General features: G+C 37.4%; 4 protein-coding genes and 1 long non-coding RNA gene across 7 annotated transcripts; 2 read left to right on the top strand and 3 right to left on the bottom strand.

Annotated features, from left to right (window-relative positions):
• Positions 1 to 22,745: 22,745 nt before the first annotated feature.
• LOC115415086 (transforming growth factor beta-3 proprotein-like) lies at positions 22,746 to 40,543 on the top strand. The gene is made up of 7 exons (XM_030128529.1): positions 22,746 to 23,561; positions 30,475 to 30,638; positions 35,224 to 35,353; positions 35,443 to 35,550; positions 36,243 to 36,408; positions 36,665 to 36,818; positions 38,572 to 40,543. The coding sequence occupies exons 1-7, from the start codon at positions 23,216 to 23,218 to the stop codon at positions 38,728 to 38,730; spliced, it is 1,227 nt and encodes a 408-aa protein (XP_029984389.1). The 5' UTR covers positions 22,746 to 23,215; the 3' UTR covers positions 38,731 to 40,543.
• Positions 40,544 to 92,986: 52,443 nt separating this feature from the next.
• Positions 92,987 to 118,520, bottom strand: flvcr2b (FLVCR choline and putative heme transporter 2b). Of its 3 annotated transcripts, none has more exons than XM_030128488.1 (11): positions 117,519 to 118,520; positions 114,494 to 114,635; positions 108,628 to 108,768; positions 105,950 to 106,017; positions 104,637 to 104,740; positions 103,920 to 104,030; positions 100,343 to 100,448; positions 98,134 to 98,245; positions 96,732 to 96,787; positions 94,182 to 94,335; positions 92,987 to 93,585 (listed from the first exon to the last, which is right to left on the bottom strand). In XM_030128488.1, exons 1-10 carry the CDS (start codon positions 118,095 to 118,097, stop codon positions 94,249 to 94,251), a joined length of 1,506 nt encoding a protein of 501 aa, XP_029984348.1. In that variant the 5' UTR covers positions 118,098 to 118,520; the 3' UTR covers positions 92,987 to 93,585; positions 94,182 to 94,248. The 3 variants fall into 3 exon arrangements, with proteins under 3 accessions (XP_029984348.1, XP_029984346.1, XP_029984347.1); XM_030128486.1 differs by lacking the exon at positions 117,519 to 118,520 and adding an exon at positions 115,368 to 116,123; XM_030128487.1 differs by lacking the exons at positions 94,182 to 94,335; positions 117,519 to 118,520 and adding an exon at positions 115,368 to 116,122.
• Positions 118,191 to 119,333, top strand: LOC115415062 (uncharacterized). The gene is made up of 2 exons (XR_003934760.1): positions 118,191 to 118,316; positions 118,465 to 119,333. It is a non-coding gene; the product is annotated as an uncharacterized LOC115415062 (long non-coding RNA).
• Positions 119,233 to 124,060, bottom strand: batf (basic leucine zipper transcription factor, ATF-like). Its single transcript, XM_030128489.1, has 3 exons — positions 123,822 to 124,060; positions 122,816 to 122,920; positions 119,233 to 119,976 (listed from the first exon to the last, which is right to left on the bottom strand). Exons 1-3 carry the CDS (start codon positions 123,882 to 123,884, stop codon positions 119,770 to 119,772), a joined length of 375 nt encoding a protein of 124 aa, XP_029984349.1. The 5' UTR covers positions 123,885 to 124,060; the 3' UTR covers positions 119,233 to 119,769.
• Positions 124,061 to 132,016: 7,956 nt separating this feature from the next.
• Positions 132,017 to 140,519, bottom strand: zc3h14 (zinc finger CCCH-type containing 14). Its single transcript, XM_030129038.1, has 17 exons — positions 140,393 to 140,519; positions 140,006 to 140,048; positions 139,800 to 139,914; positions 139,291 to 139,331; positions 139,032 to 139,203; positions 138,617 to 138,938; positions 138,357 to 138,520; positions 138,053 to 138,153; positions 137,232 to 137,390; positions 136,681 to 136,758; positions 136,394 to 136,550; positions 135,383 to 135,588; positions 134,678 to 134,816; positions 134,448 to 134,587; positions 133,533 to 133,615; positions 133,315 to 133,421; positions 132,017 to 132,711 (listed from the first exon to the last, which is right to left on the bottom strand). Exons 1-17 carry the CDS (start codon positions 140,426 to 140,428, stop codon positions 132,708 to 132,710), a joined length of 2,067 nt encoding a protein of 688 aa, XP_029984898.1. The 5' UTR covers positions 140,429 to 140,519; the 3' UTR covers positions 132,017 to 132,707.
• Between the last annotated feature and the right edge of the window lie 3,660 nt (positions 140,520 to 144,179).

Raw genomic sequence — 144,179 nt, 5'->3', positions numbered from 1 at the left:
ACACCCCTGCTCTAGATGATGTTTAATCCATTATTATTTCTGTTAAATGGCTAGAGCAAATGTATTCAATCTTTTATTGAAAATGTATCACAATTGTTGTAAACTTGCATTACCACTAGTAAGTATAGTTTTGCTGCAGTTTATTCATTGGTAGTTCTTTTGCACTTTCGTATAATTAAGTCATCTCACCCCCATGTGTAAAAGCCACAAGTCTGAGAAACTAGTGGAAAAAACATGGTCAGTGGTTGAATGTAAGAATAAATGATAAACAAAACTAGAAGCACTCGGAGAGCGCAGACCTCCGCCAAGGCTGATCAGTGGCCCCTCCCCGTGGGCCCCCCCACGCCAAGGAGGTTATGTTTTTGCCAGGGTTTGTTTGTTTGTTTGTCTGTCTGTCTGTTTGTCTGTCCGTTAGTGTGCAACATAACTCAAAAAGTTATGGACAGATTTTGATGAAATTTTCAGGGTTTGTTGGAAATGGGCCCCCCCACCCCCGATCACCACCAAAATTTAATCATTTCTTCCTTATCCCATTTCCAACAAACCTTGAAAATTTCATCAAAATCTGTCCATAACTTTTTGAGTTATGTTGCACACTAACGGACAGACAAACAGACAGACAGACAGACAAACCCTGGCAAAAACATAACCTCCTTGGCGGAGGTAATAAAAGAAAAAAGTTAATGGTTTGAAGTCAAAAGGTCATGACGTGGATTATATTACCATATTATCATCTGTTGTACATTGTGACAATGTTCTTGCTTGTTCACTGCAAGAATCCGGAATGGATCCAGTTCAAAAACCAGAACTAAAATGGTGCTGAAGATGCATGTTGATGTTGACTCTCGAGCCTGTGAACTCTGCTGAAGGACATGAACACCATTCTTCTACAAGATCCTTCCCTCATTTTCTGTTTTAATGATGCACTGGAGAGCGTCACCCAACACGTTTATCCACAATCTCCTCTACGTGTTCAGCTGAGTTGAGATCTGGGGCAGGTTTCGAAGACCCCCTCCTCACAGGAAACCCAAAAACCCACTAACATCTGGCTCTTGTCTTCAGTGTAAAATGCTACCATCTGAAAAGTCCATGGGTCCAATAACTCCACAGTAGCTCAAAGTATTAATCAACATCCATTTTAAAATGCAATGTTGATGTGCAGCGTGTTTGTATCAAGGCAAGAACATGACTTACATCTTTTTTTTTTTTTACTGATTTACTTTGGATGTTCAATTATGCCTTTGTTTTTTATATTGTACAAGATGCAACACTGGGCTTCTCTCATTTTAGGGAGAATCTAAATTTCTATTTTCCGGCATTTGTGTTAAAAATGACAAAATCATAATGAGAAAACAAAGAAAAACTCAAATATTGTGTGAAAGGAATTAATTGTCTAGATTTATCAATTGTTCCTCCATGGAAACCATGGATTTTTGAATAAATGACTGTTTTATGACCAACATGCCAAAACTGTATACAACTTATTATTTGTGATACTTTACTGGACAACATTATTGTAGCGTTTGGGTTTCATCTCATAGTATAACTAAAATTCACCAAACAACATGGAGACCTTTGTCACATCACATCCTTAAGATCTGTCATCAGATCTAAATATTCGCCAAATGACATTCAGAATTCTCCTCTCATACACACCAATTAAATATCTAACACATTACTTACATGAACATAAATTCTACAAAAATAAATCTAATTTCACTCTGACTTTTGTATATGACTAGGATAAAGCTAAAAAAATAAATACAAATCAAACTACGTCTTACACATACCCATGCTCAGGATAAAATGTATATTTCTTCAAGATTTAAGATTCAAGAATGTTTATTGTCATTATGTGCACTTAATGAAATTTTGCTTACAAGTAGTTCTCGGTTAGATTAAAAAAAATAGATAAAAACACTGAAGAATATGCACATCAATATGTACATATGTATGTCTTAGCTTATAAGTAGTTTTTCAGTGACCATTAAGAGTGTGCATTTTAGACTCTTTAGAGTATGTCACGTATAAAATCTGTTTATCCTGACCTCTTGTGAACTCTTATGAATCTATGTTTCCACTGTTTCTTCAGTGGTTAAATCTCTGTTATTTTTTATTTACTGGTCCCTCTTCGCTCTATTATCTCTACGGAACATCTCTTTGTTAAAATCCCAAATGGGTTAATTCCATTCAACATTTATCTGCTTTACATTTATCTATACTGTTCAGATTGAGAAGCACAGCGCGGCTTTTTCCCACAACACCCCTCAATACATCCCCATAGCATGTCCTCGGGCCCTCTGCCCCAAGGGCTCATGGGATATGAATACTCCCTGGGGCTGCTGTTTTCACAGCCTGTGAGAGAAGCCCTCAAGAGAGACGGAGAGAACAGGAGAGAAGCGGCAGCAGCGTTTCTCTGTTTGCTTGATGTCACTATAATGGAAATATGCATAAGTGAGAAAAGGCATAGTGGGCCTTTGGGGCCCAAGAAGTACAAATATTTTAATAACAAACACTTTCAGTGTTTGCCTCCTGTAACAGCACCTGGGTGTTATTTCACACTGAATGCAGACAGTCGGTGCTGAATTGTGTATGCATAAAGATATAGATGTTTTCTTCTTTTACTGGAAGTGGTTTTCATGCTGGGGAAAGTTTTGCTGGTGATATGTCCTTTGGAGAACTGTCATTAATCAAAAGTCAAAGTCACCTCAGATCTCACATTAGAATAGACCAGTTTAGCTACGGCTGAAATTGCAGCTGACCCCTCTTGCCCTGAGCACTTATTCAAAATCAGCAACACGGCCATAGGGGGCTAAAACAACTAAATTGAGTGAGGTTGCAAGAAGCTAGTAAGAGTACTGGGGGAAAATACTCAATAAAGCAATGCCAACTGGCAATCTCAAGGGTTTCTTTGAGCTTTCTAATGTCCTGATGGGTGACTTACAGCTTTGTATACGCTATAAATGTAAATGACAAAGAGGTTATACCATAGAGAATAAGGAAAAATGGACAAAGATGGTGCCAAAACAGTATCTGAAGTGCAGTGCAAAGGTCCGTATGGTCAAAAATAGAACTGAAAAATGTCTGAAACTTCCAGCAGGACAAGGTGAAGCTGCTTGTGGCAATGAAACGACCAAACCACAACCTTCCTAGATTATGGAAGCTACTCTAATTAGTCAAAAACTGTAAGATGTATTGTTTTTTTTTCTGCATGTTACAGCTTAAAATCACTCCATCATTACTTTTGAGATCAACTGTCTCAAAAAAATATAATGAATGAATAAAAGAAGCAGAAATAGCAGACACTATAATGTATATTGAACATAGGCTGATGCATATTTTAAGTGAATTCGTAGGTTTATTGAATATACAGCAGCATTATGTTCTGCTATCCTTTAATTTTCATTTATTCTACCATGCACTAGTAAAACAAACCCAGACAATTAGAAGACATAGGATTAGTGGAGATTTGTGTTTGTATTCAGACCAGGTTTGAAATCAGGAAAAAGAAAAGAAAATACAGAGGGTCAGATTTTGGTAATGAGCTGTCAGTCATTTTTCAGTGCCCAACAACTTTCATCTGCCCTGATTCCTCCCAACCTCCCCCATTTATCACTCCTTTCTCTCTTCACTGACGCAGTCCTCTGACGCCCCGTGTCGTTTATCACGTCCGGTGGAATAGAGTTTCTCCAGCTGTCAATTTAGGAAATGGAGTGACGAGCGAGACCCCTGGGAACCCGTACTAATCTCAGACTGCAATGTTACGGAAAATGATGTACATCTCCAGTAGCCAGTTACACGTGTACATCAGTTACCCAAAATGCATCCTGTCTGTAAACAAACAACTAATCAAAGCAGCAGGGTGAAACTTATACACAGTCATCTATGTCTTGTCTTTACCTGTGCACAATCCTGCCTGAAAAACACCCAAAACCGAGTGAAGTCTATCTTTTCGTTACTCAACCATTCTTCAATTTCGATGTTGGAGTTCAATAAACGACTACCTGCCCGGGGCTTTTAATGGTCAGTGCTGCTGTAAGCTGTCAGAGCCTGTGGTGAAAAATGCCGGTGTCACACAGTTATGCGTCCCATGAGGAACAGATATCATAGTCGGTTACCTGACAGGTGTGGCGGATGAGCGGAGAGTGAGACTTCTGCTCATCACTCTGCTGACCGGTTAAGACAGCAGGCCACGCCATGAGACGCAGACAACACAGACGCACTGCTAACAAGGGCTAGGTATCGTTCAGAAACACTCGATAACACTCCTGATACCGATACTAGTTTGTAAATTATCCTTTTTCCATACCATTTTTTTAAAATCATTTTTATTTTCCATTTTCAAATGTACAAGAAACATAGAACTTGAAGATAAAAACTATTGTATCCAGTTCCTATCCACCTGCCCACCCACCCCTTCCTTAAATTTATATATAGCCAGATATAATATACTTACATACAAAAAATTTTCCATGCCATTTTTTGCAGGAATTTCACATTAAAACTCAAATCTTTAATTTTATTTATCAGCTCCTCAGTCTTATACACTCAAATGACTTTTATAACATTAATAAATGAGGGATGAACTAGTTGTACAATTGTGTTATTTTGTTTTACTTTTATTTATGCAGGTTTTTGTGCCAATTAAACACATAACTTCACATTGTTTTAAAGTCTTTCGGACTTTGACCACAACTCTCAATGGACACACAATCAATCAAACAAATTTGCAAAATATCACACAACAAATTAACATCAGCTGCTGTCATTGATGGAATGAAATCAACACCCTGTTTGCATGGAGTACAACCTGGGGACCACCTGTGATTTGGAAATCATACCCAAAAATTGGTGGGTTTTTTCTCCAATTTACTGACATTATCTCCTGATATTTAGGCTGACCACTTACATATGTCATCCATCTCAGGTTTGCTCTTTCAGTGTATATATATCCATGCTACTGAATTTGCCCCAAAAACACTTTTAAAACTTATATATATCATCACCTCCACAGCTTTTGACCGGGAAAAAGACTGAATAAATGTGCAGAGGAAGGTAAAAGTGTTGTCAGTCACAGATATGTCAATTAATTTGGGACTAGTATGATCACAGGACGTCTGTGTTTGGCTGAAATATAGTAGGATTTAGTAGACGATTAGTTTAGTAGACGATAGTAGGCGATTTAGGGTGGAATTTTTACTTCACAAATTTCAGACAAAGTGAAGATCAAGGTTGACCTCCATAATGATTACAAATCACTAGAGTTCACAGGTAATACTAGTGCCATGTGAAAAAGGCTTTATTTGTCAATATCTGATGTTAATTATAAAGGTTGATATTATGTGATACTATTATATATGTGTGCATACATTAAAAAAATATTAATCGATTTACCAGAATGTGCTTGTTTCAACTTAAGTTAAGTGTTTCAGCACCCAAACCAGTTTTACAGCATACAAAATAAATCTGTTTAACACCACTTGAATTCATCTGTTGACATAAAAACAATGCGTTAAACTTGTTTTATTATTACTCTATTAACTCTTATTATTGGTACTTTTTTTTTTTACACTCAGTAGTATCTAATGTAAGAGCCATAAATATTACCGTTCAGTACCGAGAACTCATGTCTAATCTGAGCTTTTCTTGGTCAGAAGTTTCTTTTTCCTTCCTGCAAAATTACCTCAAGTTACATTTTCTCATTTCAATACACTCAACAAGCTCACTATCTCCAGTCATTCTCATCAGCCCCTTTTGCTCTAATTCTGCATGAACTTACTGTCTTATCCCAGCATCAGCTTGTGTGAAACAGTCCTCTAATGGCCATAGTACAGCAGTTATTCCATTGGCCGGCCACTTGTAATCACCCTTGTGGTTTAAAAGGTCGAGGGGTCAGGGGTTATGAGAGATAAGGACCCATGGGACTGTCATAAAACACTTGCGACACTTCAGCCCTCGTTTTTCATGCCAGAGCTCGATATCACTCATTCATCTTGGTTAGGAAAGTCTTTTCCTTTAATAGAAAACCTTATGTCATAATGCCACGTAGGGACCTCGGCTGCATTGCTCCTCGATTCTAGATTCCAGATTTTACACTGTTATGTTTAGAGCATGGTGTATTTTTGTCCATGCACGAAAAAGGAAAACAGTCCCAGGGTGGTTTTAGAAGAATGCATGTACTCATTCACACACAGTCGTTGTACTGGAATTAGCGTCTCGTGTCCGTGCTTTACGATTACAGAAGTTTTTGGTTTCAAAGTCAGTGCACCTCGATGGGGTGGTAACAGGGACTGTTCGCCCTCATCCACATCTGCATTGCATTTCTTGAATTTGCCAGCGCAGAAAGGCACAATCAAACGGCCAACAAAACAAATGAGATTCCCTTACATTAGGCAACCGTGTAATCACATTTCCCATGTTGTCTCTTTCCCTATATGCTACATCCTATCGGAAGCTGCATCAGGAGGGTCACAGTGCAGCCCGGTGCAGGCCTGCTTCTGTTAGCTCAACATGCAGGGACTTTTACTCCTGCTGAGACATCTCATTTAGTGCATCTGCAAACAACATTACAGGTGGAAACGCTTTAGGAGATGTCTTGCAAGCATTAATCCCATTTGTGTCCTAACCCATTTCAAATGTGCATTCCGCTGCACTCATGAAATGAGAGAGACGCTGCGGCGATCAAATGGATGCAACACAAACATTTCCAAGGACTTCAGCAGACACACAAAGGAAATGTCATCACTAAGAGGATCTGCATTCAACACAAAGGAAAGACACCATGGTTCTAAAATATTAGGCTGATTTAATAAACAATATAATGCATGTGGAAACGAGATGTGAAGTCAAATTTAAATGGTGCAAAAAATATATTAAAACTATAATATGAGAGTAAAAAAGGCCGAAGAAGTCTATACAGGCTTGACCAATATTATTTAGTAACAGACGGCAGCAAGTTTATCTCACTTTACAAAACAAACTGCTAATCTTAAAGCAATATGATCACATCTAATACATGATTCTCAAAAATATTTAGAATAGTCAGAAATTAACTCAGTTTAAAATATTTTTAATATTAATTTAATTCAAGACATAGACTAAAAATATAATTCAATGACGTACTTCTGTAATAATTCAGTATAACTCTTTTTTATCAGTTGTTTGTTTTCATGCCAGGGACAACAGATGAAAATTTTTCCTAAATTTCATGTAAAGTTTGTGTTTCTGTTGATTAAAGAGCATTGTCCCTGTCAGATAAAGAAATAAATCCAAATCCAAATATAATTAATTAATTAAAAATAATTAAATACACACATTATTTGACAGGCAGTGGCTGAATAATAATTTATTTTACTGGACAAACTTTGTCCTGATCAAGAAAAACTACACTCAAAGATAAAAAGAATGTAGTACAAAGAAAAAAAACTTATCCTATTGTTATTATGTAGATTATTTGCATTGTCATAAATGGATAAACTCTGTGAGCTTTTTATTCTGGGTATTAAATGTATAACTAATGGGTAATGGCTACACAATTAAAACTCAACAAAGCCATAAATGTAGAGATGTAAGCAGTGAATGCATCTTGCAAAGCAGATTATGAATAATAAATATTAAATGTTGCCTGTAGTTAAATACTACCCTCTAGTGGGCATCATGACATTCCTGAATGTCTAGTCATGGTTTGAGGAACCGAAGGCTGCTGTTTTATTACTGAAAGAGTGGATTTGTCATGCACTTTCCAGATGTTTTTTTTTTTCTTTTTTTCCTGAACTACAGGAAAATTCATGCTAACAACAGAAACAAGGAGAGGTTTTCAAGTCACAAAACAAATCCCTCATGTAAATAGAGATACAGAACGAACTCATGATGTTGATTGTTCAAGGGTTTTTGAGATCAGCGCATTAATGAAAAAAAAAAAATCCGGTGGCAAAAATTTTGTACTCACAGACATAAGAGAAAATCTCTGCTATGATCAACAAGATACAAAGTGAAAGCTTGTTTTTTTGTGTATTTTTTTTTTGGCTAGTGTTTTTTCAAGAGTGTTTTTGTATGCAACTGAGCTATTGTGACCAAGAAATTTCCCTTGTGGATCAATAAAGTCTGTCTGAGTCTAAGTCTAAGGTATTTTCTTAAAGAGGAGGGAGTTGTCTGTAAATTGTTGCATCACACCTGTTTTTTTCTTTCTTTACCGTTTGACTTCGATGCTTTTGGTCAGACCACTGCCAGTTCAGTGATGAACGCCACCCAAACCTCGTCTCTGGCTGTTCTTCGCTTTCTCCCACTTGGTCACGTCCAATTAGCCAACCCCCAAACACTCTTTCTCATTAGGTTACCCATAACCCACTCATCGGGCCTTGATTTGGCAAATAAATCACACTCTCTCTTTTGTTCAGACTCTTTCCTCTCCCCTCCTCGGCCTGCCGCTGTCTTTTTCAGCTCCGTCTCTCCCTCAGCCTCGTTAACCCTGTCCAGAGTTTCTACGGTGACAATCTCCGCCAGGCCTCTTCATTGGACATGGCAGCCAGCAATTTGCATGCCAGACTATTTCTCTTCATCATTGGGCCTCTTTCTCGCTCTCTCTCATTCTCCCACTCTCTCTCTCTCTTTCTCTATGCTAGAAGAATAGAGAATAACTCAGCAACTGACGGCAGACGGCATGCACGTCCTTGTCCTACAAGGTTACAAATCCATTTCATCTGTGCAAGAGGGGAGTGAATTAAAATAAATGATGGCCGGACATTTATTGCATTCTGGGGGTGAAGGAGGGATTGGGGAGGAGAGGCACAAGTTGCAGAGTGCGACTTGTGTCTCATACTGAGTCGGACTGGCAGACAGTTTGATATCGACTGGCACGCAGCGTTGGCACAAAGAATGAAGACAATACGAAGACAATAAAATTATCTACCACCAATCTGAGGCTGAATCTGTTTGTCTCTGGCTCGAGTGTGTTTAGTCTGGGCTGTTGCTATGGGAAAATAGGTGTGCTCGGACGTCGGTGTTTTCAGAAAAATCAGTGAAATAGATCAGTACCAATCTAACTATTGCAATCAAAACACACTTACTGTAAGTAATAGTATGTAGGTTATCAACAAAATGTACTCTGAAAAGCCAGAAACCAAAAGCATCTCCTAATCTAAAATGCTGAATAACTTCCTAATTACTATTCCTATCAATACATATAAATAGTTCAGATAAAATACAGTTTCTCATCTTTTCATGGTCATCAGATATGACCCATTTGGACATGAACATGGAAACACCATCATCTTCTACAAATACTGACTCACCAATTAAACCCATGTAGTTTGAGAAATGGTATTGGTTGTAAACATTTGTCTTTACATTAAGTTAATGATATATTTTGCTGGGAAAAAAAAAAAAATTTCTTCTGTTTTCTCTATTCTGATTCAGTAACCTTTGAATGTACTTTTATGAACATCTGCATGATCTGTAAATCAAATATAGGAAAAATACAGGATTTTCACTAAAAAATGCAAAATGCAGAGGATAATATTATAAGATAGGGTGATGAATCATGTTGGAAAGGTTAAATATAGAAAAAAAAAATCATTATGGAGTCTCCAAAAAATAGTTCTAGGTCTTAAGGGTTCAGTGAAATAGTCCCAGTCAATGCTTTTGCCTTCACATTATGCAAGTTTATTTATATGCTATATTTCATACACAATAGAGCTTCCATAAATAGAAATAAAGCTATGAATTAATGTGCATGTTGAATTCTACTGCTGTAAATGTTTAAATTAGGGCTCTTTGTGTACTACCATCTATAAATAAAAGTTCTGAGGTGGACATTTTTACAGCTTCAGGACCAAAAATCAATGTAAAAAAAAACACCATAGATCATGTTTCTTCTGCAGCTTTCTCCTTTTGGTCCAAATCAAAAGCTTGAACAGACAGAAACATGACCTGGTGCTGCTTCAAGTCACTGTGGAAAAGTAGAAAATCAGCCAAAACCTCTTGTTCCAGGTCTGAATTTCTACAGCATGTAAACAGAGCAATGAGGAGGTGTAGAAGTCTCATGTCTGCTCACACCACTTAAATTACAATAAAACTGAAAGGTATTATGGGAATTCTGCCTAATGACAGCAAACGCAGTGAAGCTTTAAGAATGCTGGAGTTAAATAATTAGATCAGATCATTATTAGAACCTCCTCTCCATCATTGGTTTTGTTGAATGAGACAGAATGATTATTAATTAAACTGATGAATTTTTTTTTTTTTAGTTGTCAGTGATCTTTTTTCATTCATCCAGAATAAAATAATTTAGTACTAGGGTCTAAAACTTCACATAATCCCAATATTTTCAATGTAACTATTTTTGACCAGTACAATGTAACGAAGTACTTTTACTTGAGTATTGTACCTTGTATATTTGTCTGTTTCATGGAGCTGTACTACATCTCAGAGGCAAATATTGTACTTTATACTCCTCTTAAGTTACTTCTCAAATCAGTTTTCATCCTTACTCTGTCAATGGAAATGTTTCGATTGTGAACGTTTGTGATAAACTCAAGGATAAAATATGCCTTTATCAGTTGAGAAAATATCCTCATTTAATGATAAAAAAAAACCCTTAAAAATCCTTGCTTTTTAGCTGGAAAGTGCATTGTCCCAAAGCTGAACAGGGCTGTTTTTTTTAGCTCATGAAATGACAGACTGGACAAGGAAGTCACTTGTTTGCCTCACAGCATAATAATAGTCATATTTTGGACCAAATTGTGATATCTGCACAACTATACTCTCCTAACACTGCTTCGTTTTTCATCATTGGCTATGACCTGAAAAACTATGAATTAGCAAATTATTAATTATGCTATGAGGCTACAGATACGATGATTTTGTTGATTGAAGTACATATCACTTTATAAAGTAGTTACATGAACTCAGTCTTAAACATCTGCAGCAGTAAAATACAACATACACATTAATGCAGCAGTAAAATGAACCAAAAAACATCCCATTTTGTGTCATGATAACTCACTTTACTGCTTGTACTTTTCATTCTGTGGTATCTTAATCCTATTATTTTATACTTTTAGTGTGAATATGAATATGGTTATTTATTTATATTTTCTACCTGTTTCATTTGCTCTGTTACATGGTTTGTGTAACCTTGCTGCTTTCTTTTCTTTGATTTCGTAAAAAGACTGGGATGTTGTTTAGAGATGTTACTCGAGAACCTGTGCGCATCACTCCAATCTGCCCCATGTTTCCCTCTGTACAGTCCAGAAATACACCCGAACACCCAAAGGATCCCTTGCTAAGTGACTTTTTTTCCTGTTGACCACAAAGCTATCAATATGTCTGCCTCTTGACACTGCCCTATCTCTCTCTGGACGCAGAGGCCAGACTCTGAATGCTGACTACTGCTCGCTGCACAACTCTCCTGGACCTGCTCCAGGACACTCCATTGTAATACAGTTATTTTTAGACAAGCCGACGCAAATAAATATTTATAGTTGTTTGCAGGTCAGGGGTCTCAATGAACCGCAGGGTGGATGGCAGTGAATAAACCGTATGTAACTACGTAAGCATGAATAAGGGTTCAATAACGCTTGGCAGGAATACTCTGATTGGATCTGAACTGTGATATTTGAGGCTTGGCTCTTTAGTTGCTTATGCTTTAAAACAGAAATAAGAATTATAGTCCGTGGAGCAAAATTAAGGTTGAGTTCATATCTATCAATACTAATACTGGTCAAGCTTCAAAAAAACTTCAGTGGAGAGCTTCCCGGTGCCTTGTGGGGTTATTCATCGCAGTGTGGTGTTAGATTTTTACTCACACTTTCCTTAAATGCAGCTTTCTCATTTTCCCTGACATCTGCATGCCAGTGATAATAGCTCTGGCGCTGATCACTTTTACATTAAACTTCAGTTTGAATGGATATGTGTGTAACTGGAAATTATTACACTTGTCACTTCAGTCCACTTCATGTCAAATTTATACTTTAGAGAGGATATTTCTATGCAAAGAGACTGTAATGACCTAGACAAAGCCTTGGCTTGGGCGATGAAGGAGTAGCACAAGAGGGGAAAATGTAAGGTTCAAGGAAATTAAAAAATGCTGAAGAAACCAAAATGGTGATTGAATGGTAACATTTTCCTGTGGTCTCCCCCCCGAACCAGGACTTGGACTGAATATGGGGGAATATTGTGTTTCTGTCATTGTTCTTCTAGCATAACGTTGAGTCTAAATATAGGTTATGTAAGAGAAAGGTTCGGCAACACACACAAAATACAGAGGGCTACGAAAAAGGAACACTGTGTGCTTCTACTTTGTAAAGAATTTGTTTTTAATAGCTTTAAGCTGTCATTACTTTGAATGATACACTAAAACATCTGTTTCAGCCATTTAAAACAGGTCAGTGTTTGTATTAAAAGAATACGGCTCAATGTGAATGCAGGAAAATACAGTACAAATTCAAGCAAATGCTAACAAGAGCAGATTAATGTAGATTGATCATCTGCAAAAAATGTATAAAAGTTGAGCCTGCTCTGTTTCTTTCTCAGTTATTCATCATACGAAGAGCTCGCAGTCAGAATGTGCAAGCGGTCAGACAATACGGAGAATACAAAAGAGTCGATTTTAATTTCTGAAAGTAATGGTGTACACCTCCGTTTCTGGGACCACATGTTCCCATAATGGATCAGATTCTATCCAGAACATTTTGTCCTGTGCCTTTCTCAATTTTCTGACTGTCTCAATAAGAAAAAAAAAACATAATAATAATATGGTGGACAACCCAAGCTGCTTTTCAAACTCAAATCAATATTTGTCATTGCTGTAAAACGCCTCACAACAATTAGCAGTCTCTAGTTTCAACAGGAGCGTTGTGACCTTCCCTCCGACCACCAGCCAGGCGTCTGTCAGTCAAGGTTGCACAAATAACCAAGCCTCTCACACACTTATCATCATCCCTCATCAGCATCTTGATTGTTGAGGAGGACAGATGAGTGGGAATGTCCACATACATCCAGCGGCCTCTGATGTGACAGCAAGGGTTTATGGGATAGCGACATGCCAGCCCCACCTGCCTCACCTTGACCCCTCCGCCCCGCTTACGCCGCTGCCACTTCTCTCGTCTCGGGCTCTCTGGTCTGACCTCGTCGTCCCAGGTCCTCTGGCCTCGCCTCTGACGGCTGAGTTATTACCATAATTACCCAGGAGGCATTGCAGGGAGAGGCCACATGGCAGAGGCCGCCCATGTTTAACAGAATATTTGGGTGTTTTATCGGCTTTAACTCAGCCCCTGGGGCAGGCGAGAACGGGCTGAGATGATAAGAAAACCACTCATGTGGGAAATGAAGGGGACCGTTTCACAGACGGAACCAAGAAGGAGATGAAATATATTGTTAATGCAGCGGTGACCAGTGCACATATGTCATATATTCTCCAAGACAAGGTGTAAATATGCTCATATATTCAGGTGGTGTCGAACAGAAGGACTTGAATGGAGATGACGTCCATCTAGAAATAGCACTTAAAAGCCATTAAAATGTTGAAAACACAGCATTGCTTTGTGTCAACACCAAATATTTAATGTCAGGAGGTGAAATGCAGATGGAAATAACAGAATCTAAGATCTAAACCCAGTCACCAGGGGAAAAAATTGCTATTATTGTGTGTTTCTGCAAGTAACATAAATATAATGCCAACATTAGTGACCAAAAAAAAGTTTCCTATAAGCATGTACATACATGTATGTAGTTTTTCTGTCTTTACAAGGATAATAGGTAGTAATAGGTGGATAGTGGATTTAGTTCACGTCCTTAATTCCAACAAGTTTTCATTTTAGGGCATTATTGTTTAGTTTAGTAATTGTAGTTTGGTGGTTATTACTAAAGTACATGTAATGGTGGTCATTTTTAATCTTTGCAAATATTTTCAGGCCAACTGGCTTTGGAATAACTTATTTGACACCAAAATACAGACTGTAAATAATTACTGATGGAGGAACCGTGATGTCGCTGGTTTCTGAACTATTGTTTTGAAGCCAGTAGTTTACGATTTGGTCATGTTACTTTTTGGAGACGTAAATGACCATATTTGGATACAAGTGGGAGAACAATGGGAGCCCAAGGGGTCAGAATGAGCTAATGCTAAACACTAGATTACTGACTCTATAAAATGGTACATTTCATGAAGCATTGAGAAGCAAAGTCACTGATCTACACCTAACACCAACTACAAAAGGCCAATTCAGCAGGTGAGTGACTTGTCAATCAACATCTGATATGACAAACAGCAAATCTCTGATACTTGTGCATTGGATTCATTTTGGCACCGAGTTCCTTCCTCTTGCCTTAAAATCATCATCATCATCATCTATTCAACTGTTCCATCTACATCAGTCAATGAATGAAAACCCTGTGTGAAACCATGTTTGAAAAAAAAACAATAAAATGTTAAATATCTCCATACTTCGGTCAGTATATTATAGAGACTGGTGAGCACATCCAACTACTCATTTATACATGTTCCACACTAACCATAAACACACTGGATTTATTAAAACACAAATCTAGAAATGCTGATTTGAACAATATTTTTGGTTCTGAGGTGTGAAACTAAAATCATGCCTACATTTATTCTGGTAATTTGGCTGGGGATGCTGAGTTGTTTTCAGTCAAACTCATGGAGACTTTTCATATGTAGAAATGTGTTCATTTCATTTGATACACAGATCACACAGTGCTTCTTTTTACAGATAATAGTTTAGTACCGTCACACTGAGGACAGATGCATGTCAACAAACCATGATCTTCAACTGAAGGTTAAATATTCCTTAAAGAAAAATCATTTCTTTCTTTACAAACAACACAATTTGTGGCCAAGTAAACCTAGTTTGTTGCACTCTGGTTGAAGTTTCAATCCACACAGTTTCAGTCGTGTGTTAGCCTTTTATAAACCATGTCTCTACTGCCATGTCTAACAAGCCAGGAGGTCATGCATATTCATACCGTTAGAGTGAAAAGTACAGCCCATCCTGCCATATACGAGGCACAAAGGTCATTGGCCTCAGGCCAAAGACGCACACAGAGACTGTGTACATGAGGAGCACATCTCTATTGGTATTTATATTTACACTTAAAAGCTCAGTCAAACTGACAAAGAGAAAAATAAAACACGCACATTCTCACACACCATCACCTGTTCAGAAAGGTCAACACATTAGCATCACAACACATACAACACTCAGACTTCCCTACGTTTATATAGCTACCCATCAAATATGTCCAAGATGGCACTTAGCCGTGTGTGCCCGTGTCTTATTATGCAGACCCATCTGTGTGGGTTCAAAGGTCATGGCCAGGCCTGGCAGGGCCTACAGGTGAGCAGATGAGAACAGTAGGGGCTCGGTTTAATTTAGCTAAGCACTACAGGATGCTGTGCGCTGCTGTACCTGGGAAGGACAAGTTGAACTTTTCACACTGCGCCTCAGACTCATCATTGCAATGGATGGAAAGTCGAGGAAAGATTAGTAATAGAGTGGAGGCAAAAATAGCTTTTGACATGGAATCTGTGTTTCTTCGTGGCTGAGATGGTTTTTATTTTGTGTGAGAGTTGTTCAAACAAAGACAGACATGCACATAAACACAGGCACAGATTACACACAGAGCTGTCAGTGTCTCTGCTTTTTGCTTTTCCCTTTGTCTGACACACATTCAAGCACACAATACACAGTGACGAGTATCTAAAAGAAAACGACTGTCTACAGTGTGTGTGTGTGTGTGTGCGTGTGTGCATGTGTGTGTGCATAAGGGTGTGAGGGTGTGAGGGAGAAAATCCCTAATCTGGCATGGCCCAGCTTCCTGTCTAGACTCTGCATGAGGAGGCCAGCACTAACCTGGCGAGTGCTGTGAGTGTATGTATGTGTGTGTGTGTGTGTGTGTGTGTGTGTGTGTGTGTGTGTGCTGTATGCAGCATATGCACATTACTATTGTGTAATGAGTGTTAATGTGTGTATCTACAAACTTACAGCATGAAGACCTATTTGGACACAGTTTTTTTTTGTCTGATCCAGAAAACACACATTAACCTCTGATCTTCCATATGTACTATATCTACTGTCCTGTATCTGTTGCTAATTGGATGATTTCCAATAAAGCTCCTGTTTTGTTTTCTCATATTTTGACACTTTCTCTATCATGTGTGCCAATACTGCAGCAATTCCAAAAACCAATCCCCTCATTATCCTCCTTGCAGCAGTTACGGGAATAGAGAAGAGGGGGTGTGGAGGGTTAAAGTTGGAAGGAAATGGAAAAAGTCCTGATGTGGTTTTCTATGAAATTCCAAATGAAAGGAGAGGATGAGCTAGAGAAGGACTGGAAACCTCCTCATTCTTATGCCTTACACTGGCTTTCAACAAACAGCTGATCAGATAAATAACAGTAAATAGGGTTTAATGTAGCAGAAGATGTATGTTTCAGCTGAAACTGTATAAACACAACAGTGAAAATAAAGAAAATGCGGTCAGTGAAAAATAATCCCTCTTGGTTTGGTAACATGATTAAACAGAGCTGAATCATAACTGAAACTGCTGACAGCTTCTTGCCATCAATCACACACAGAAAACCTGCCATTAGTAATCACAACAAACATCACTGAGCGCAGCAACTTTCTGCCGTCTTACTCACACTGAGTGCTAATCAAAAAATGCTAAATGTGTTTAGCCTTAGCTGACAGTATTTGTCTGGAGTGTGAATCAACATCATGGGCGTCGCTATTTCATATTCATGCAGGGGCCCAATGACACCTTGTCCTCTGCTTTCCAAAAGGCCTTAACTCAGCAGATCCCCACCCCTTTAGACCCAGATGTAAAGTGAACAGTCTTCACCTCTGTGACATAAGATCGGCACGATGCGCTGCCTTATGGGACCGCGCTGTCCCAGAGGCCTGCCAAACATCACGGCTGTGACCGCGAAAGCCAAAACACCAGGAAGAAGAAGAGGAAAGGTGATACTTTTGGGGTAAAACAAAATACAGCATAACTTAAGGTCCAGAGGATGGATGGATGGATGGATGGATGGATAAAGGTCCAGTGTGTATGGTGATATCATTTATCCCTTATTATATGATCCATAATCTACTGCAGGGGTGTCAAACATATGGCCTGTGGACCAAAATCAGCCCACCAAAAGGTCTAATCTGGCCCCATGGGATGAATTTGTGAAATGTAAAAATTACACTGAACAATATTAACAATCAGTGGTGACAATATCATTTTAGTTCAGGGGTCACATACAGACCAATTTCATCTCAAGTGGGCTGGACCACTAAAATACTATCATAATATCTTATATACAAAAACAACTCCAAACTGTTCTCTTTGTTTTAGAGTTAACAAGCAAAATTACATAAAAATTTCTGTGCATCTACAAACTATCCTTTCACATAAAATGAGAATAACATGAACAAATATGAACAACATGAAATGTCTCAAGAGAAGTGAGTGCAATTTTAAGAATATCCTGTCTTTTGCTAAATGTTTTGTGCCTTTGTAGATCCACTGTGATCTGTAAGTTGTAATACACATGTGTAAATGATAAACTGACACATAATATTGTTAAAATTGTATTTATTTTTCTTAACCAATTTCAAGTTGTCCATGTTATAAACATTTTTAAAAGATAATATGTAGATGTTAACATTTTCATAATGTAATTTTCCTCGTTGCACCCTAAACATAAAGAAAAATTTCAAGTTGAATGAAACTGAACACCTTTTTTTTTTTTTTTTTTTTCCTCGCATTTTCTGTTTTAGCAGCCATAATATGCTAAGGTTGAGACTCATCCCTACCTCTAATTTCTCCTTCTGCCTATTTTCTGGTTTGTGGGAGGCAGCAAACCAAATATTGTTGGCCAAACAAATCATTTAATACATCAACTTGAAAGTTTTTGTGTCTTTCTGACATTTTATAGACCATGAAAATGATCAACAGCTCAATCAACCGTAAAAATAATCATTACTTGCCGCCATAATATACACTTTATCCCTTTTTGGGGGGGTTTGTTTGTTCACATTGTCAGTTGAAACACTTCCAAATGTTTCAGTTTTGTTGTGTCACCTCTGTGTGTGATGTTGAGGAAACATTTTATCATTCTATTTAACCCATAAAGACCCAAACAGCCACTGGCAACCAAATCATCTACTGGTCTAAAATGTTTAATACCTGTTGATCCACTAATTCTATCAATACATGTAAATTGATTTAATTGACGGAAAATGCAGTTTGTCATCTTTTCATGGTCAAATATGATCCATTTGGACGTTCAGAGGCTCCATAACGAACGTGAAAACACTGTCATCTTCAAACATATTAATTCACCAGTAAAACCCATGGAGTTTGACAAATGACAGTGGATGGACACACTTGTTTTTATGTTCAGTTAATGATATATTTTGCTGAAAAAGTCACATTTTCTCCCATTTTCTCTGTTTTTGATGCAATAACCTTTGAATTTACTCTGAGCTTTCATAAACATCAACATGATCAGTGAATTAAATATAGGACAATACATGATTTACACTGAAAAATGCAAAATACAGAGGATAATATTGCAATAAATGGTGATAAATCACTTGAGAAAGGTTAAATAGAGAGAAAAATTCATTTGGGGGCTGACACAAAAGTAGCACTGGGTGTTTATGGGTTAATTTGTCCAAATTTCTGAATCATTCTGCTCTTTTGCAAGTATTTTTCATGTTCTGGCCACAACAAAAAAAAAACATACATGGTTTCTTCAACTTTTAATCAGGAGCAAAAATCTGTCTTTAATCAGGACAGAAATACTGACTAAAATCTGTCTGTTTCAACTGCCCAACTTCCAATAAATGAAGCTGATCCCTGTCTCCCATTTAGTCAAAACAAGAGATGAACAATGATCTTCCTAAATAATGTCATAACTTCGAACATTGCTATTATCAAAATGACTGTAGCAAGAGAAAGCCAAAACCCTCAGACACAACAATGACTGAGGGACAGACAAGTGTTGCTGACTCCATGTGACCTCACGTTAAGTCATCGTCTAGTCGCGGTGGTGTTCCTTTCCTATGTACATGTATTTAGAAAACCAATGAGTCAGACAGATGGTGGACCAATCAAATGAGTCATTTCAGTTGTATACACATCATTGTCTCCGCGGGTGTGGGTTTTAGGGGTCTCCTGTTAGCATTCCTACCCAACTGACTCCTCAAGTATGACTCACAGACTTGTAACCCCCAGACGAAGCAGACTTTACTGTGCTGGCTTGTCAGAGTGCTGTAGTAGGGAAATCTGGCAGGATGCTACTTAGTATTTGGGGTTTGTCTGACTCTGTCTAGCCAGGACTAAGCTGTCTGACTGCACATGTGTGTGTGCATCTGTGGTCAGATTATCTTAAAAACTAACTGTTTTATGACACAATAGTACACTGTAGGAAGGTTTTTTAAGCACTACGGCTGCAGTAACCACTCTGACAAGTACAGTCAGCAGGAATCTAACCTACATTACAGGAAAATGAGCACATTTTCCTTCATATCTCTTCCAGCATGTGTTTTTGTTTTCATCTTTCAGTCTGTAGCCGCATTCCTTTTCCGTGCGTTGCGTGAGATGGAGAGATTGCCGGAGAGTGACTCACTAAAACCTGACCTAGTAGTGAGGTAATCACTGGAGGACGCTCCGAGCAGAAGTGAACTTTTGATGGTGATGTCTGGAATCGTGTCTAGGAATCCCCAGACGACTTGGAATACTACAATATGAGTGACATAATTTTTGTTCACTAGACAGAGTCCCCAATGGAGACAATACCCAAAAAAACCATTACACAGTCTCTCCGCACCGACTTGATAAGACAAACGGAAATAGATGCTCAGTGCATAAATATAGCCAGCATTAGATAATATCTATTCACATCTGCATTTGAGGACATTTTAGAACAAAAAATGGTCTCTTAATTTGTTTGATTTTTTTTAAATAGTCTAGTTTAAAAAGTCTGAACATAGGCTATTATTTTATTAGATGTTCAAAACATTCTTTATGTTTCACTGATACACTTTTGCATGAGTATTATGCTTTGATAAATACCTTTCCTTGCTGTACTTTTAAAGCAGGCTTTGACTGGATGTAGAGCATTGCTATAACATTTTATAATAAAACCAGACTGTCTGGTTATGCTGAAGATGTTGATCGTCTCTGCTCATGTGTCTCTATCACAACATTGTTTGTTAAGCAGCATCACCTGCTGGCTTAATGGAGAACTGCCAACATTACAGCAGCTGCCAAAGGAGGAGACAAACAATGGGAGAGCCCAGAAACATCAGCACTTTTTACACTATTTAGATCAAAACAGAAAGTTATAAACTAATAGAATGTATCGACACAGAGATCATCCAAAATAGCTCAATTCAGAAAAATAAAAAAAGATCACAAAATGGCACTTGATGATAATGACAGAAATAAAAACCCTTTATTTTTAGCCTCTTGAGATAAGCTTCACCACAGTGCAATAGAGCATGCATGAAGGACTGTGGGAAAGTGGTTCAGGAATACCAGAGAGATGGATGCTTGTCCTAAAAAAAGCTTCACAATGGGTATGAAAACATTACGTTCCCCGCTCATTCTTGAATTATACAAAGAGCCCAAATACCCATTTTGGTCCATTTTGGGTTTGGATCACTCTCCCATCACTGAGCCAAAATTATGAATGAAGACATTTCAGCCAAGACTTGGAGCAACGCTACTGGAAACCAATTTCCAAACAATAAACAGAAAAGCAGCACTGGTTGCTTCGCCAGAGTTAAAGACAACAGCTCTGTGTGGCTCTATTATCAACAAAACAAGACAGTACCTCCACAATTGGTATTCATCTCAGCTGGTTTATAGTAATACACACTGATTAAAGTTAATTTTCTGAGACTGACACAGACTCACAATACACTTCAAAAATTCTACAACATGAGTTAAAAAGCAATGATTTTGGACTAAAAAGGAAAATATAAGCACTATATGATATATTTCATTTGTCTGTATCTCCAGTATGAATCACCATCTTCAGTAAACAAATAGCAGGTACCCACTCACGTCCAAATATTTACCAAGTTTGGACATTCAACAAAATCACTCTCGCTATGCAAACTGGTAGGCAAAAAGAAACATAGTGAAATACCAGATCCCATGTTTGGGTACGGGGCCTCCAGCGGTTGAGTGAGCTTTGACCTAAAATAGCTCTGAGAAATGTGAATATGTTCTATGAATAGAGATAAAACCATCTGAGGAGTGAGAAACACTCCAAAAGATAAAATGACTCAAAGACCTGCAAATAAACCTCTAGACATCAGTCAAGAAAAATGAATTTTTGTGTGGATGGTGGTTTGTACCATGGGCATGGGAAAATCTGCTTTGACACAGAAGAAACTTTGGCTCTTTCGAACATTAGAGCAATCTTTTTTTTCTTTTTTTTTTTTTTTGCCAGAATGCGAGGTCTGAAAGGATTTCTGTAATTTGAGAGCAGCCTCTGAAAACAGGATTTGTCTTGTATTGTGTGGGTCTTTGTACGTTGGCTTCAGCAGAAGAGCAGCAGACAAAGGACCCAACTGTGAATTATTTTATATTATCTTTTTGGAATTTTTATGGGGAAAAATTAACCCGTTTACTGCTGCATTTTGGATACTAACAGGCAAAGTGTGTGTATCTTTAAAAGTATATCTCTTTGCTCCAAAACAGGCTAAATTCACTAGTTACAGCAACAATAAACACTGTTGCCCATAAAAACAATAACACATTTTACCTCTTCTCATAAATCGCATGTGATTTATTCTTGATAAAGTGTAACTGGGACTCAACTTTCATCACTGCACTGAAAACAAAATGATTCCACCTTTATGGAACAATGTATATTAGAGATAGACTTTTTTTTTTTTTTGCCAAAATAACTGTAACATAGGTCCTCTACTTTAACTGATTCTTGCATTTTCCCTTTAACTGATCTGCCAAGAAAAAAAAGTCAAGGTTTATCATGCTTTATAGTAACTAAACACGTCACTTATTTGTAGTTTTGACTGGTCTTGGGGTTTATACTTAATAGGTTGAGATAATTTTATAAACCTCACAGGACTTATTTATTATTTATTGTATTTTTGACTTCTTTTTATTGTACAAATAAATAGATGAGTAATAAAACACATAAATAAATAAATCAAGCCGAAAATGTGGAATATTTAGAGGCTTTAACATGAACTTAATGGGAAAATAAGTATTCTACCCATACAGTGGGATGAAGTGGTCGACTGCGAGTACAGAACGCACCACTAGAGGGCGCACAACCCAAGTTGCAAATATACAGTACCTGCCTCTAGTGCAATGAAATACCATCAGAGACATATTATAAAGATATAAAAATACTTAATATTACTTTTACTATTAGACATTAATTAAAGAATACAATAAAGCCAAATATTTTCTACAAAAACAAAAAAAATACTATAATTATTAGGTTGCAAAAAATGGTAAAACCAGGCTATAAAACTCCAAATTGCTCACATTAGACACAATGATAAGTAAATAAAACCATTAAATGTGCTTTTCCCCCTGGGTCCTCTGTAGGAGAAGGTGCCTGGTGCAGGAGTGGTGGACTGAACCGGAGCCTGTTGTGATCCGGGCTCTCCCGGGTGCCTGCGGTCCCTCCTCCGTCAAACGTCAGAAAGTTGTGGTATAAAACTCACTAAGGCCATACCGACCGCTCAAAGTCGCATATACGTCGTTAAGCTGACAGGCTGCGGTCTGCCTCCTCACAGACAATAAAGAGCCGGTAGATTTTAATGAGACAGAAAAGGAGGAGAAATATGCCAAGCTGTGGAGCGACTTAAATCAACCGGACTGAGCCCAAGAATGCAAAAGACAAGTCCGTCTGTTTCTGCAGAGATATCTGTGCCGGATAAATGTCACATATGTGGGAGAGTTTATGTCGGGATGGACTTCAAATTGAGTAATGTCTAATGGGCGAACACATAGGCTACTTGGATTTTTGGTGATAACAAAAGGGACTGCCACCAGAAAACGAATTAAGTGAGGAGTTTTTCCATCATTTAGCTGTTAAAGAAGTTCACAGCAGGCCTTATCAGTCTGATTCTGAACCTTATTCTTGCTGACATTGGCAGTTTTCGAGTGTCAATCTGCATATTTAACCCCAGAACGGACCCAATGCACAGAAAAAGATGCATTTGGGTAAGGTTTTTCTGTTTGTCCTCCTCCTCAATTGCGCAACTTTGAGCTCATCCCTGTCAACTTGTGCCACCGTGGATATTGACCATGTGAAAAGGAAGAGGGTCGAGGCGATACGAGGTCAGATTTTAAGCAAACTTCGACTGACAAGCCCCCCGCATTCGCTCGGACCAAGCAAAATCCCATATCAAATCCAAGCATTGTATAACAGCACCAAGGAGCTGCTGGAGGAACTTGGGAGGGATCGGCAGCAAAGTTGCGGTCAGGACAACACAGAGACAGAGTACTATGCCAAAGAGATATACAAATTCAACATGGTCTATGGACCGCCGGAAAGCAGTAAGTATTACTCTTTTTCGTGCAGATAATTTCGTGGTATTTGTTTTGTTTTTTTAATTCCATCAATCAAGGCGGCGTTGCGCTGCGTAATTACGCACCAGACGAGCCAAATACGCATGAAACTTAAACCTGCCAGACTAGATTTCTACATCATTGTTACGGGTAAATGTCATTTCTAAGCTATAACACAGCATCATTTTATTTTGCTTAGGTTTCAACCAATAATATACAATACTACATTTAAAATATGTATTGAAAATCCTTTAAAAACTGTGAATCCTCAAAGTTGTGGAGCTGTTTGTGTTGGTAAAACCAACAGCTGAACTGTGTGTACACTAGGAGCACAGTGCTCACCAACCTGTTTTAACCTTGCATCAGTGTTCCAGGAAAAGTCACTCTCCTCCTACTCCTGACTCCACTCTTCCTCTTGTTGTTTTTTTTCCTCCATGGATCCTGTCCCTCTCCCCAGATGTTCCCATTTCCTTTCCAGTCAGAACCAAATAAGAGGGGACATCTGCCCGGGCAGAGCAGATGGGGGTGCCTTCAGGAGAAAGAGTAGGAAAAGTTAACTGAGTATACAGACAGGAAAAAGTTAAACGATGGAAGGAGGATTCCCTGTTTTCACTGCACTCAGTCTGTGGGGTCTCGTGAAGCCCTCACACAGACTCACTGCTACCACCCACCTCCTCATTGTGATGAAGCTTAAAGTGACCCCACTGCTCATCTTGGCCAGTGAATCACCTCCACGGGTGGTCTCTGAGCATGACATCACCTACTGCCATGCTCAGGTTTAACTTTGCTTAATTGAGTGTGAAACTGAGTCTGCATCCATCCCCTTAAACCTGAATGATTCCACTGTGCTGTCATTTTACTGCTACTAAGTAAAATTAGGCAAGGATTTACTGCTTAGTTTATGATAAGCTTTATTTTTTTTCTTCAAATCTAACAGTTCCAGTATAGGCTTGCACAGTTTCTATGAGGGATTCGTGTTAAACCACTCTCTGGCACAAGTATTTCCTCTATAGAATAAAAGCCATGAAGTGGAACTGGAAAACCTGTGCTGAAAGGGGCATGTGTCAGCACTTGAGGGAGATTCATGCAGCATGTGGTCAAACGAAGTCTGGCTTGGTGAAAATGTAGAATAGGATAAATGCTGTGCGTGCGGAAGGACCGCAGAGGGCCTCATGGTCTAAAGCAAAGCCAAGACCATTGCATCACAGACCCTTTCACATCAACAGGTGTTTCTCAAAAGACCTATTTTCCCTCAGCAATGTTCTGTTTTAAATCCAGCACAAGCGGTTTTGACAAAAAGACGCCAGGCAGTAGGTGAATCGAGTTGTGCGGTGGGTTATTTGCTGCCCTCAGAGCCACAGATGGACACACTGAAGACACACTAAGTTTTTGAGAACAGTTGCGGTACGTTTTATTGCAGCCTCATGGTGTTTGGTTCTGATTTTGATGTGATTTGCAGACAAACAAACCAAAAAGGCAGAAAGAAAATACCTAAAATATATAAAAAGGATGTGGACTGACCCCATTCCACACTGTATTGTGTAAGTTAATCCAAACTTCCATGTCATTACTAAAATCCAACAAGCTATTATGTAATTTATATCTGGAAATCACAAGTTCTTCAGGATGTCTTTTGCTCCTTAAGGTATCATAGATTTAAAACATTTCCTCGTCACTGACTCTTATTGTAAAATCTCATTATCAGAAGCTGGAACCAATAAGAAAATGTCATATTTACTGTGATAAACATGCAACTATTAATTTCATTTTATAGAAAGATTAACTGAATATTTTTTTAGTCCTCATAGAAATCACTTAATAGTCTGGCAATTCGTAAGGTTACTTACAAACTTTTTTTTTTTTCTGGTTTATTTTACACTTAAATATTGTCAAATGCAGCTTTTAGTCATGGTATGAAAGCAACAAGTGAAGTCCTTTCTGTATAAATGATGAAGTTTATGCATAACTTCACACTAATTTACAGTCAGTAATGAGTCAGCAGACTTAGGGATGGAGAGTTGAAACATAATATATATGTCGAGGCCCAAAACGGAATCTGGCCCGATTCAGAATTGGGCCGGCCCAGAATGGAATTCTATTCTAGGCCGGCCTAGAATGGAATCCTGCTGCTATAATGTTATTTTTATACCATGTTTAATGCAAATGATCTAAATTATTAAAAAAATCAATACATGGAATTCGCAAATATGTGAAAAAAAAATGAAACAAACAACATTTTAATTGTAAACTATAATACACTTTATTTACAAATAGAACCTAGTGGTACTCCCCACCAATATATGGTACAGTGAAATCGACTGAAATTGACAATAGTTACTCAAGGTATGTAAGACTGAAAATGTAAAATTATGACAAATTATGGAATTATGGCTCATTTGCATTAAACATGGTATAAAAATAACATTATAGCAGCAGGATTCCATTCTAGGCCAGCCTAGAATAGAATTCCATTCTGGGCCAGCCCGATTCTGAATCGGGCCAGATTCCGTTTTGGGCCTCGACATATATATAGCTTAGTATAACATTTATTCAGTTTTATAGTATTTTTAGTGTTTATTTAGGATATGTGTCAAGTTGTGAGTATATCTACTGTTTTCGTCAGAATCCTCCTGGACAAGGAGGATTCTGCAGTCATGTACATTTAAGTACATTTACCCAAACACAAGCCTGTACTTTTACTTTGGTGCTTATTTGAGGTACTTATACTTTACTTGACCATTTCATGTTTATGCGACTTTGCACTTCACCACATCTCATAGGCAAATATTTTTCCCCTTTTACTCCACTACATACAGGGGTTGGACAAAATAATGGAAACACCTTCACCTCAAGATGATAATGCCCCAATCCATACAGCTAGAATTGTTAAAGAATGGCATGAGGAACATTCTAATGAAGTTGAGCATCTCGTATGGCCGGCACAGTCCCCAGACCTCAACATTATTGAGCATTTATGGTCAGTTTTAGAGATTCAAGTAAGACGTCGATTTCCACCGCCATCATCTCTAAAAGAGTTGGAGGGTATTCTAACTGAAGAATGTTTTAAAATTCCTTTGGAAACAATTCACAAGTTGTATGAATCAATACCTCGGAGAATTAAGGCTGTAATTGCCGCAAAAGGCGGACCTACACCATATTAAATTATATTTTGTTGATTTTTAAGGTGTTTCCATTATTTTGTCCAATCCCTGTATGTCTGACAGCTTTAGTTACTTTTCAGATTACAAGTGGTCTCTGTGAACACTGTTAAATAGCAAATATTTGGGACAAAAGTTAATACTTAAATGTTCTTTTATGGGCTGAAAAAATTCTCCTCTAGTAAACTGGACTAAAAATACTGTTGGATTGGCTAGACTTCACATTATCACAAAACAGAAAACAGGCATGTTTCTTTGAGCTCATGAAAAATATACTTTTTAGAGGGATCTCATTGGACAGCGATGCTACAAAAGTGTGAAGATCTTAAAAAAACTACTGATTAGTGTAGATGGACCTACCAGCAGTTTATAAAGTAGTTAAAAAGCAGCAGGAAAATGAACCCAAAATGTACACACTGACAGGTTCCATTTTACTGCACAATGACAAATTATATTTTTAATATTAAAGTAAATTTTGTTGATAATATTTTTAAACCTGTGCTTGTAGTGGAGTACTTTCACAGTACAGTATTAGTACTAATATTTGTGTAATAGATTGGCTCCTGTTCAGAGTTGAAGAACCTCTATTAAGGTCAGGCAGAAACAGAAGTCTATGAAAACATGGCCACATTTAGGTGATGCCCATCGTGGCAAAACAGGACCAAAAAGCTGACTCTGTGGAAGAAATTTTTGTCGTGGAGCCAGTGACATCATTTCTCTTCCCTTCTGTAAATGTAGCACACCCTTCTCTTCGCTGGTTTCTGAAGGTAAACTGTTGACCTTTGGTGGATCTGAGGCAGCTCTATGAACCACCACAAATCCGTGACAGGTGCAAATGAAGCAGAAAGCTGCCTGGCAAATGAATGCATTGAGAGAGGCTGTCCAGCAAACATCAGAAAAAATGTCCTTTTATAGCATGGCATGCTTACAGAATCTGGCATATATCAATGCCTGAGGTTGAGTTGTGGAGAATTCATCATGGTCAGATGGGGTCTGGGTCCAAAAAGTTGTCAGTGGTACCGGGGATAGCTTGGTTTTGATACACAGATACCACAGAGATTAAGTCATACTGAGCTCAATAATAATGCTTTTACAATGACACATTTAAATTTCCACCAAATATAGAGAAAATGTGTAGAGAGATGCTGAAGAATTCTGATAAGGCTGCAAGGAAGATAAACTCCTCCGACAGAAATGAAACCATAGTCAGACTGTAGGAGAGTAAGTTTGTTATTCTTCTTCAACAGTATTAACATATGCCTTTATTTCAACACGTCTGAGGCAATGTGTTCAAAAATAAGGTAAAAAAAAAAAACCCAAAACAGATACTTGCATCTAGGGCAGGGGTGTCAAATTCATTTTAGTTCAGGGGCCAGACCAGTAAAATAGTAGCATAACTGCCAATATATAATGACAACTTCAAACTTTTCAACAACTTCAAATATATTTATAATTTTTTATTTTTGACTAAAACAAAGACAAAAATTTGAAGTTGCCATTTTTTTATATGCATAATATAATATTATTTTCTTCACATTAAACCAAGAAGAATATTTGGAATCATTATTTATAGGTCATTATGCTATTATTTTACTTGCAAATTCATCCCGCGGGCCAGATTGGAACCTTTGGCAGGCCAGTTTTGGCCCGCAGGCTACATGTTTGACAACTGTGATCTAGGGTGTTACTTTCTGACATTTGCAGGCAAGTATGTTCTACTACTTATTTGCACTGTTGTGGTTAATGAAAATGACACACTTATTCATGCACAAGAAGGCAGTCTTGTCTGCTTCATACAAAAAACAAGGTGCATAAAGTCATACAATAGCAATATATTCACAATGTCCGATAATTCAGAAAATATAGATAACAAAGCCATAAATTAAAAGAATCTGCCTGAATCTGTAATGGACGGGACATAGTAGAAGTGCACATGAGATAGAACCGTGTCTATTCCATGAACAAGTATTAATATATTTTAACTACATTTCACTATTAGTATCATTTGTCTATTTCAGTAGAGCTATATTGCTGATTTCCCAAATAAATTCTCAGAATACCCCAAGTTAGGGATATTTCAGTGCCAGTTTTTCTTGGATAGTAAATCTGATAGTTATCTGAGAAATAGAAGTAGAGAAATACAATAGAGAAATTGTAAAAGGAAGTTTCTCACCTCGTGTTGTCCAAATATTAATATTTATATTATGAACTGACCTCAGAATCTGTTTTATTCACCAATTATGTAAACACATACAAGGAATTTTATGCTGGCTCTCTAAATAAATACAAAATGTGAAAAAAACGTCAGAAAATGTAGAAGGAAATCATCATCATCATCATCATCATTTATGTTGTTGTATAATATGAAAGAGTGAACAAACCTTCAAATCAAGTATTTATATGCTTACATTCAGGAGAAGGAGAACATTGTTAGTTATTCATTTGTTTATACATAGATTTTTTTTTTTGTAAGAGGAACTTTTCTTTTGCATCTTCAGTCCCATGAAAGGCCTAGTATAAACTACTGTCACAGCCATTAAATTCACAGATTTGTCATTTACCAATACTGAGCAGGATACAAGGCTAACAGGGATAAACAGCCATATTGAGGACTAACAGTTAACATAAGCAAAAGAAACTATAATTCCCAAAATGCACTTCAGATTGTGTAATCATTAAATTAATAGCATTTCATTTTCATGTTCTTTGATTGCTTAATGCTACTCAAAAACAACCTCCCAAAAACACTGAAAAGCTGCATTATCACAAATGAACCAAGCATGTGTGTGTGTGTGTGTGTGTGTGTGTGTGTGTGTGTGTGTGTGTGTGTGTACACCTGCTGTTGTGAAGTGATTTCATTCTACAACATTTAGATGAAACCAGCATCACAGGGAAAAGGGGGTGTGAACAACCTTCTCAGGTTGGATCTGTGACATAACTAGATTAAAAATATGAAAATTAAACTGTCATCTGTCATTGAAAAGGAATAGAATAAAATAGAAATAGATGAAAATCAAGGTATAAAATGTCTGGGTGAGCAGAGGCCCCTGTCCCCCTCCTAACCTGATGCTGATGTTGATGATGATGAGAAATTTAAAAATGCTCTTTACATTTTGAACAGATGATGGAAAACTGATTCTGTGAGTCACAATAATGCATTATCTCAAAATTAAGACTTAGACTCTAATGATAATGACGTAGTATATGAAAGTAATGACTTAGTATCTCCAAATCTTGACTGGTATTTCAAAAATATTGACTTAGCTTCTTAAAAATATTCACTTAGCATCTCAAAAATGGGACAGAATTTAATGAGATACACAAATATTTGATTATTCTGAGATTATTCAAGATTTTTTGATGCTATCTCATTATTTTAAGCAATTTCTTATGGTTTCTTTCAAACTGTTTCAAGCTTCTTTCACAAGCTGTAAGTCAAATCTTTGAAACTAACTCAGAGGCCAAAACTTAATTAGGCAAGCTATTCAATATTTACACTATATGTATTATTGGCTGTCAATACACTGAACATCATACTAATTCTAAATGGAAAAACGTACCAAACGTTGTACATATCAGCTAAATCCTCACTGACTAAGATTACAAGGGCAGATTTGCACTGATAACATCCACATACATGAGATCTGTTTCCTCTGAGTTGATACAGAGCTGGTATCCCAGACCCTCATAAACGTTTTTAAGGCGGTTTGCTTTCTGCAGTAATGTTGTTCTCTGTGTTGCAGATGATCTGCCCCACTGCCTAAAAGGCATCACCTCTAAGGTTTTCCGTTTCAACGTCTCAGCCATGGAGAGGAACTCAACGAACCTCTTCAGAGCAGAGTTTCGTGCTTTGAGGGTCCCAAACTCAAATGCCAAGAGGAATGAACAGCGGATTGAGCTCTACCAGGTGCGTAAAGGTACCGTTTCCTTGTCCTTCTACCCAGATCAGTGATATGTATAAATATAAATGTTGAATAGTGTGCTGTAAGAGCAGCTGGCGGTGCAGATTTTTGTCTTTAACTTGCTTAAACTTACACAAACCATGTGCAATGTGATAAAATAATATGACAAACATTCATACATTACACTCAGATCAGACCTTTTTTCTCTTTTGGCATCAAGCATCCAGCAAGAAAAATAATCTATATAAAAAGTACCACATTATAAAAACACTGGTCAGGACTGATGTCATGGAAAACCAAAGAGGACCACATTACCAAACACTGAATAAAAGGCCAATTCAAAAGTGGCTTCTGTAATAAATGCTTGCATCCCGAGAAATCTGACAATATATTTACTAATAATTAGTTTATGGACTGGGACAAATACAGTATATATAAATAAACTTTAAACAGCTATCCAGCCTTGTATCATAGGGTTTATAGTGAAAGCTCATTGGCAGCACTTGTTCCTGGAGGAGCTTTTATGAGATGAAAACAGGGAATTAACAAGAAAATTACCTGATGACAGAACTACCATAAAGCTAAATAAAAATGGCTGCAACAGGATACAGAAAAATACATTACAGACATTAATAGACATGAGTTTTGTTGCTGAAATAACCAGGATTGGGCATTCTCTGCACAATTTGAAGCACCTATTTAAGTTGGAATTTAGTAGCTCTTTTGCGGCATTTTGCTGTGGATGTTTTGGAAACCTTATACAAAACTCAAACACTGAATATTGCACTTAGCTAATCTCATTGCAAAATAAACGCCAATATTTTTTGTACTGAAGCCCCAACTTCAGTAAAAGTTCTGTATTAAGGTTGTTTGGCTGTGTAAGACTTGTACACTGTAGTGCCTGATGTGAACACCTACTTACTGTATTAGTATTGGACCAAACCATTCATTCAGTGCCAGGGACAACACTAACTGTAGTTAAATTAAGACTAGTGTGGATTTAAAATCTAACTCTATACACTAGTGTAACAAGTACTTAACTCTATTTAGTGTTATGAAGACTTAATTATTATCTCTGGTAAGAGGTATTTTAACACTGTATCGGAGTTGGATTATCAACACTTTGGAAAGTATTAAATTAGCACAAAGCTTGGGACAAAAGAAACAATGGTAGTGTTAAAACTGACACTCTCAGAGATGATTTAACACTAGGGATGCACCGATCAAGATACCAGTATTGGTCCGATACTGAGCGTGTGTACTAATACTCGTACTCATAAAAGTGCTTCAATACAAACACATCGATAACACTTGATGGCAGCGTGACATTCACCTCATAGTGCAGCAAGTACACAACCAAGGAGAAATGTCTATCTGTTTCTTTGCTTTAACCTGTTTATTTTCTTTCCTATACCACAGTTTTGTATGTAAAAGTTCATTGTCTCTCCATTCCTCTCTGTATTTTAACTTTTCATAAAAGCCCATCTAGGGACCGGTGCTGCAAATTAGCTTTTGCTATAAGCACTATAATGCATGCATGGGATTGCTGTGTTACAGTTGGTCTATGTCTTTTGTATCTGTCCCTATCACATAAACCAAATAAATAATTAAATAAATGTCAGCAGTGCGGAGATTTTTCAAAATAAACGACGATGACAAAAGTAACGTGACCGCAAGTTACGTTAAAGCAGTGTTTTTCAACCTTGGGGTCAGGACCCCACGTGGGGTCGTATGGAATTCAAATGGTGTCGCCTGAAATTTCTAGTAATCGATAAAAATACACATAAAAATGTACTAATAAAAAATATATGGTGAGTTGAGAGAGACAATCATAATACATAAAAGACACGACAAACTGTGAAGCTGAAACTGAAGCACTGTGGTTCTGTTTATCTGTCAAATGTTCATTGTGGTCGGTTTCAGATGCTGCAGCTCTTTTATAATTCACAGGTTGAGTTATTGTTTGTATTGTTTGTAAATAGAAGCTGGAATGTAATGTAATGCCAACCTGGCTTTTCTGCCTCCGTCCATAATAATATATATTATATAGCCTAAATGTTGTCTAAAATTAACATTTATTTGCAACATAGTACTCCAAACTATTACATGATCAGAAACAAATTAATTTTTAGCAAAAAAAATGAATGTCTGGGGTCGCCAGAAATTTGTGATGTTAAAATGGGGACACGAGCCACAAAAGGTAGGGAACCACTGCGTTAAAGACACAAACAGAAACAGATGGAGCGTACGGTCCGTCCTCTGGGTACATTCCGTACGTAATTCTGTCCGTTTTCCGGAAGCCATATAAAAATCCTCATATTATCTTATAAGGTTCTATGCGTACCCAGATGGAGCGGCAGTACCACCGGGAACCGCGGAGGAAGCGACTGTGTGAGTTAGTGAAAAACTACTGACATATTTATGACAACTACCCTCATCAATATTAACATCAACATTAGCATCCACATTAGCATTACCTCCTCTGTCGTCGCCATGTTTGTTATTACTGACTTTCTTCTTCTTCTTCTTCTTAAAAAAATTTTACTCTTCTTCCTGGTATTTGTCCAGTATGGTTAATTAAGAGCGGCGCCCCCTGGTGGATTAATTGAGAAACGCTCATTGCAACGCATTAAATGTCAGTAGCAGCACTTTGTTAGAATCAAACTAATGACAATGACAATAAAGCACATTTTCAAAAGTAACTAAGAACTGTAGTGATATTATTAAGTACTCGTATTGACAAGTAATCAAATGTTAGTACTTGTACTTGGTCTGGAAAAAAGTGGTGTTGGTGCATCCCTATTTAACTCTATACAACACAGGTGTCAAACATGTGGCCCGGGGGCCAAATCTGGCCCGCCAAAGGTTCCATTCCGGCCCGCAGGATGAAAGAGCAAAAATGAACCTGAACAGTCCAGGTTGTCCAAATCATTTTGGTTCAGGTTCCACATACAGACCAATGTGATCTCCAGTAAAAATAACAACACAGTAACCCATAAATACTGGCGACTACAAATTCTCTTTGTGAAAAATTATGTGGAAAAAATTTAAGTGAAAAAAATAACATTAGACTGTGAAAATATTTACATTTACAAAAGTATTCTTTCACAATAAAATGCAAATAAATACATAAATAAAAATAAAGATGAACAACCTGAAATGTGCAATTTGAACAATATTCTGCCTGTTACTAAATATTTTGTGCATTTATGGATCCACTGTGATCTGTAGTTGTGTTAATAATAAGAGATGTAATATTGTAGAAATTGTTCAAATTTTAGTTCCAAACTCCAAAATTTTAACAATATTCTGCCTGTTACCAAATCTTTATGTAACATTGTGTGTAATGTTCATGTATAAATAATAAATCGAGGTATAGTTTTGTTAAAATTGCACAAGTTTTTCAAATGAAATTTCTGTTTTTTCAGGTTATTCACATCTTTTTGTAAAATGTAAATATTTTCATAATTTAATTTGGGGTTTTTTGTACTAAGACAAAAAGAAAAACTTGGATTTGTCATTATTTATAGGTTATTAAGTCATTATTTTACTGGTCTGGCCTGCTTGAGATCAAATTGGGCAAAATATGGGTCCTGAACCAAAATGAGTTTGACACCCCTGCGATACAATTTGCTAACTGCATAAATGTTAAAGCTGTTCTATCTTTAGGTAACAGCTTGCTAACATTAGCTGAGTCTCTGGGCTGATAGAAATTTTCTGTAAGCAGGTGTGATAGTTGGGGAGATTAGATGTTTTCACTGCTTAGAGGTGCAGTGTTGGGAATTAAAAAGCATCACAAGATCCTGTAATCAAGTGTAAAGTGCCCAGTCAAACACAGTGTGAACACGCTTTTGCAGTAACGACAGTAACTCTAATCAGGTTAAATAAATAGACATTCCACAGGTCACAAATACATGCAGGTCTGTACATAATTCAAGGCTTTATTACCTCCGCCAAGGAGGTTATGTTTTTGCCAGGGTTTGTTTGTTTGTTTGTTTGTTTGTCTGTCCGTTAGTGTGCAACATAACTCAAAAAGTTATGGACAGATTTGGATGAAATTTTCAGGGTTTGTTGGAAATGGGATAAGGAAGAAATGATTAAATTTTGGTGGTGATCGGGGGGGCACTGATCAGCCTTGGCAGAGGTCTGCGCTCTCCGTGTGCTTCTAGTTTACTGTATGTATTGGGTGTTGGGCACGGTGGTGCAGTGGTTAGCACTATCGCCTCACAACTATTTGATTTCAGCTTTGAGTTTGCATTTTCTATTCATCTCTGTGTGGGTTCCCAGCACATTCCAAAGACACGTACATAAAAGATTCACTGATCAAGCTAAAATCATCCATAGGTGGTATTTTGTGAGAGTGAATGATTGCTGCTGACACGCCTTCATCTGATATTAGCCAGGATCGGCTCCAGCATCAACCCCAACAATTAAGTAGTTCAGAAAACAGATGGATAGTTGAAGGCTTTACTGATCGTTCTTAAGTAATGCACCATTTGGTTATTGTAAATGTCAGTACTGAATCAAGCATAGCCGTTTAATTTGCTGTACAGTGAAAACCTTCTGCAATTGACCCTTTATCTTATACAGATCGTGAGACCAAATGAACACATCAGGAAGCAACGCTACATCGGAGCCAAAAACGTGCTGACCAGAGGAACTCCAGAGTGGGTCTCCTTCGATGTGACTGAAACAGTACGGGAGTGGCTGATGAACAGAGGTGAGGCAGAGGACGCTTCATTTTACAATTAATCTGAAGCTTTTTAAGATGCAAAACAGGAGAAAAATGTCATAACTGATCACCTTTAGGATCTAATCTGGGATTGGAGATCAGCGTACACTGTCCCTGTCACACGTTCAACCCCAATGGAGACATTATTGACAATGAGAACGAAGTTCTGGAGGTGAAGTTTAAAGGTGAGCTCCAACATTGGGTCATATGAAAAATGTTCAGATTCATGTGGGAAATAAATCTACTTTTGCAAGTTTTGCTGTTCAAAAATGGCTCAATTCTATACAACAATTATAGATTATTTATGGATTTTCTCAATTGGGAAGAGTCTGATACATACGTGATATATTTACATGATGGTACTGACTCAGTATTTGCTTTAAATGAGATATTTTATAGTAGTTTCATCATTAAAAATCCCCATACTTATTTGGGTAAAAGGGCTTTTGTCTGCTCTGCACCTTATGCATGGAATATGTTGCAGAAAGACTGGAAACTGAGTGACTTTAATTGAGCACTTTTTAATCCAAACAGAGTCCACAACAAGCACTTGTTTTTCATATTCTGCCTGTAATTTTAGTCCATTTTCTTTTATTTGTCTTGTTCTTGTGTTTTAGCTGAGTAATTTCGTTTGTTTTGGGATTTGCTGTTGTTTATCTTGGCCAAGAGTCCCTTGAAAAATAAGTTTTTAATCTCAGTGGGATTTTCCTGGTTAAATACAGGTTATATATAACAAAAAATAAAAAGTGGATGGTGTTTCTGTTCATGAAAGACTGATACAATGATGATAGTTTCAGGCTGATTGATTTAGCGTGCTCATTATACTTCAGAGTAAATGTCTATGTAGATGTTTGACCTTTAACTTTTTCTATCAAAGGAGTTGATGGAGATGAGGAGCAGAGTCGCTGGGATCTGGATCACCTGAAGAAGCAGAAGGAGCAGTCACTGCCTCACCTTATCCTCATGATGATCCCACCGCACCGTCTGGAAACTCAGTCCACACGACGACGCAAGAGAGCTCTGGACACGAACTACTGTTTCTCGTAAGAGATGAATAGAATAGAATAGAATAGAATAGAATAGAATAGAATAGAATAGAATAGCCTTTAGTGCTACACAAATAACAGCAGAGCAAATATAAAATTACAAAAACTAAAACTAAGATAAGAAAATATATTTTACAATTTAACTAAGTAACATAAGAATAAAGCTTAGTGGAATAAAAAATAAAACTGGACAAAATATTATTAAATGCACTTCGTGGGTTACATTTGGTTCCGTGTTTGTCATCAACCGCAGAAACACAGAGGAGAGCTGCTGTGTTCGTAAGCTCCACATCGATTTCCGGCGCGACTTGGACTGGAAGTGGATCCATGAGCCCAGTGGCTACGACGCCAACTACTGCTCTGGTCCGTGCCCTTACCTGAGGAGCTCCGATACCACACACAGCTCGGTAAGAAGTCCTGCAATACAGACACAGAAGACATCAACAAGTCAATCAAACAGTCACTTAAACAGACCTTAATATGAAAGCTGTCCAATAAAACAGTCATTACAATAAAGGTTGATTGCAATGACAGTGATTTTAGTTATTTTCTGTGTGTATTTTTTTATGGTGTTAGCACCATCAGAAGCAGAAATGCAGAATCACATCTCTAGGTGAACAGACTTGTTAAGAATTAAGCTGCTTTTAGACATAGACATATAGACATAAACATATAGCTGCACACACAGACATAGACAGACTTTATTCGTCATTCCAGTTGAAATTTTGATTCAATTGGCTCAGCAGGCAGCAATAAATAAAACAGGCATTATATATATATATATATATATTAATATATTATATTTTTTTATCATATATATATATATATATATATATATGATAATATACACAAGATGGAATAAATATGCATATAAAAACTATGTGTGAGTATAAAACGCTATGGTTCTCGGATATTTTAGATTTTAGTTTACTCATTTGACCGTCTCTTAACCTATAAAATAATCGCAAGCTTCATCATGTTCAGTTCATAAAAACAAAACTGGATATTTGATTGTAACCCCTTACTGCCCAGATTTATTTACAGTTATGTATATTTTTAAATCATTATTTGTGTTGTTACCATCAAGCAGATGCTGAATTAAGTGCAGACTGTAAATCTGAATGTAATACATACAATAGTTATGATACAATTTAGTGACATTAGGCATAATTGGTATAATAATAATTACATAAGTGTTGATCAGTTCCTACAGTCAATAATCCAAATAAAAAGAAAATGACACAAAAATCAAAAGAATGTAATGAAATGAATAAAACAGGGCTTTGAAACTGATCCATGACCAGTTGAATACTGAGGCAAATTTGTGACAGTAGTGTAGAAGGGGCTAAAAGTAATACATTCAGAATAGCACTTGCAAATTGCTGATAAACACTTTGAATTAAGGGGTCTTGATGAAAACATCCATCTAGCAAGAAACTGTTGTGTCTTATTCTTTCATTGAATAGAGTCTCTGAACTTATATTTATACAGGGTGTTTAACCCATAAAGACCCAAACATCCACTGGTGACCAAAATCATGACCTGATCTAAAATGTTTAATAACTTCTGATCCACTAAACCTATAAATACATGTAAATAATGGGTATAAAATGCAGTTTGTCATCTTTTCATGATCATCAGATATGACCCATTTCGACATTCAGAGGTTCTGTAGTGAAGGTGGAAACACCGTCATCTTCTACAACATTGATTCACCAATAAAACCCATGGAGTTGGATCAATGACAGTGGATGGAGACACTAGGTTAATGATAGATTTTACTAAAAAAAGTCCTGTTTTCCTACGTTTTCTCTGTTTTTGATAGAAAAAACCTCAACTTTAATCTGAGCTTTAATGAACATCTACATGATCAGTAAATTAAATATGGGAAAATACATGATTTTCACCTAAGAATACAAAATACAGAGCATAATATTAAAAAAAAAAAAAATCTTGATAAATCACTTAAGAAAGATTAAAAATAGAGAAAAAAATCATTTGGGAACTGCCACAAAATTAGCACTGGGTTCAGTTTAACATCACCACAAAAGGTGAAGGTTAGTATATTGACTACATTAGGAATACTTTATTAATTTTGTATTAACATAAATGATTTTGAATGCAGTTGCTATTAAGTGTTATATTTTCCTCTGTCTAAAGCTGCTGAGCCTGTACAACACTTTGAACCCCGAGGCGTCAGCGTCCCCCTGCTGTGTCCCTCAGGACCTGGAGCCTCTCACCATACTCTACTACTCTGGACGAACCCCCAAAGTGGAGCAGCTCTCCAACATGATTGTGAAGTCCTGCAAGTGTAGCTGAGACGGCACAAACTGAGAGGTAGAATGGCGGGATTTCTCTAAGGTACTGACCAAACCCATGACTTTTGGACTCTTTGCTGTGACGAATACTTTGACTGACCCTGTGGCCTCACAGCTTAGATCTGAACACCACTCTGAAGGTCACACTATTTTTAAGGATGCTGATTTTCTTTAAAACTTGAGGTCTTCATCTTTTTCCTGTTTTTTTTATTTTTTTTATTGTCCCCTTCTCACTCAATTCTGGATGACAAGTTGGTGTGTTAATCTTAGAAATCCCAATTTGTACTAAGCTCATTTTACAATCAAGATGTGATTCAGACATTTCTGTCTAGATCTGTGAGTTGGACACCATCCTCCTAAGGCTAGATTACAGATATCCTGCCTACAAATCTGTCTGTGACAAAAAAAATCCAGTCTGGGGTTACTACACAATTAAGAAATAAAGCAGACTAACATGTGCAGTATTTTTTTGTGATCTGAAACAATAAAATACTTCATAAAGTTAATCTCTAGTGTGGAGCAGCTTTTCTGTTTCTAGCCTTGGGATGACACTGTTAATAGTCACAAATATAGACGGTGTCTCCTGAGCAGATATCGATGAGTGCTTTCAGGATGGATTTTTCCTTGAATTCGCCTTAAGTACCCTCCCCTTCAACCAGCGGGCATTATCCTCAAACACAAAGGAGAAAGGACAGACTTGCTGCTGTATCCAAAGCCATAGCTGTGGTCAGGGAGAAGGAGAGCTGAGAGAATGCCTGTTGGATTTGCAATGGAAAGTGGATGAACAAAGAAGTTGAGCCAAGCTCTTCTTTTTTTGGCCAGCCAGCAGCAATGACCTTTTTTTTTTGGTGCGTCTATTAGAAGGAATAGAAGAAGAAGATGAAGATGAAGAGGAGGCGACCTGGAGAAAAAGGAAGAACTGTGATGGAAAGTAGCCCTGAGCGCACAGCCATTCACTGGAAGTTATCATCCTGAACAAGTTCAAATTATTTTTGGGACATCAAAGAATATACTGGAAAAGAACACATGTTATGTAACTAGTTTTTTACAAGTTTTCTTGTACATTAATAGCAGATTTGGTCTGTTATGCAACTTTTCATATAGTAATTGTTTCCCAAACTGGGATAAAAATTTGATGTGAACTTCCATTTTCCATAGTGGAATCACTTATATTAAATAAGGGTACGGTTATGTGGATTTCATCGTGATTTTGACATTTCTGCTTCTGTCAGATATGCGTTTTGTTTTTTTGTTTTATTTTTCATGTAAAAATGATTTTGACCTGTTTTATGTGATCCAGTGTATGTTTGACTAAAGTCTTCGATCTGTGACTTAATGTATTAAAAGGTAAAAATCCCTGTCAAGTTAAATCACAATTCACTTTCCTTTAACAATAACAGAAAATGTAATGAAAGTTAAAAGCAGTTTTAGTAAACTATCCTCTCCTCTCACCTGTCAACCTTCACTCCTGCAGGCTGACAACAGTTTGCATGTGAGTCATGATTTTGGTGTTTGTGCTCCCAAAACACTGCAGTCTTTCATTCTCTCTGCTCCGTCTCAGTGTTTGTTTTGGTGATCTTTTACAGTGTGAACCCTTAATGGAACAAAACTGAAAAGGGAGGGGGAAAAGTCAGAACATGACAGTGGCTGGATGTACAGTAGACCTCATTTTCTTCTCAGAGTTAGGAGTCTTAATCCCTGTACTGTTTGACATTCACCCAGTCGGTCGTTGAGCTTTTAGGTGACATTTTGACAAAAATATTGTTTTACTGACTTGTTGATTGTTATTAAAAAGACAAAGACAACACGCAAAAGTTTTATGAGCCATTTGTAAATCACAAAAATGTAAGATTTCAGCCTTTTTTAACTTGTTTGCTTAATTCATCCACTGTCTTCCATTGTGAATTTCCATTGAAAACACTTCTTAATGCTTTAGTTCCATACAATCCATTTTTCTTCCTTGAATCTCACCAGTCCACCTGTTTCCTCCAGGCGCACGCAGAAACATTTCTACTAGAGTAATAAATTCAGCTTCTCTTTCTCAGGGACTGTAGTTTAACAGCTTTCCCAGGCAAAAAGTAATCACTCTTATTTTCAGTAAATGAGCAGACATCTCTTTATTTTCTTTTGCTTTTTTCTTTTGTTCATATATTGTATAAGTATAAATCAAATATCAATATCATGAGAAATGTATTTATGCAGTTGATACTGTTTTGGTTAAGGTGCTGTTTAAAAATGTTTATAGAGTGTAACTAATGGATTTATTAGAGATGAATAAATCAATGCGTTTTAGAGGTAGTTAAGCCAAGAATAGGTTTTCAATTTTCTGATTGCAAAGTAATTGCGTAATACAGTATTTCAACTGAGTTGTTTGACATCTGACCTTTAACAAAGAGGTGAGGAACTTCTGGATCAACATGAATTCGTGAACATTTTAGTGAAATTCAAGATGAGTTTGTTTGTTTGACGTAAAATGTATAACTTACTTATAAAACCAGAAAGAAGGTGACTTTTTTTTTTTTTAAACTGTAAGACATGAAAGTAATTGTAAATGCATGATAGAGCTAGACAAGAAAGCATGAAAAAAGAAAATATAACTATACATTTTTATGCCATCTTCACTGGACTTGTAAGCAGACCCACAGATCTGGGGGTGCGTTGGGGTGAGTTAATCCAGACTGACAAGTAGCCAGAGAGAATTCCATTTCTCTGTGTGCCCGTTATTGTTCCCTGTCACAATCAATCAGAGATGAACCACGATGGAAACACAAAGACTAGAGGGCATGACGAGATCTGAAAACAGGGGTCGGGGGTTTTAATGGCTGTGCAGACAGCCCTGTACTAACAAGCCCACATTACTGGTAAAGAGCAGCCAGACCCATGCATGACTGACTTTTAACCTTCAAACAGAAAGAGAAAGAAGCCACAACACCAGGTCAAACTGCATGTCTGTCTCTTTAAAATATGTGGAGAAGAAATATATAGCGTTTAATTGGCTCAAAAGTGAATAGGATAATTAATTTAAGTTTTTGTAATGATGGAGAGTTGAGAAGTGTAACAGGTGAATGATGACAACAAACTGAGGTATACAAACCCAAAAACAAACCAAAAAAATTTAATATTTAGCCTTATTTCACATTTACCATGGGATCATATTAATAAGCTTATGCAAAGTAATTTCTTAAACACTCAACGTTGCTTAACTTAGATTTGACCAACTGAATCAACCACAGGTCATAGCACTGCCCCCATAGACTTGTATACTGTAGGCACTAGGCATGATGGGTAATCACTTCATCCACCTCTGACACATCCATCACTCTGGAACAGGATCATTGTGGACTCATTAGACCACATGAGCTTTTTCCATTGAAACACAGTCCAATCTTTATGTTCTCCATCAAACTGGTGGTTGTTAAAGAGATGAGAAGTGACTGCATCAGTTAGAGGTAAAGAACTTGTTGCAGCTGAAACATATTAATCATTGCAGGAATTATCCAATGGAAGGATCTGAAATGAATGGGGACTGTTCTTTTTTGGCTGAGCAGTTTAATGTAAGGAAGATTTAACATTACATACGTTGTCAGTTAACTCTGTCAAGCCTGAACCCTTAAATTATTGACAGAAAATTCCAGTTCCTTGAAAGCGGAGCCTTTATTGGTCCTTCTGAACAACCCCCAATTTTTATTTATTTTTTTTTCAAATATAAATTTTCATGAATGATTTTCAGTTTTGTATCATATTTGACATATTGGGTCTCAGTGCTCAAATTTTATTATTTTTGAACAAACAAAAACAAAATATAACGCAAACATGTCTGACAAATTGGTAATTCCTTTTCAAAATTGGCAGAGTTCTGCCTCCTGACAATCTTGTAGTGTCACTGGAAAGTCTTTTGGAGAATGAATTCCTCCCTCCTGGTGGATTATCTGTGTTTTGCATGCATCTAATTGTATACATCAGGTTTTTCAAGACAAAAAATATCACACTGATCATGTAGAGGGCTTCAAAACTCGTGTCAAATATGATACATTCGGCATTACAGGGATAAGCAACATTCCTAAATGCTGACACACAAATGTAGAGGCCATAAGTTAAGTCTAGTCTTTAAGCCTTAGTATTTGGTGGTATCTATTGATCCTTTTTGCTTTGGTTAGTGTTAGGAAAAGGTCTCGAATGTGACTCAGGGGCCGTTTACACGGCGTCGGATTCAGTCAACTCCGGGAAGATTTCATCGCGGATTAGCCTTCTGTTAACATGGAAACGGTGCCTAGAGTACCTGAATCCGGAAACTTTTGATACCAGGGTCCAGGGTGGAACGTTATCGATACGCTCCGTGTTAACGCGAGTTCACTATCTACTTTATTTTTCTGAATGGAAACAAACCCTTGTATCTTTCCATAACCATAGTGTTCACCAGACTATGAAATGTTTAATAATGCAGTGGTTACTCATTGTATTCCCTCAAAAGCCAAAAGCTGGTTAAAATATTACATCTGTGATTTACATATATCTAGAAATGTTGAAATGAAATGTATTTTTGATTCAGAAATGTTCAGATTATACATATTAATGGTTTCCAGAAACAGACAGTGGTAGCATTTTATTTTCTTGTGTTGGTTGAACCCATCCCCTGTACTACTGGTTTACCTGAACTCTAGAAACTCGCAATTACTTATATTTCCCCAAGGTTTCTCAAAATTTTTGCATTGAATAAATCATGTGGTCTGATCAGTGCATTACACTCAGCTGTGTTTGCATGAATATTATACTAATGTTAATAATAATAGCCCACTATAAGGCCTGTACTTTTACAATCTGTATATCAAATTGTTTACTTTGTTTATTTGCTAGGTGTCTATAAAGAACACAGGCTGAGGAGTTGGCCAAGATGAGGTCTCCTCTAACAGAGCCAAGAGCTTGGCTTGGGTCTTTGCATTCAGGCAAGGCGTTATTTAGGTGAAGCATCCCCATATTGTTTCACTAAACATTATCCAGACAGTATATACACATAGAATGTACAGTGAGCAGACTCAGCAGCATTATGTAATAAACCGTTTCAGTGATAACAGGACGTTAAGGTCAAGAATGCTACACAGTGAGGCAGTTTATCGTCAAGAATCTGTTGATGTATAATGTAAAATGACACAATCTATTTTGATACAGCAAGCAAAGGTGATGCATTGTTATGTTTTCGTTAATCAAATTTTAGGAAAACAGCTATAGTATAAAGCACACACCAATATATATGTATAATCTGATTTAGAAAGTTTACCCCAACAGTCAGCATTTCCATTTATGACAGCCTTTTTTAACATCTAACACTGCATAACTTTTTAAACAGTCTAAGCAAATGAATTATATCAGTAACAGTTTTGCATGTTTTTGTGTGTTTTTGTCATTGATGTAGTATCTGTCATCAAGTGTATCATCAGTTTCTTACACAAAAGCTGCAACATCTAAACAGATCTGAAAATAACCTCATTTGCTCAGTTTTATTGCATCTTCAGAAATCTTTTAACATGTAAAATATAATGGGAAAAGTGACTGTGTTCCATCGTGACTGAGAGTGGACTTTCATTTACAGCTAAAAACAACACTGAGTGATTGTTGGAAGATGCAGATAAACATTTTTGTTTGATGCCAAACTGACCATCTTAACCCAAACCTGCAATAAACCTTTCCCAGCTCCCGGCTACTGGATGAGCAGGCCACGATGTGAGTGGAGTTCAGGGTCCGTTTCTGGGGTTGGAGTCTGACTTTCTCAGAACCAGTGCTCGTCCAAGACTTACCAGTGATGAATTGCATGACACGTAAATGCACAGAGGTTTGGAAAACTCTGTCTGCTGCTATTCCCTGAGCAGATTAACAGATGTGGAGGCAGAAAAAAAACAAGGGGGAAGTGAGAGACAGAGATGGAGAGGGAAAGTAAGAGTGTGTGTGTGTGTGTGAGAGAGAGAGAGAGAGAGAGAGAGAGGAGAGAGAGAGAGGAGAGAGAGAGATGAGAGAGAGAGAGGAGAGAGAGAGAGAGTCCTCAAAAGGACTGTTGCCGCAATAAAATCATCAGGTCACATCAGACCAGTTCTCAGGCCCCAGGGTGGAAAGAGTTGTGTAATTGAGCACACACACACGCTCACACATACATATACAAGTCAAGCCAGCGGCCATAGTTACTGGAAAGAGTGAAGGGGTGAACAAATATGTAAACACATATCAACTTCATAGACCTTTATAGCTAAACAAATGAATGGGAGGTCTGGATCGAACTACTGCATTATATTACAGCGGAGTGTGTGTTTCCGTGACAGTATTCCAATAATAGAGGGATGGTGTGTGCTGAAAAGAGAGACAGAGGGAGGGAAAACTGAGACTGTGTGTGTGAGAAACGGAGAGAGAAGAGACAGTGTAAGATTATAATTTTCACACACTTTAAATTGAGACAAATTTACTGCTCTGGGAAGAGGTTAGCTGAGTTTGCAAGTCAGAAGTACACGTAGGACGGTTGGTTTGAGGTAGTGAGGAGTAAAAATAAAAATAGATTCAAGATGATACAACAGTAAATCCTGAATGGAAAAGCCAGGGCTCTGAAAAGTGAGACAAAGGAAGAGATACTGTTATCTATTTTGCAAATAAAAAGTGTCATTTATGAGCAGTAAATGCAGCGTAGCTCTGTTCAGTACAGTGGAGAGGTTTACTGCTGCAGCCTTACTTAGTAGTGGATTATGACAGCAGTGTGTGGTGGCCAGTGTTGATTAATGCTTGCAAGCTTTAGATAAATATTTTACTGTATTAGAGGAATGACTATGGTCTCCTCCCAGAGTCCAGTATTTGTATGAAGATTTGTTGAGGCAGCAAAATTATTTTTCCATCCATCCATCTAGCCATGCACACCATTAGGGCTATTTCATTGTTTTCCCCTGAAGTTTCCTTTTATTGTAGAGAGCAAATATTTACAGATATTTATTACCAGTTATTTATAGGGAGAGGGAGGGAGAGAAAAAGATAAACCAGTGTGACAAAGAAAAGTTGATGGCATTCACAAAACCATTCTGATTATGGGTATGGCATAATTACACTGGGTGGTTTAGGATGGTGTAATTTACTATGGTAACTAGTTTATTTATGTATTGTAAGTTTATTTATGTATTGTTAGTAGGTAAGTAAGCAAGTGTGTGTGTTTATGTCTTGAAACAGGTATAATTTGGCAATTTATTTAATGAGTTGACGAGTTGAATACAATACAAGTGTACTGTAGAACAATCTGTGTAATCATCCTCATCATCAATAAGAGTCATAATTCTAATAATAGTAATAATACTAGTTATGGTAGCATTATTGAAGTGGAAGAGGTGGTGTCATAGAATAATGTGTAAATTAAATAAATAATTAAACTCCATAATGACTTGAATCACATGATAATTTACCTTGCACCCCAGCACCCACAAAGTCAGTTTCATGTTAACGACTAGAAGCACTCGTAGAGTGCAGACCTCCGCCAAGGCAGATCAGTGGGACCCCGTGCCCCCCCACGCCCCCGATCACCACCAACATTTAATCATTTGTTCCTTGTGCCAGTATCAACATTTCCTGAAATTTTTATCCAAATCCATCCATAACTTTTTGAGTTATCTTGCACACAAACAGACAGACAGACAAACCAACGCCGACAAAAACATAACCTCCTTGGCGGAGGTAACCAGTGATAGACAGGGAGACGCCCAGGTCAACCTCCTCCAGCTCCTCCTGGTTGATCCTCATCTCCCATCCCAGCTGGGAAATGTAAGTGTGAGTCCCTGGTTGGCCCTGGGGCCTCCGCCCTGTCAGCCATGCCTGGTAGACCTCCAAAGGGAGGCACCCAGGGGCCATGCATCCTTATCAAATAGCGAAATGTGGAGGAGCAGCAGCTCCACGAAGAACTTCTTGTGGATTTCCAAGCTCTTCAGTTGATCTCCAGGAGTTGTTTTAATTGCTTGAATTCACAGTGTTATTCTTTCTGTCATTACCCAAAGTTCATGACCTTTGGTGACAGTGGGAACTGACTTGTAAACTGAGTAAATCAAATAGAATTAGAAATAGGTTTGTAGGTGTTTCTTCTATTTCCAAATTTATAATATTAATGTCATAAAGCACATGTTCTTCAATTAGATCATGAAAATTATGAAACTGTAATGCAAGTCAGACCCTGCAGTAAATATTTATATACATAAACATCAGTGAAATGGCATATTTTTCATTTCCCCTCAGTTTGTACATCCACTGTATTTGACATGTCTTGGCTTATAGATAATTATGTGGATATTTACATTTCTATTCAGAAAAACCCACAGTGCTTTTGTGAATGGTGTATTTGTACTCAGATGTTACTGTACGACTACTTTTAATATTTAACATTATGCAGTGATTGTTACTCAACAGTAAAATATCTTCCATGTGTATCTATTAATGTTCATCTAATCCGAAAAGAAACGAATGTCACATAACCAAACATTCCAAAAATAAAATGATAAAAGGGACTCTTGTTTATGGACTGTGTGTAAAACTGCCAGAACTGGGGTAAAGTTTCCTTAAGTTCGTTTTTTTTTTGTCTCTGTAGCTGTAAACACCTTCTCCATTTACTCCAAGTTATAGACCCTGATGCTTTACTTATTGCTCTATAAACGTTCAGAGAAACATGAGGATAAAGCAGGACGTCTATATATGTGTTCAACTCGGCTGCTGTGTTTCAGAGCACATAAGTGTTTGCTCATGCATGCACTATATGCACTAGGACACAAAGAGGCTCTTAAATCATGTGGACACATGAGTAGTAATAGGTTAGATTACCCTCTAGGTGATGGTTATACTGCCTCCCTCCTCCATATTTATTCCAAAAGTGCAAACCAGATTGATGAAGGAAGTCAGACTCTTAACAGCCTTTTATGCAGCTGCCTCCACTCAAACGCATGAGGAGACGATGTCAGCGGGGCGCTTTCCTCTGCTAGCTCCACAATGAGGACTTAAGAGGTTTTGCTAAGTTTATTATCTTTCTGCCTGTCTGGGCTTATTGTATGTTCTCACAGTTACTGAATATAAAACTGGTACAAACAGTTACGCATGTGGTGGTCTGTCTGCAAAGGAAAAAGAGAGATACTATTTGGAAAAAGACAAAGGAAGTTGAAATCAGGGCTACTATAGCTGATGAAAAGCTAAACTGGATAAAACATGATCAAAGAAATGAAAACAAGAAATATTATTGCAGGTAAAGCAGCTCTAAAAAAGGCTCTAAAAAATATAGAAAAAATCTGAATCAGGATGATTTTGAGTCATGCACACATTATATACCCATTAGAAGTGTACCACACCAGTGTTTCAGTTCTATTTACTCTAAACCATGGGTGCCAAACATACGACCTAAGGGCCAAAACTGGCCCGCCAACGGTTCCAATCTTGATGAATTTGTGCATAAAATGACAACAACAATATCCAGCGTGTCAAACTCATTTTAGTTCCAAACTCCAAATTCCAACAATATTGTGTCTGTTACTAAATGTTTTGTGCTTTTGTAGATCCACTGTGATCTACATAAGATGCACATGTATAAATGATTAGATGAGGCATAATATTGCCCTTATTTTTCTTAAGAAATTTCAGGTTTCTGAGGTTATTCAAATTTTTGTGAAAGGATAGTTTGTAATTGTAAAAACTTTCATAATTTTCATAAATTTTCATAAGTCATACTTTTTTTTTTGCACTTAAAGAGAGAAAGAGAGAGAGAGAAATAATGCTATTATTTTACTGGTCTGGCCCACTTGAGATCAAATTTGGCTGCATGTGGCCCCTGAACTAAAATTTGACAGAGTTTGACACCTCTGCTCTAAATGATCAAAATGCTTTGTCACTTTCAATGCCTGAAAAAAAATTTGGTGCCATCCAAAATGAAACTGCCATAGGCAGTGCGCTTGCTGGAGGTCTTTGAAAGACAACTTTGGCCTATATTTTCATGCTTTATAATCTGATACTAGTTGTTTTTCTGCAAAATTTAAGGGAGTTACAGACAAAAATTAGATATTTTGAAACTCATGACCTTGAGTTTGACCTTTCAAGGTCATCGAAGGTCAACAAAATTGGTACATGAAAGACCATATCTGACTTCCTATAAGTTGATAATACAAAGTTAGTCAATGTCTGTCTTAGTTTTTGAGATAGAAGTCCTTTTGTGAACGTGCAAATAGGCCCTTGAGCCATGGCCACTTTAGATGCCGATCACTCAATATTTATATATACGTGCGTGACAAATTAGGTAGGTAATGGGTAGAGAATTGAATTTCCAATAATTTGGCATTAGTTTGAAATTGCTATTATGAACAGAAGGGAAGTTATAATGACAAACACATTTTACATATGTTACCATAGAAACCAGAAGTCATGCAACCTAGAGTTGCAAAATTTGGCATATGAGAAGGGACTTGTTCTGAAATGTTGCATATTAAATTTTGGTATGATTGGATGAATATTGACAATATTACAGTCATTTGAAATTTCAGAAAACTGAGTTTACTGACCCCCTGATATTTACCCTGGGGCGCTAACGAGCGCGTGACTATAACATCATGATGCATACCATCGAATGCAGAATGAAAAAGTGCACAATTTGGCTTTAGTTTCAAGTCGATATGATGATGTTGATAGAAGTTATGGTGAAATATCTATTTTTGAACTTTGTCCTATACATTGGCTGTACTTGGGCCTATTATTGGCAAAAACTAATCAGGTCGACTAGAGAATATGGACGATTATTTGGTCATAATTTGATATCAATATGCTTGAAATGTGAATGCTAGAGAGCCATACAGACAAACAATAAACAGACACACAGACAGACAGACATATGAACTGACCTCCAGGCAAGCAATGACGCAGATATAAAATGTGAATTATCCTTGGACCACAGATTAGTGAACTCATTGTAGACACTGTATTCCTCTTCCAAGATCAGCTTTCTATAACTAACAGCTCGGAATTCACTTTTGCAAAAAGTGTAAAATCAACTCACTGAGGAATTGCTAAAGACATATGGATTGATGGGTGGCAGAATGTTGCTCAAATATGAATTCCTTCTGCTTGGAATTAGATTTTTTTTTTTTTTGTCATCCAATTTTTTGAAAAGTTATGAACATAGTGAATGATTTCATCCAGGTATTTCTGAAATTAAACAAAGTACCCAGGGGCTTCAACCTAAAGGTGATGGTGATACAGTTGGTTCTTACAACTGGAAACTGTCTTAACCTACAAGAACAATGGCAAGTGTCAGAATGACGGTTTCTTCTACTCAAAAGTGATTCTTCACTGGAAGCTGATGTTCACATCTTTAAGTAAAAATTAAGCCCATGTCATCTTCAGATTATGAATGTGTCACAGTAAACATAACATATTCTGTTTCCACATTTGGAATCAGTCTGATTCAGTTGTTTACCTCCAGCGGCACATGATTTTTTTTTTCTTTTTTTGCTTTAGTAAATCAATAATATTATGCTTTAATAGATTAGCCAAATTTTCCTCACAAACCTGAAAAACCAGAAAAACTAAAACTTTATCAAATGTAGCACATTCATCAAAATAAAAACACTTGTGCTCTCATGAAACTTAAACTGTTAAAACCATAATAACTCTGGTTGAAAGTGAGAAAGTCAAGAAGCAGCAAGGGGTCTGAGCAGATGTACAAAAAACCCTTTAGAAATAAAGGTTTTCTTGACCTCACATTCATCATAAAACCGTCTTAAAAAGCTCTGAAATACCAACCATTCATATGCAGGTATATAGTACAGTCCTCTGTGTAGTCAGAGGTCATTAAAGTGAATTACATGTCCATAAAAAGGATACTTGCAGGTGTTTCATATAGGACGTTAAATATACCATATAAATGTATTTCCTCAGAAATCTATAAACAGGTGTCCCCAGCAGCACAGAGGGTTTTTCATGATCTACAGTATATTATCTTAATTTATACTCAATTAAACCATGCAGCTGCAAGTTGGTATAAAGTTCCCCTCACATTTTAGAGATGAATCTGCACCAGCTGCTTTAAGGCCATGGACTCTTGCTGGGTGTAACATTTGCTTAACACCAACAGAGTACTGGGCATGATTGGCCTCTGGTAATACTGAGCCATGAAAAACACTTGATTTGTGTCTTTGGTCTGGCGCTCTGAAAAATAGCAAAAAGTGCACTGTACTTATCCAAGAAAAGAAAAGAATTTCACTTTGAACATGCACAATAACCTGACTGTTCAAAGTTATTGCATAACTATCAGTAACATGTGGACACAGAAAATTGCACGGCTGGATTTTTACTCAATATACACAAGTTAATACCAACATTACTCAAAAAAAAGTGGAAAAAGTCAAATTTGTGCACCTCTAATAGTGCTGTAATTACTCTTCTATTAGTAACAAAATATTTCAGAGTCGGTGTTGCCAAGTAACCAGCAGAAGCAAAGACATGCTGCTCCTCCACAAAGTCAATGAGAAACATGTTTGGTTTGTGCCTCCCCATTAATCTGCACGAGACCTCATGACTCCATCGGCTGGCGCGGCTCCATCGGCCAATGGCTGCTCTGTGTCTCGCACAATGTGTTTGTGTGTGTGTGTGTGTGTGTGTGTGTGTGTGTGTGTGTGTGTGTGTAGTAATACACGGCAGGCCTCAAATCACTCCGTGGAGGTTTGTGCACATATAGGCTATATTAGTGTTTGGGCCTCTCATTTATAAAGGGCCATGTCCCACACAAAGGTTGACCGCTTTCACTAAAATAATTACACTGGAAACATACTGTACAGCCTATATTAATTGTTGCTAGGACACCAAAGTGTATACAGGATATAAATATATATGAATCTTTAAATACCTTGATTAATCAGGTATTAAATCATTTACTAAGTAGAAGTGCCACTCACAGAGCGCTGACCTCCATGACAAAATATACCACTTTTCTTCTCACTCAAATAACCATGAATTCTGACTATTTTTCTTCATTTTTTTCAATAATTCCAATGCTTGTTTTTTTCCCATTTCATCCATACCTCACCAGAAAAGGACTACACTGGTAAATTTCTCAGCTGCATTAAAATGACTGATGATAACACAGTAAACATAAGTGCAAGAGAACCCCCAGAGGTAGAGGCTGAGGATGGATATGGCAGCAGAACTAATTATAGACTAAAAGCAGACCAGAGTTCACTTTGAACAGGTAGTAAAAGCGACGTTTTGTCTTGTGATGTTTTCAGGTAATTGTTTTATTATGCCTTTAACACAGTCTTCCTCAAACCCATTTATTTTAGTTCAGGGGTCACATACAGCCCAATATGATCTCAAGAGGGTTGGACAAGTAAAATGGTAACAGTGAAAAAAGCCTCCTTTAAAAAAACAATGCAAATAACATGCACAATTAACAACTTGAAATTTAAGATATTAATATTAAGATTTAATATCTTCAGTGTAGTTTTTATTCAGTGTAACACTTAACACACTTGACAGACATGTGAAAATAACACAAACCTTCATTTGAACTTAACCCATAAGACCCACCGCTAATTTGTGATAGTTCTTCAAATTAATTTTTCTCTCTATTTAACATTTTTTTAAGTGATTTATCGCCAATTATTTTACCATTATTCCTATGTGTTTTTCCACTTTTCACTGTAAATCATGTATTTTCCTATATTTAATTTTCCACACTTAATTTAGATGCTCATTAAAGCTCAAGTGAATTCAAAGATTATTATATCAAACAGAAAAATGAAAAAAAAAAAAAACGACTTTTGACACTGAACATAAACCCCATGTCTCCATCCACTGACATGTATCCAATTCCATGGGGTTGTACTGGTGAATTAATGTTGTAGAAGGTGCCAGTTTCTGCGTTCATTACAGAGCCTCTGAATGTCCAAATGGGTCATATCTGATGACCATGAAAAGATGACAACCTACATTTTACACCAATTATTTACATGGATTGACAGGATTAGTGGTTGAACAGGTATTAAACATTTTAGATCAGTAGATGGTTTCAGTCAGTGGTGGTTGTTTGGGTCTTAATGGGTTAAACATGAGCTGATAAGATATTGGTGGCCAAAGGTCAAAAGTCAAGGTCCACTATCATATTACATAACGATCACTGATACTGACAGCAAGTTGCTGATAGTTGAGACAAACCAATGACTAGATAATGATGCAGGGATAAGGAACAAATTAAACTTCCAGTTCTTGTTTATCAGTTTATCAGTGGTATTTGTGTCATTGTGTATTATGAGTAAATATGATTAACATAAAAAGAGTCAAAAAACCCTTTTCAATTCTGACCCATATGATCTTATTTCAGAAAATAAGAGCAAGTAAACTGTAATACAAACATAATTTTTTTCAAAGATTTTTGGGAGGAATTTTACCTTAATAAGGTAGACCCAATGAAGAGTGACAGGAAATGAAGAGGAATAATAAAAGAATATAGAATTAAATGGTCTCAGGCTGGAATCGCACCACAGCCACAGCGATAAGGGAGTACAAGTTCATATACAAGTCATTTTTAATCCCACTGGAATTAAGCCATCAGGTTGTACACATGTTTGGCAATTTATAAGATAATTTTACATGTCCCAAAAGTCACTATTTTGAAAAGAAATGCTGAAGTGTCACACAGTGAAAATATGTAAATAGAAAGACTAAAACACTTGAAAGTTATCAGAATGAAACTCATTATATATTTCTCTCTCCACAATCCAATTATAGCCATGAGGACTAACTAGGAAGGTGAAACACGCCATGGCATCAGTTGTTTGATGATTTGATGATTTTTACCCCTCGGCCAAGGGGTATTGTAATTGTTTTGTTGTCTGTCTGTCCATCTGTCTGTCCATTCAACAACATAATTGCATTATCTGAAGAACGCATTGAGATATCTGCACCAAATTTGCACTGTGGATGCATCTTGGGCCTTGTGTAGTTATAATATCTGAGTACTTTCAAATAGAAATATGTATGCAATAAGTTATACACAAAGACAATCTAATCTAAATTATAGGGCAGTACCTTTCAACAAAATCTTACACTAGATTTGGCTAAGGGGATTAAAAGTGCACAGCATGTTATGTTTAAATATCTTATGAGATGCGAGATGCAGTCCACTGAACTGCTGAATGTGAAATATGACGTTGTTATGCTATCTTCAGAACAAACAGTGACTTTAAAGAGATGAACATATAAGTGTAAATGGAACAGAAATCAAACAAGGTATAAAAAAAAAAAAAATGTGTCTCTCATCAGTCACTGTGGTACATTCTGGAAGCAGGAGGACTTCAGCTCTCTATTTTGTTCTTTAGGCATGAGAACAACCATTCTAAATAAGTTAGATGAATACATTTATCCTGGGGTCCCAAACAATTCCAATTTCAACTCATTTTTATGTATCTTCTAAATTTACACACTTGGCCCATGCCCTACCTCTTCAAACTTCCATGAAAAGCAGCGCAGGATTTTATTTTATTTTCTTTCATAGTAGTTTTTCTACTTCTGATGCATCCCATAACTCCCTTGGTGGAGGAAATAATCAGAAACACTGAAAGTTTTGTTAAATGCCATAGAGTAAACATTTTTTTTACGGTAAAAGTAAATGAAAGTTGCACATGACAGTATCATTGCTGATACACTCCAGAGCAAGTTTGTATAACATGAAGGGTTTATAATCTGTATATCCTCTGACTTACACAAACATTGCATACTTTTCAAGCTACATCCTCTTGTCACTGTAAACAAAAACTAATATGGGGAGTCCCCTCTCAGATTCCCACTACATGCTCCAACACACCACAATAAGATCTGGCCTTGGCAAGCGGTTCTTTTAAATACTGACACTTTTGGCCTCACAAAGAACTGACCTGTTAAGTGTTCCTAAACATATGCCTCTAAACAACTTGTGGTTCCGTTTCTCTGTTCTTTAATGTTGCTTTAATCTAATTTATCCAGATGTCCCAGTCGGATCTGTAAACATACAAAATAGGACGTCTTCTTCCTCTGTCACTGTTATTCACCCCTCTGTCTCCAGACCCCAATCCCATTTCCCTTTATTAGCTTCCAAATGAAATAGTGGTTTCGCTGCGGCTGTAAACTGAGCTGATCAGCTGTGTTTTGTTATGTTTGCGAGGCAAATAACAAACATCCTTGTAGTCAAGCTGCGGGCCGTCCAACGGTCCAGTCCTCAAGCCCAGAGACTAACATGTTTTTTTTATTACATGGATTAAGATCTAAATTCAGTTTTATCTTTTCAGCACCACAAACATAATCAGTGTAATGAGAAACAGAATCGCACGCTGCGTTGAAAACAATCGATTTAATATTAGATTTCCAAAGATGGAAGAACAAATACATTTCCATTTGAGAAGCCTTGTTGAGCTGTGCTATTCTAATTACTTCTCACTTCAGCATAGTTATTTTAACAGCGTCATGTTTTCACTCACTCCCTGGCACGTTTCAATAACATCCACGAACCTCAAGACCACAGATTTATATTTGTGTCAACATGATAGTATTTCTACAAGTAACGTCTCCTTTGCAGCCATTGGTGGAAGTCCGTCGTATATATTTATAGAAGCATTTACCATTTATTTGGTTGTTTTTTTAAATCCTACAGCCGCATGTATTGTTTATGCTTGTGATTATATGTGTTAGAGCCTTTGTATATATTCATCATAATGTGGAAAAAAGACAGCCTTGAACCCTTTTAATGGATCTTAAGGGCTTCATCTTTGGCCCTTGGTTTACCCTTCCACTGAGTTTCAGGGAAAAAAGTGCAGTTTTTGAGCAATTTTGTTAATAGACAAGACATGTTTCCATACAAAAAGTTGTACATTTTAGAAAAGGTTCGTAAATTCCTGAAGTTTTGAAAAATATACACAACTATACACATTACATTTTAAGCTATTTTGGTGAATAATTAATAAAACTGGGATTCTAACAACATATTTTTCTGTTCATCAGTTTTTAATGAATGGGATGAATATTTTCAGTGTGTATTAGAGATGGCAAAAATGTATAGCTGATACAAATGATCTCAATAAACAAGTAAATACTATGAGCCAGCAAAAGTAATGACAGGCAGCAGCACAAGGCAGTAACAGTACATTGAGAAATATTCTCTCTCTTTTTTTTTTTTTTAATAATAGAATAGAATAGAATAGAATAGAATAGAATAGAATATTGTACTTTTAACGTATTGTTCAAAATCCTGTTTGTTTCTGTCATTTTGGAGCCAATAAGTCTGATTTTTCCATTGTTGTAGTGGAGTTTCGGAGCCCTAAGTGGCAATATATCAACAAAAGAGGCAGAAGTGCTGGAACATGAGGGGTTACAGTTGTATGGGAGGGGTCATGGATACGCCAATGGTAAACATTATCTTACCGAGGGTAAGGATAGGGAAAACACTAAACTTCATCAAGTATTGTGTGACTTACTAATTTTAAATTATTGGTAGTTGAAATGAACAACCTCAACTACAGTGGATCTTTCAGGAAAAAAATGTGTTTTATTAAATAGTGAGCTTTCACACAGACCTGTCCAACAAAATATAACACAACAGATGTCAAAGACTTATATTTGACCTGAGATCGGACCAAAGGGTGAGGACCTCAGCTCAAAAATGAAGCAAGAAACTATTTTGAAGTTGCAATACCACTGATGACCACTGGGGTTAGCTAGAAAAAACTCTGAGTCATTTCAGATTCATTTGGTTAATTTGGAGCCTCTAATAAATAACCTGGTGCTCCATCTTTAAGTTTTCCTCCTTTACAAAAATCTCAGGTCAAATAAGATTTTAACATCTGGCCTTATCGGGCTTTGATTGACAGGTCTGTGTAACCACTTACTTACCCTTCAAGTCAGAGTTTCAGTTTTTTGATGAAATGCATCATTCCTGACAAACACTGTGACTCTATTCATCAGTGACTCAGTCAGTAAGCCAGCACTTACAATTTGTTGACTCTGACCCCTCAGACCTTCGTAATTCGGCGCCTTTTAATCCAAATATTATCTATGTGTTCGACTAACAGAGCAATAATAAAGGGTCCGAATAAAGTAGAAAAGACTAGAACAAAACGTAAAAGTTCTTAGCATTTTTTAAGAGAAGCTCACTGTGTATCTATGGGAGCCACCAACTGTCAGTGGTATTAAAAGATACTTCCGCATTGACTTCATTTTGGAGCTGAGGTCCAATCCTTAAACAGTGAAGTCACATAGACAAGCATTTCCACTCAAGACATAATGATTCTGGTGATTATGGGCTGAATACCTGAGTAATGCATCATAGTAAGTATTAAGCCTCATATGTCACCACCCCAACTGCTAAAGATTAGCAACGCTTTGTCGCAGTCAAGTCAAACAGGAGAATGAGTTTGTTTACAGCACGTAAAAGTTGCACAGACAGCATTGAAATCTGTGTTTAATAGGCTGCCAGTACAGACTTAGTAAGTGCAAAGGATTGTTTTTTCCCCAACACCATTCAACTGTAGGCTATGTTTACTGTGCACTGAGCAATGTCCCATACAGACCTCTTATTTATTGGTGCATATTACAGATGAAATGATGATAAACATTTTGAGCGCTATGCATAAAACCTTTGCAGATCTAACTGTGCTTCAGTGAGCCAACAGTGACAAAAGTTCAAGCAGTTCAGGATGAGACTCAAACCTCAGTAATCTCCTTAACCTACCATTACCTACCACTTCTTCACATAACCTCTGTTTTTGTTTATTTACTTCACACTATTATACATGGTTTACTCCAGCTATATGTGCAATTAGGTTTGTGCAAAGCATGCTCTTTTACATGGTTTTTTGACAATTTGCATAATTATAACCCCAGGAAACTTTTCCATGAATGCATTTTTTAAGTACCAATGCTTTTTTTCTGGTATTCCAGCAACATTAAAGCATTAGAGCCTTACTTCTGCTCAGTCTAATATCCTTTTCATCTTTGACAATTTCACCTCATCTCCCTTGACTGCATCAGACTGATCATACAGACCTGGTTCCTTCATCACTGCTGTAAATGTAGGCAGAAACTCACAATTTTAGGGTCTCATGATGACCATAATCCCTACTTCTGGCTAAGATTTCACTCCATCCATTACAATCTGATAAGAATTTGGGGCTACTAAACAAACGATGGAGGTCCTAAAGCAATCCTCCCTCTTCTCAGGAAATAAAACAGTCCAGTGACACTCAGATATGAGTTCATGGTGCAATGTATCAGGGAATTTCCAAAGACGAACCCCCCGACTCTTTTCCCAGCTTATCCTAAAATCATTTGTCGTTTGCCAAGAAAGGCTTTGAAATAAATCGTTCACATCTTATTATTGTGAAAACATTAATCAAGGACGTCCAGTCAGAAACACCTTTGCACTGAAGTCTGCTATTCCTTAGCATAAGCATTGAAATGTAATACTTCGATGCTTGAGGTTTGTTTCGCTGGCCTGAATTACTGTAAGACCTACAGTGCTCCGTGCCCCAAACCCACTCAGGAGGCTGCATGAACATCTGTTATCATTTTTTTCACTTTTAATGACATAATGTGCTTCACCCATACCCTTGTCAGGGGAAACCAGCGCACACTGAACTCATTCACCAACATTTTTAATGAACAATTGAGCCAGCAGGTCAACCATCAAACACCAAGATAATTACAAACTTACTGTATGGTAAAAGAGACCAATACCTTATTTTACAACTGGCCCCTTTCACTGACTGCTGATACTAAATCATTCTTTTTGTTTTTTTTTTTTTTACATCAGTGATAAAGCCACTCACCCCCTATTGAAAACCAGCAGTAAAGATTTATTTAAACACTTTAATCTATATGCAGAAGCATGAGATCGAGGCTTCTCACCACACCACACCCATACCCATGAGTCAGAAAGTAAACAGTGTCTGTAATGAATTTCCCAGCAGTGGTAGGTGTCCTGTACATGCTGGGTGGCTGTGACATTCAGGCGTCGGCTGCTTTGCTGACAGTTCACTATCAAAGGACTTTTATCAGATTTAGTTGATAAATTAATCCCAAGGCAGAGCTTCTTCTCCAGATTTTACAGGCCTCACACAAAGCATGCTGTGCTTGGAGGCAATCATACGCAAACATGTTGTGGTTTTACTGATATATTTGAGTCAAAAATGTGTCATCTTACTAATACTAGCTAAAATATCAAAGAAAATAAAACCAGTGTCTTACATAATCATGGCCTCTCAGCGCTGATCAATCACAGCTATTTAAATGCAACTGGGAATGCGTCCTACATAAGATTGCAACTTCAGACTGAAGCATTGACAATTACGGAGCGCGGTGCCAGACCTGCTGGGAAAATAGGGAAAAAAGAGAAGAATTTGGCAAAGTCTTCTGCCCAGCTTTGCTTGAGAGACACAGTGAATTTGCTGGTATATCTGTGCCTGTGAAAATGACCCCTACAGGCTGTCTCACAGTGTCAGTGGGCTCTCATTAGCATGAAGCCGCTCACTGTGAGAAAAGTTGTCCTACCTCAGGGGATCAGATCTGCATTGCCCCTCATCTGGTTCTAATTTACTAAAATGAAGGTGGAAAAGCATTTTTTCTTCAACAAAGGCAAAAAACCTGCTCTTTTTTATTTGGCATTTGGTCTTATTCAGCTTCTCAATTAGCTTTCTTGGACCGTCAGGCTTTGGATGCTTTCAGTTAAAGGAGGTTATATGAACTCTACCGTGCAATTGCCAATTTAATCATTGCTTGATGCCAAGAATTTACAACAAAGTCAAGGAGAAAGAATTCAATTTCATGTCCAGCTTTCATCTTCAAAAAAGATGTATTACTGTATATAAAAGTCAACTGTACAGGATTATGTGACAGGACACATGATTAATGTATTGCTTTGAGAAACTAAGAATAACCCTGTGAGAAATTACCCTGTTTTTTATTTTCACCATAATGTAAACCTCTCAGTCTCATCAGTATGTTAATCTGCGTGACTCTAAGGGACAAACGACTTTTCCTCAGAGATTCGAGTTCATACGTTTAATACTAACTACACAGACTTCCTGTTTGCACTCCCGTTTCTTAAAACTCAGTCGTATGATTTCAATTCTAAATTGTACCACATGTTCCAAAAATTACTTTTTGCAAATCTGTGTCCGGTAAGACCTCGAGTTAAAAATAGACACCAGGGAAATCTGGAGGTTGTTCAGGTATGTTGCTGGTTAGCTTCATATGGTAGATCCATTGAAGCCTCGCTATTATGATCAAGTATATCTACAGATGTGGTTGGAGAACAGATTTATAACAGACTTGTGTTAGGATTCTTTGGCTGAAATCAGATCAGATGTTAATCTTAAGTTCATAGCCATTACCTTAAAAAACATAGGGTGCTTTTTCAAAAATACAATGAAAAAATGGTTTGGGTTGCCAGATTCCAAGCCTGAAAATATGGGAAAGAGTCTAAGCTTAAAGGCGCCATCTCTGAGGTATGATGTACAGCTAAACTACATTATAAGTACATCTACAGATACAGATCTCTGTGTAAGTTTTCTTATGAATAGGAGGATTATCAGCCAAACAGCAGATGTGGTACGGGTGCAAGAATTTTGCAGGTCCAACTTGAGCAGAGTTTGAGTCATAGCTTTTCCTACTGCTTTGTAACACTGAAAGTGAAGGTTATTAATTCAATAAAGACCTTACAGCTGAAATAAAAACTATTTTAACAGAGTTAAGTCCAATAAGAACTGCTGCCAGCTCTGACATAGGCAGGAAAGACTGACAATAATGTTTTTTTCAAGCTATTCCATGGTTTTGCTTTATCAAACACCCATTTGTATGTAATGTATCTGCTTCAAATGCATGTAGATCTCTGAGTAAGATTACTAACAAATGTTGACTATGACCTACATTTTGCACTTCCTTTTCTTCTTTCTGATAGAGATGTAAAAGTACACACAGTATTTACTTAAGTAGACAGTGTCATGTGTAAAAAAGAAAAAAAAAGTCTGAAGTATAGACTCAGCTTTTTTTCCTCTTTGTCAAAAGGTAGTGGCTCTGGAAGTGAAAAAGAAACAGTTTGAACGACAATTCTAATGGATGATTCAGTGTAAAATTACCAGAACACCACATCATTTTAATACAGTGAGAGGGCAAATAAAGTATTGTTGCTTCAAATAAAATAACAATCAATACAATAAAAGTAAGGAACATTAACCTTGCTCATTTGAGCAGAAATCACTCTTTATGTTGTACAGTGATATTAAATAAAAACTATCAATAATTCCTCTTAAATGCATTAAAACTAAAGTGCCAAGCCTGCTCTTAAAATATAAGAAGTAGAAAGTACAGATATTTCTGTTAAAATGTACAGATCAAACATTAAAATAAACACAAAATAATTAACTAAAGAAAGTACCTGAATTATATGTACATTAACAAAGTATTTATACAGCCTAATCTGCTGGTTGTACCACTTTTTTCCAGGGATTGTACATTCTTTACAGCTACAAACAGAACTACTGTACATGCTGTTTATTGCATGCATTATTCACCACTTTATTTTTGTTTCAAGATGCAACTGGTAAAATAAAAAAAAATTCCAAAAACATACATCTTTTTATATAGATTAAGAAGACATTTTCTAGAAATCTGTATAGAAATGATTAAAAGCCAAGACTTTCCATTTCCAAAGATCCTATCAGTTTTTTTCCTTCACTAAAGACCCCTCTGAGACTATTACACTTACCTTTAAATTTTACTAACTGTGACCCAATACCCTAAAGTAAGTGCCTATAAAAATTCCACTGAAATTAATTACAAGGAAAGTTGATCTTCCCATTGTTAATTTGCCAGTTAAATGTTGGCATCCCTGTGGGGATATAGAGATCTGGGCTCCTGGGGGGAGAGGTCATTATCGTGACTCCGACTGCAAAGATACGATTTCAGTCCAGGAAGCTACGGGGTTACGGCCATAACCACAAACACACCGAAAAACACACGGCTTCAACTTTATCCCACATGGAGGAGATACAAGAGAGGGGGATTTTTTTTTTTTTTTTTTGCTTTGATGCTCAGTCTGTCTTTTCTCAAGAATGAATACCATTATAGAGGGTCATTAAGATGCTTGCCTAGCACCTACTGGCATCAGGCTACATTTCGTTGGCTGCGATTCTGAAAAGCAAAGAAAACACGAGCCCACGTGATGATATGGACTTGGCTGAAGGAGCAGAGAAGATATATTTTCAGTAACATTACATCAAGGAGTGCAGTGTGTCTGTGTGTTGAATCATATCTTATCGTGGATATCAGCTGAAAAAGCATTTTCACTTCACAGCATCATAACAGAGGGTTGTTTGGCCTGTGCCACCACAGCAGATATAATCAGCAGCAGCGGGAAAAAAATGATAACTAGGAAATATGGTATATATGGAAGGGAAATTCAGTGAAATATACCATAGCACCCCTTTCATTAATCTATTTGGTGCGTTTCCATCCAGCTGTTTTTACTCACATTATGCAGATTAAGCGAATAATATTGTGTATGTGTGCAAAGAAATTGAGACACTTGAGTTAAAGATACTGAAATAACATGTTAGATAGAATACAGCAATGAATCCCATCATGTATGACAAGCTCTACAAATAGCTTTTAGACAACAAAATTGTGATAGATTTGGGTGGAGAGCCATTTGAAAGTGGCCAAATTTGACCAAATGTACCCCTCAAATAGAGCCTACTCAGTCACTGGTGATACCTCATATTATCTAGATCAGGGGTGTCCAATCCTTGTCCTCGAGGGCCGGTATCCTGCATGTTTTAGATGTATCCCTCTTTCAACACACCAGATTCAAATGATAAGCCTATCATCAAGCTCTGTAGAAGACTGATAATGACTGCCAGGTGTGCTGGAAGAGGGAAATATCTAAAACATGCAAGATACCGGCCCTTGAGGACCAGGATTGGAAACCCCTGATCTAGATCTCTTCACCAAGTGAGAAAGGAGACTTGACTGAATATACTGATATGAATTTCAAGTAGGTTTAGAGGAAAATATGACAAAGATATTGATATAAATATGTGCTTTTTCTGGATTTGAACAGAAAAACCTGCTCTGATTTATTACACAGTTCAATGGGGAAGTTGAGTTGGACTTCTGTCACTTTTAGGCTCATAGTTTAGTTTCTGTAGGTCACTGGACTTTTACAGTCACATTGTCAAAAAAAGGACAACTGTAGCTACATTTATGGCAAATATGATGACCTGGTTGTAAACTGTCCGAGAGTAGCAGTGGCGGGAGTTGTTACACATTGGGAGCTTGAGGAATAAAAGACATGAAAAGAAAAGTACACTGGCAGTGATGAGAGTCTGGGACAACGGAGACAGTTTTTCAATAAAAGATTCCGATACATTCACACCAGGCTGTTTGACAGAAATAGTAATGGATTCAACATCACATGGAGTCTCATCTGGAGCCTGTATGTCACATCCAGCACCTTCTATTCCTCTGGTTCGACATCCAGGTAAAAACACGCGCACGGTGCAAAATGTATTTCATTCACATTACACAAACTTGGCACTGTCTCAGTTGTATCTAGTTGTAGGTTAGTGGTGCTTCCTGTGTTGTCCTTCACCTCATTATCTCGATTTTTTGTGTTTTGTGTTAAACAGTGTGGCTTTTATTTGCAGTCTGAAAGCTGAGAAAACTGACCTTGTTCAAAAGAAATGGAACATCATTTTATCATAATGTTATATTCACATTCTGTGTGAAAATATTTGGAAATTAACAGGGGTTTTGAAAAATACAATAGTGAGCAAATAAATGTTTTAAGACTGAATATTCAACAAAAAAAACAGTATGCAAGATTTGTGTCTGAAAATATGGCTTGAAAGGAATAGTATGCGAATTGCATTGTAAGTATTATTATTATTATTATTATTATTATTATTATTATTATTATTATTATTATTATTATTGTTATAACCTTTGTTTAACCAGGAAAAAAAGCTCACTGAGATTAAAAATCTCCTTTTCAAGAGTGTCCTGGCCAAGACAACAGCAGCAGCAGCAGCAGCAGCAGCAGAAGTTACACAAAATGGAAATCACAGCCATACATCCACACTCATATACATAAACACAATAAAAGTCAGAACTAAAAGCAAACTTAAAACTGATAAGAACATACATATAAAACATCACCTTTATTTTAAAAGGTACTAAAAGTATAACAACAATGTTCCTTAAAAGCATTTCAAAGCCGAACCCAAGTCAATCAATTACAAAAAACATCTACATCCACATTTGTCCTTTTCCCTTTCACTGAAAACGACTTTGAATGTATTAAAAGAGACCAATACCTTCGGTTTAATGCCCTTCTGTAGGCTGAAATATTAAAGTACGCAAGCTCTGGACACTTCACTGGCATAAATATCCCATAATACAATAGAGTCATGATGATGCAGTCATACTTAAACAAAAGTATGATCACTGTTAGTGTAAATATGAATTGTGTATGGGGTATATAATATGTGATTTCTGCAGTTTTGTAAACACTGAAGTAGTCATACGGAAAGTCATTGTGAAGTTAGAAGACCCGTTTAAAGTTTCAACCATTTTTCCATGTTAAAGAATGATAATAACCACACGTAATGTGACGCTGAGAAATTTGGGTTGGATCATTTTTACAATATCTCCCTATTGGAAATGAATGGAATTTTTTGCATTTTTTACTGTCATTTTTACTTGAATCACTAAAAAAAGTCATTCCTGAATTTCTCCCGTGTGTTCTTACAGTTATGTGCTGAAATTCACACTGAAGAGGGAGATTAAGAAGAAGAAGCAGAATAATAAAAACTCAGAATATCAATCTCTGCATATGCACATAATTAGGAGGCCTCGCTCTGGGAATACAGGGTCGCTGAGACTGGGGGCTTGAGACTGGGAGACAAGGTTCTTAAAATGTCTTACTACAGGCAATCGTCCCTGGTCAGCCATAAAATTGTCCATCTCTCTCCCTTTCTTTGTGACTCTCTCTCTCTCTCTCTCTCTCTCTCTCTCCTCTGTTGGCTTCAGCGTTGAGTTTCCATGAGATTGCATGGCCTTCCTCGCTCTTAAGAGCATTCAAGATACCACACAGTCAATGTGAGGCAATAATTCACAAGGGGGAAAAAATGAGTGCATGGCTAACTGGTAAAGACATGGTTGGGCTGGAGGACAATGAAAGGAGGATGACAGATTGATAACGGAAGAGAAGGAGCATGTACTTCTGTTCTATCCATTATCTTTAACTGCAAATGCATGCTGTGGTATGTCTGAGGCCATACAGTATTTTGATAGAGCACTATGAAAACCCTGGACTTTAGAGAGGGTGTAGGAGTTTAGTGTCTAGCCAGGCTGAATTCATTGTTCTTCTGAGACTAAGAGGTTCGAATTAAGGGCTATTCACTGCTCCTGTGAGCAAGATTTACATTTTTATGAGCCAACAGTGCAGGTGGACTAGAGTGGTTAGTGTCTCATGTGGACTTTTCTATTTTGTTAGCTCATGTTGTAAGGGCATTTTATTTAAATTGGCCACATACCATAAAACTTTAAATCTTGATAATGTAATAATCACTGATTGTCCCTGTGAAATTGTAGTTGGTCGAAAATTTCCCAACTTTATTAATCACATTCATATTTTTTTTCCACTATCAATATAATTCCATATCCAGACCCAGAGCTGCACTTTTCCCCTCTATCTATTAAGGATCTTTAAAGTAGCCATCAAATGTAAAAGTGACGACTGTACATGCTGTGATTATGATAAGTGTTTAGAATAAAGTTCTTCGAAGTTACTCTAAAGATATCAATTTACTGGAGATATGAACTGAATTTATTCTCACCAACGGATCGTCAGTTTTACTTCTGTGCTGCAAAATACAAGAAAAATACATTTAAGGTGAAAGGAACATGTATTTTAGAACATTAGAAAATCACTTAGCACATTCCAACTACATAAGTGCTGATTCAGACACCTGTCCACATCCACATTATCTCTTTGAACATCATTCCTTACATTAGTACAGTGGTTTCCAACCTTTTTTGGCTCGTGACCCCAGTTTAACATCACAAATTTCTGGCGACCCCAGAACAGAGACATTTTTTTGCTAAATTTAATTTGTTTTTGATCATGGAATAGTTTGCTATATCATGTTGCAAATCAACGTTAATTTTAGTGGACATTTAGTCTATATAATGTATATTATTGTGGACGGAGGCAGAAAAGCCAGGTGTAGATTACTGCACAAAGGGAGAATTTCATTTTCCTTGGTCAGGATATGTACAGTCAGTCCAGCTTGGATTTACAAGGCTGACAATTAATACTGAACAAACAATAACTCAAACTATGAATTATTAAAGAGCTGCAGCATCTGAAACTGACCACAAAGTACATTTGACAGATAAACAGTACCACAGTGCTTCAGTTTCAGCTTCACAGTTTGTCATGTCTTTTATGGATTGGGATTGTCTCTGTCAACTCACCATATATTTTTTATTAGTAAGTTTTTCTAAATTTTTTGTCAATAACTAGAAATTTCAGGCGATCCCACATGGGGTCCCGACCCCAAGGTTGGAAAAACACTGCATTAGTATCATTACTTCATGGTACCTAACAAAGCAGTTACACTCACTGTTCATGCAGAGGTGGACCTTACAGACCCTGGAGACCACATTGGACCTGAGATGACTCACTGTCCTCACTGGAACTGTTACTGTCACTGTCTTATGTATGTGGAAATTACCAAAAACAATCACTTGCCTGATAAAGGGTTAAAAGTTTGGATGCAAATGAAGTGAAGTCACTTAGATACTCTATATTGCCGTATGACTTTTACACCCAAGTGCAAATTTTCCCAAAATGAAGCCAAACCGCGATTGAAAAAAGCAAAACCAAACAAACAACTCAGACTCTCTATCTGGTATCAAACTCTTCTAATCTGGATGACAGTCCTGTGTCAGATTCACCACAACCTCCTCCTCTTTAATTACAGACTACATTATGTGCATGAGCTTGGGTGTAAAAAATCTAATCAGCCGTTGTGTGAATATTCCAACCAAGCTGAAACAGACACGGTTTCATCAAAAAACAAGTTCATCACATATCAGCATCTTGTATTGCCTGGTTGCCAAAAAGGTTCAGTGGGACAGTTTTTGTATCTTTGACAAAAACAGTACGTACCTGTCGTGAAGAGCCTGTAAAACTGTCTTATTCAGCCTCATTTGTTCAATTTACTGCACTGCTTTGAGATAACAAAGATGTGCAAAAACTCTAAAAAACTCTATTCAAGCGCACTGGACTCTTAAGTGTGATTATGACATCATTGGCTAAAATACTGTTCAAATAACCAGAATGCATTACTGCACCAGGTTTCTGTGCAGATGTTTCTCATATGTGTGACAGGTTATTACACTATTTGTTGTCAGACGTGCTTGTTCAGTGACTTTCTGAGCCACAAAGCTCTCAGTCCTCAGTGCTTGGTTATTCTGAGGCTCTAGTCTTTCTGATGAGGTGTTATTTAACACTGGGGATGACTGCCATAAGCAATATGCTCTATTTCTAACCTCATCCATGCACATTGGATTTCCCACAGTCTTATCTACAACTGGAACTGGACAAACACAGGAGAGGTGCCCCTCTGGACTGTGTCAGCCTATGATTGTGTTATTTGGCATCACTCACACCACCTTGGGAGCTATTATTGGGCTGAAATTTTGCAGTTTGGGGATCATTATCTGGTCTCTTTTGCCTGTGAAGATGATGTAATTAATTGCAGTATTTTGTGTTAGATCAACAGAAATTTGCATCATGAAACAGCAGCAGCAGCATCTGGAGCCTCGGACACGTATGGACGAGTGATAATGACAACCGGAGAGGGAGCCTGGACTTGTAAAAGGTCACATAATAGCTGTTTTTCACAGATTAGGTGACCGCCAGGAACGCTAATGTCAGGTTTAAACCAGAAGAATGTGGAAAACATCCTCCAATCATAACCAGTGGCAACTATTGTTCCCATAACCAAATCTTAGCACCTGCTTTTATGAGAAAAAATGTCAAAATTTTGGACCGATGCCACAATAAAGAGAAGCTGGTGTCAGTGTTATTCATTTTGATGGTTTCACACCATTTGTCCCAGATTCAATTCCAACAATCAGAAGAGAAATCTGTCTCTCACTATGTAGGTCCATGTGTTCTGCACAGATTATCTGATAACACACATCCTTTGGGATCACTAAGATCATTTCCAAGCCTATTTGATATGCAGGTCTGCAAATCTGGATGATTATATTAGTGAGACCACAAAAGCCAAAGAAAGAAACAAGGCTGACATTACTGTTGAAAGACATTAAAACCCAGAGTACAGGTTTGATGGTCTGATGCTCAGACAAGGTGGATCCACAGCACTATTATTCTCCAAAGACAGTTCCTTATTTAACAATGGAAATCTGTGGATCTTCCAAAACCAATGAAATACAGTAGAAGTCTATGAAGATTTGACAAACAGCATGGTGAACTGGTTAGACTTGTATGAAACTGTGACATTTATCAGTCGTATTACAGTGTCATGATGCACATTGGACATTTAACCCTGGCTTTTAATGACTGGTATGGTGTTAATTTTAGCTATTATTAGTAGGAAGTCATTACATACAAATGATGGGATGATTAGACTTTAATCCCTTTAACTGGTTACTGATATTTGATATTTAATTTGATAAACAGTAGATTAGTGTTATATTAGAAGACCATTTTTTCATTCTTTATTGGTTGTTTATTATGATCATGTCTTTCTTTTAGTTTTTGTGTTGTTTCTTTCACCTTGTGATGAGTGAAGCACATGAAAAAAAAATAAATAAATAAATTAAAAAAAAAAAAAAAAAATATATATATATATATATGAAAGGAAATAAACATTAGTAAGTGATTAAAAATGTAATCTCAAGCTGTCAATTTCCTCATCTTCATTCATAGTGTTTAGCTCTCTGTGTTATTTTTTCTCAATAAAACCTAATATTCTGTAGTGTGACATTACAGAGAAGATTAAAGCATGCCTAATTTCATTTCAGAATAGTTTTTGATTGTTAAACTCCTGTCCGATCCTGTCTTGAGACCTAAGAGCAGTCAGTTAAACTTCATAGTGGTACCCACTGACAAGAAGGAGGAAAACATAGGTCATAATTTGTGGTTTGCTGGTGGTTTAATAATATTGTAGAATGAGAAGAGTGGAGCATTGGCCTTAGTGGTGGTCTGCCATTATAACAGGCCACCTAGGTGTCTTAATGTTTTCTTTACAATAAAAGTGTCAGAAAATGTCCTTTTTGCCAATTCTTTTGCACCTTAGTTTTCAGGAAGAACTTGACTTTCAATTTCTGACAATTGATTATCAGTATTAAAAATAATAAATGCTTAGAACAGTAAAAAAAAAAAAAAAAAGAGAGACTTGAAGTTTTTTGCATATATATCATCAGAAACAGAAATAAACTTTCAACTATTTTACATCTGCTCAAACATGCTTTTTGGTCTTGAACATTCAGTATCTACATTATGACTTCATATTTTTTGTTATTTCCAGGCGTTTTTTTTTAGCCTGTGTGGAAATCGCTGAATCAGTTCCTTTCCACTTGTAATAGAGTCCCACATTGCTGCCATAAGGATCTCAGCTTTCCGATGCCGTTTGAATTTTGTGGATAGCATAAACGGTTCAGGAGTTACACTAATTTGAATGCTGTGTAAAATGTAGCGCCGGAGAGATTGCCGTTGTTAAAGGGTTAAAAATGTGTTGAAAAGTATAAATAAACTTTTTGACCTTTAATTATTTGTGGTTATAAAGAGTGTGCTAAAGGGGGTTTCTAATAAAAATGGAAACACTTCTGCTGGTGTTTAAACCAATTACTTTTATTCTGATTTGTGTCCATAACTGGAGAATCAATTATTCTTTTTCAGTAAAATATCTAGGTACTATTTTCCATCTCAGCATGCATCAATCACACCAAATCTTCAAATGAAGGCCTGTCCACTCTCAAAACCACAAAAACACTAAAAGAAAAAAAAAAAGGTTTCCAGTATGAGTTTTATGATCAGAAATGAGTGACCAGCTGTACTGTGGCCTGTCCAAAAAATTGGATTTGACTCTTTTTTTCTCATTTGTAGAGCTACTATTTGCTTCTTCATCTCTAACAGGTACAAGGATAAACGCTGGTGCGCAATATGAACATGTGACAGTGTGGAATAAAATAAAACACCCTGCTGCAATCATCCAGCTGTTCACTGTCCAGAGGTTGGAATGTGCTGCCATGTGAAGCTCCAGAAGAAGACATTCATTAAAGGATTAGAACCCACACTTTGTACTGACGCACGAGTGAGGGCAGCTGAAAGGAGAAGAATGAAATGATCAAAATGATATTCAAGCACCATTTTGCGCATGAGAGGAGATGCCGGCGGTGTAAGTAGCGGCAATCAAAACAAAGTGCAAAGATCCTCCCTTTTCTAAGTCAAAAACATGCAGGCAAAGACAACAACTGAGGTGGAATCCTGCCGCGGATAAGCCTCTTTTGTGCACATTTTCACGTCATGTTTTAAGGTGTCAAAAAGCCCGAGATCAAAAGAGCCATGACCACTTTGGAGCGTCTTTAAATGGAGCAGTTTTCAACAAATCCACAATAGGCTGCAGTGATGTTCAGTCTGTAGAGGAGAAGAAGTAGCAGCAGCAGCAGCAAGCCTGCGATTCTCAAGATGAATTCAAGAAGTAATTCACTTAGGGGCCGTTTCATGGATCCAGGGCCCTCCAGTAAGAGATCATATTTTCAATTTGAGATATCTGATCTTTCCTTGGTGTCCTAAAAAAGTAGCTTTAAAGTGTTTCAACTGTGCTCCCAAACTAAACAAAAGCATTACATTTCTTTGCTTGTTTATTGAAAGTTTGGATAATAGGCAATTTGGCACAGACAGAAGGAATCCTCGGCTGAAAACCATAAAAGTGGCAGTATGTGTGGTCTGGTGCTGCCATTACAGTGAAGTCCAAAGAAGCAGGAGGACCAGGGCCAGCGTATTTCCCGTAGCATAACACATGCCGACAGCAGGCAGACATGGCAAACTGGACTCCCCTTGTTCTCACACTCCATGCCAAATTGGGGGAAATTCTTCCAGTGGCAAGTATCAATTACTCACTTTAAACAAACATCCAAGGCTTTTGAGTATCAACATGGTGCGTGCATGTCTCCCAGTAGGGCATCTGATATGGGGAGACCACACACATGGAGTCACCTTTCAGCATCACCTTTTTCCTCTCCTTGACTTTCCCTCTTCTTCAGGCTCGATGTACATATGGACTCGTCTTTGCTCTCCTTGACAAAATTAGACCAAGTTTTCAGTCAACATTATCCATCAAATGTAGTCACCAAGGAGAAAAGGCACTATTTTTGATACTGTTTTAATGAGAATTTCAACAACAATAATAATAATAATAATAATAATAATAATAATAATAATAATAATAATAATAATCCATCCATCCATTTCCTTAGGATCACATAGACTATCACCACAGCTCCAACTCTTCTTTCTGGGATGCACACAAAAACAAAATAAAACAAAATAGTGCAATATTTCATCCATACACCAATTAATATATCACAGAAACATATGAAACAAGACATTCAAACATTTCATTCATTCATTCATTCATTCAGTGTCTCCATATGATTACAACATCTACTACTACTACAACTACTACTACAACTATTGCTACTAGTAGTATTTCTGTTACTACTACTACTACTACTACTACTACTACTAGTAGTTTTACCATTAACTGCTACTACTACTACTATTACTACTAGTAGTATTTCTTCTACTACTACTATTACTGGTTCTGCTGCCCCTGCTGTTGCTGCTATCACCACTGCTAGTACTACTATTACTACTACCGCTGCTGCTGCTACTACTACTACTACTACTACTACGACTACTTTTACCATTAACTGCTACTACTACTGCTATTATTACTAGTAGTATTTCTACTACTACTACTACTTCTACTATTTCTGGTTTTGCTGCTGCTCCTACCGCCACCCCTAATACTACTACTGCTATTACTACTACTACTACTACTACTACTACTACTACAAAAAAAAGAAGTAGATTTAAAACAAGTAGTAAAGGGGCATCAGCTGTGGTGAATCAATGTACTGCAATGTGATTCTGATGCTGTAGAAATCCTACTATATAATACACGTTCTGTGTCCCATCGATGTTGCAGCACAGGAGGGCGTTTGCACGGATTTTCCTCAGCCTTCACAGGCCCGATCGCCGCCAAACTCGCCAAATGAATACAAACATTACCTGACTATCTACTAGGCCCAATTTTATGTCTGTATTCAAATGTTGTGAGGTATGCTGGGCGATTTTAGCCTCTCTCTACTTTGAATTCTTCATCCCTGCTCCATCCAAGACAATAGTCCATTTTCAGAAGTGGTTATGCTGCCGTTTATGAAATTTCTACTGCTTGCAAACGATACTACAATGTGAAGGCTGCAGTTCACTACCGCTGTATGAATTTAATCATGCTTGACAGGCCAAACAAATACATGCTCTTCCCTTCATGCCTCACATGTTGGCTCAAATTATTACCTGCACAATGCATGATTAAATGGTAGTTTACAAATGCATAGTAGTGGCAGACAAGTTCTACTTATTATGCTATCGTACAATGGCACCTCGGGTACAATGCCACTAGTAATACAACAATTCTAATTAGTTAATCAAAGTAATATTACATTTGATTCTCTCTTTTGTTTCTCTTTTACAACCTTAACCCAACCATTATGGATGAAAACCATAAATTAAAATCAGCAAGTGTAAACCTTACACTCATGTTCAACACTGTGTACTTTAAAACATGTAATAAAATAGTTGAATTCATATTTTACAGTGCTACAGTTTGTTTATCAATGGTAAACAGGCTTTCAGCCTGGTTTGCAGCCAGACATGACAGACTCAGGCTGTTTAGAGCCATAAGCAGGATTAGATTTACAGATGAGAGATGGTGCACACTGAAATAAAACAATGATAGGCTCACATAACTATCTCCACAGTTCATCAGCTCTGTGCCTGTGTAGTTGTGATTGTTTGGCAAGTTCTTGGGCAATAGTATTCACAGGATGCTGCAATGATGCATTTCTAAATAATGTCCAGAGAACAGATATTTTGGCGGAACATGTGCACATGAGGGAAAACATTGTAAGAAAACAACAGATTAAAAAGACATGTATCTTTGCCATTTTGCCATTTTCAGGGTGTAGTTGCAGCTCAGATGTTGTGGTTGATTCATGTAAGAAGGGGAAGTTTCAAAGTGATAATACGCAGGAATGGAAGAGCGTAGAATGATAATCTTGTCAGTGCATAATGGAAATATTCACCCTTTTTCCAGCAGTACTACTAAGACAACCAGTCAAAAACAACACTAAACACATACTGATATGAACGTAAGCTGCTGACACTACTTGAACATCTTATATTTCATCGACTGATTGACTGTTTATTTTGAAGATCATTATTTAAAACCAATGCAACAAGAAAAATCTACATACTAGAAAACGACTTGGAGAGCGTAGACCTCCGCCAAGGCAGATCAGTGCCACCCCCCACCCACCCACCCCCCGATCACCACCAAAATTTTATCATTTGTTCCTTGTGCCAGTATCAACACTTCCTGAAATTTTCATCCAAATCCGTCCATAACTTTTTGAGTTATCTTACACATGGACAGAGAGACAGACAGACAAACCAACGCCGGCAAAAACATAACCTCCTTGGCAGAGGTAAAAAAAACAGAAAACACATTTGAAAAACGTAAATACTCCCACTCCCTTACCCTATCTTTTTACTGACCATAAATTCCCACATCAGCTTTCATAAATAAGCTTAACAAATCTTATACATATCAAAATAAATTCTGACTAACCCGGCACAAAACACAAAAATCCTATGCATATCAAAAATGAACTCTGTCCATTTCATAACAGTATTACACGTTAAAACTTGATGGTGTGGCACTGAAATCTGTTCAATTTTCCTGCACAATGAAAAGATATAAAACAACATAATAAATGTTATATTTAACAAATATATTGTAACAAACCACCAATATTTTGAGTAGTAACCATGATTTTGCACATTTTTTCCTCAGTATTTTGTCATTTATTTGTAGGGCTGTTCCAAGTAATGTACTTCCCAACACTGATGCATTCAGTCTTTTTTTTTTTTTTTTGAACATTTGTGTCATAAGCATCAGCAGGAAAAACACATCCATCATTCTCACTTTGAAATGTCTCACTTGCAAATTGCATGTCACCAAAGTTGACAACCATGAAGTCTGCATTGTCTGGCTCCATCCCATCTGGTACAGATATACCAGCAACTTAAGATGGTCAAGCTTAGCGTGAACGACCATCAGACTGCAGCCTCTGTGAAGCTGTGGGACAGATATTATAGTGCATAGTGGATGTGGGTAGATCACACGTCATCTCTGTGCTGAACATATTAAAACCTGCTTAGAGGGGAGTAACTGGAACTTAATAATATGAGGCTTTCCATGAGGCAAAGCCACAAGATGAAGATGTTTCACTGGCTCTCTGGGCGTGTTTAAGTACGGTGTTTATTCATAAAAGAATGCAAAAAGATGACGTTTTCCAGCACCACTAAGCCCTTATATTTGATTATTCCCAGTGAAACATTTGTTTAACAAATTAGTAAATAAAACAGTTTATGGATTACAACAACAATATTGCTGACATATTTTCCATTTCTGACTCCATTTGAAGTTGAGGGTTAGTGTTTATGTTTTTGCAGATTACAAGTCAGATACAGATGGCATGATATTATACAGATACATTTCTACAGAAGAGTCAGTGGAGCTTGATGAAAACAACAAATTCCTATACTAAACATCAACAATACTTGGCAGAATTTTTTTTAAAAGAAACAACAGGAACTTCACCCTTGGTTCTTTATTTGGGCCAAAGAAGAAGTAGTTTAGTATGAATGTAGTAAAAGCAGCTATAATGAACATTCTTATAATAATGGTGTAAATGACTGTGTTAGTGTCCGAGTGACGAATCCACAGAAAATTATAACCTGACTCTGCAGTTCCGTATCAACCTTCAGCTCATTGTTTTGCTGTCTAGCCCATAACTTCACCCTCACCATTTGTATATAGTATAATTTGCACCCACAGCAGGACATCTGTACAGTAAGGATGGAGAGAAGAAAGAGCTACAGAGGGAAGGTGTATATTTTCAAATCCTGGTGCTTTTTAGTGAATTTTGGCTCCAGAAGCTTTATGTTGGTCAGTGAAATCATTGAAACTCTCCTCTTTGTACTTTTGTCAGTTAAAAGAGTGATATTTTGCTTTTTTAAATGGAATTATGCATTTTAAAACATTTCCCTGTGGTCTACATAAACTGTAAATGCTCTCCTTGGATCTGAATTCCTCATTAATTCAATTCCACAGGTCTATCTTCAACCCTATGTCTGAATAATGACACCAGAAAGGTTGTTTTGAGTGCTGGCCCTTTAAATGCACATGAGCCACTTTACACCCCACCCCCTCCAGGCTGTTGACTGTGCTGCTCTGTCTCGTTCAACCAACAACTGAACATTTCAGGTAATGGCTCGAAGTTTCGATATATTTTCAGAATGGACTACAACCGCTGCTGCTGACAAACAGTTATGGGGAAGTCAGAGAAATGTTCGTCAGAAGTCTTGACCTTATGTGTGCAAATGTTGTGACATAACTAATTTTAAAACATAACAATTTAAGCAGGAATTAAAACATGTAGTAGAAATCCACTTGATTTTTACCAAAATGAATATAAAGATAGCTTTGCAGCTGGAGGGTTCAAATTCAAATTTTATGAACTATTAGGGTCCAAATACACAAATAAATGTACCAAAGACTAATAAAAGTGGATTTAGTAAAATATGACCCCTTTAAAGGTATGAATTAACAAATCACAGATTTTGGTATTGGTTGCATTTGAAGCATTAACCCTGTAAAGCCTGAACCATTAAATCACTGACAGAAAATTCCAGTTCTTTGAAACTGGAGCCTTTATTAGTCCTTCTGAACAGTCAAAAAAATGTTTTTTTCAAATATCAATTTCCATGTATGAATTTCAAATTTGTATCATATTTGATACATCAGGTCTCAATGCTCAAATATTATTTTTGAACAAACAAAAACAAAATATAACGCAAACATGTCTAACAAATTGGTAATTCCTTTTCAAAACTGTCAAAGTTCTGCCTTCTTCCTCATTAAAGACAATTTTGTAGTGTCTCTGGAAAGGCTTCTGGTGAACGAATTCCTCCCCCCAGGTGGATTATCCATGTATTGCATGTATCTAATTGTATAGATCAGGTTTTTCAAGAAAAACAAACAAAAAAAAAACATCTCATCATTTCAAAAAAAAAACAAAAACATCACACTGACCATATAGAGGGCTTCAAAACTCATGTATCAAATATGATACGTTTGGTGTTATAGGGTTAAGCACTTCAGAAAATGGATGGATTCAGGAGTAACACCTGTGGATCACAAAATTAAAACATACAATAGCATTTATTGAAACATGAATATAATCTGGGTTGCATTATGTTTATTTGCAGTTACAGTTAAGTTGCATAAGAATTTAATAAATGTACTGAAGTCAATAAATATGCATTATTGTACCAGAAAATACACATTTTAACCTTCTTTTATGCACTATAATTACTGACAGATAACACACGACAGACATAGTAAATCTCTTACACTATAAAGACCACCACTGACGGCTGACAGTTGTTGTTTAAGCCAAAGCTGGTGCACATGTCAGTGACTCCACAGGCTTGAACATACTGCATGAAACTCCCACATCAGGGGTTTTGAGTGAGAAAAGAATTGTGCAAAAAGAGTCAAAAGTCTACCACTTGCGCACAAATTAAAAACATGAGGGTGTTTTTGCACAGCGAGGGGAAGACGATGCTTTGATTCTGGAAGTGTTGACAGCGCAAGGACACCTTATCCAGAAAGCTTCCTCCCACTCGCTCCTTGAGCAGCTCCCAACATGACAAAGACTTCAAAAGAAACGGCAGGTCATTCAGTTTAAAGGCAGCGCTATGAGAAACAAATGCATATGATGTAATTCTTTCATTGATAGCGCGCTCTAATATAATTTTAATTCTGAACTTAAAAGGAAGGTCAGCAGCTTGATTCAAATTACGTCTAAAATCTCATATTCTTCCATTTACTGTTGCAATTATGGAGAAAAATCAGACCCAGGTGTCGCGTAATAACTAAAACAACCTTTATTTGAGCTCGGAGGCTGTGAGAAACCACTCTACTGTACATCCAAAACAAATAGGTCTTTTTGTGGCCGCTTGGTGAGGGACTGATTCAAGTCGGCAAACACTGCAGATGGGAGGTTGAAAATCGCACACACACTGAGAATGGCTCGAAACCATGAGAATAAAGACGAAACCGGGTTTTCATATCAAACTAATAAGAGTCATATGGAGAGAAAAAGGCATCAGTGGTCGACACTGGGGATTGATGTGGAGAGTAGAGTGAGAGATCATGGCAGCACAGTGTTTTTCTTGTGCTGTTGCGAAAACAGACGCTAGTGCAAGTAGCAGCCACTCCATAATGCTTGGTTTTAGAAGCAAATGAGTAATATAACCACTAGTGACTTTGAATGCTGACACCATGTATCAACATAAACCTCAACAATCTGCACTGTGTCTCATCATCAGCTCTGTTAGTTTTACAGAAAAAAATTCGGCGCACAGATATTTTAGGTATTCTTACATGCATTTTCACAAACATACAAATCTGTTTCTGTTATAGTATTCTGATTTTATTTTCAAGATAAACAGATACAAGTTCATTATAAAGGGCATAAAGATCCTTAAAATCGCCAACCGATCACTTTTCACTGGGAACAGTTTGCCGAAGGGCCCCTTAGGCTTCAAGCAAAACCCTAATTTCCTTGCAAATCCCATACAACAATATTATTTTTAAACCAGAAAAGCACTTTACGTCATCTGGAGAGAGCAACTGTGGCCAAAAGTGTAGGTTATAGAGTCACAGGAAGAATTTAACACTTGAGCCAAAAGGCAGAGAGGACCGTATGCGTATCAGTTTGGACACACTTTGACTGTTTTAAATATTGATTATGTATAAGAGCCTCCAAATGCAAAAGTAATAACAGTGTGTCTACTTTTCTGGTTTAATAAGCACTTGTATTTACAGCTGTTCAACATATTAGGCTAATTTTTCATTTCTTTTCTTATCATCTACCTATTTCTTCTACTGCACTCTGTTGGTTTTTGCTGATGGAGCAAACAAAAGTTCCCCTCATGGATCATTAAAGTTTCATTTTAGCCTGTGATTAAGTTTAATTTTGCTTCCAGTGAGATCAGCACCGAGCAGTGTGGGGGAAAATCCCAACAACAGGCTTCATGTGATGCATCGGCCCCTATTTCTCTAAGAACCGTATCTGTTGCATCACTTCACATTTTTATGTGATGACTGATGTTTTGAGAGGAGCGCGACAAGGCCAAGACAAAAGCGATGGCTAATTGCTGTGTGGGAATAAATCAACAACTTGGGTGACTTTCTTACTGGGATGGAGGGGTTTATGGCCCCAAAACATGAGCTTAAATAGTCTTTAAGCTGCCAAGAATATGTTTGACATTGTGGATTTTTAGATGGATAGATATACTTTATTGATCCCAAACTGGGAAATTGCAGAAGTCTTGACTACCATTAAAAATAAACGTGCAAACAGAAGCACGTGCATGTTAATTAAAGAAAAAAATCCACATGTGACCGATGTATAGCTGTTCGCTGAAATACACAGATCCCACTGTGCATGCTAGCTAGTTAGCTAAATAGTGGGTGTGGTAGGAATGTGTCTCTTTTGATGAATTCTTTGAGTAAATCCAAGGCTTTAGAGGCGGTGGGTTCGGTAGTTGATTTAACCAAACTAAAGCCAGCTCTAGTCGTTTCTACACATTTGTTAGATTTGTGGAAGTCTAAGGCTATGATTGATAGTAATTCACTAAGCTGGCTTATTTTAGGACTGATGTAACTTCCCTTTTTAACTCTCAGTGAGTATTTTCTTGGCAACACACTGTTTCCAGAGTACTGGCGTTTACCTCACTAAAATCCAAACATGAAGAATTTACAGCATATACAGCCAGAGGAGCGAAAAGACGAACAGATGGACAGCTGATGCAGCAAATCAGAGATCTCCACTGTGATTCACACACCTGTTTCGAGACGAACAACTGACAGCCAGCCAGATGATCCTGGATCACATTTAGCCCGAGGGGGCCAGAGAATGACTCAACAGCAGGTTTTTGACGCAGAGTAAATGAAAGCAGGACAAAGACCATGCACCAGAGCCCATAAGAACAGGTGCCATGAAGATTAAATCAAGTTAACACTGTGCTGTAATACTTTATGCCTTTTGACATTTGATGAGAAAATAATGTAAACCAAAAGAACATGTTCCTTCACTGAGGGAGATTTTTCATATTGATCAAGATATAATTAGTTGATTCATGTCTGTGTGTTTGAACACATTAACCCATAAAGACCCAGTGCTACTTTTGTGGCAGTTTCCAGATGACTTTTTTCTCGCTCTTTAACCTTTCTGAAGTGATTTATCACCATTTATTATAATATTATCTTCTATAGTTTGCATTTTTCACTGTAAATCATGTATTTTCCTATATTTAATTTCCTATGTTTGATTTAGATATGCATGAAAATTCAGAGTTAATTCAAAGGTTATTATATCAAAACAAAAAACTGAAGAAAAAGTGAGATTTGTAGCAAATATATCATAAACTGAACATAAACCCAGTGTCTCCATCCTCTGTTATTGATCCAGCCCCACAGGTTTTACTGGTGAATCAATGTTGTAGAAGATAACGGTGTTTCCATCTTCATTACAAAGCCTCTGAACATCCAAATGGATCATATGACCATGAAAAGAAGACAAAGGGCATTTTATACCTATTATTTACATGTATTGATAGGATCAGTGGTTTAGAAGTTATTGAACATTTTAGATCAGTAGATGCTTTTGGTCACTGGTGGAGATTTGGGTCTTAATGGGTTAGTACCTATGCTATCACACTGCTTTGTAGGCAGAAGATGTTTAGTATGTTATGGTACATGGTGCCACAGACACATCAGGATGTTCTACATCTGGCCAGTCCTACCCATAACCCTCTGCAACAGATGTATGTGGTGGAGGATCAATGTAATGTACAGTAAGTTGTAACTGAATAGTCTCACCTAGTCAAACGTATCTCAACACTTCACCAGAACTGGACATTGGTCTGGAACTGGAGGTAAAAGTTAACTGGGTTGTTTGGCTAGTTCTTAGATGGTCCTGAAAACAGGATGCTGCAACAGTGTTTTTGCAAAATAGTGTCAGGAGATATGTTGTTTTGATGGAATATGTACATATAATGAAGTGTTTCATGGTATTATAATGATTAAATAACATGTCTTAGCCAAAACTTGCCACTTTCAGGGTGTAGCTGTAGTCAGTTTCCTGTAACAAGGAGGGTTTTCAAAGTGATAAGTCACAGATAGCTGTAGAATGGTGAATGACATTGGACAATCCTGCAATGGCAATATTCAGTGTTATATAGGCAAAGCACTTCCTGCAATCTAGATTTATACTTGCATACCAATTACCTCATGCATCATGTATGTAATTTCTAAGCTGCAGCATAAAAGCAAAAATAATGTGATTTGAATGACAATAAAAACATTTTCTGGTGTTTTTTCATCACAAAGTCACAACAAACACAACTTGAATTTTTTTTTTTCTTTTTCATAATGCTGTCATGTAAATCTACCAATTATCAATTAAATAGACATATAAACTGAAAAGATAATACTATACTAATGATGTGTTAGTTTTTTTTAAATCACCAGAGTAAGATGGACGTGGGGATCTACTGCTGTGTTCCAGGCCATTTTTTGAGCCCGTAAGTCACAACTTCAAATCACAGCTCACGACTTTATAACGTTCCAGGCAAGTCACACCAAACTGCCTGAGCGCAAGGAATTGTGGTAGCTAGATGTAAACAAGCCGGCATGGCGGACCGTACTTTATGCTCATTTACAATCATTTCTATCCCAGAGGTGCTTGCTCTTTGCCTATTTGAGGGAAACAGAGGAGGAAAAACGGCGCATAAGGCAAGAGAAGCTGTTATACCTTTTATGTTATTTGTATATTTGGATACGTATTTGACATTAATTTATTCTTGCACTCATTGGACTGAAAACTAGCTAACGCTAGAGTAGCTGCTGATTACACAGAACATTTACAGATAAATAATATCAGAGCAATACCTTGTTTTAATAAACAATCTGCATAAACATGCATGGGGGCCACCATTGCTACGTGACGTCAGAGCTCGAAACTGGGAGTACATCGATCTAGTACGAGTTCACGGGTGGGACGTCACAGGTTTGATTGCCATTCCAATGCATTTTCACTGGTAGAAGGTTGGAAAAACATGAGTTATGGGTTGCCTGGAATGCAGCATTACTGCAGAAGTGCCATGTTATGCCACATTATTTTTACAGTAATGGACTAAGTCTTCTTTTTAAATGTTAACATTGTGGGTTTACATTATCATCACTGTCATCTACTATAAATATGGAGTTAATATTTTTATCTAAAAAGCCCAGAATGTTGGAAACAAACACTGACTTTAATGCGCTTTCTGGGGCCCCTATAGGGGAGGACGGGGGTATTCAGGAGGTTACAATCTGCATCTTCATCACTAGATGTCACTAAATATCATACGGAATCTTTAATGCCTTAAAGAAGGGGAAAAAAACAACAACATGTAGCTCAATTTATTTTACTCACAGAATCCCAGTTTTAACTTTAAATTGATCTAAAATAATTATTTTTGTGCATGTTTTTCCAGTGTTGTACTTAACTATACTTTACAACAGTGTTACATCTGGATTATTGCCTGAATGCTATCAGCCAACAGCAGCTGTATTTGTTTGGTGAATCACAAACAGGGTGTGTTTTGGACAGAACTTTCTCAGATTGAACTTTCTAACATCCTCATCCAGATGATGAAGAATTCAGTTTTCTTGTGATCTCATAATCTGCTTGGTGGATCAAAGTGGACATGGCTAAATTTTCCCCCTTTATGGCAGGTGATTGATCTCATGAGTATTTGTCTTCGAAGAGATTCTCTTTGAACACATGTTGGTGGGTGTTGGTGTCCAGCAGTGTTTTGGAACAGACATAAATGATGTAGTTAAACTGAGCATAAAAAGAAAAATGAGATGCAATTACTGTTTATTTTTTAGCCTTTTGAGAAACATCAAGCATTGCCGCCTGCATAAAGGGTGACTACCAGCTACATAACATGGTACCCAGGTGTTTATTTTTTTATTCCTAGGTCTTATTCTATTCCTTCGTTCATTAGCGTGGCCAAAGTAAAAGGAATCGAAGAACTGTGGGTGTGTAACACATTTGGTGAAGGATAATACCAGGCACTGACTGGTCTTCATTAAAACTGAGGTCATTGGCTATGGCTTATAGTCAAGGAAGCAGCCAACCTTGTCCTTTCTGGGCAGGAGACTGAAGGTGGATGATTTTAAGCAGGCTGGGCTTCGCTTGTGGGCAGGGTGTGATAGAAAATGGTGGAAAACAATAGAAACTGAGGATTCCTGTATCAGAACTTAGCACCTGCTCTGACTTTTTTCTCCCAAAGTATGTAAAAATACTTAAGTGACGATACTGTGAAGGTTTTACTAACCCTTGTCCCTGTGAGGGTATTGCCATCAGGACTATCTTGATCCTGATTCTATGTTTTTTCTCAAAGGATTCATTCATTAATTTATTTGTTTATTTCGAGCATTTACAGAACACATGCAAGTTCAGAAATTCCAAAATCATTCATTTACACTTGAAAAGGAGTGGGAAGAACTAAAACTTATTTAATCCCACCCCTATTCTCATCATCAAATAATTTAACATAATAACATTACTCACTCCTGTCCTTAGACTTCAAGTCAGAACTAGAAAATCACTCGGAGAGTGCAGACCTCCGCTAAGGAAGCCCCCCCCCCCCCCCCCCCCCCCCCCATCACCACAAAAATTTAAGCGTTTGTTCCATGTGCCAGGATCAACATTTCCTGAAAATTTCTTTAAAATCCGTTGCCCCCCCCAATCACCACCATAATATAATAATTTGTCCCTTGTGCCAATATTAATATTTCCTGAAAATTTCATCAAAATCCTTCCATAACTTTTTGAGTTATCTTGCTAACAGACAAACAAACAGACAAACCCTAATGAAAACACAGGTAACAATGAACAAAATAGGCCTATACCAAATTAGAATGACATTCCACAGTATTTACATTATATAACCAAAATGTGTGTGAAAAATGGAAAAAAAAGTACATTCCTGGTGGTGTTACCATGGGTAACAGTTAACTGTCAACTTCCGTTATAATAGTTACATACCAACAATGGTAAGAATAAAACTATAATACCACAAATGGTAAAGGGCAGCACATACCAGCAATGGTCAGAACAATACCAGAAGGCAATGGACAACACATACCAACTAAATGATGAACAACAAGCACACATTAACACTGTAAGACAGAACATTGATGTAACAAATATTAAGACCCTTTATCTTTATACTGAGATCTGACCATAAGTTTATATAACAGTTTAAATCTGTGGATATTTTGGCATTGCTTGTGTTGGATGTCCAGACTGTTCCAAAGTTTCACTCCACATACAGGATTCTTCACCATTGAGAGAAGTCTCTGAAATTAAGGCAGCTATTGCTCAGGAAAAAAAAGTCACATACGTCACATGACAGATGCTGCTACAGGAGATGACTCAAAGGACTGAAGGCACATTTTGATTGCATTTCTAGATCGGCCACATGGGCATTCCTGACCTCAGCATTGAACATAGTCAACTCAGATTTGGTATTTTCACTCATTTTTCACTCTTTGTCATACAAGACCTGTTCATAATTAGACAACAGAACATCACATCCACTCCATCATAAGTGAAAACAATTGATGACGGAAACATTAATCTACAAATAAAAGGAAAATAATTTTAATATGTATACAATTATTGTTAGATGTAGTGGATATGATGTAAGGGGTTGAGACTCTCCAATCTCTGTCTGTCTTGTGGTAGTCTGAAAGGAAAAATCCCTTCAGCTTTTAATAACTTTATGAATGAGATGAGTAATAGAAACTGTCAAAGTGCCGCTCAGATTAAAAAATAACAAAAGTCACTGTCTTTCCGATGGTGTCAGCAAATTATATGTGTTGAAATTTCCATTGTCAAGCAAAGCCACAACCCAGTGACCGCAACTACAGTGTAATGGCAGACACATGCACATATTTTTGGATTTATCCATTCAGTGATCGTTTTATTACTGTTCATCTACCGACGTATCAAGCTTTATAAAACAGGAGGGCTTGATCTCTGTGCACTGATGAGCACTTTGGCTCTTAGTGCTCTTCTATCGGATTTGTCCACAAGCAAATGGGAACACTGACAGATCCACACAGGGCTCAGATCCATGCAGCCCATTTCCAACATTACACTTCCTTCTGGTTCACTGGATACAGACCTCTGATTGAAACAGGACAAACAATCTGTTGCTGTAGAGAAGAAAAAAAAAAAAAATCTGGATTGCTTAGAACTTGTGATTGTGCTCTTTGGTAGGGAACGCTCAAAAACACTGACAAAGAAAGGAGATCTAAGGCAGAGCTCAGACGTGAAGTTAAAAAGCCTTCAGATGGGTGTTTCATGATGGCTTTCTAAAAACAAAGACAAAACTGTTACAATGGAGCTGAGTTACAATCAGTGTGCAGCGACACAAACAGCCATCGAGATGTGATGTTTACTGTCTGAATTGAGCTGCTGTTTTGTCCATTTGACAGGAAAAGCAGATAAAATAGTGCATTATTTCTCGTAAGAAGCAAGAATGTATTCATGAATTCAATTTTAGTAGATATGAAATAGTTCAACAAATGTGTCAGAACAAGTAACACTTTGTTAGAATCTGAAGGTCAGTCATTTCAGAGGTTGTGCCCTACGTTAAAAATGACGGTTCATTAGGGAATGTGCCTATTCAATATATTTGCTGGTGGAGGGTTTTAGGGTCACGCTGATGTAGATTGATTGTAGGTTTCTTTCTTCAGACTGAGGACAAATGCCGTGGTGGGTGATTAAATCCAGGCCCTACGCTTGGACGCCTCTGGGGCGGATTTTCCGAGAGCAAGGGACTTGGCGCCGGGGATCCTGTGTATTTTCCACCCCGATCTCTGCTTGGCAGAGGCCTAAATAATAAAGCTCTTTTTACTGAGCTGCCTGGGGTTCTCTGTGTACAAACACAAGCCCTGTCTCCCCCTCGCCTCTGCTGTTTTAACATGACCCGCCGCCATGGGGGTTTACCTCACACCCCACTAAGCTCCTGACCAGCAGTTGTCTGAATTTCAGCCCCCACTCTGTCGTACGCTCACAAACGCACATATGCAGGGGGTCAAACTAGTTTGGTCTTGAGGTAGTTTTGACGAATGAACAGAAGCATGTAATACAGTAACTGACAAAACATAAAAACAGGCTGAAACAGGCACAAAAGTGAGGGTTATTCAAAGCAAATTGCAGCAGATCACACCTATATCTATAGTTCCATGTAGGGTTTTAATCTGTTTTTTTAATTGCATCATGGAGTGAAGTGGGGTGTGAGTTCAATACGATCACGGAAATGTAGCAGTCAGTGATGAAACGTCCATTCATGCGGCCGTGCATGGATGTGTGTTTATTTAACTACTGTGCAGGTTAATCTGGGTCCTCAAAGCCTGGTGCTGTGTGTTAGTGCCAAGGCTCACAAACCTCCTGCGCTCTGATCAGCCTGCCAGCTTTGAAACCAGAGAAACCTCCTCCGAAAGCTGCAGCCCGGGGCTCTCCTGCTTTCAGAAGAAAAATTTAAAGGTAAATCAAAGCCCCTATTTCGGCAAACGTTTGCATGAATACCTCACTTGTCGTAAAATGTGCGCTACACATTTCAAAAAATGTTCCATGTGTCGTACTTGTGGTCATTATAATGTGTCACTGACAGGATTCGGTGGCACCTTCACCTCCACATGCCCACACCGTTTAATGGAGATCCAGCCTCTGAATGGCTGCGTAGGCGGAGTGCTGTACTCCAAAAGCCAAAACAGTAGCTCGGTGGTGGAGGAAAATTAAGTGATTTTTCCATTTTTACCAGCTGAGCCATTTTTTCCTGTGAACAATAAAATGAAAACAACACATAAGCCTAAGGAAACACTGGAAGAAATTAGTCCCAAACTGCAGTAGCTAATCAACACAACCACAACACACATCATGACGCCCTGTTTGTGTGACAGAATGTTTTAGGGCAAATACTGGTGGGGCACGATAAGTCATGGTTAACCACATTCAACTCTGCATGAAGTTATTGAGAATAATACTAATGAGAGACAAGGGATGTCTGCTAGAAAAGAGATTTAATGAGAGTCAGAAATCTAAATCATCTTTAAGAGGCTGAGATGTAATAAAGCAATCTGGTGTGTACACCCACACATCACAAATATTCCTCTCATTTAGGGTTTCTTTTCTCCTACCTGCACTCATTAACAAATACCAAAAATACCAAATGCAGAATTCAGGCCATGTGTGTGTGTGTGTGACCAGAACAGGAAACCAAACACATACACTTTCTGTGTTTAATATTTCAAGCATTCGTTCTCAACAACTGGAGGAGGCCGCTCTCAAACACATACAAACACACACAGGCACACAAGAGAAATGAGGGGTCGGAGTATGAAAAATGAGAGACGTCTTTATCTTCTCTGTGGAGTGTTGAAAAAGAAAGCAGCGGTACCAAGCGCAGCTCTCTGGCGCCGATCCAGCGTTAAATATCAAGATTCAGTTTACAGTTTGACTTCATAGCAGCACCTCCCTTCTCTGCGGTCCATCTGCGAATGAGTTATCTCCCTCCAGAAAGTGCATGGATGAGGTGCTTGTTCAGCTGCCTCTCCAAAATACAATGAGTGGCCATCTGTGTATGACAGAGTCTGTCCTGCACTTACTAGTATTTCACTTTCCTCCTCACTCTCTTGCGAGGATCTTTTCTTCACAGCCATTTCACTGTACAATAAACTCACCTCTGCCTGATGTTCATAAACATATCTCCACTATACACTTTACTGTCCATATCACTGAACAATTCCATTTTACTTGGCACATTACAGTTTATTGTTGGACCTTACTGTTTTTCTACTTCTAATGTATTATGTATAATGTGTTTGCAAATTCTATGTTGGTCTTATATTCTGTTTTTGCAGTTTGTCATGCTGCTGCACTCATGCAAAGGATGAACAAGAAACTGAAGAAAACAAGGGTGGTCAAATAATTTTTTCCACGACTCACTCACTCACTCACTCACTCACTCACTCACTCACTCACTCACTCACTCACTCACTCACTCACTCACTCACTCACTCTATCTATCTATCTATCTATCTATCTATCTATCTATCTATCTATCTATCTATCTATCTATCTATCTATCTATCTATCTATCTATCTATCTATCTACAGGGTGGGGAAGCAAAATTTACAATGAACATTTAGTTGTTTTTTCTCAGCAGGCACTACATCAATTGTTGTGAAACCAAACATATATTGATGTCATAATCATACCTAACACTATTATCCATACCTTTTCAGAAACTTTTGCCCATATGAATAATCAGGAAAGCAAACGTCAAAGAGTGTGTGATTTGCTGAATGCACTCGTCACACCAAAGGAGATTTCAAAAATCATTGGAGCGTACATAAAGACTGTTTATAATGTAAAGAAGAGAATGAATATGAGCAAAACTATTATGAGAAAGTCTGGAAGATACTATTACAGAAGAATGGGAGAAGTTGTCACCCCAATATTTGAGGAACACTTGTGCAACTTTCAGGAAGTGTGTGAAGGTAGTTATTGAGAAAGAAGGAGGACACATGGAATAAAAACATTTTCTATTATGTAAATTTTCTTGTGGCAAATAAATTCTCATGACTTTCAATAAACTAATTGGTCATACACTGTCTTTCAATCCCTGCCTCAAAATATTGTAAATTTTGCTTCCCCACCCTGTACTGTCGGGGAAAAAATTATTAGACCATCAAAAGTCATCAGAAACAATGGTTATGCAATCAAGTACTAACTCCTGTGTATATCATGTGACTAAAACAGACAGAAAAGAAAACACGGAAGGCCTAAAAGCACTGTTTTTGGCAGTACAATGCCATAGCAATTGATGTAAGAACTGAATTTGATTTTGGTTATTATCAAGAAAACAAAAAAAAATGTCTAGATATCAGCTCTGAAATTAAACTCTTACGAGCTATTTTTGGTGTTATCTTTATATTTGTGCAAATACCTTTACTTGTAACTGCATTAAAATGAACAAGAAACTGAAGAAAACAAGGGTGGTCAAATAATTTTTTCCACAGCTCACTCACTCACTCACTCACTCACTCACTCACTCACTCACTCACTCTCTCTCTCTCTCTCTCTCTCTCTCTCTCTCTCTCTCTCTCTCTCTCTCTCTCTCTCTCTCTCTCTCTATCTATCTCTCTATCTATCTATCTGCTTGTTTTTAGCTCTAGACCTTCTGGTTTTTTTAACGTCCTTGTTTCTGCTTTACCCTCTTGCCTATCTGGCTTTATGTGTCTTTCCCACTCTTGTGTCTATGTTTGGGTGATCAGGCTGACGAGCGTCCATATCTCTTTCTTTTTACTACTGCGTTGAACGTGGCCAGCACCATCAATCTCCATTGCTGTTTCAACAGGCAACACAAACACGAACCACTGCGTCATGCTGGGCCTCCTCCTTCCACATTTCTCCCTCTAATCCACGCTTCATGAGTCTGATAGCTATCTACACTCCTACATTAACTGCTGGTGTTATTTGCAAATTGATGGTTTATTTCCAGTTTCTAAATGCATGTGAGAAAACCTGCAATCTAGTCCCTAAACCTCCTTTGACATAAGCCGCATACAGCTGATTGCACCGTGCTGTTTTCCTTCCAACCCTGTAGACAAACTAAATATAATGTTTATAATTTTAGCTGGGTTTTTTAGGTTTTGGGTTTGTGGGTGCAGGATGGATCATGGTGTGGATAGTTGATCATATCTGTGAAGCGCCAGCAGGCAGATAGGATCAGCCACGCTCAGAGAAATGACGCACTTTACCATCATGCAACAGTGCTGCAGAATGAGCCTCACAGGAGTAATCAGTGTTTGTGCTTCCGGGCTGTGGGCATTGAGAGGTGCAAATCACTGATCCTGTGGGAATGCCAGCTATTTAGGCTGGTCCCAGAGGCTCAGATATGATAATATGATATCTACAACACTTCCTTTAAAGGAATAGTTGTACATTTTGGGAAATACCCTTTATCTTGAATGGGACGTCTGAATGAAGATGAGAAATTCCTCCGGATTAAGACTTGAATGATGTCTTTTAAGTCAATGTATGGAAGTTAACAAGCTCAACCACAAAATAAAATTAACCCTTTCATACATGAATTATGAAAACCTTAGTAATGATTTTTTTCTTGAGTGTTTTTATTCCTCCTTAGACTTGAAAAAAACAACAACAATGCGATCAATTTTTTTTTCATGGAGTTACAAAAATGTCCATGCATTTAATTTTTGAAGTAAAGAAATGTGTGTTTAAAACCCAATATCAGAAAGTACAGAAGAGGATTAGGGCCAGTGGAAATAAATACAATAATTAAAATAAGGTCCAGTATATGTATATTTTTAATTATTACTATGAAAAAAAAGTCAGAATTCTGAGTTTAAAGTCAGAATTCTGAGGAAATAAAGTCACAATTCTGAGTTTGAAGTCACAATTCTGAGTTAAAGTCAGAAATCTGAGTTAAAGACAGAATTCTGGGGAAAAAATGTCACAATTCTGAGATTAAAGTCCAGTGGCCCTAATCCTGTTCCGTAAGAAAGTAATATGAAAACAATGAAATAAAAACATTTTTAATGCTGCAAATCAAATGTTTTCTCCCATTTTAACATATTCTAATGCTAGTTATTATTCACTTCATGGTGATAACATGCAAAAAAATCTTTGTGTCTAACAAATAACAAGTGATTTACACTCAAACACGATAGTGCAGATCAGTTTTATCAAGAACAGCAAAGGTACAGTAATGGTCTGAATGTCAGTGTATTATGGGATAGTGCATAAGTGTCCACTGTGTCGACTGATATGGAACTAAAACAACAAAACACATGAATATACAAGAGAACAGCTGTAGAAGAACTGTCCACTGGAGTGACCACCATGCATGAAAGGGTTAATAATAAGAATAATAACAATAATAATAATATGTTTTCCAAACAAACATGGTAAGACATATTAAATGACAGAATTAACAGATACTAAAAGACAATCAAGGTGACTCTTTCAGCTATCTTAACCCATAAAGACCCAAACATCCACCAGTGTCCTAAACCATCTACTGATCTAAACTGTTTAATACCTCTTGATTCACTAATTCTATCAAAACATGTAAATAATTGGTGTAAAATACAGTTAGTCATCTTTTCATGGGTCATCTAATATGACCCATTTGGACATTCAGAGGCTCTGTAGTGAACATGGAAACACCATCATCTTCTACAACATTGATTCACCAGTAAAACCCATGGAGTTGAATCCATGATCAAATGGATGGACACTCTGGGTTTGACCTGAAAAAATCCCTTTTTCTTCAGTTTTCTGTTTTTGATAATAACCCTCGACTTTAATTTGAGCTTTAATGAACATCTGCACGATGATTGAATCAAATATAGGAAAATACATAATTTACACTGAAAAAACACAAAATACAGAGGATAATAGTATAGATGATGAATCACTTCAGAAAAGTCAAATATAGAGAAACAAAAAGGTTATTTTGGAAGTGCTACAAAAGTAGCACTGGGTCTTTATGGGTTAATCCAATAGCCTCAAAAAGAGAAAGTTGGCGCCATCCTGGGATCCAGCCTTACAAAAACACACTACAAACTGCCATTGAATCCATACTTTTTACAGACTCCTCTGCTGTCAGATTAATGTTTTTCTGGGACAAGTTTGCAGGAATGTCAGGACGTCATTAATAAGCAAGATTTCACCGGTCTACAGTTATCAGCTTCATAGATAAAAGGCGCTAAATCTTACATACTTTGATAAGATGATCTGGACAACAAATGACAAAAGTGCTGAGTGAAATGTTATTAAATGCAGTGTATACATAGGTTTATGTATATTTTATATATCCATAAATCTTGCACAAAAAGGAATGAACATAGTCTATGTATTCTGATGTGCAGAACTGTTAGCACAGAGACAAACATTCCTCTTGAGTAAAACCTCATATCTCATTAATTCATAGAATTTCACATTTTGACCCAATGCTATGATTTTTTTCTTTATTAATGTAATCATCACAATCACATGACTACCATTTCAGTCAAAATGAGTCTAAGATCTATTTTGGTTCCTGACCCCTAAGAAAATAATATACATACAGTGTATTTTTTTGCTGCAGGGTGTTCTACTTCATACTAGAGTCATTTATTTTACTTTAATGACTTTCTGAATATTATCCTGGTATTTGCTAAAAGATAATTAGACAAAAATAACGATATAAAAATGATTTAATTTTATCACGTTCATTAAATATGTGGTGGTGGTATGTTACATTCTGTGGTTTGAACTGTATATAACAAACAAAAATTAACACAGTGATACAGGTCTAGATGCAGAAAGGATGGAAACCAAGAACAGCTCACTGTACATTATTCTATTTAATCAATACATGATTTAGAAATTATTTTATTCAAGTAAAAATGATCTGTCACATCAATAACCGGAGATAACCATAGAATGCTGTTACTGACCAATCAGAATCAAGCGTTAAGGAAAACTGTGTAAGAAACTGTACTATTTAATTTACTGACTGACAAGAAACACACTCAGTAGTTTTCAAAGGGATAAATCAAGAAACTGAACAAGTGACAACATGTAAAAGATGGGTGGGCATCTGTCAGGGGTTTCCCTCGAGAGTCTGAGGAACACCCCGCTTGTCCACATCCATTAGTGACCTCCCTGTCTACACTTCACATCCACATTAATAAAGGTCATAAAAATACCATGAAAAACAAACACGGCAGCTGACACAAACAGGGAGTGTTATATGATGTCAGGTTCTGAACCGTAATATTCAAGTTTTCAGATGATACAAACACTGTAGCTACTGTTGCTCAGTGGTTTCTGCTTCCACAGGCATTAGTATTTCCACAGCTCTGTATGCGCTGATGAACCTGTGGCACCAGGACAAAGTCAAATTTTAAGAACCAACCTTTATGCCAAAGATCAGTCATTAGTTAACTAGAAAACAATGAGGTCATCATAGAATCAGTCAGATGGGAAACGCTCTCCGAGTACTGGCCTCAAGTCAGGATGATCTCATAACTGAGCAGCTCAGAGGCAACTTTATCTCTTGATTCCAATGAAAAAAAGGATGGAGTTATTTATTAAGTATGCTCTAGAATTGCTTTATTATGATTTCTCTATCACATATGTTTTATTTCAACATGAGCAATTATTACTAGACTGTCTCCCTTTTGATCATCAGTGGACATTCATTTTTTGCTGCCTCCAGGGCATTTTCATGAGATAAAACAGTTTGGACACTGCAATGTCGCCACCACGTGGCCAAAATGAGTACATACAATCAATTTCTTTTTACATTTTGATCTCAGAAAAGACTAAATCAAGTCCCTTAATTTTATTCCTGCAATTTCATGCAAAAGATCAATAAAGTATCTATCTATCTATCTATCTATCTATCTATCTATCTATCTATCTATCTATCTATCTATCTATCTATCTATCTATCTATCTATCTATCCATCCATCCATCCATCCATCCATCCATCCATCCATCCATCCATCCATCCATCCATCCATCCATCCATCGCATATGCTGACTGACTTTTATTGCCAACTCTTGCTGTTGTGAGGCAAAAATTAAGCAAAACAACTTTATAAAACATTTTTATTTCATGTTAAATAAGTAAACATGAATAGTGTTACAAATAAAATCCCATTACTAGGCTCTGCCACAGATTAGAGACTATTTAACATGTATAAATTATTAAACATCACTCTTCTACCAAAATTTGCACATATATATGATCAACTGTTTAAGTAATAACAAGACACTGTATTGGCAAATTCATGATCAGTTGTGCTCTTTTACAATACTGACATGTACAATTGTACATACAAATATTCCACAGATTTGTCTTTTTGCAGATTCACTGAAATTTCAAAAATACTTTTTTTTTTTAAAAAAAAGCTGACTTTTTTGTAAAAATATGACAATTTTGCATTATAATCAAACTTTTCAACATTTCATCACAGTTTTAATAAATAATTAACACAACATTAAGGTCTTCTAAAATGGACTAAAGTCCCTCCTTGTTGCTTTGTTTTATTCCTGTACGTTATTTTGCAACAGGAAGGACATACTCATTTGTTCAAGCCTTTTTTTTGTTAGTGTATATACGACTATAACTTGGCCTCGTGGATGACAGTAGGTGCTGATATGCTCCCATTCTGGCAATCAGAAGGTCCCTGTTGACCAAAACATGCAAGACAGAATGTAGGGTTTACGTGTCTTTAAACGGACAAAAAAAGGTGACTTATAAATGCATTATGATGTGCAAGCAAATACATTTTGTGTATTAAGAAAAATGCCTGCAAACATTAAGTACATTAATGAAATTGGTGTCACTTACTTGACATCTGGCACAGGCACACACCAAAATAATATTTGTTCATTGCTCACTTGAGTGTTCTGCTAAAATAATCTAATATCCTGCATAATCCATAATGGTGAACACAACAAAACACTATAAAACAAAGTGCTAAACTACATATTTACCTCCAATAAGTTAACAAAATAACCTACATGGTGTTATTTCACAGACAGTGATGAGATTGTTACCTGATTTGACATAAGTTCAGCTGTAATTTGGTTGAAGTAGCTGAGAAAAATCACAAACTGGAAGTGTGAAAAAGCTCAATATTTGCATGGTTGTATGTATGAATATTGAGCGAGATCGTAGGAAATAAAGATGCGGAACGGAGAGGTTTGACAGTGAAAGGGGTTGTGCAGCAGATGTGTTTGATTCTGGGCAGTGTCTGCTGATCTGCAGCGGTGCTCCTACCTTTGTGCATCTGTATGTTGAGCAAAGATTTGAGGAGATTTATTTTGGAAGAAGAAAGGATTATTGATCAGGCTTGAGAAGAAGGAGGAGGGGTCTGCGGCTGGGCGATTAGGGCTGTGGCTCCGTAGTCTTGTGCTGACATCTGCCCCTCCGCCTAAAACAACCAGTACTGATCACTGCTACAGTCACACATCACAGTGGTGTGGGTCTCCAGCCTGGGATGAACGTACCTTTATGTTAGGCATTTATTATCTTTAAGTCTACTTTCTATTCTTATCACATGAATTACCCTATAAATTAAACCAACATGGTCTTATTTAATGTATAATTGAGTAATTTTACACTACAGCAATAAGTCATCACTTGGGGCTTGGAGACCCACTTTACGTACATATACTACTGATTTTGTCAGTGGTTTAGTCATAATTGTAAAGCCGTAAACGTTTCACTTAAAGGGGTTATATGTAGTACTGATATTCAAAACTTTCAACAGCAGGAGGAAGTCATGCACCAAAACACACTTAGTTCTACCAAAACCACCAAAAAATTAACACTATGCATCCACAGATTGTATCCCTCACTGAATAAAATATAAAGCTCATTGTTTTGGACACATCTGTATGAGAGTATCATCAAGCATTCTTCTTCAAAGTCTTGAATTTTTGACAGATGGTCGTGTTTTAATCTTTACATGCTGCATCAGCTGATAGTTTACATTATAGCTCTGTTAGTTTAACTGTTTTAAACAAAGTCACAGTAAATCCACTATTCACCTGTTTTCTTTCTTTCCTCTGCTTTCACATAACTTTATACCTCATAATCAAAGTCATTTGTGAAGAAGAAACGCTGTGATTTAAGCATCTAACTCCATTCTTTTCATTTAAAGCTGTGTCCAGTGGTGAAAACAACAGTGCTTCCAGCTTATATCACTTTATCATTTTCTGTGACTCTAAAAGTTGTTTCTTAGTGGTTCTCATCCCATCTGGTCACTTTGTGATGCTTTGGTCAAAGGCCCCATGGCTTTAGTTTTATCCACCATGGGAAACTGGCAACTCACTACTCCCTCTAGTGGTCACATAAATCCCCTGGTTCATATCTACAACCCAATATGTTATCACCTTTGGCACAACATCAGAAATCTTTTTTATTAACACTGATGATCATTTTTAAATAATAATATAAATACTACATATAGCCCCTTTTATCATCGTTGTACAGATCTGCCTTTTGGACTTTTCACCCAAAGCAACTTTACCAAATCATGCTACAGAAGAATACCATGTTAAGACTGAATTGGCATAGTATCGACTGAACATATGGAGGAAAAAAAATCACAACAATGAAGAAATTGTTAGTTGATATGTTTCTTTAAATTTAAGCAAATCCGACACATTTATAATTTGTCAGTTAATTAAAATTTGCTTCTGGCAGATAATGTTGAAATGCAGAGGTAATCTCCTGCACAGATACCTGAGGATAAATGCCAGACATGCAGTAGAAATAATACGTGCACTTCCATCCATCTGTTTTTATTAGCAATTCTAGTTTTGTATTAAGTGGAAATGCCATGAAAAAAAAAAAAAAAAAAAAACAATTGTGAGAGGTGGAAAATTTGGTGTATAAATAAAATGTAAATGTAAATAGGTGCAGATTAAGTGACAGATTTAGCAAATACTAATGCATGAGGAGAATGAAACTGAATCGCAACAAGAAACAAACAGAAATACAAACATGTAACTGGAGTTTTAGAAACAAATTATGGATAAACACTTGAGTTAGAAATAAAGTCCTAGAAAAGTAGTTTGGGTCAATTCAGTTTCAGGGTTTTCAGAATTTACATGCATCAGCTCCTCAAGTAATATAAAATGTATAAATATACTACATCTAACCGGCTTTATCTTAACACACAATAATAATAATAAAATAATTATTATATCATGCACATAATTTCACATTTCTGCCACTTCTGTTAAAAAAAAAAAAAAAATCACAATAAACTTGGATGGAAAACCCACCTAATGTGTTATTCACCAACATGCACCAGTACTCTTATTAGGACTGAACAATTAACCCCAAAAATATTAAAATCAGAGTATGGGCAAGTGCAATGGCACAATCAGAGGATCTGCAGGTTTTTGATAACGGAAAAATGTGTAATAACATTATAAGTGAAGCAGATACAGAGATGACCAGGTCCAGAAATCATGGAAAAAAAACATGCTTTTTAGATTTTTTTCAGTGCAAATCAAATGCTAAAATGACCATTCCTGCTAAAATTATAACTCAAGTCAGAATTATAATATGATTTTTTTTTGTGTATTGTTCAGTCTTAATACTAATGATCTATTATGTGACACGCAAAAACAACAGACAGCAACAATAAACACAGTATGGGGCAGGGAGTTCGAGAGCAGCACAAGACACACATGTGACTCAGACTATATGAAAATCCCCAAGCAAAAGAAAAAAACATCCCTCTTAAACACTACTACCACCATCTGACAAATAAACAAAGCATGACACCCTTTGTCAGCTCATTTTTCCACTTACTGCAGCTTTGGCCAATAGGTTTGCATTTTGTCTCCGTAGATCAGACCTGATTAGACCTGAAAGGGGAAAAAACAGGAAAAAAAACCAAAAAAAAACCGGACAAAGTCTGCATGTGATTATGACAAAAGACAGTTACATGTGTTATTTACTATTGTAGAGACTAAAACATTCAAAACTACATATTTCAGCTGTACTCTGCTACTGTAAATAAAGGAGTTCCTATCTTTCCATGCATGTGATGGTAATGATTTCGGAATTAGAGGGATTTTAGTTGAGATGATGTAATAAATGTAACTATCCAGCAGGTGGCACTTATGCACAGATCACTGATCACAACCCTAACAAAGGATTTTTTTAAAGTACAGCCTGGTACATTACTTTCCCAGGTTGTGAAGCAAAATATGTAAATCTGGAATCAACACATGACCAGGATTCAGATTTACATATTTATAACTGAAGCACAAGTTAATAATTAGCCTCGTTTTCTGCAGCTTGATAACCTTTGATCACAAATCCATCCCAAAGTAAACAGTATTTATACATTTTGACTGATCCTCTATGATAGTCAGCTGCATCGTAAATCAAGACGCGGGAGTTCTGCTGTGGTTTTCCACAAACTGTTCGTAGACTTTTGGCCCATGGACAGCAACACAGAGTCCACTCATATGCTTAAATGCTGAGTAAGTTACAAATAACAATGAGTCAGTCTCTGATGACCTTTGTAGCCACAAAAGTCTGGAAGTTTTTTTTGTACTGTGCACAAAGTTTAGCGCTCCACTGACTAATGCATTTTAAGAAGTTAAATATTCCTCATAATGGACCACGCACAAAGACCTAAGTGGCTTAATTTTAGCTTCATGTCAACAGAGTTTCACCTTTAACAGCTGAAGTCTTGCTACCGTATGTTTGTTAGTATGAAGCATGTTGATGCCCTGTGAGCGATGCTGCATTTTCCATTACTCAGACCACAAAGCATGTTCTGCACAACATCTGAGTTGTTTTTTTCCAAAACAATCAACCACATAAGAACTTAACTTTGTGGCAAACATTTATTTTTCAGGGCTTTAAGATGAGTGTGGACACCATCTTCTGTCAAACATCAAACAGCACACCATGTTGTTACTTACGCAGTTTGGAAATAAACTATAACTATTCCTTGGATCAAACACTGTTTTTTGCCAGGAAGTTTGTTATGAAAAAGCTAAAAAGTAAACAGACTTGTCACCAAGATTTAAATGTTCTGGCTAAAAAACAACATAACCTTGAAGCAATTCTTCATGTTGCACAGTAACGGCTTTTTGTATTCTTGGAATTAAACATTTTGTGCAGGAACACTAAGATCTGTTTTGCATTAAAACCAGTAGGTAGTTATGACTCAGTTTCACAATCAGAATTGTCTTACCTGTCATTATTGTACCAATTAAAAGAAAGACACACAAGAAGATGTTTCCTGCTAGTGTGCCAAAGCTGTCGATGATCTTCCCCTGGCAGATGGTGAAAATGATGCCGAACACCTGTGTGTGCATAACAATAGTCAAGAACAAAGCTGGGGTCTGTGTCTCATATGCACACACGTGTTTTCGTCTTTATTTAGAAAGCTTTAACCCTTAAAGACCCAAATGCATCTAGTGATCTATAATGTTTCACTTTTGAGCCACTAATCATATCAATACAGATGAATAATTCAGATAAAATGCAGTTTGTCAGCTTTTCAGCAGCATCAGATGACTTTTTCAGATGCATCTAGAGTCTCTGTACTGAAGGTGGAAACACCCCTGTCTTCAGTAAGATTGGCTCAACAATTAAACCCATGTAGTTTCACAAATGACAATGGATGTCAGTCCTTTTTGTTATGTAGAGTTAATGGTATATTTTGCTGGAAAAGTAAAGTTTCCTTCAATCAACATTTGAATTTACTGAGCTTTTAGTAACACCTATATGGTCAGTAAATTAAATATTGGAAGATACCTGATTTTCACTGAAAAAATGAGAAGGGTAATAGTATAAAAATGGTGACAAAACACTTGGTAATGGATAAATGAAGAGAAAAAAAATCATTTGGAAGTCACCACAAAAAATAGCTCTGGGTCTTTATGGGTTAAAATAGCAACATATACGCTCACTGGCCAGTTTATTAGGTACATCTGTTAAACTGTATTGACTCTACTTGGCCAATCACATGGCAGCAGCTCACTTTTTTGGGCATTTTGCCTTTATTGGATAGATTCCAGAGGGTATGGAAATGTCATGCAGGAAATGACTTCAGGCTGGACTTGAACCTGGGTGACTGCATCAGATGGTTTCACGTGGAATGCACTTCCCCAGGTGAGCCTCTAGGGGACCCCAGAGGCTCTGAGGATTTAAGCATGTAGACATGGTCAAAATGATCTGCTGAAGTTCAAAGTGACTGGTGAATGGTATTTACAGAGAATAGTCTAATGATGGTGTGGGGGGGGTACTTTCTTGACACACTTTTGGCTCCTTAGTGCTATCTCAACTGATTTTGTGAACATAATATATTCACTGAACTTAAATGTCAATGTGGACCAAGACCACCCCTGTGAAATCTATGAATTAAGGCAATTCTGAAGGCAACAAGGTTCAACCCCGAATACGCAAAGTGTACCTAATAAAGTGGCCAGTGAGTGTACATCACTTCTTTACTAAATTGGTCATATTCAACCTATGCTGCACTTTGGAAAAAACATACTATTACATTTTTACATTGAAAATTGGACCTGTATCTGTAGGTCAATGTAAAACTCTGCATTAATGTCAGTACTTATAATTATATTTTGTTTCATGTGTTTGTTTGCTGTTTGTTACCAGTATTATGCTGTTTTATTTCTACTCTCAACATCATTGAAACTGAGCTTATAACATCATCAATCCCTTGAGAATTACATAGTAGCTGAGTGGATGAATGTACATATTACAAAAAGCTAAACAGACGCGGAAGATAAATGGTAGTGACAAAAAGGTGATACAATGACAATTATTGCAATATACATTTTTCTATTTTCCTGAGGACTTACTTTGTTCACATAGTTACTTAAAAAAACTTAAAATTTGGTTTTAATTGTGCATATACTATTTCATCATTAAAACTGCTGTGGATACTCCACTTCTAGTCATGTTTTACTCCACCAAGCCTAAAGATTAATTGAGATGATTTTCTCCGTTTTTTTGTGCATGTGGTCCAATCCTATTCTTAGAATAATGTGTCACTTTCATTACTCAGCAGCTGAGGCCTACGAGGAGTAGCATCGGTATCTCCCTGAATTTGCAGCCAGAACGGTATCTGCAGCTAATAACCAGTCTAACAAAAGTACTCTGACACACGGACCAGAAACAGTGAATGCATCATGCTTCTCAAACAATAGTCAATAGAAGCTGCACCTCAGGGACAAAGAGGCTTTAAAAGTACATTTAACTAAACTGACACCGCAGATTGTTTTTAGGTTATTACTCAGGTCAGGCATTGTATATACATACCTGTGTCTCCTTGGAAACCTTTATTTTTAGCAACCAGACTAATCAGGTGAAATGCAATGATTAAATATTGTTCTCGTAAATATAACCACAAAAATGTTTTGGCCTCGGAGGCATACCTGTGCTGAACAGTTGAGGAGGCCGGAGGAGGTTCCCTCTGACTCTGGATACGTCAGTTCGACTGCAAACTCAAAGCCCAGAGGCAAATAGCCTGTCATGAAGAACCTGGACGCAAACAGAGACATCCAGAACCTTTATTAAACAGAACAAGTACTTTATGCTTTAAATGTCAGGAGAAAATATAGAGAATGCACCACAGGAATAAGATGGTCTTTTTTGTTTTGCTAGTTGTCATTTTCAGTTTGTTAACATATCTTAATTTGGTTTGTGATGGACTAAGCAGACTGTTACACTCCCTTCTGCACATACCTTAAGACAAAGGTGACACCAGAGGTGATGTAACACAAGTACAACAGGTTTTTTTAAAGACGTCTAATGATCACATATTTGTGTCATTGAAAACCAGTCTATTGTTGTCTTTCCACTTCGACATGATTCACAAATGAAAACGGTAATGAATGACCTTGATCTGAGTCAGCATGTCTCAGTTTTACATGCATTTCACTGATAACTGTGTTCACATCATTTCCACGTAAGTAGGTTGTGATAAGAGGAGGATGTCACAACAGATGTGATGCAATATACATGACATTTGCTTCTTTTTTTTTTCTTTGTCCTGAATTAAATTAAAAGGAAATACCTATGAAGATGTTGACAAGGATAAAAAAAGTACAAAACCATTGACAACATTGAAACTCACTGGAAAAGGCTGAAACTGTTCATCTAATTACCTGAACACTAAACATTCCATATGAAGTAAACTGAATTTAGTAATTAAAGCATTCTATGACTTGTTTAGCCACTTTGTCCATGTCACATGAACCTTATTCACATTAAGGCATGTGCTGCACAGTATGGGAACACTCATTGTACATTTCGTGGGTGCGAATTCACACAGGGGGTCGCCCCAGACTGGGCGACAATCTGTGCAAATGAAGGACTGCAATAAGGGTTTGACCACATCTAGAGCAGTGAAACTAAATCTGGCTTTGTTACAGTGAAAAGATAAATATGTTACCCTGTGCATCATTTTCTCTACAATGATCCATTTAGTGTCATATTTAATGCTTTTAATGTTCAAAATAATACTGATGGAGTGTGACATTATCTCTGCTCTATATGTCTACAAACAGTCACTGTGTACAAGCACATCCTAAGGGTGTGTATGTTTGCATATTTCACAAGCCAAAGGTAAAGCAGAGCTGTAAATCATTACTGTACAAATGGCACAGAATTCATGTAAAAAGCATTTACAGCTTCTCAGTATTTGACAGGTTTCCAGTATCAAACTGAGTTAATACATCCATATCTCTGTACAGGGATACGACTGAGCTGACAGACACTTTTTTATTAAGAACAGAAACCATTTCCACTGGTGCAAAGACCATTTCTGGTAACGTGATAGTAGACATACTGTATTTCTATATACAGGTTCTGACAGGTTTCTGTAATTGAAATTTAAGACTTTTCAGACATTTTTAAGACAGTTAGAACAGAATTTAATGCCCATTTCACAGCCTGTTTAGCAGCTGTGCTGGCAAACATTCGTGGCTCCTAGAATTTAGAAAAATGTATTGATTTACTCCAGCATCTTGATTCCCACTGTTCCGAGTCATTTCTCACTGGAGGCTGCAAAGTTAGTGATAAGTGGTTCCTAATTTCAGTATAAATTGTCGGGTAGGAACTAAGTCAACTAATGTTACTTTCTTTGTAGTTTGGACATTTTCCAGACACATTTAAACACAATACAGTGAACAAGTTTATGGCAACATAACTTAAGACCTACCATATCAAATTTAATACCTTTTAAAGACTTTTTAAGGTATTAAATGCAAATTTGTGAATTCAAGACCTTTAATACTTTGTAAGAGCCTCCGGGAACCCTGCATATCAGTGGTGGCTGCTTGTCTTTCAGAGAGGGGAAGCTCATTGTCGGCTTACATAAAAAAAAAAAAAAAAAAGATCTAGTTATTTAAACATAAATTGGGCCCTCCGTTCCTTTTTAAGAAAATGGTCAGTGACCTTATCGTACCAAGTTAACAAGAAAACACTGAAATTATGTTAAATTGAAACAAGGAAGTACAATGAGTGTGTTTTATTTACAGTGCAAGAAATGAACAAGTAATTTCGTAGTGGTTTCTCTCTCGATTTCACAAGCAGAATGCGCGACGGTATTAAATTGAACTCTGTCGAGTGAAAGAGTATATCTCAAAATAGCTGTCAATCAAACGGGATTCAGCCTTTCGACTGATCCTCCAATCAGCATGTGGAATCCTGGCCTCCAGCCTGGCCAGCTCCATTCACCCCCAGAGACGCCAAGCGTCCGGGGGCGGGACAACATTGTGGCATTCATCCAATTACCGTCCAGTTTTGAGGCAATGAAAAAAACTGTTCCACTCAGTACCACTGAAGTGCATGGACGCCAGGTGTCTACGGGCAAATGCACTGAGCATAGATCGTATGAGAAAACAGCGCAACGGGAATGTATGAGAAGTGAACAACATCGAGTCTGCTGGTTTGTGATAAAGCTGATTTTGAATGAACTCGTCTGTGAGATGAATGTGTTCTAACACATTTGTAGTCAATGAAATGTCAACTAAATCGTACATATTTAACCATTTAATTTTCATAATTTTAGGGGAAGCCGGGGTTCCCTTGCAGTCTATGAGAAATCGCCACTGCTGTATATGCAGAACATACCTTACAATTTAAAGTTTCTGTCTGTTAAATTTAACTTTTTTCCTCAAAAGGGGCCATATGTAATATTTCTGTTTTCAAATATTAAAAATAAACCTGAAATTATCATTGGAGCGATTAGACTAAAGAACGGTAGAGTTCTGCTGAAGATGTCATTGTACTGGATGATAGAGATATGAACTGAAATTTATTCATAATGACATTCCACGGGATTTCTGTGACCACTAGAAGGTGCAGTGAGTCACTCTGTGTCTGTGTTTCATGGTGAGGAAAACTAACAACATGGGGCCTTTGACCAAAGCATCAGAAAGTGGCAAAATGCAATGAGAACCATTAAGAAACAACTTGTAGACTCAAATAAAGTGACGAAGTGATAAAAGCTTGAAGCGCTGTTAATGTTTTAACTCTAAATGAAAAGAATCGAGTTAATGCTGAAATCAGTGTTTCTTCTACACGGGTGAGTTTGATTATGAGGCTTATGGAAGTATGAAGTTATTATGTGATGTTACTATCTTTGCTGAGTTGGTCGTTTGTTGATCTACGGTTCAGACTAAAACAGATCTCTAGTGCAGCCACTGACAACACAAACCGTTACTGTGACAGAGCTGTAATGTAAACTATCAGCTGATGCATCACATGAAGAGTCTAAGACAGTGTTATTTTGACTGGTGGTTTGGATAGTCCTAAGTGTGCACTGATACACAACTTCCATGTGTTGCTGACAGTTTTGAATAATACTACAAATAACTCCTTTAAGGATCTGTATTCCTGACACAGATCGCAAGAAAAATTGTAACAATAAACAGTTTTTAGTAAAAATTACTTCCATATCACATGAAGCAGGAGGACTGAATGAATAAGTAATGACTGAAACAATACCCGAGGGCTCCAGCAGTGATGAAGACCACCCAGAGGTGTCCCAGATTGAGGGTGGCAGCGTAGACGATCATCCCAACCAGAGACATGAAGTACACCGCAAGGGTCGTCTGCCTGGAAAGATGTTTATACAGTGAAGAAATGAGACACTTTAGGCTGTTGTTCTTCCCACTTTGGCTGTCAGGCAGATCTGTGTCTAAGGAGAGTTAAATACTGTGTTAACGATGTTCTTAAATGTGCTTAGATTGTTCATTTAGATGCTAACGTGGCAGCTTTGGGAGTCTTGTATATGAAATGAACTGATAAACTGCGAGTCTATTAAAGTGTAATTTACATATCAGTCTACGAAAACAAAAGCAGGCAGGACTGAATGTGTCTCTGCTTGTACACAAAACACCCCCACATCCCCCCAGCAGAGCAAGATGGGTAAATAATGTTGGCTGCAGTCCACCCCCGTAGAGTGGACACTGCTGTTAGTCCACGGCCACAGGGCCCCGGGGCCACACCTGGAAAAACACACACACACACACACACATCCCCAACAGCAAACACAAACACTATACAAGATCTGAAGCAAGATGAGAGGAGAAATGATAATAAACAGCAGATCACAGCCTACGACTATGGACAGCCTAGCACTATGTCTTCTCTCTGTCATCTTCATTTTCACACCCTTTTACCCCATAGTCTCAGACGTCACCTTTCTGACATGTGACTTACTTGTAGGTCTTGGTTCTGTCCAGCCAAATGCCACAGATGAGGGAACCGACCATTCCAGCGATGACTATAGTAAGACCGATCCTCCCAGCATTCACCTCCTCTCCCTCAAAAGGTCAAGAAACACATGACAGAGGTTACAGACCTTATAACCTTACATACCAAGACAAGGACAGAGTGGTTGGTTAAATCAGGGTAAATGAAAGACTCTAATCTTAGAAGTAATGCTGTTTTGAAAAGGACAATGATATGACAGTGAGTGATACAGTGACAGGAAACTATAAATATTACACCTAGAAGTACATAGATAAGCAAAAAATACAGTGATTAGTGACAAAAAAACACCGTGCAGATGCATAGATTTACCAGTGTCTGTGTACTATGTTGAATGTTTCTGGTTATCTGCTTGCGGTGATCGCATATTTGACCATTCTAAATTACCAAAACACTTCAGATTGAGGAAAACTGTCATTTTTAAAGTCCTGGTCCTGGTTTGTATTATATGGCTCTTTAACACTCCAAAATGTCACACTGACATCGATTTCCAGGTCACAATGGAGCAACAAGGACTAGAAGAGTCGAGAAGGTTAAAAAACACAGAACTGAAAAGAGTCTTGTATAATTTGAAAATGAGCAATATTGCATGAAACATTTGAAAAACCCGATCTAAACCCAAACACAAGCGCTATAGCGGTGTGTGGATTTGTCTTGTTTTATTCCTGCACATAAGCGTGTCATCTGTCTGGAATAATGGTTCTCATTTTTCAGCTTGACACCGTAAACAGGTGTCTCATCGGAACCCAAACTTACAAATATATATTATGAAATGCCATAGATGTATATTTTTATAGACTATTCCACTGTCAAACTAAATATTTAGTTTGAGCTGTTTTTGTTTGTTGCTTCATTTACATTAGTTTTGTTTTGTTGCATCTTCTATGTGATTTCATTTCACACGGTTTTACTGAGGTCAATATTTATAAACTATTCTAAAGCACACTTTTATTATGCTTTAATTAGGTAAATGAATTCCCAAGTCATACTATTGCTATATATTTCCTCTGCCAATTGGCAACCAAATAAAAACATCTACGCAACCTATTTTATGTCTTCATTTTGGAATCACACATCAAGAGAACTAATTGGTAAGTCATTTTTCAGGCAAAATGCACAACTTTAACTAAAGCTTCTAAAATAATATCATGTTTTTTGGACTGATGGTTCAATTGGACTAGAGGTCAAAACAAAAAAAATGAAATGGTTGCTAAAGTCTGCTGTTGATGTGTTCCTGTTTGCTCACAGAAGGCAGGACTTACAGGGTAATGCTCGATGATCATGCGGTTCAGCAGTGTGCCAACAGCATAGAAACAGCCCACGTTCAGACCTGAGATTTGGGAAACACTGTCAAACAAAGTCTGCAAACAACAACAACCCACAAGATAAAAATACCCACCAGGACACTTCAGACAGTCTTACTGAGTTATTACACTCTAGTGACACGTGAAGGTTTTCAGTTGTTTCTATTGAGACTAAAAGGTTAGTTCCCAAAATAGGAAGAAGTCACAATCCAAGGACTTCTATAAAAGGCCCTTTCATTTCTACCTCATTATATTTGTATCTAGGTTTGACATATCAGTGACAAGTCTGACTAAGAAGCCCTGTCACTTCAGTGTTAAATTCAGGACAACAATCATAACTGGTCAGATCAAATATTACTTTCAACACTTCCAAAAGGACACACTGGAAGTCTGAGCTGAAAGTGAGTACAATAAAGTCATGTGTTTGGGGTTTCAGCAAATTAAATGTAAGACTTAGATTAAGGCTTAGAGTATTAATACCATAGTCCATGTCATGCTGTGTTTGGGCCAGAGTTCAATGATGCCTCTGAGGTGAACAAACATTTATTAGTGGCTTTTCATATAAACTTTAGGATTTTCTGATTAATCCCTTAGTCCTAATATGAGGATTACAATGGGCTTCAAATTATTTGTTATCAACAGACTTCATCCAAGCATTAAATCTAATTTGTTTTTATTTTTTTGTCAAATCACAGCATTTTGGAAGGACGACTGCATGTGCAATTCAGATTTCTACTGCTGTATCCCGTGTCTCAATGAGGAAATTTGGAAAGGTAGCTCCAAACTGCAAAAATCAAAATCCTACCAAGCGTATTTTTGTCATTTCTAGTCTCATTACACTTAAAATAAGATATAATCACCTAAAGAGTAACTTGTAAGTGAGATATAAGAACTTATTTTTGGACAATAGATCTTGAAAATCTTATTTCAAGAAATCTTACCCAGATAATTTTCATTTGATTCATTAGCAGATTTTTTTGCTTAATTCAAGATTTTTTTTGCTTAATTCAAGCAAAAAAAATCTGCCAATGGAACAAATGAAAATTATCTGGGTAAGATTTCTTGAAATAAGATTTTCAAGATCTATTGTCTAAAAATAAGTTCTTATATCTCACTGAAAAGTTACTCCATAGGTGATTATGTCTTATTTTAAGTGTGATGAGATATTTTGACAAGAAATGAGAAACATACACTTGATGAGATTTAGATTTTTCCAGTGCACTGTCTTGTCCATTACAACATTAGACGACATCTGGTTCATCTGTATTCACATTCAGTCTTTTCATTTAGAATGAGAGGAGAGACCTGCAGAAGAAAGTGTTGGGTTTTTTTTGTTTGTTTTGGTTTTTACAAAGGTCTGGCATTGTTTTCCCTGGGTTTTTGGCTCCTGTACCTCTAAGACTAAGGCTACATTCACACTGCAGCTCTTCATGCTCAATTCTGATATTTTGCTGAAATCCAATTTTTTTTTGTGTGTATAATTTTTATGCATCTGCCATCAGACTCATGTGTGAACAGCCTACGACCCAGAAACAACTCGAAGACATGACATCACATGCAGCACAATGTGTTCAAGGAGGTAAATATGGATCTTTCCTTGTCCCGCCTCCTCTAGTACAGAAATGTGATTCCTGTTGTATTTCAATAGCGTAAAAGTTGAATGAAATGTGACATGACTGACGCTACATTGCAAAACATCACGTATCTATCTGATTTAGGATCACACATCATTAGCCTCATAGCATAATTACCCAAGTCATATTTTAGGCCAAATTGTGACATCTGCGTAAGCTTAATCTCCTCACATTGCTGCTTCATTATTCATCATTGGCTATGACCTGAAAAAATATGACTTAGAAAATGATGTTATGAAGCTAATGAAAACTAGTCTGGGTCTGATGTGAAAAAAACAACACATTATGCTGTTCAGACTGTCATAAAAAATTAAATATGGGCAAAAAAGTCAGATTTGGGCCCTTTTGTCTGCAGTGTGCATGTAGTGCAAAAACCCTGCTATTGCTTCACCTACTTAAACCCATTTTTATGTACACTTTATATAACTTTATGCAGATAAATCTATTTCCACAGCTCTCTGGTAACCCAAAGATCACTTGTTGAAATACAGGAAACAAACGTACAAATTAAAAATAGTAACATGAGTTGTGTCACACAGTGAGGTCAAACAAAGAGGAAGCTGTCACAGAAAGTTGGTACTATATGGTCCTTTTTAAGCCTTATCAGACTATAAAGGTACTTTGAACCCCTCCACATAACATATTCACCTCAATGAGCATTTAATAGGTTCCGAGTTGTGTGTAGTTTTATGAGATTCAAAGATAAGATAGACTTTGTTACAGATAAAAAGGAATGTGTTTAGGCTTTCTGGAAGTCACTTAGACTTAAACAGACAGAACTCGTCTGAATGTGAGGTGTGTTGGAACCCAGGTGCGAATCCAACAGTTATTGTTTAAAAGTTGTCACTTCCATTGTCACCAGTAAAAAAACACTGACAAAAGACACCTAGAATCTACATTTTTACATCAACCTGCTATTCAGCTGAGTAAAAAGACCTCTCCATATCTGAATACGGTAATTAAAAAGTCTGAAGTACTCCATGAAATATAGTGATTACCAACCGTAAGTGATGATGAGAAGGATGAAAGGCTTGTTGCGGAGCAGTCGGAGGATGGAGGCTGTGTAGGAGTACTGCTCTGGTGGGATGCTGCGAGCTGTGGCCTGGGCCTGAGTGGGAGGGAGTTTAGGACGCTCCTGGAAGACTGGCATAAGGAGAGACCCACAACATTCTCAAACACAGTAAACACAAATGAGGGAAAAGCCAGTCACAGGCAAAAAGGAACATTCAGCCATGAATATAAGCCAGTTTTACACCAGGGCTGATGTACTGAATATAGGGTAAAGTACAGATTATGTTTTTACTTTAGTTTAGTCAGTTTTTATTTTAGTATTTTAAAAGCCCATGTTAACTTTAAGTTTATGGTAGGTCTATTATTGCAAAGCTGTGGACTTAGTATGCCTGTGCAATGACAATGAAGATTTACCTTATCTTATCTTATGTTATTTGTCCAAATGAAGGGATGTCAAACACTAAAAAGTTAGGCCTTGTGTAATAAGAGTCTTTCAGCAAACAGACACTAAATGGAAACAGTAAAAGACTAGACACAGTAGTCGGTTTTGTAGTAGTTTTGTAGTTATTGGTTGACCTCCTTCCACAAAGACGACTGGTCATCAGTCCAGAAACAACTATTATTTTGGATCAGAGACCTGCATCCTTTCTCTTCTAATGGGAAGCTCAAATATTTAGTATATATTGTAGCTTCTTAGTAAAGCTGCATAACCTGTTGTTTTTTTTTTCTTGCTGTCAGGTAAAACCCGCCTGTCAAGTAAAACCAGTGACGTTGCAGAACTACATTTAGAAATTGACTCAACACCCTATAATGTACAAAGAGATGCAATTATATACAAAAACATATCACAGAATTTTTAAAAAAAGGCACATCCTGAACCACGTGTCCAGGGTGCTTGCTTTTTATCCAAATAAAAATTCCAGACTTTTTCAAAACTGCTATTTTTTCCCCCCAAGACCTTGACTTTAGGTACTTTTATACTTCCGTGCCTATTTTTTTGGTGGAGATTGTACCTGTTGTGTATAGTAGAAAAGTTCATTTTAATAAATGTATGAATGAATGAACATATAATTCACAGTAAATTATGCTTTACTGACAGAAACATTTTCAAAACATATAAAAATCACAATAGTGCATGGATATCACTCAAACAAGTTTCACTAGAATCATTCCAGTAACGACCGGTTAGTGAAATCATATCAAGTTTTTAGATGCTTTCCTCATGTATTTCTTATCTTACAAGACTATGTGCCTTAAGCATACTCTAAAATTTGATTATGATATAAACTTTTTTCCATACTTTTAGACTTTCACACAAAATTCCAGACTTTTCAAGGTCTGGAAACAGCATTTCAAAATTCCATACTTTTTAAGATTTTCAAGACCTGCTCAAGCACCCTACACCTCAGTAGTTCAACTACTGGAAACTAGGATCAAGGAGAAGTCTTCCCACCAGAACTAGGGTTAACCTTGATACTCAAGTCTGTGGAAAACCTATTTTGCTAAAAATGTCACACTTTTGTAATAATTAAGACAGCATCTAGTTGAACACATGAGCACAACACGTGAAATTTCACTAGTGATATTATTATGTGACAACACTTATTAGACACTGGGAGGTTTGTGTCCTTGGAAGCAACTGGACTCTATCTTTGTCCTCTTTACAAAACCACACAGATGACCGTCGTCTGTCGCCTTCAAAGGGCATAGCTGTGACATGTTAGTCAGCTTTTCTCTGGAGGAAAAGTATGTGTCCTTAGGCCACTTGTCAAAACACAGATGTCTGTATTTGTGGATTCAGGAACTGAGCCAGGGTGTTATGTTCAGTCAACAGTTCCCACTAATCCAGCAAATTTAATTTTAATCCAGTTGCTCAAAGTGTGAACTGGGACTGAGACATGTTTTTTAAGGCCACCTCTAACTTCAATTGAAAGAAAACCCATAGATTTGCCTTTACAGTCGTTTCTCATCCATTCATTCATATTATGTCCTGATGCAGATTGTCTATGTGAGTTACACTGGCTGACAGCCATTAAACTTCTCTTTTCACTTCTGTTTGCTCACAGTTATGCAAATGTCTGGATCCAGGGACGCTGTCTGCCCTGTTGACTAACAGGTCTGCAGCACAACTACCCTCAAACATGGCATCTAGCATTTGTGTATGAAGCAGAACGATGTCAGCATGTGTTATATCATGAAACTACTCTTGCCCATTGGGATTGATTATATTATACTTGAGTCACCAGGAGCAGACAGAATAAACCCTAAACAGAGGTGGAACAAAGTCTGAATATCATGTAAGCAAATAAGTAATTCATTGTTTTATAGAGACCAATGAAGGGTCTCAAGTACTTTTTACAGCACAAGAATTTCAAGATATTTCAAGGTGGATTAGTGACAAACGCAGACAACAGTCAACGCTAACTGCACTGACAGTCTGAATGTTGTGCATGGCGCTACTATGGAATGCCTTCACAAGCATTCTTTTGTATTTCTGAATGCAGAACCAATACAACACCCCCACGTGCCCTTTGACCCTACAGGACAACAGCTTTTTCATCCCACTCATTTCTCTATGTAAAGTATTTCTCTCTAAGCTATAACCACTAATGTTTGATTGACATTTTTCTTAAATGTCACAATTTTCTCTATGATACAAATCCTAAATCAGCCTCAATATGTGAGGAATGGCTAGATTATATAGTGAGTTAATTTGACTTAATGTGGTTGAAACCTGGGACAATAACATGCCTTCTCTGGTAGTGTTTGTAGATTACTTGCAGTTATTGAAAAATGTGTTTACTGAGGTCACAACAACCTGACCTTTGACTTTCAAAATGTTAATAATTGTGCCAAATCAGAAAAAAATGCATTTAGGTGTAGTTGAGATATTATAATTATTGACAAACATGAGGTCACAGCATCTTTGACCTTTGACCCTATGCCACAGAAGTCTGCTGAGTTCATCCATATATCCAAGCAAATGACTGCGTCAAATTTTGTGACAACTGGTGTTTCTCAAAGTCAAACAAGGATTCTTCAAGTGTTCTTTTAAATAAAACTACATTGTCAAATTTCAAGGACTGTTCCAATGTCCAGGATCCAGAGTCCTCCCTTCTGAATAATTTCAAAGATGCTCTTGTGGACCCACAAACCCCTGTGAGAGTCTAAATGAAAACAAGCCAACCACAGCTGCAAATAAAAGCTCAACTGAGAACAAAACAGAGCCAATAGCATCACAAGTATAAAATGGATTTCAGTATAAATGGTGAACTGACTGAACACAAGGTAATTCAATGTACATATAGATAAATTAATGCAGCATGTAGAGAGAATAAAATAATAAAAGAAATATTAAGAAAGGAAGGCATCAAGTGCATAAAAGCACAATAGAGGAGGTAAATATAATTACATCATCTATAACCTCCTAAGACCCAGCTATGGGTTTTCTGTCCACATTTGTGGACAAGAGTTTCACAACTTTATACACAAAAAAGAAAACTGTCCACCACAAAGGACATTCCATAAAAATTTTAAAAACTGCATCTGAAAAAAACTGTTGCATCATGATGTTTCCAATATAGGCACTTATTTAACAAAAAACAAAAAAAGCTTGTACTTTGCTGGCATTTCCTGGGTCTTAGGAGGATAAAATGAATGATCTAAATGAATAAAATGAATTTATTAGTAAATGATATAGTGAAATACGATTTAATTAAGAGTTTAAGAAATATGAACATCAGAAATTCATTGTTTACAACTGAATATAAGAAAAAAAAAACTATATTTGGGGTAAAATTTTAATTGATAAGTTTGCAGAACTGGTAAATACTGCCTCACCTTAACTATTACCCCTGTAAATTTGTCACTTATGCATCAGTTTAGGTTTGATAGTTTAGTAAAGTTATAATGACCACCCATATGCATTTCTCAGTCTCTGTATTAAGACACAGTCTGGATATCTGAGAAGTATGTATAGCAGGAAAAAAAAGTCTCAGGAAAAAAGCTTCTGTTATCCAAAGTGGTCGTATTTTGAGTGATCTCCCTTTTAGTTCAGTTTTCTAAGGCTGTGCATATATTTCTTGTATTTTCTTCTTGTATCTGAAGAAAGGAGAAGGAGAAATAAATATGCATGCTCAGTTTAAGCCTAAAAAAGAACAAAGCCAAAGGTGACCTGAGACTTTTGCACAGTGTTGTGTGTCATAGTGTTACTGAACCAATGAACTGGGTCCAGATCATTTCTGGTTCATGAGTGTATGTCGATCAGTAGGAAGGACTTTTGTCTGGTTTATGAAGGAAGAACGTGACTTCTAAGGAAGGATCCATGACTTTGGGAAACAGCCGTTGTGTGAAACTGTTCCTGACATAAGAATGTAACGGGGAAATACTGGGATTGGCAAAGAATAATTGACTTCGTTAGTACATATACTGCAATCGACTGTTTCACAGCATTTTTCTAAACTAAAGCCTGTGTGTCAGCTCTACATTCCTGTTCTACCTACCTACACACCTAACTAAAACACACCTTTGGAAATAACACTGCCAATGTCCGTATGCTGAATTGGTTTTTCATTCTCGTGACATGTCTCCTGACTTTACTAGAACAACAATAGCAGCTTTTTGTCCTTCTACCCTTCAGGGAGGGATCTGTGTTGCTGAAGACCTGCAGGTCAGCACTTCCACTGAATAGTGCTTCTTGTCAGAGTTGAAATCTGTTGTAAATTAAAACCATCATCTTGTAAATCTTCTAAAAGCTGTAATCCCATTGGCCTGAGGAAAAAAAGAAGAAGGCCTAGATGATTCATATCAAAATCAACATGATGACGAAAGTGATGACATGAGGCACATCCACACAGTCCAGACTTGTCCCCTGTGTTGGAACAAGTCTGGATCTGCTTTTGGCCTTCAGGAAGGTTTTCTTTATGAGAGGGAAGGCAGAGCTCACTAATGCAGTGGTCAGCATCACAGTCAGTCTTTTTTCCTCAAATAGAAAGTCAATTTGATGTTGAGGTTATTCTTATTTAACTGAAAGAGTAACAGAGTGCAGTCTGGGTTGTAAAGGCTTGGAAATGTTTGTTGTACATTTAGGCATTTTGTGAGAGAGTGCCTTGGAGTTCTTTGTTGTTTCCTGAGGACATGCATGTCCCAAACCAAAGAAAACATCCTAAAAAACATCCTCTTTTGATTCCGAAAAGTGCTCCTTCTCCAACATTGTTTGCTACTTTTTTTTAGCTTGTAAATGTGTGTGTGTGTGTGGAGAAATACCAAAGTCTACTTAAGTGAGAACAGACATCCTCTAAATAAGCAAACATGAGTAAGCCACATGCTTTCTTTTAGTACTGTAAGTCTAAAAATGTTAATGATGTGGGTGTCTGTCATTTTTATCCATTCACAAAAAGTCCTTGGTTTTGCTGTGCAGTGAAATCCCGTCATTTTACATTTTATGCAAATCACTGTGCCGAAACTGTGAAAAGTACAAACTGTACGCCTCAGTTACCCCTAAAGGTGCTCATGCATGGAGTTTCAGATGTATTCCTTATTTTAGAAATTTGGTTAAATAGCTGTGAATAACCCACAAAACTACCTTTTTTTCCTTCGGAATTGTAATTCATGCCCCAGTAGCCAATATATACAAACTAATACTGTGAAACTAATACACTTACTGTGAATTTAAAGGAATTACACAAGCATTTGTTGTTATAATGACTTGACATGTCTGCAGTGAAAAAGGTCTGTCGGTATATCAGGAGCTTTGTATCTCAAATCTTTTGCATCACTATCATTGCCACATAACTGTGTTAGTAGTCAGCAAGGTGACATAGCAGATCTGAGTGATGTGTTGTATGACTATTCTTACCGAAGACAACAAGGATAAAGAGTAAGGTAGCCACGCCTGCTGTGATGTAGAACATAACGCTGATGTGGTGAGCCAGCTCATCCATGTCGTCTACATTCGGCACCAGGATCGGAGGTACAAGGAACCCAATGGCGATACCCAACTGGAAGAAAACAACACAAATATACAGAGTTTACAAGTAACTACCTTAAATGCTGAATTATTTTCCCTCTAAAAATGCCCTTTTAATTAAAGTGGCATTTAACTCTGTTGATTTTCCACATCTTTACACTGATCTGAGGATCATTCTCATCAATTACTATTTTTTCTTCAGCTTGCATCATAAAACAGCAAAATCTGAGCATTAGTGTACTCAATGTGCTTGTTTTCACTATGTAATATCCCAAAAACATGAAACCATAAAAATGAGATGAAAAGAAGAATGAAGGGCTGAAACTCAATGAACAATCTGCAGTTCTAAAAAATCTAAAACTGTTAGTTCTAAGAAATAATTTATTTTTTGTTGCAAAAATCATTTAAGAAACCTGATGAAAATTGATTTAGCCACAACATATAACTCTACAAACTAATTTTACCATCATTTCTTTATGGGTGTAGAAGTTTGTCACATTAATTCATTGTGAAAGTAGCAAATAAAACCTTACAGTTGGGAACAATGTGTTCAAGAGAAAGTGTAACAAGGAGGATTCATCCAACAGTTAACACAATCTCCTCAGGACTTTCACACCAAGACACCAGAGCCCCTATGTGACTCTGGCATTCAGTCCAGCCTTGTATAATCTCCACACAGCGGTCCAACAGTCCAAGGCTTAACATAAGGATCCCTGCTGCAGATATAAAAATAAATGCTCATACATTAGATACTCGGACAAACCTGATTTCCCAGAACTCCTATGGAACAAGCTGTGGAAACCTCTTCCTCTCCAAACCACACTGAAGCAAGATAAGAAGGAATTCCAAGAACAAACACAGTAGCCACCGAGCACACAAACTGGCCAAAAAAGGTGACTGGGAACAGATGAGGACTAGCACTACCAATTTTGATCCATGCACCAATACAGTTGAAGGCTGAACCGACAAGGACGACATCCCGGATGCCTCTGTTGTCCAGAAGCCACAAGACGGGTAGGATAAGAGGGATGTACGTGAGCAAGTAGATCATCGACAGCCAGTCAATGGCCATAGCATCAACATTGTAGAACTGCATGAATATGTTGCTGATGATACCATATTGAAGCCACATGAAGGCGTTGCTGCCTGAGACGGAGCTGAACAGAAACAGCATGACCCAGCGACGATGGTAAAGCTTGGTCTCAGCCTTTGGGACCAGTTTTGCCTGGTCACCATTCACATCCTTGACATCCAAGCGGGAGTCGATGGAGATGGCTGTGCCTAAAGGTCCAGGACTCCACTGTAGTGAAACAAAGCCTGGAGCGAGATTCTTTACAGCCATGGACTGCCATTCTTCAGCACCAAGCTCAGAATTTCCATGGTTGCCTTTGAGAGCATTGTTTTGTGGCATTTCAACTGTCCTGAAGCGGGCCTCAGGAACGTGAGTGGAGCCTCAGAGCGTTGTGTAGTCTTTTGGAGCTTGTGTCCTCACAGCTTGGTGCAAAATTGTGCTCGTCTCAGATAAGATAGAAAGCAGGCACAGCTGGAAATGATGTTACAACTGATAGGTCAGTGCTCTCATTTCATTCACAACTCATTGCATGTGATGGCACTGGGCCTCATTACCACATGGTCACATATTTGTTGTCCTCTGTCTTGTCATGTGATGTTAATATAGGAAATCTCCCAAAATTAACTCCTGCCTCCTTTGACTTTACTGACCCCAGATGTAGTATTTTTCTCTATTATATCTACTTGCATGTTTCCTGACCTTTGTAATTAATCCACTATGATTCCATATGTGTTAAAAATTTTTACTAAAACATCCTATAAGTTCATAAGAAGTAGGTGTGGTCATCAGTTCTGCAATGTGGTTTCTATGAAATTAATATTTTCTTCAAACCATTATGGTCTAACAGACAGTTTGAACAAAATATAATTATTATTTGATTATAAAATGCCAAACATGACCTATTACACCAGATGTATGAACACATTCACTATAAGTCATCCAAGACAAAAGCTTACAAATGTTTGTTTGACACACTTCCCAGCGCTAACTTGATGACTTTCCAGTGATATTTGGGAGTTAATGTTAGCTGACTCAAGTGTTGTTTGTTCAAAATGTGTTTGAAAAGTGTTAATTCTGATACTTGTGAACTTATATTACCAGTGGCAAAAAAAAAAAAAAAAAAAAAAAAAAAAATGCTGATCCTGTTTTTTGGCAGTCCATGTGCGTCTTGGGAAATGCCCTCGGGCTACAACATGTTTAATCCCATCCAGTTTCATTCATTCCTCCCTTCAATAGTACATCAGACTGTGTTTATGCAGACATGAGACCCCATTAATCTGATGAGTTATATATTTATGCTTATGTTCTTTTAACCTCCTGAGATCCAGGAAATATCAGCAAAGTACAAGCTTTTTTTAAATTTTATTAAATAAGTGCCTATATTAGAAACATCATGATGAAACAGTTTTTCCAGATGCAGTTTTAACATTTTTATGGAATGTCCTTTGAGGTGGACAGTTTTCTTTTCTTTTTGTGTATAAAGTTGTGAAACTCTTGTCCACAAATGTGGACAGAAAACCCATAGCTGGGTCTTAGGAGGTTAAAGACATTTGCTTCATAACTTTCTGGCTGAATTGTAGCCATAGCTGGAAGCGTACAAGTACAGCATTAGTTAATGGGGGGACGTGTGTATGTCACGCTCTGCTATACGCACAGATATAAAGGTCTTGAACGTGCGTAATTACGCAAGCGTGTCCAACAGACGTGGCAATGTCCGGATGATTAGAGGAGTTTTAACGTGACAACTAAACCTGTGATGAAGTGGATGAGGAGCTTATATGACCCCAGAGGACAAACTTTCTGTCTTTTTTTTTTTTTTTTTTAATTATTATCATAGCATACCTGGTTCCCAAAGACTCCAATGGAGCAGGCGGTGGACACTTCCTCTGAACCAAACCACACAGATGCTATCCTCGACGGCATGCCGAGGATGAAAACCTGCGCACAGGAGCAGGAGAACTGTCCCAGAAAGGTCACGGGGAACAAGTCTGGTCTGACACTGGCCACTTTGATCCACGTCCCGGCGCAGTTCAGAGCAGTGGCCACCAGCGCGATGACCCGGAGCCCCTTCTTGTCCAGCAGCCAGGTCACAGGGAAGATGAAGGGAATGTATGTCAGCATGTAGATCATAGACATCCAGTCTATGGTGAAGGCGTCCACGTTGTAGAACTTCATGAAGATGTTGTTGATGATCCCGTACTGGATCCACTGGAAGGAGTTGCAGAGGGAGTAGGAGCTGAACAGGAGGACGATCATCCAGCGCCGTTTGTACAGGCGGGTCGGCTGCGGCTCCTGCCCGGCCAGCTGCCTCTGATCCTCGGGACACTTGACCGCCTCCTCCGCTTTGACATGGTTCTCCAAGTCCAACTTAGTCTCCCCGTCTTTTAGTTTAGTGTCTCCTAACGCTTCATTCTCGCTCATGTTTAACCTCCTCAGTATTGGTAACTCATGGAGTACAAAGTTCCCGGTCTGCTGTCTGTGAATAAACTGTAAATAAAGTGACTTAAAAGCGCACGGAAAACACTAGTCAGCGCTTTCCGAAAGTATTACAACAACAACAAGACTTAAAACTTCATGATTTCACCTTAAAATAAGCCCTTGTTTAAACCCAAATGTACTAGCTGTCCCTGAAGTAAACATGTAAGCACTTAAAAACTCTACACTTCCACTTCACGTTCACTCTCGATTCCTCTATTTCATTTCCTCTTTCCTCTTAGAGTTCGAATATTCGCTTAAAATCAGGAAAAAATACACCTGACAATCTCTCGTATTGTCATTGTCCTTTCAGGTCGACTTTCAGAAGTACCAGCACGTGTAGGAGCGACTCCGACCCTCCACCCGGATCAGAAACCGCTTCAGGATCTTAAAACGAGTCGGTTGAATCAAGCTCAAGGGCGGGGTTTCATCCACAACCGATCTTTGTGTTGTGTCAGAACAAAGTGTGTTTGTAAAAATGAGATCTGACATAGTTTGGATGTAATCAGGTCAGAAAACGTCTGCATATTCCGTTATGTATTGTGAATATGCGGGTTTAGTGTCATAAACAGCCTTAACCCCATTAGAAATAGTTTATTATAACCGCACTACTTTGACTAGATTAGTACAGATCTGCACATATTATTACTTTATGTAAACATCCAGATATATATATAAAAAAAAAAACAACTAATTTGCATCCAAGAACAAAAATCGGGCTAATTCACTATCACGTGAATGAGTGAATGTTTTTTCCATCTGTTGTGTGTGTGTGTGTGTTTGTGTGTGTGTAGTTTCATCTAACATACTAGTAAACACTGCCATCTACAGACTAGATCATGTAGAATAAAACATGTTAGGGTATTTTCTCATGTTTCCTGTTATCAGCACCCCACAGACTCCACACACCCTGCCACCACAACAAAGAAAAACACACATTAAGCCAGAAATGGTCACCCATAAGGCATCACATTTAATAAATATATCTCTGTGGGTCAGCATCATCACCGGTACAGAAGTCAAAGACCCGAATGAGCGTTCTTCACTGTCAGCCGCTTCTTTTTCATCACACTTTGGTACATCTTTTTCCACACTTTTTGCCTTTTACATTCTGCTTGTCAACAATCACATCTGTCAAAAGCTCCTGAGCGTCCTGAAACTATATCTATACAGTGAATAGACGAAAAAACACATGGAAAACACGAGAAAGTTAAAACGTGACAGGATGATGAAGGTGCTCTCTATGACACTAAAAACAAGCAATTTACAAAAATACTATATCCTCTGAGTCACCTTAACATACGTTAGATTGGCTTTTTCTCCCATTGTAAACATAGACTGGTTGGAAATCCTACTCATTGTGACATTTAAATTCACATACAGATCACTGATATTATTAATCAGATTATATTAGGACAAGAAAATGAGGAGAAGCAAAATAAATAGCTCTGAATGCAGTATGTTACAGTTTAGGTTCCACACTGTCATTGTTTGGCAGAAATATTAGCCTTTTCATATTACTCCTTGATCACTTTTGAACAATGATGGACATTTTCTAGACACAGCTCCTGTCGTTCACTCTCCGTTGAGGTCAGTCATCTGTTCGCAGCACATGAGGTCAGTGCTGGTAGTGTGATACAGCGATGTGCTGGTGGTGGTAGCTGCCGTGATGAGGAGGATACAGGAGGTCAGGGGTCTGGGGGGCCAGGCCGGTGCACAGAGGCTCATGGCTGCTCAGCACAGATGTCAGATACTTGGCCTCCTCCGTCAGCTGCTTCACTTCCTTCCTCAGGGCAGCATTCTCCTTTTCCAGGTTTTCACTTTCCTGAACACAGACAGGAAGAAAGCAAACCTTAGCTGTTTGTTATACTTCTACAACATGCCAGTCAGTTCAGTAAAATAACAGTTTGTTTCTTTGGAAGAAGAGGTATTGTTAAAGCATCCAAAACACCTTTGAAAATCTGTTAACCTGTGCCAAACAGATTTGGATTTTCTGCTTTTCTCTTCCTTTTGTTTATGTGTTTGTAAAAACAATATCTTGTTTTTTTGACTCATGGATGGACGCTGAAATATTAATGACAGCTTTATAAATAATAGCATTATGAAAAGGTATTTATTCCATGCAGAAGTAAGAGATTAAGCAAGATTAACCCATAAAGACCCAACAGTATTTTTGTGTCTGTTCCCAAATGAATTTTTCTCTGTATTGAACCTTTCTTAAGTGATTTATCACCACTTATTGTAATATTATCCTCTGTATTTCGGGGATTTTTTGAGTGAAAATCAGGTTTTTTCCTGTATTTAATTCACTGATCATGTAGATGTTCAGGAAAGCTCAGATTAAAATAGAGGGTTATTATATCAGAAACAGACAAAACTGAAGAAAAAGTGACTTTTTGTGTAAAATCTATCATTAACTGAACATAAACCCAGTGTCTCCATCCACTGTCATTGATCCAACTCCATGGGTTTTACTGGTGGAATCAGTGTTGTAGAAGATCACGGTGTTTCCATGGTAACTACGGAGCCTCTGAACGTCCAAATGGGTCATATCTGATGACCATGAAAAGATGACAAACTGCATTTTACATGAATTATTTTCATGTTTTGATAGGATTAGTGGATCAACAGGTATTAAACAGTTTACATCAGTAAATGGTTTTGGTTGCCAGTGGAGGTTTGGGTCTTTATGGGTTAAAGTTATACTTTTCAAATCTACAGTTAAATTGTGTATTGTTTCCTTATATTTATATTTGTTTCAGTTAATTTTCCAATTCCTTTCATTAAAGTTGGTGCTATCATTATTTTTTAGGGCTAAATGTTGCTTGAAAGGACTTAAAAATTTCCGAAACATACCAACAAGTAAATACAGACAGTATGATAATAATTTTATATGCACATGTTAATTGGTTTTATCATTCTAAAATCCTGGCTTGGTATATTAGATGCTGTTAGATGCAACATTAATTGGTGTTCAGTAGAACTGCTGGTTGGCTATGGAGTTGGCATTATAATGTCAACATAACCAACAAAAGTAGTAAGAAATACTGTCATTAAATGATGTTTTATGATATTTTTTGTAGACTCGGAAAATGATCAAACCCAAAAGCCTAGTTAAGGTGCTAAATCATAAACAAGTCAAAAACCTGCTACAGTTTAACATCTCAAACTTGTGGCAAAATGTGTAAAAACTGCAAACTGCATGCAGCACCACAGACTGCTGACAGTTCCATGTGTTGTTTCTGTGTATAGATATATTTTCTACTATAACGGCCTTAAAACAAGTTGCTGATCATGACTTTTACAAAAGTAGAGCAAACAACACGTCAGAGGTTGATGATTTTTTCTGTCTTTAGAGTGGAAATAACAAGGTAGAAATCTTCCACTTTGGTAATGAAAAGGTCATCACACTGTGGCCAGGGATGATAATACAGAGCTATAGGCCCTTACTGTCACAGAGGCTCTGGGCAAACCCCGGTGCATGCGTCACTTAGCCAAATACAGCCCACTGCTATCAGCACTTTACAAGAAGTGACTGCCTTTCTCCCCTGCTGCCCACGACATGAAATTTCGAGCTCATTTACACAGAAGAAAAAAAAAAATACTACTGAAGAAACAGGAAATAAGCCTATGCTGTCATAGAGAGGGAAAATTCGCCTTCCTGTTTATCTAGTGAGACGATGACAGCAAAACCACAAAATATGCTCTGCGGTCTCCTGGTGTTCTCAGTGACACTAACACAGTTTAAAGAGATTGATGAAGATACACAGAACTGCATGGGAAGAGCTGTCATGTACTCAGATCACAAATGCTAGATCTACTACTGCCTACAATGCGGGTTTTTAAGGTCAAAATCTTTTCAGTTAATCTGATAAAGTTCACAGAAACATCTGCACCAAATACGTCAAAGTGACAGTGCACAGTAAAGTAGTCACAGGGCAAAAACTTGGCTGATGTAAGTGACAGCAATTATCGGATGTTATGAAACAGAGCAGCTACGTGTTGATTGATAGCAGAACAGGAGAAAGAAACTAAGAATGTTTGGAGCTGCAGATTCTCATTCAGAAATATCTGCAAATTAACACACTAAGAGACAAAAGAAAGGAATCATTTTGTTGCATGTAAAAAGAATGATAAGATAAAACTGATCAATTGTTGTAATTACATGAAAGCAGATACAAGAAGGTAAAATGGCAGAGATGTACAAAGCAGCGAGAGCAGACACACTTGGTTTGTCACATTCAGCGCTGCAGTCTCTGATGCTGGATTCTGCTGCAAAAGGGAGTGATGCCCACACGTGCTAATTTATTCCTTAAGCTTCTGCAAACACACAGAGCGGTGTCCAAGTGTGCAGCTCAACAGAAGCCATGACACATCGCCACATGGTCAGGTAGCTCTTTGTAAATATAGTACAAACCATTTCTCAGAGGCTTAAAAGTGATTAAAAACACTCACAATGTTTACTTTAAGTTATCATGAAGACTGATAGACTAAGCAGAGCATCTTAAAGCAAAAAAATAATATAGGTTTTTCTGTCTACAGCAGAAAAAGCAGTGTTTTTATGGTTGGCACTTCTGCCATTTTTATGTGCTTTTTTTTTTTTTTTTTACCCGTTTGTACTCAGGTTTAGTGTTTATTTTGATGTATGAGTGAAGTCTCCTCACCAAATGTAGGCTGTCAGCTTTCTGGGTTTGTCTCATCCTGCTCTTCTGAGCTGCAATCCGGTTCTTTTCCCTCCTCATCACCTTCTTTACATCATCTGAAGAGCTCTGATAAAATTGAAGATACAAGGTTAAGTGTGCGCAATTACATAAAGATCAGGTAAAGGCAAAAGAAGCCACTGACCACTGTTCTGGTTGGTTTAAGTCACTGGTACGATTTGATGTGTTTTAAGTGTGAAAATGTGTCATCTGTCATAGTGACAGTTGGACAGAAGATGAGTTTTACGTGAAGGGCTGGGTCAGGGAGTGGCTGAGTCACAGTTAGATATAACGCACGCCCTGTTTCATGTCCTGTACGCTTGATTTTCTTGGTATCGTAATAACTAATCCATCTCAAATGCTGCATCAGTTTTACATCAAAAGACATAAGAAAATATTTATCTAACATCTGCACATTTGTCTGATAACGTTTGCATGAAAAACCATAGAACTGATGCTGCTGGATACTGATGCATCCACATAAGGTCATAAGCCAAACTGACTCATATAAAAGTAAAAAAGCATCTAAAGGTTTCATCTAGAGCCAGTAAATGGGCAACAGTGAGCTGGAACTTAGCACATGTGAAAGCAGAAACAAAGAAACGTACATGTTCCACATACTATCTGTTCCCAAAAGCGTTCAAATCATTCACAGTTTGAGGACTTGCAGAAACAATGGATTCCCACTAGTTGGACAAGTGATGAATTGTGCAATTCACAAAAGCCCACACTTTAGGGGAGTCATGCCTTCAGCCCATGTGTGCATGTGAAACACTCAGAGAAACTGTGAAGAAGAGGCAGAACGGGTGCTTCTTTTCACAGGTTGTGTTGCTGCCCACTAAAGATGCATTAAGCAATCAATCCAGAAGAAAACTTCGAATGGAAATGTGTATATGCCCTCACTTTAAACTCAGAGCGATGAAAGCGGCAAAGAGATGGATGAGTGAAATAAAGTCAAGTGCACACTTACCGGTCTGCTTCCAGGTGATGGAGACTTGTAACTTGTGTCATTGCTGTCAGAACCCTGAGCCATAGCCAACCACGGCAACTGAAACCTTGTGTCTTTGTCCACTTCTGCTTTGTGTTTTAGCGTATATGTGTGTGTGTGTGAGTATGTGTAAGAGAGAGAGAGAGAGAGAGAGAGAGAGGGGGAGAGAGAGAGAAAGAGAGAGAGTCTTTGTACCAGAACGAGCACTGAGAAGAAACTTGGCTTACCACTTAATGAGTAATGAGTCTGTTTCTTCCCTCTTTTCTTTCCCTTTCTGTCACTCCTCCTTCTCTTTCACTCTCTCGCTCATGCTCTCTTCCTTTATCTCTCCACCTCTCTCTCTCGCTCTCTCTCTCTCTCTCTCTCTCTCTCTCTCTCTCTCTCTAGCTGTCTGAGACTAGCTGTCTGCCCAATTAGCTGTATCTGATGTGGCTTCTGGTAAGAATCTGGGTAAGTTGCATTAGACTGGAAGTCACATGTCTGATGGAAAGTTAAGACATGTAAGGTAATCTTGTAAAGTCCAGAAAAATAACATATAGGACTGAAATGACACTTTGAAACAGTATCACCAACATGGGCAGATCTTAATTAGTTGTCTTTGCATGGACAAATACCATTTTTATATTGAAATGATGTCTTCTACTGCTACTGCTATTACTACTACTAATAGTAATAATAATGATAATAATAATAAATGTTCTCATAATATTGACATTGTTGTATGAGGTGGTGCATGTGTGGGTGTGTGAGTGCTAGCCCAGTATTATGGGTATTCCCTCTTCCTCTTTTTTTAGCTGTCATGTTTTGACTAAATCCTCAAGAGACAAGCCATCCCAAAAGTCCACATGGATGACTGAGTTGTGAATCTCTACACACACAAGGTGGTAATTTCCAACACTGTAAGATAGTTTCTTGCTTGCAACACACCAGCTGCAATACAGTGAAGCAATCACATTGAGAAATGATAAAGGGGCTCCCCAAACCTCTAATTCCCATATGTTCTTTCAGTCGATATTACTTTTGGTAAAGGCGCTGAGGTGTGGGGAATCGTCTAGAAAGTGATTGGTTTGGGGGTTTGGGGAAAAAACACACTGGAAATGAATAAAAATTCTGCGTTCTCACTTCAGAAAGGGTGTTAAGTGCTAAAGAGGAGTCTTTAGTTTTAAAATTGAACAGAATCTGCGTCAGAAGGCGATGGCTTTAAAGGTGCTGTGCCATTTACTTGTTAATTCTTGTATTATTTTCTTGTTTGCCCCCATCACGAGGCAGCATTTGGTGGTGCAAGAACAAGATTTTCTTGTGAGAGAGAAAAAAAAAGAAAGAAAAATAATCAGGACTAAAACAGCTTTGCTTGGCAGAACAGCCCTCCCACACAAAAACATGTTCTCCCATCACAGGAATTTTGAAGAGCTTGGGCAAGGGCAGACATTTCTAATACTTGGCATTTAACGGCGTCCAAAAGAGTTGAGGCTGTAAAAAGAAGAGAGTGAAAAAGGAGGAGGAAAGCTGATTAGTCAAATTCTGCTTTAACCAGGACACAGACACAACACGGTACAAATATAGAGAGTTGGAAAACAACAAAACAAGACTACAGCTTTGACTTGGTGCTGCCAGCTTACTGCGCCAACTTAAACCGTAAACGCCCTTTAGGTGGTAGTAGGTGCAAAGGCCTCCGATTGTGCTGAATATCAACAGAAAAATAACACCTGGTTACATTCAGAGTGAAATTCGTTGTTGTTTGATACATCAGTTCGAAGTTGAATTGCGCCTGTCGTCAGCAGAAATTCTTCTTCTTCTGGTCTCACTTATTTGGAAAAACCCTCTAAGTGCCATTTGTTTGAATAGAAAAAAGTGAGACGGCCTCATTTGTAGTGTCTCTTCCTCGGAAATAACCGTGGGAGGTTTCTAATAAGCAACAAATTATTGAAGAAATGTGAAGAGTCGTGCTGCTGACCGTAAACAAAGAGGTGGGCTGCTCCTGTGCGCCTTGTGAGTTGAATAACATTTAGTTGTTGCTGGACTTTCTTAACTTGTCTTGATAATGTCAGCATTTAAACACTATAATCAGGAGGAATAGAACAAGTAGAGCATTTTATGTTAAACCAAAACATAAAGATATTTTATTCTTAATCAGTGCTATATATGAGCAATAGCTGTTGCAACTGTAGTAGTCATGAACCCTTCACCTGGTTGTTGGTGGACCACTAATTTTACCTACATGTGAAACACACAGGTGGGATATTTCCACTGCATCAGTTTCTATTTGCGTTTAGAAATATGCTTCACCTTCATTATTGTTTCTGAATTATTTCTGACTTTAAGTGACACATATGGGTTTTTTTTTCCTTTGCATGTTTCACCTATTTAAAGAAGTACCAACGAGACAATTCACAAGTACTTTTAGCTACAAATATAAGAATTCTTATATTCTATAGTTTCTATATTGTTTGTATATAATTCTATATTGTTATTCTTTCACAACTAGAGCGATGAATGCTGCTATTAAGTGTCTGGATAGCTCTAACAAAAAGGTTAAAAAGTGATGTAGGTAAGCTGTTCTTACACCTCCTTTTGCTTACATCATCTTAAACTGATGTATTAGAACATGAGAAGATATATATTTTAGATGAAAGACAAAAACTTTATAAAAAATGCAGTGTATATACAACATCCAAGAGCCAGTTCCTTAACCTTTCCAAGTGCAACAAACAGCTCTAACCTGGTGAAGTGCTAGTTTTCAGCTTTGAATTAGCGCCATCTGCAGGCCAAAGGTGGCTAGTGTGATGGATGATGTTTTTCCTCCTTTCGTCCAGGAGGAGGCGGTGCAGGACCGAAAAATATTGAAATATCTCATTTACAAGCACCTGGATATGTATTTTCGACTGACCCTGATGAAAGTCACAAACTGAAACTGGTTGGCCTGAATTCAAATAAATGAAGTTGTTCTACATGAAGCTGCTGTTCCGTGTTTTTCTCCTTCTCTATGTACTTTGGAGGTAGATGAAGTTGTACCAGAGCCTTCTACTGGGATTTAACGTACCTAGAAGGAAAACATACCATACATGTCTTCATTAATTGACCTGATACTGGATTTAGACACTATTTTATCCTAAGTCTTTGTTTTCTTGTAGTAATACAATAAATAGCACGTGATTAAATCATGGCGTTTCAACACTGACAAATGGTCCGTGTTTTTATTAGTGTAGTTGTTCATTTCATCCAGTAGGAGGCAGTGCAGGAGTAGCAGAGCAGAGCTGGTTTTACCATAACATTACCTTTAGACTAAGAAGATTATAAACTCGGTGTTTCGTGTTGTGTGATGTACACATGTAAAATATGAGTGTGTATGTTAATGATGAGTGGACACAGTTTAAAAAAGACTGGGTCTCGCTGTATTACTCAGGCTGCACTACAGCGTCTATTCACAGGCGCGATCCCACTACTGAGCGGCACGGGGGCTTTGACCTGCTCCGTTTCCGACCTGGGCCGGTGCACCCCTCCTTAGGCGACCTGGTGGTCCCAGGCTTCCCCAGGAACACCATATCGATACCGAACTTAGTGCGGACACCCGATCGGCATAGTCCGCTGCAGCTCAGAGCTCCTGAGCTCAAACGATCCGCCAGCCTCAGCCTCCCGGTAGCTTGGATTACAGGCGCGCGCCACCGCACCCGGCAAAGACTGCACCAGCTCATAGGACTTTAGACATTGACGAAGGTGACGTAATCAGCATGCGCGAAACAGCGTCGCTTATTTGCGGAAGTGAAAATTACTAGTGTGGAGTGGAAACTGTTGGGATCTTTTAGCAGTGATGAAGGATCCAAACATGCGAGTGAAGTTATTTTAAACCCTGTTATGTGTCAAAGATATTGTAAAAATAAAAAATAAAATGTTAATAAAAGTAAATTTGCTCAGAAATTTTACATTTATGTTGATAGTAGTAGTAGTAGTATTACTGTTAATTAGAACACCAGTGGTTTCTTTCTTCTTCAAGACATTCCAAAGAGTTGTTCTGTCTAAGACCAATGTTTGTGCAATGTCTCTGACTGATTTTCCATCTTTTCTCTGCCTCACAATAGCTTGTTTTTCACCCATAAACAGCTCTTTAGTTTTCATGTTGATCACCTCTAACTATTAATGCAGGCAAAACCCAAATCTGAAAAAGAGCATAGACTTTCAGTGCCATTTATTGTTGAATAAACAGTGGTCATAATATAATTTGCGTACACTTTTTAAGTTATATAATTGGTAGAGCACATTGTGAGTCGATGTCTACATATTACACTTAAAACATCCACTAGATGTCACTGTGTCTTTACATAATGGGCATTTATAGTTGACATCCAAGGGAGTTTGCAGCAGTACTGAAATGTTCAAAAACATGCTCCACCAAATTTGAGTCTTTTATCTACTACTACTTTTGACTGCTTCCTTTTTTTCTGCTATATAAAGGCAAAATCAGAAGTATGAAAAGATGGCCAAAATAGGCTCAGACCCCTAAGGGTTAAACACCATTTTCCACAACAAACCACTAGATAAGTGATTTACAATCCATTCATGAAATTCCATTTTGAATAAAACCTGAATCTCCATCTTAGTTCTTTAACAAAGACAGAAGAAAAAGATGAAGTTCAAATGGTTTATTGCAGTTACAGTTTCAGGTTAAATGTTTGTCCACAGTGGGGTCATTTTGGGTTTTGTAGGAAGGTGTGGGAGGGGTCTGGTCTTACTCTTCCTCACAGGTCCACTGCTGATGTCTCCTCTGATGTCATCTACACCCACATCTAGAAACACCAAGACCTAATCAATAAACACTGTGTGGATGTAGAAGAGTGATTTCATGGTGCTGTTTTGTAAATGTGGGCCCTGAGGAAACAGGATGTGGATTTGTACCTACCTCTGGATCTGCTGGTTCTAAGTGAAAATGACCACCGATGGATGAACAGCTCCATCAGACAGGCCTTCACAGAGGATTTGCACTGTTCTTGTCTTACCTGAGGCATAGTCAAAATAAGATCCAGGTTATCCACTAGGACACCCACTGCCACACGACAACACAAATGTCCAACTGTGGTAGACGTATTTGATCAGAGATGCAGAAAAATGGTCAAATGCTACGCATAGCTCTGCTGTATCGTTATGGTTCTATTGTGTTGAAAGGTTTCATCCCCTTCTCAAGGTGGAGTTACACTTATATGCCTCTTATACACATAACACAGTGTAGCCTCTTGATAAATATGAAGACCTGAATCTGTCATGTTCCATTTATTTGGTCACATGTAAATAAATCCTGTATATGTGGATTAATTTGGACATTCAATTCCCACAGAGAAAGGGTCAAATTCTTTGGTGTTTCTATGATGTTAGTATGTTTTGGATGAAAACACATATATTTGCTATGAGTTTTGTTTCTCTTGAAATAATCAGATCTGTGTTTTTTGTTTGTTTTTTTTTATCACTGCATTTCATATCTGACGATGGCATACACTGGCCTGTGGTGATTAAAAAATAAAATGTAGCCGACAGTTTTGCGAGCTGCTTTTGAAGCATGTTATGGTGTGATGGTGGAAAGTAACTAAAAATAGTATCTAAAGTATTTCACTGAGCTCAATCTCACAGCAGTAAAATGCAACATACAACTGCAGCAGTAAAATGAATCCAAATATTAAATATAATAATGTAATAATAAATTACTGTCCATTTTACAGGCACAATTGGGCATAAAACCTAATATATTCAACTAGTTTGTCAGTTATCTGGATATTTCTACAGCCTTTTGCTCTGTCTGATTATTACAGTATTTCTGTCATTAAGCATGAAAGCATGGAAACAAATAGAGCAAAGATATTATCAATAAATACATTTTGTCCTTAAATGAAAAATAAAATTTAGGAAACATTCCAGCAGAAGAGTGGTGCATTACAACACATTTGTATCATTAATGGTTTTGGAATGGTTTAATATAACCATGAAAACCATAAACAAAATGAAAACATTGCATTGGAATTGTATTGATGCCAGGTTACTACAGAGTGTGTGTGTGTGTATATATATATATATATATATATATATATATATATATATATATATATATATATATATATATATATACAGGGTGGGGAAGCAAAATTTACAATATTTTGAGGCAGGGATTGAAAGACAGTGTATGACCAATTAGTTTATTGAAAGTCATGAGAATTTATTTGCCACAAGAAAATGGACATAATAGAAAATGTTTTTATTCTATGTGTCCTCCTTCTTTCTCAATAACTGCCTTCACACGCTTCCTGAAACTTGCGCAAGTGTTCCTCAAATATTCGGGTGACAACTTCTCCCATTCTTCTTTAATAGTATCTTCCAGACTTTCTCGTAATAGTTTTGCTCATAGTCATTCTCTTCTTTACATTATAAACAGTCTTTATGGACACTCCAACTATTTTTGAAATCTCCTTTGGTGTGACGATTGCATTCAGCAAATCACACACTCTTTGACGTTTGCTTTCCTGATTACTCATATGGGCAAAAGTTTCTGAAAAGGTATGGATAATAGTGTTAGGTATGATTATGACATCAATATATGTTTGGTTTCAAAACAATTGACATAGTGCCTGCTGAGAAAAAACAACTAAATGTTCATTGTAAATTTTGCTTCCCCACCCTGTATATATATGTATTTGACAGTTTTTTAATGGTCTCATTTCGACCGCTACTTCAGTAATAATAAATGAAATGATAGCAATAATAATAATAAGGATAATAATAGCAGGACAATATTCATTTGAAACAGCTACTATGAGGCAGTCTTATATTTGGTAATGTGTAGTAGATTCTGTCTCAGAAGTGGAATACTAACAATCATTCAACCTTGACAATGATGCTAATTTTAATGGATTACTAGTGTTGGAAGGATAATATTCTGATGGATTTTCTTTAAATAGTTTTACTTGAACATTTTTATCTTCATAGAAGATTTAATAAAATGAGAACAAAGAAGACCCATTTCTCACTGTACAAATATTTTCATTACAAAATTGTGCAACCATTACTTCCTGTCTGGAAATTTTCCAGCCAGTCTGTCCATGACTTTGACAACATCCTAATGTTTACAAATACCTGGTGCTGAGATCAGCACAATCAGCATCAGAATCAGACCAGTTGCTCAGTCTGTCTCTTGTGGTCAAATGTCTGAGTTACTCTGCTGTTTCTGCTTACCTTCCAATGACCTCTTGTGCATTTGTAATTCATATTACACTATATATACTTAGTATGGAAGCAAATGTGTGTCATCAGATATTGAATGGTTGTATTTTGCAATAATTAAAAAAAAAAAAAAATCAACTACAAAAAATTCAAATTATAAAATACAACTATTCAAAAAAAAAAAATCAAATCAACTATAACAACTTCAAATCACAAAATAGAACCATTAAAAAAAAAAAAACTATCGCAAAATACAACCATTCAATATCTGATGTCACACATTTGCTTCGATACTTAGTACCATGAAAAATGCACCGGTCAGAATAATATGTATATTTGGAGATATATTCAATTAATTGGTTTGGGGTTACCTTCATATTAAAGAGGGAAGCATTGGCCATTAGAGAATGAATTGTGATCAACTTAACAGGTTTATTCAGTCGCTGAATACAGGTACTCAGAAATTGAAAGTGTAATCATTCAATATTGGGTGTGTCCACCTCTGCTTCCAAACAAGGAGTGCAGCGACGATGCATGGAACTGACAAGTCTCACGATCCTGTCCTGAGGGATCCGACCTGATCTGGTACTCAGATGACTGATCGTACTGCAATGACAGCGCAGACGGTGTACGACTTCACCACGGCTCAGACCTGCTCGTAACATGCCAATGGCACATTCTCTCTGTTGTATCGTAAGTCATGGCATTTTGAGCTAGTAAAAACATTTGGGTGTTTTCTTTGCTGCCTTTATATCAGCTATTGACCACACCTAAAGGTCCCAGTCAAGCATGACTCTGTACAAGAGATACGACTCAATGTCCAACATTAAGGGATTAATCCAAACGCAGACGTTGCTCACGTCGGGAATGAAAATAACACAGCTCTTAACTGTGTTATTCATCTCGTGAGCAATATATACAAAATAGGCACCTGAGCAAATCATTTTCTGGAAATTACACGTTTGGACCGTGTGTTTTTCATTACGTTTAGTACATATTTGCCTCTTTAGCCTAAAACTGTCCAAAAACTGTCTTCTTTGACCAATGATCTTGACTCATGTGTGCTCAAATAGACTTCTATGCTTCAATGAACATCACTCTCACATCCATTCTTCATCAAACAAAAAAGGTAATTCAGTGCATTAAATTTTATGAAACATTACCCACACAATATCATTACAGGCCATAATATTTTTTTTAACAGTTTATATACAGCTGCATAACTATAAGATGCTTCTTAGGCTCAACTTCTTTTTCCAAGAGACAGCAAATCAATAAAAAATATTTTTGTTCTGAGAAAATACATCCCATCTACTAATATAATCAAAGTGTTAATAATACTGCACTTTATAAATTGTGATGTTCTCTGTTATCATTACCCTAAGAGAACAAAAGCATACTTCTTAACTACACAATGACAACATTATCAAAAAAAAAATACAAGGCAAATAATGAGGTGGGACAAATGTGAAGAATTTATATCTAATGGAATCAAAATCTTGACATTTCTGCTTACAAAACAACGTTTCTTAAAAACCAGTCCAAATACAAATACAATAAAATAATAGCAGACAACAGTCAAATGTGAGAATGAAATTCCATGAACAGAAGATTTTGAAAGTTTCACATCATCAGGTCATCGTCAGGCTTCTTCAAATGTTGTGGACTTCATTAGCTATTGGACAGAAAAACCAAAACATTAGTAGGTATAACAAATCTAGCATTTGTTTATGAGCTGCATTACAACTGTACCATGGCTATAAACACTGTCCAGCAAAAAAAAAAAAAAAAAAAAAATCTAGAGCTTTGATTACACTTATTGAAGATGGGAGAGTCAGACCACTGTGTAAAGTCTTCTCCAGCACATCTCAAAGATTCTCAACGGGGTTCAGGTCTGGACTCTGTGGAGGCCAATCCACCACATGTGAAATGATGTCCCATGGTTCCTGAACCACTCTTTCACTATTTGGGCCTGATGAATCCTGGTATTGTCCAATCTTAATGCTCTCTGCAACTGATGGTTTGCATGTGCAGCTACTGACTGCACCAGTTAGGGGTAAATAATGTTTCCAGATGAAACATATTAACCACTGCAGTCATTTTCCAATGGAAGGTCCTTACCTATGTGCTTAGTTCAACGCAGGTGGGGACTTTTTTTGGCAAGTAATATTATATTGGTCAAGTTTGATCTACTAGAGACTGTAGTTTTAGTCCAATGGCTCAGTACAGCTCTGCTCACAGTATAACATAGTCCCTCCAATGTTAGTTAAGTGTTCACCTGCTCTGTGTTTTTGTCCACTTCAGGGCGTGTCTTGGTGGCACAGTTGTGGTAGGGTGGTAAAATGTGCATCCCGGTCTGTTACACTGAGCTGCGAAGCGGCAGGGCTGTGGGTAAGAGGAACAAAAATGTACTTTACACTAATGCTTGTGCAGAAGGTCTGTGTGATGCAACAACCTCCAGTCCAGGACCAGAATGTATGCTCTCAGATGTGTTACCTTGGGGTGATAAAAGGGACAGTCCCTCTTTTTGCATTCAGGGAAGAAGCGACACACACTGGTGGTCTGCACTGGCGGCATGGCTGTAGAGGAAAAGTCAGGTAAAGACATCCTCAATAAGCAACATAAGCAATAAAAGAGGCTTCAGCTTTACACTGAGTCAAAGTTAAAGGGCTCATATTTTGCTAAACCCACTTTTATTAGTCTTTGGTACATTTATTTGTGTATTTGGACCATAACAGTGCAAAAAGTTTGAATTTGAACCCTCCAGGTGCTGCAAAGCTATCTTTATATTTATTCCAGCAAAAATCTAGTGGATTTCTACAACCTGTTTCAATTCCTGCTTAATTTGTTACATTTTATAACTAGTTACATCACGACATTTGCACATATAAGGTCAAGACTTCTGACGAACATTTCTCGGAGTACACCATAATTGTTTGTCAGCAGCAGTGTTTGTGGTAAAAACTAAAAATATGTCCAGACTTCAAGCGGATTACCTAAAATGTTCAGTTGTTGGTTGCATTAACGAACACAAGTGGCTGAATGGGACAGAGCAGCACGGTCAACAACCTGGAGGGGGTGGGGCGTGAAGTGGCTATTTGTATTTAAAGGCCAGCGCTCAAAACGACGTTTCTGGTGTCATTACTCAGAAACAGAGTTGAAGATAGACCTGTGGGGTTTAATTAATGAAGAATTCAGACCCAAGCATAACATTTACAGTTTATGAAGACCACAGGGAAATGTTTTAAAATGCATAATTCCATTTAAAAAAAGCAAAATAACACTCCTTTAAATGGTCCAAACCTCTTCAAACTAAACTGCCACTACAGCTCATCATTCCCAGGCATGTTCATAACTTTGTCACAGCAGCTTCAATATTGAGTTGTCATCACAGAGGAAATGAGAGCGTACCTGGTCTCGGTGGTGGAGCGACTGTGCTTCTGCGGCTGACATGAGTGAAGGGACAGTCTGGCTTGGTGCACCTGGCATCATATTTACAATTTGGATGGATGAAAAGGCATTTATCCCCAAACTTGCAGTTGGGAAAGGTCCTACAGAAAAAGAAGACAGATACAATCATGAATGACGAGAATAATGAGACCCCTTTAGCATTCCTGTAGTTGGATAACAAATGCACCCACTTGCACTGTGTGGTGGGGTGATGGTATAGACAGTCGTCTCCACTTTTGCAGACGGGCCAGAATTTGCAGCGCTCCATAACTTTCTGTTTTTTCAAAGGAGCGGCATCGTCCTCCTCCATTTCTACTTCCATTACATCCTCTGTGAAAAACACAGAATATACAGAGACAACAATGAAAAAAGAGACTGGTTTACATATGCAGTTTGCACTGAGTTTTACATATAAAGAGGCAAAGCACCAGCCTTTCTGGTTTCTGTCCTTGCATTGGAAAAATTTTGCATGGCAGTCAACAGTTAGGGACAAATAATGCTTTTAACCTGTTTGCATTATGGTCTTAACTATACATACAATGTCTGTCCATTTAAAGACAGGATAAATAAATAAAATCAGCTTATTGTTTACATTAGTTTGAAATAAGCCAGTGGATCTCTCATCCCAAGTGACACACACATACAAAAATGTCTTCATCTTACATGAATTTTGAGAATGTAATCTTTCCAATTATGTTACAGTCTTCATCTGCAGTATTATTCTTCAACAAACATGCAGAATTATCTTTTAAACTTACAAACACCAAGAATGACCTAACAAAAGAATATATACTGCAAACTGTGAAAAACCGATTCAATACCTTTAGTAAAATGTAAATCCAGGTATATTCTTACTGCAGTATTATTCCAAAATATGGTCAAGTTAATCCACACACCTTCCAATGATGCGACTCCTCCCTGCAGCCTGTGCAGGACACTGACTTTGGATTCCCTGTTAGCGTGGATGGTCGCGTCAGTGACCTTTGCAGGAGGTCTAACATCGTCCAGCTCCATCTCACACTCAGTGAGGACCCCCATAGGGCTCGGCACCCCGTCTAATGTAACTATGAACTTTGGGCTGGCAGACTCCCCCCTCTCCTTACTGCACAAGAGACAAAATCAAATCTGTGAGACATCAACAAATGCCAAAAACTCACATGATAGTTTATTGTTATTATGTACAGGGCTCATACACATTTTTCAAGGTCAAATTCAAGCAGTTTTCAAGCACTTTTAAAGGTCATTTTCAAATTTTTCCAGAACAGCACCTTATTGCTAGGGTAAAATACATATCTACAGGAAAACATATACTCATGATTATTTTTGTCACTTTTTATCACAATGATGTACATTCTATTATGGTATAAACATCTAAAATTCTGTTTCGTAATAGCAAAAAGTTTAGAAATTAAAGAGCACTAAGTTTTATCCAAAAAAAAAAGGGAAGCCACTTGGTGTTCTTCAGGCACACTCACATGGAGCCAAAGATTAAGATAAAAGTTTACCTGGCGTCTACCTGAGAGCACCCACTAATTTTCTTTTTTGAGATAAAGTTTTATTTTTCATAATGTATCCCCTCTCTGTAAGTAGCTTTGGCTTGTCATCTAACCTGGCAGAGTAAAAATTAAATAAATAAATCACATCACAGGGTTATAATTGCAAGCACTTTCAAGCACTTTTCAGATTTTGAAAACACAACATTGAAATTCAAGTATTTTCAAGGATTTCAAGCCCCCATATGAACCCTGCATGTATGTGTGCCCTGTGGTGAGCTGGCGACATGTCCAGGGTGTACCCTCCCTTCGCCCATAGGTAGCTGGGATAGGCTCCAGCACCCCATAACCCTCTCAAGGGCAAAGCAGTTCAGAAGAGGAATGAATGAATGAATGTATGAGTGCACTGTGTACCTGGCCTGGACTGTTCGTATTGCAGCCGGCTGGAAATCCTCTCTGGCCTGAAGGCGCTGCTGTCTTCTGGTTTCTGACTCTTCCAATTGTGGTCGGCTCATTATGAAGGATCGTGTATCGAAAGGCTTTCCCTCACTGCCTCCAGCTACTTCAACCCCTGAATTTTAAAATGATTATTCATTAACAGACATCTCAGTGTTCTATGCGACTCAAAACCATTTGTGCACCACCCTCCAAGATACTTGTTTTCTTAAATTTCACACAGAGAGAACCAAAAGACAACTCACCATAGTCACCTGCCTCTCTTCCACCACTGCTCTCAGCGAAATCTAATTGAAGTCGTGATGCTAAAGACTTTGCTGGAGCTAACAGAAACAAAAAATAATAATAATCAAAGGGGAAATAAAAATAAACCAATACAACATTTTTATTTTGAATGTGAAAGTTTAAATCATATGGTGTTTTCATAACTATGCAGCAACGGTCTCATTTTAACATATTTTGTTTTCAGTAGTGCCTGTCAACAGGGGCCATCAGGCATATTTGGCCAAATCCTGGTGTCTGTGCTTCTGTTGTTCAGGGTACACGTGAAAGCACACTGCAAAAGTGGTCCATGACTTAATGAATGTTCAGTAACACTGTAACTTAATACAAAAGTAGTCAAAGTTCAGAACAGCAGAGTCACTGTAAAGCAGAAGACAAACCCATGAACATTACAAGTTAAGTCTTGCTTAGCTCCATGACTGTTTCACAAGTTGTAGACAGACAGTAATTTTACCTCCCTATTGTCCATAAATAGTCTTTCTGCCTGGGGTGCCCAAATCTACTACACACCTACCTAGAGTTCTAGAGGGAGGTAGTGAAGCAGAAGTGTAGGCCTGCACTCTAGGGGCCAGGCTGTGGAGGTGCTCCTGGACCAGCTGAATGGCTGCAGTCATCTCTTCACTGCTGGACAAACGAGTGCGAGGTGCCACAGGAACAGTCTGTCGCTGTGGTACTGTTAAGATGAGATAATGGTTGATAGAGATAAGAACACCAGCAGTTAATGCTCATAGTAATGTGATGGAAAATTTAGAGAATCATGTAAAAGGAGGAGAAAACGGATGCAAATATGTCTGTACCACTGTGGAATTCCAATGTTTGTTACGATGACTGGGAAAAGAAGTGGCAATGTGTACTGTAATCAAAGTGTAAATCGAACAAACATGTACATGTGCAGACCATTAGCCTTATACCTTTCAGACCCTAACCCAGGGGTATTCAAATCCGGTCTTCGAGAGCCGGTATCCGGCATGTTTTAGATATTTCCCTCTTCCAGCACACCTGGAAGCCATTACATTGTTATCAGGCTTCTGCAGAGCTTGATGATGAGCTGATCATTAATTAAACCAGATGTGCTGGAAGAGGGAAATATCTAAAACATGCGGGATACCAGCCCTCAACAACTGGATTTGAATACCCCTGCCCTAGCCCCTGTTGGCTGAACAGTTTTTCTGATGTTTGTTAAACTTTTTCCGTTTAACTCTGTAATAAATGCTTCAAATGCTTAAATCGTAGTTGAGTCTAACTGTGAGTATTTTTCTGTCCAGCTGCAGTTTCTGAATTCTTTCTGCCACCATAAGTAATATTTAGTATATTTAATCATACATGTAAACTTACTTGCTGTGTAGGCTGTAGTTTTGGTGATAGAGTCCTGGGCCTCAGAGATGGCCTTCAGTATCAGATTCCGGTTGGCTTGCTTTGCTGGTGGCAGAGTAGGTCTGAACAAAAAATACATATGCTATTAGCACACAGCACCACTGTTATGTTACAATTAAAGCAAGCAATCTTCCTTTAAACAAAGATACAGAAAGACAACAATTGTACGACCTTGACAATGACAGTTGTAACAGATTATCAGTGTTACAAAGAGTTTTACTGGTAGTGATGTGAGGGTCAAAATAAAGTAGGTCAAATAACTGACTTGCGTTCTGGTTTTGAGGGTAGGGACACTCTGCTGGACAGTCCTCTGGTTCCATAGCTTGTATCCTCCTCCTCCAAGTCATCGCTATCCTCATCTGCCGTTTTGCTCACTCGTACTACTGAACTTGCAACTGGTGCCTTACGTTTCCGTGACAACTCATCTGGCTGAATCAAGAGATACACACAGGAAAAGACATTTTTAGCCCTGTAACTACAGTGATCACAACACAGTCAATCATCACAGTCATCAACTTCTCATACCTTACTGGGACCGGGTCTGGATGATCTGCTGCTTCTGCTGTCCTGCTGTCTGGAGTGCAACAGTTCGTCCATGGACCGAAATGTATTGGCAGAGTTAACCGAGTTGAATTTGCTTTGGGTCGGCCTGTAGATTTCAGCGGTGGGTCTACCAGCTGAGCCCCTGATCCGACCAGGGTTGGCGCCCATTTCTACGGGTTCGTCAGCAATGAGGTCATCATCCATCTCCGGTTTGATATCGATAACAGCCTCAGAGGGGAGTGACTCGATGAGGGGTTTAACAGTTGAGGTAAGCCGTGAGGAACTCTTGTCTAAGGCACCCCGTCTATGAACAAACCAGCATCAACATATTAGTCTTAGGCATTTGAGTAGTCTGTCATGAATACACAAAGCACTAAGACAGGAGTGTATTATGTACCTGCTTTCATGGGCAGAACTGGACACACATGCCTCAGTTCTGTCGGAACGGGAGCTGGACACTGTCAAAGCCTTTGCCTCCTCTGCTCTGCTGTCTTCATTTACAGTTAGTCGTCTCTTTGCAGAAGCTGTCCCACTCTCTGACTGCAGCTGATGTCTGAGAGACCCAGGTTCTGAAACATTTACACACAAACAAGTATTTAACAAGAACCAGGTGAGAAGAATCAAAAGTTCAAGAAACATTTATTACTGAAACTTACCAACTGCAACAGATCTTAATTTCTCCAACACACCTTGTAACCTAAAATGTATCGAAAGAAAATGTTATTACGAGATAACAGACACAAAGACTATATAAACCTACAGCTCACAGTTATTTATTTTCACTATTTTACAAGTGCTGATGTCTGTGTTCTATGACTACATCATACAATTCTACTTACATTAGGTTCTTAACCTGCACATTGATGGTGTAATCCTACTGAAATCACTGTCTTTGAGATAATGTAAGTTATTTATGATTTTCCATGTACTTCAACCTACAAGCTGATACAAAAAAAGTTTATGTGACATCTCTTGTGTTCTGGCTTGCAATAAAGCAGATTAAAATGTCAAAACATATCCTGTATGTATGTGTTGAATAAGTGTATTTAGCAAAAAATGTGTTAAGGCATGGTTTCCTTGTCCACGCCGCTCAATCCTTACACAGATGATGCCTGTAACAATGTAATACTAAGTGTTACGGTAGACAGAACCACTTTGAACATACCATGCTGTAAATTTAATTGTGTTGTTTCCAAGAAAAAGTGATAAATCGTCCGCCATCTGCTGAGAAGTTTTCTTATTTGCCACCATCACCATTATGTAGTCAGGGAGTTCTTCATCTACAGAAGTGGTGGAGAAACAAAAGACATACGTTAATAATAATAACAAACGCTGCCTTCAAGTCATCCGTCTGCAGTTTTTTCCACTCACCGATATATGCACCAAGTTCTTGGAGCTTGCCCTTGATAGCAGCCTGAAAAAGACCAAGATTATACTAACGATCACAACATTCAGTTAAAACCAATGGGCTGCACTGGTATACTTCAGCAACTGCACGTAAGCCACCGTAACTTTCACAAAACAGAAGAACAACCAGCAGTTCTTTAAGGCTTCCTTTTGTCAACATTGTCAGACATTTTTCTTACTTTCTAGTCGACCTTGTAAATGAAAACCCCGTTTCCATGTTTCTATATTTACCATTCTGCTCAGCCGGGAGAGGAGCTAGCAGGCTAATGTTAGCTTGCAACGCTAGTTACGTTTCTCAAACGTTACCAATAACGTCCAACACACTCACAGTCAACGCAAAATGCTACTCACTCTTATTTTCTTGCTGATCTCCGTCCCGATCTCCATCTCTGTCACACTGACCAAACAAATAAATATGAATACATACACTGTTTAGCAGCTACACCCGCTCACCACAAGGGACAAAACATGACGTACTGTCACGTGACTGACGACGGTAGCCGCATAGGGCCAATTTGATGCAATAATCCTTAATTCAATTTCGGCCCACTCCATTAAAGCATAATAACTGGATTGTATACTATATCTGGGTGTCAATATAGAATTTTGCCCTGGTTTGATCACTTTACTACTCTCCACCAGATAGAGTAATTTAGACCATATTTAGCGTATGTACAAAATTACATATTTCCACTAGATGGCTCTGGTCTCCCTCTCCCTTAAACTTTAACCCCAAAAGGTCTGCCAAAGGTTCCAATCCAGCCCATGGGATAGAAGTGTAAAAGTTACACCGAAGACATTAATAGTCAAGGGTGTCAAAATCATTTAAGTTCAGGTTCCACATACAGACCAATGCGATCTCAAGTCAAATAATAGCATAATAACCTTTAAATAATGACAACTACAAAATTTCTTCTTGGTTTTATGTGAAAAAAAAGGAAAATATTTATATCAACAAACTATCCCTTCACAATAAAACACAAATAAATACATAAATATAAACAAATATGAAAAACCTGAAATGTACAATTTTAACAATATTCTACCTGTTACTAAATGTTTTGTGTATTTGTAGAGCCACTGTTATCTGTAAACTGTGTTAATAATAAGCATAATCATATGGTTATTTACTTACAAACTCTAGAATTTTAGCAATATTATGCCTGTTACCAAGTGTTACTAAATGTTTGTATAACATTGTGTGTAATGCACATGTATGAATGATAAGTTGAGGCATAATATTGTTAAATTTCATTCATTTTCTTATGAAATTTCATCTTTTTTTCAGGTAATTCACATCTTTTTTTATGAAATGTAAATGTTTTCATATTTAAAGTGGGGGTTTTTGCACTAAAACAAAGAGAAAAACCTGGAGTTGTTGTTATTTATAGGTTCTTACATTATTATTTTACTGGTCCAGCCTGAATGAGATCAAATTGGGCTGAATGAAAAAAGTTCCCAAATAACACTGCATTTTAAAAATCAGACAATGAGGTATTATGATAGTCAAATCATATTTTAGTCATAAAAGCACTAAAACAGGGTTTATTTGATCCCAAAATGGCTTTAAAACTGTCTGGTGAGCCCCTCCTCTTTTCTCTGATCTGCTGTATCATCATTACTGAGACACTTCTTACACTGTAATCTTAATTAATCCTGAGGTTTAGATGTAGTAGTAGCATACATTTTTTTTTTTTTTTTTTTTTTTTTAAATTTGGTTACTGAATTTTGGTAGTAGGCCTACTAGTAGTTCAGGAAAACAGGAAAATGTATGTTTACATGTAGAATACTTGACCATCTGTCAAACAAAACACTGTAACGATTCACAAGATACTAACACATGTCCAACAGCCAGTAAATGCAGTCAAATTTAACTACACACACCAGTTAGACAGAGGCCTGAATCATGACAAAAACCTAATATTTAAAGGTTGTTATGCAGGGTATCTGTAAAGTCTCTGCACAATTTAGCAGATTTATTACAAAAACAAGTGAATAGACAAATCTGTGGAAATTATTACAAGATGAAATGTAGATATTGAAGTTTTTTTGTACTTTATTTAATACATCTGTATATGGGCACCATTAGTTGCACGAAGCACATCATGGTGGTACTGAATTTCTTGTCATGTTGGCTGTATTGTATCATAGCCTCATCAATGGCGTCAATGGCATCAGTGATCTTTAGTTTCATGTTGTTGATGTCCCGTATCATTGTTCGATACATAATATCTTTAACATAACCCCATAGAAAGAAATCCAGGGCAGTCATATCTGGTGAATGAGGTGTCCAGGGAACTGGGCCATCCCTTCCAGTCCACTGATTTGGAAATATTTGAACCCACCAGCATGCAGTCCCCAAAGTGGTGGTGCACCATCTACCTGGAAAATGATGGCTGGTTGAAGGTCATCCAGTGGTGGTGCCACATATTCAGTCAAAAGGTCAAGGTAAACATTTGCAGTAATTGGTCTCTCATAGAAAAATGAACCAAAGATTTGATTGCACATGATCCCACAATGTGATGGAAAACTTTGATGACCGCTGAGTAAATAGAACAAAGCTAATTAAAATATCTCATCAATTGTGTTTATAATAATTTATTTAAATATTGAAGAGACTTTATGGACACCCTGTATAGTAATTATTATATTATTTATTTAAATATTTAAAAATCAATGAATAATTGATATCAAATATGAAGTCAGATGTAGATGTAAGAATAGCTCAAGAATGTAATATTAATGTATATCATGTTTTAGAGTTTGCTTTTAAAAAGTATGTTTTTGTGCATTTCACTACAAGTGTGAGTAATACTAGCACAGGCCCTCAGGGTTAAATTCATGATACTAAAAGATGAACATCTGAAACTTAAAAACTAGAAACAAAGAACAGTATTAAATTAAAATATAATGCTGAAAGGCTGTTATATAAAATTTAAGATGTTGTTTCTTTTAACTGGATAAGCGGCAGATAATGGATGGATGGATGTTTCTTTTAATGTTTCCTCAGCTTTCACTCTCTTATAGAAATAAAATCTTTTCTTCTGTCTTAAATCTTTCAGTTCTTCTATAACAAATACTGAAAAAAGAAAAAAATCCTTGCAAATTATTTACTGAAAAGTCATCAGAAGACCTTTTGATTCTTGATGTTTGGAGGTTTTTAGGTTTTAATTTGGTGCATTTGATATGTTTCTTGACATTTAATCATTTATCTATCTTTGAGGCTGAAGAAGAGGTTGAGTTTACTGAGACATTTATAGTTTATAATTTAAGCGTTTTTACTTGTGTATAACAACTTTTATCTTTAGTTTTTTATTATATCCAAAAAACTTTTGCTTTTATTGATCTTAAGTGTATCTCTGAGTGTACTCCTGAGGAAGCTGGGGTCAAATGAACTGTGGTGACACTGTCTTCAAAAACATTAACCCATGCATGGGCAGTTACACCTCTAAGATGCAAAGCCTGTAATCTTTGACCATAAAAGTACACAAATGTAAGCTTATGCACTATTAACATTTTACGACACAGCATCTAAGTGTGAATTGTTATCATAAAAGTAGAGGTTTGGATAATTAAAGGTGTGGCAGCCATGTTTTACGGAGGAGTGTGAGTCAACCTCGACTGCTGAGTTGTTCCCTCCTCATAAAATGGTTAAATCTTATTTCTTAAATCAACCTAATGCTTGACCCAGGCATTTTTTACCCATATATCTGGATTTGTTTTAAGAGTAACCTTACACTTAACTTTGGTACTGTAGAATTTAAAGTGGACTAGTTACAGTCTGTTAGTAATAACACACTTTTGGGTTGATCCCTGAAAGTAAAGTTAACCCATGAAGACCCAGTGCTACTTTTATGTGAAATTTGAAATAGAATTTTCTTTATATCTAACCTTTTTTGAGTGATTTATCACCATTTATTATAATACTATCTTCTGTATTTTGCATTTTATCAGTATAAATCCAGTATTTTACTGTATTTAATTTACTGATCATGAAGATGTTCATAAAAGCTCAGATTAAAGTTGAAGTTATTACATCAAAAACAGAGAAAACGCCAGAAAAAGTCACCTTTTCAGTTAAATATATCAATAACTGAACATAAACCAAGCATTTCCATCCATTGTCATTCATCAAACT

Source organism: Sphaeramia orbicularis, chromosome 24 (assembly GCF_902148855.1).
Source record: "Sphaeramia orbicularis chromosome 24, fSphaOr1.1, whole genome shotgun sequence".
Taxonomy (NCBI): Eukaryota; Metazoa; Chordata; class Actinopteri; order Kurtiformes; family Apogonidae; genus Sphaeramia; species Sphaeramia orbicularis.
This window is presented reverse-complemented; position numbering and strand designations above follow the sequence as displayed.

Coding starts and splice junctions, on each gene's coding strand:
- LOC115415086 (XM_030128529.1), top strand. CDS start 23,216: ATGCATTTGGGTAAGGTTTTTCTGTTTGTCCTCCTCCTCAATTGCGCA. Junction 23,562..30,474: donor CTATGGACCGCCGGAAAGCA/GTAAGTATTACT, acceptor TCTGTGTTGCAG/ATGATCTGCCCCACTGCCTA. Junction 35,551..36,242: donor TCTGGAGGTGAAGTTTAAAG/GTGAGCTCCAAC, acceptor TTTCTATCAAAG/GAGTTGATGGAGATGAGGAG.
- flvcr2b (XM_030128486.1), bottom strand. CDS start 116,015: ATGCCACAAAACAATGCTCTCAAAGGCAACCATGGAAATTCTGAGCTT. Junction 104,741..105,949: donor TGATCATCGAGCATTACCCT/GTAAGTCCTGCC, acceptor TGACCTTTTGAG/GGAGAGGAGGTGAATGCTGG. Junction 96,788..98,133: donor AATTGGTACAATAATGACAG/GTAAGACAATTC, acceptor TTCCCCTTTCAG/GTCTAATCAGGTCTGATCTA.
- batf (XM_030128489.1), bottom strand. CDS start 123,884: ATGGCTCAGGGTTCTGACAGCAATGACACAAGTTACAAGTCTCCATCA. Junction 122,921..123,821: donor CATCACCTGGAAGCAGACCG/GTAAGTGTGCAC, acceptor CAATTTTATCAG/AGCTCTTCAGATGATGTAAA. Junction 119,977..122,815: donor AAGCTGACAGCCTACATTTG/GTGAGGAGACTT, acceptor GTCTGTGTTCAG/GAAAGTGAAAACCTGGAAAA.
- zc3h14 (XM_030129038.1), bottom strand. CDS start 140,428: ATGGAGATCGGGACGGAGATCAGCAAGAAAATAAGA. Junction 138,154..138,356: donor CCCTCAAAACCAGAACGCAA/GTCAGTTATTTG, acceptor TTTTTTGTTCAG/ACCTACTCTGCCACCAGCAA. Junction 136,551..136,680: donor AAGAGAGGCAGGTGACTATG/GTGAGTTGTCTT, acceptor TTTAAAATTCAG/GGGTTGAAGTAGCTGGAGGC.